This window comes from Antechinus flavipes, chromosome 1 (assembly GCF_016432865.1).
Source record: "Antechinus flavipes isolate AdamAnt ecotype Samford, QLD, Australia chromosome 1, AdamAnt_v2, whole genome shotgun sequence".
Classification (NCBI taxonomy): Eukaryota; Metazoa; Chordata; class Mammalia; order Dasyuromorphia; family Dasyuridae; genus Antechinus; species Antechinus flavipes.
Window position 1 is genome coordinate 459345795 of NC_067398.1, and position 144179 is coordinate 459489973.

A 144179-nucleotide genomic window follows, 5' to 3' on the forward strand; every position below is an offset into this window, starting at 1 on the left:
TTTAAGGGAAGACAGTGATTTAAACTCACCACACCAGCTTACAAAAAAAGCTCAAGAGGCTTTGAATTGTTTTTTATCGAATGTAGTTGAGTCACTCAAAAACCTTTGGAAATATCAGTTTTTGCTACACAAAAGGCACCCTCAGCAGTCCTTCATCAAGGAGACAATGTGATAGAGTGAATGAACCTCCTAGCACAACCAGAACAGAGCCTTACTCCTTACCCAGTACTTGTGGTTAGAATTTTATTAAAGGCCATTAAGTGAGCAGTACAATTATGTGGGATAAGATATGATAAGATATACACTGTTTATACTAAGGCACAAATTAATGTATGCTGTGAAACCATCCCAGAGTGGTAAATTTTATTGGCCACGGATCCAAATTTTACACATGGGTCTCCATTAAAGATAACCACACTATTACATAATTGGTGATGGATTCTTAAAGAAAAGGTTTCTAAAGTTCCTCTTAAAGGACCAATTATATTTACAGATGCATCCAGACACTTTTTCAGGATTTACTTTTGCAACACTATCAGCAAAAGAGACAGCCCAAGAAGTCACTGAATTCCTTATACAAGCATTTGCAATTATGGATGTGCCACAAGCAATAAAAATAGATAATTGACCTGCATATACTTCTAAACATTTTGCATACTTTTGTGCACAGTATAAGATTTTTACACACCTAGGTCCTGGGTAATTCTGATTATGGCTTCATGGTATTTGAATTGTTCCTTTCTGGCTGCAATATTTCTTTCTTGATTTGATAATTCTGAAATTTAGTCACTATATGCTTTGGAGTTTTTATTTTGTGATCTCTTTCAGGAGGAGATTGGTGAATTCTTTCAATGGCTAATTTACCTTTTAGTTCTAGGACATCAGGGCAGTTTTCTTTGATGATTTCTTGAAAGGTGATGTCTAGGCCCATTTCATCATGGCATTCAGAAAGTCCAATAATCCTTAGATTTTCTCTCCTAGATCAATTTTCTAGGTCAGTTGTTTTTCCTAGGAGGTATTTCATATTTACTTCTATTTTTTTCATTTTTTTTGTTTTATTTGACTGATGCTTAAAGTCTAATTAAATCATTCACCTCCATTTGTCCAATTCTAATTTTTAGTGTATTATTTTCTTTAGTTATTGTTTAGCTCTTTTTGCATTTGGCCAATTGAATTCTTTTGTTCATTGCATTATTTTTTCCATTTCACAAATTATATTTTTCACCAAATTAGTATCTTTTCCTTATCTATTTTTAAGGATTTATATACTTTTTCATTTCATCAAATCTATTTTGCAGGGTATTATATGCTTTTGTAATTTCATCAAATCTATTTTAAGGACTTTTCTTAACATAATTTCTGTTTTTTTTTTCTTTTTCATATATTCTAACAATGATCTCATTGCCTTTTCCCATTTTTCTTCTAACTCTCTTTTATTCTTTATGCAATCTTCCAAGAAAACCTTGTGAAATGTCTCCCTTTGGGGCTTCATCAGGAATTGATTTGTCTTTAGGAACCTCAGGATTTGACGTCTGTTCTTCTCTCTCTCCATAAAAGCTGTGTATAATGAGAGTTCTTTTTGGGTTTTTGTTCATTTATTAATGCTTGAGGTCTGCTCTTAATGTAAAGGAGTGACAGCTACTTTCATTTGCCTGGGGCCAGTTCTCCTGATTGACTTCAGGTGCTAGGTAATAGCAGCTAGAGCCTGTGTTCTTCTAGAGATCAGTGGTTTACAATTTGCCTTTTGTAGCAAATATGCCAAACCACTTACTTGCAAGCAAGACAGAATAGCCTAGGAGGATCACAGAAGATTTCCAGGTGTGTGGAAGCTGAAATACTCTGACTCCTAGCCTAGCTCCTTTACCAGGTTTCCCTGTGCTGCAGTCTGGGCTCAGCAGCCTGTCCCTCTGCCCATTTGAAACAGACCTGTTCTTAAGTTCTTCCAAGGTATCTTCTTCTGGGAATGTGTTGTACTCCAAAAATGTGTGGGTTCTTTAACTCCAAAACCAGTTTAGAGGCTTAATCTGTTGTTGGTTTGAGAAAAGATCAGAGAAGGTCACATAAAGTTGTGTCTGCTCTCCACCTCTTGGCTCAGCCCTTTAAAACAGTTCTTTCCAGGAAAACTTTCTCTTTTAAAAAAATATTTATTTTTAATACACATTGGAAGAGAAAAATTAGAACAAAAAAGGAAAAAAAAACATGGGAGAGGGGGAAAAAAGGAAAAAAAGTAGGGGACATAGCAAGTGTTGATTTACATATAGTCTCCATAATTCTTATTCTGGTTGCAGATGACATTTTCTGTCCAGTCTATTGTGATTCCTTTGAATCACTAAACCTCTGAGAAGAACCAAGTTCTTTATAGTTGATCATCACTCATTCTTGCTGTTATTGTGTACAATTTATTCCTAGTTTTGCTTGTTTTGCTCAGCATCAATTCATGTAAATCTTTCCAGGCCTTTCAAAATCAGCTTGTTCACTATTTTATAGAATAATAATATTCCATTATCTTTATATACGACCACTTATTCAGCCATTCCTCAAATGATGGGCATCTACTCATTTTCCAATTCTTTGCTACTACAAAAAGATCTGCTACAAATGTTTTTTGCAAATGTGGGTCATTTTCCCTCCTTTTTGATTTCCGTGAGACACAGCCCCAGCAGTGGCACTGCTGGATTAAATAATATATTCAGTTTGATAAACCTAATTTCATATTACTCTCCAGAATGGTTGGATCATTGCACAACTCCACAAACATTGCTGTCTCAATTTTGCCATATCCCCTCCAACATGTATTGTTATCTTTTCTGAGACATGTGAAATGGGACCTCAGTTTTTTATTTTATTTGCATTGTTCAATCAATAATTATTTAGAGCATTTTTTTCATATTACTATAGATGACTTTAATTTTGTCATCTGGAAAACATAAATATTCATATTCTATAATGTTAAATATATTCAAAATAAAATGGAATTTTGAACATTATAGAGATATATCTAAAATCTTAGAGGAAATTTTTTAATGGAGGGAGGAATGAATATAAAGCATTTTGTATGAAAAAATATTTTTGTTTAGTTTAGTAGAATATTAATTTGATTGTTTGATACGAGATTGCAAATGATTAATGCAATATTTTGCTTTCTGAAAGCCATAGTTTCCAGGAATAAAGTTATACCCCAATTCTACCAGGTTGTTCTGGTCACATCATGTATAATATTCTATGTACAGTTCTGGACAACAAACTGTGGAAATAGTATTATTAAGACAAAGAATGTGCACAGGTGGGATACCACAATGATGAAGGGGTCTTGGGGTAATTCACCATGAAAAGCTATTAAAATGGTTATGAATTTGTAACCAGAAGAGAAGACTCAGGAGAATATTATAGCTCTCTTCAAACATTTGAAAAATTATCATATAGAAGAGGGACTGAGTTTATTTCTATTTGGTACCTGAGGAAAAAAATTAGCAAGAGTATGCACAAATTGCAAAGGGAGCAGATTTAGATTCATTGGAGTGAGGTGTGTATGTGGGGGGGGGAGGGAGAGCGGGAATGGCTTTTAATAATTAGAAGTGGACTTTCAGTCAAGATGGCGGAGAGGAGGCACACAGCTGTGTAAGCTCCATGTTTTCTCTCAGAATCCATTTCATTACAAGTCTGAATTAATGCTTGACTGGAAAAAATCCCTACAAATAGTTACCAAGAGAAGACATCCTTGAAATTCCCCAGAAAAGGTTTGTTTTTGCTCGAGGGCGGGGAAGGTTTTAGATCAGGCGCAGGCTGAGGGCAGGTGGTAGCAGTGAGAGCCCGGCAGGCAGCTCACAACCAAGCAGACAGGAGCGGGGTGGGGTGGGATCTCAGCCGTCTCTGTGGGGAGAGCTTTGCTACAGGATTGGATACTTTGCCCTGGCAGCAAGTCAGTAGCCCAGCAGAGAACCTAAAAACACCAGGGTTGGGGGGGGGAGGTGAAGAATACAACCGCAAATAGCTAAAGTTTCTCTCGGGACTTGGCCACCTCTCCCCTACAGTGAAAATAGATCCAGGAGAGACAATCTGAGTATTGGACTCCCAGAAAAGTATGATGAAAAAATGAGCCTAGACACTATTTTCCAGGAAATTATCAAAGAGAACTGCCCAGAAGTCATAGAAACAGAGGGTAAAATAGACATTGAAAGAATGCATCGATCACCTACTGAAAGGGATCCTAAAATCCTAACACCAAGAAATATAGTGGCCAAATGCCAGAACCCTCAGATGAAGGAAAAAATACTGCAAGCAGCTAGAAAAACCCAATTCAAATATAGAGGAGTCACAATAAAGATCACCCAGGATCTAGCAGCATTCATATTAAAAGATCGAAGGGCCTGGAATATGGGATTTGGAAAGGCAAAGGAACTTGGTATGCAACCAAAATAACTTACCCAATCAAAATGAGCACCTTTTTCCAGGGAAGAAGATGGGCATTCAACAAAATAAGTGAATTTCACCTATTTTTGATGCAAAAAACAGAACTTAAAAAAGTTTGATCTACAAATATAGAACTCAAGAGAAATCTAAAAATGTAAAAATAAGTTTTGGGAACTATATTTCTGCTATAAAGATGTATAAAGAATACATGTATACCTTGTTCTAGAAACTACATGTGGAAAGGACATTGTACCAGAAAAGGGATAAAGTGGGGGTACAACATGTCATGAAGAGGCAAAGGAAACTTATTATATCTGAGAGAAAGAATGGAGGGGGATGAATATAGTGGATATCTTACTGCCTTCAGAATTGGCTTTAAGAGAAAAATTAGACATATTCAATTTATGGTGAAACTTCTCCCACCTCATTGAAAAGTGAGAAGGGAAAAGTGAAAAGGGAAGGAATAAGCTAAGCAGAAGGGAACATGGAAACTGTGAGGGAAAGGGGTAAAATAGGGGGAGGAACTTTAAGATAGGGGGAGGGATATTAAAAAGGGAGGGCTGTGAGAAGCAAGTGGTGTTCATAAGCTTAATACTGGGAAGGGGGGGAAGGGGAAAAGAAGGGAGAAAAGCATCAACAGGGGTTAACAAGATGGCAAGTAATATAGAATTGGTAATTTTAACCATAAATGTGAATGGGGTAAACTCCCCCATAAACAGGAAGCAGTTAGCATAATGGAATAAAAGCCAGAATCCTACAATATGTTGTTTACAGGAAACACACCTGAAGCAGGGAGATACATGCAGGTTAAAGGTAAAAGGTTGGAGCAAAATCTACTATGCTTCAGGTGAAGTAAAAAAAGCAGGGGTAGCCATGCTGATCTCAGATCAAACTAAAGCAAGAATTGATCTAATTAAAAGAGATAAGGAAGGCTATTATTTCTTGCCAAAGGGTAGCACAGATAATGAAGCAATATCAATATTAAACATATATGCACCAAACAGTATAGCATCTAAATTCTTAAAAGAGAAATTAAGAGAGCTGCAAGAAGAAATAGACAGCAAAACTATAATAATGGGAGATCTCAACCTTGCGCTCTCAGAATTAGATAAATCAAACCACAAAATAAATAAGAAATAAGTCAAAGAGGTAAATAGAATACTAGAAAAGTTAGATATGATAGATCTCTGGAGAAAACAAAATGGAGACAGAAAAGAGTACACTTTCTTTTCAGCAGTCCATGGAACCTATACAAAAACTGACCATATATTAGGACATAAAAACCTCAAACTCAAATTCAGTAAGGCAGAAATAGTAAATGCATCCTTTTCAGACCACGATGCAATGAAAATTATATTCAACAAAAAGTCAGGGAAAAGTAGACCAAAAAATAATTGGAAACTAAATAATCTCATACTAAAGAATGATTGCGTGAAACAGCAAATCAAAGACATAATTAATAACTTCACCCAAGAAAACAATGATAATGAGACATCATACCAAAATGTATGGGATGCAGCCAAAGCGGCAATAAGGGGAAATTTCATAACTCTAGAGACTTATTTGCATAAAATAGAGAAAGAGAAGGTCTGTGAATTGGGCTTGCAACTAAAAATGCTAGAAAAGAAACAAATTAAAAGCCCTCAGTCAAACACTAACCTTGAAATTCTAAAAATAAAAGGAGAGATCAATAAAATTGAAAGTTAAAAAAAAACCTGTTGAATTAATTAATAAAACTAAGGGTTGGTTCTATGAAAAAAAACAACAAAATAGAAAAACCCTTAGTAAATCTGATTTAAAAAAGGAAAGAGGAAAATCAAATTATTAGTCTTAAAAATGAAAATGGAGAACTGGCCACTAACGAAGAGGAAATTAAAGCAATAATCAGGAGTTACTTTGACCAACTTTATGTCAATAAGTTCCACAATTTAAATGAAATAGAAGAATACCTCCAAAAATATAGCTTGCCCAAACTAAGAGAGGAAGAAGTAAATATCCTAAACAGTCCCATTTCATAAAAAAGAAATAGAACAAACTATTAACCAACTCCCTAAGAAAAAATTCCAAGGACCAGATGGATTTACATGTGAATTCTACCAAACATTTAAAGAACAATTAACTCCAATGCCATAAAAACTATTTGAAAAAATAGGGATTGAAGGAGTCCTACCAAACTCCTTTTACAACACAGACATGGTACTGAAACCTAAACCAGGTAGGTTGAAAACAGAGAAAGAAAATTACAGACCAATCTCCCTAATGAATATTGATGCTAAAATCTTAAATAAAATATTAGCAAAAAGATTACAGAAAATCATCCCCAGGAAAATACACTATGACCAAGTAGAATTTATACCAGGAATGTAGGGCTGGTTCAATATTAGGAAAACTATTAGTATAGTTGACTATATCAATAACCAAACAAACAAAAACCATATGATCATCTCAATAGATGCAGATAACAATTTTAATAATAGCATTTGGTAAAATCCAATATCCATTCCTAACACTTGACAGCATAGGAATAAATGGACTTTTCCTTAAAATAGTCAGGAGCATATATTTGAAACCATCAGTAAGCATCACATTCAATGGGGAAAAACTGGAACCTTTCCAGCAAGATCTGGAGTGAAGCAAGGTTTCCCACTATCACCATTATTATTCAATATTATATTAGAAATACTAGCCTCTGCAATAAGAGTTGAGAAAGAGATTAAAGGAATTAGAGTAGACAACGAGGAAACCAAACTATCACTCTTTGCATATGATATGATGGTATACCTAGAGAACCCCAGAGATTCTACTAAAAAGCTATTAGAAATAATTCATAACTTTAGCAAAGTAGCAGGATACAAAATAAATCCCCATAAATCCTCAACATTTTTATACATAACCACAAAATCCAACAGCAAGAGATACAAAGAGAAATCCCATTCAAAATAACTGTTGACAGCATAAAATATTTGGGAATCTATCTACCAAAGGAAAGTCAGGAATTATATGAGCAAAATTACAAAAAAACTTTCCACACAAATAAAGTCAGACTTAAATAATTGGAAAAATATTAAGTGCTCTTGGATAGGACAAGTGAATATAATAAAGATGGCAATACTCCCTAATCTAATCTATTTATTTAGTGTTATACCAATCAGACTTTCAAGAAAATATTTTAATGATCTAGAAAAAATAACAACAAAATTCATATGGAACAATAAAAAGTTGAGAATCTCAAGGGAATTAATGAAAAAAAATCAAATGAAGGTGGCCTAGCTGTACCAGATCTAAAATTATATTATAAAGCAGCAGTCACCAAAACCATTTGGTATTGGCTAAGAAATAGACTAGTTGATCAATGGAATAGGTTAGGTTCAAAGGACAAAACACCCAATAACTTTAATAATAGAGTGTTTGACAAACCCAAAGACCCCAGTTTCTGGGATAAGAATGCACTATTTGACAAAAATTGCTGGGAAAATTGGAAATTAGTATGGAAGAAACTAGGCATTGATCCACACTTAACACCGTACACCAAGATAAGGTCAAAATGGGTTCATGACCTATGCATAAAGAATGAGATTATAAATAAATTGGAAGAGCATAGGATAGTTTACCTCTCAGACCTGTGGAAGAGGGAGGAATTTATGACCAAAGAAGAACTAGAGATCACTATTGACCACAAAATGGAAAATTTTGATTATATCAAATTGAAAAGGTTTTGTACAAACAAAACAAATGCAGACAAGATTAGAAGGGAAACAATAAACTGGGAAAACATTTTTACAGTCAAAGGTTCTGATAAAGGCCTCATTTCCAAAATATATAGAGAATTGACTCAAATTTATAAGAAATCAAACCATTCTCCAATTGATAAATGGTCAAAGGATATGAACAGACAATTCTCAGATGAAGAAATTGAAACTATTTATAGACATATGAAAATATGCTCCAAATCATTATTACTCAGAGAAATGCAAAATAAGACAACTCTGAGATACCACTACACATCTGTCAGATTGGCTAGAGTGACAGGGAAAGATAATGTGGAATGTTGGAGGGGATGTGGGAAAACAGGGACACTGATACTTTGTTGGTGGAATTGTGAACATATCCAGCCATTCTGGAGAGCAGATTGGAACTAAGCTCAAAAAGTTATCAAACTGTGCATACCCTTTGATCCAGCAATGTGTTTCTACTGGGCTTATACCCCAAAGAGATACTAAAGAAGGGAAAGGGACCTGTATGTGCCAAAATGTTTGTGGCAGCCCTGTTTGTAGTGGCTAGAAGCTGGAAAATGAATGGATACCCATCAATTGGAGAATGGTTGAGTAAATTGTGGTATATGAACGTTATGGAATATTATTGTTGTATAAGGAATGATCAGCAGGAAGAATAGAGTGAGGACTGGCGAGACTTACATGAACTGATGCTGAGTGAAATGAGCAGAATCAGGAGATCATTATATACCTCAACAATGATACTGTTTGAGGATATATTCTGATGGAAGTGGATCTCTTCAATAAAGAGAGTTAATTCAGTTTCAATTGATCAAAGATGGACAGAAGCAGCTACACCCAAAGAAAGAACACTGGGAGATGAATACAAACTGCTTGCATTTTTGTTTTTCTTCCCTGATTATTTATACCTTCTGAATTCAATTCTCTCTGTGCAACAAGAAAACTGTTCAGTTCTACACATGTATATTGTATCCAGGATATACTGTAACCTATTCAACATGTAAAGGATTGCTTGCCATCTGGGGGAGGGGATGGAGAGAGGGTGGGGAAAAATCGGAACAGAAGTGAATGCAAGGGATAATGTTGTAAAAAAAATTACCCTGGCATGAGTTCTATCAATAAAAAGTTATTAAATAAATAAATAAATAATAAATCAATAAAAAGGGGAACCAGAAAGAAAAAAATAAACTAATCTATTTATTTAGTGCTATACCAATCAGACTTCCAAGAAAATATTTTAATGATCTAGAAAAATAACAACAAAATTCCTACGGAACAATAAAAAGTCGAGAATCTCAAGGGAACAAATGAAAAAAAAAAATCAAATGAAGGTGGCCTGGCTGTACCTGATCTAAAATTATATTATAAAGCAGCAGTCACCAAAATCATTTGGTATTGGCTAAGAAATAGATTAGTTGATCAGTGAAATAGGTTGGGTTCACAAGACAGAATAGTCAACTGTAGCAATCTAGTGTTTGACAAAACCAAAGATCCTATCTTTTGGGATAAGAATTCATTATTTGATAAAAACTGCTGGGATAACTAGAAATTAGTATGGCATAAATTAGGCATGGACCCATACTTAACACTGTATACCAAGATAAAATCAAAATGTGTCCATGACCTAGGCATAAAGAACGAGATTATAAATAAATTAGAAGAACATAGGATAGTTTATCTCTCAGACTTGTTGAGGAGAAAGAAATTTGTGACCAAAGATGAACTAGAGACCATTACTGATCACAAAATAAAAAAATTGTGATATCAAATTAAACAGCCTTTGTACGAACAAAACTATTGCAAACAAGATTAGAAGGGAAGCAATAAACTGGGAAAACATCTTCACAGTTAAAGGTTCTGATAAAAGCCTCATTTCCAAAATATATAGAGAATTGACTCTAATTTATAAGAAATCAAGCCATTCTCCAATTGATAAATGGTCAAATGATATGAACAGACAATTTTCAGATGAGGAAATTGAAACTATTACCACTCATATGAAAGAGTGTTCCAAATCACTATTGATCAGAGAAATGCAAATTAAGACAACTCTGAGATACCACTATACACCTGTCAGATTGGCTAAGATGACAGGAAAAAAAATAATGCTGAATGTTGGAGGGGATGCGGGAAAACTGGAACACTGATACTTTGTTGGTGGAGTTGTGAACGAATCCAACCATTCTGGAGAGCAATTTGGAATTATGCCCAAAAAGTTATCAAACTGTGCATATCCTTTGATCCAGCAGTGTATAAGTATAGTATACTTATAAGTATACTTATAAGTACTTATAAGTATAAGTGGGCTTATATCCCAAAGACATATTAAAGAAGGGTATGGGACCTGTATGTTCCAAAATGTTTGTGGCAGCCCCGTTTGTAGTGGCTAGAAACTGGAAATTGAATGGATGCCCATCAATTGGAGAATGGCTGTGTAAATTGTGGTGAATATTATGGAATATTATTGTTCTGTAAGAAATGACCAGCAGGATGAATACAGAAAGGACTGGTGAGACTTACATGAACTGATGCTAAGTGAAATGAGCAGAACCAGGAGATCATTATACACTTCAACAATGATACTGTATGAGGATGTATTCTGATGGAAGTGGATTTCTTTGACAAAGAGACCTAACTCCGTTTCAATTGATAAATGATGGACAGAAGCAGCTACACCCAAAGAAAGAACACTGGGAAATGAATATAAACTATTTGCATTTTTGTTTTTCTTCCCAGGTTATTTTTACCTTCTGAATCCAATTCTCCCTGTTCAACAAGAAAACTGTTCTGTTCTGCAAACATATATTGTATCTAGGATATACTGCAACATATTTAACATATATAGGACTGCTTGACATCTAGGATAGGGAGTGGAGGGAGGGAGGGGAAAAATCAGAACAGAAGTGAGTGCAAGGGATAATGTTGTAAAAAAAATTACCCTGGCATGGGTTCTGTCAAAAAAAATTTATTATATAAAAAATTAATAATTAGAGGTATTCCAAAGCTACATAAGCTGTCCCAAAAATTGACTGATTACCTCCTCACTGGATATTTATAAGCAAAAATTGGATCAATAATTTTCAGGTAATTATAGGGAGGATTTGTTGTTTAATGTGGTTGGCATTTGATGATCTTTTAGGTCTCTTTGAACTTTGCAATCCTGTGTTTTTTGATTACATCTCAAGTACCCTGTCCATTTTGATGTTCCTATATCTTGAAAGAATTATTGACATGCTAAAGAATGTATTCAGGAGTATAATACAAATACTGAGGTCTCAAAGTCAAATCATTAAAAAAAATAGTTGAACCATTATGGATATTTAGCTTCAAAAAAACTTAGGGAATACATATTTTAATATATGAAAGAGTAAAAGACAATGATTATATTTTAAGTTCTGAATGAAAATTTTCTACTCCCCTCTTATATCCAAAGAATTTATATCCAGAATTTAGAGTCACTGGTGCAAAGTGTTTAATAAAAGTTAATTGACTCAAGTTGTCCACTTGCATCTAGGTCCTAGATCACATTTTTACTACATCTTAGCTCCAGCAGTCATTCTCCCCCTTTCTAATGTATTCTTTCTCTTACTTGCTTCTCTCCCTTCTACTATCTTTTTATAGTTATAGTGCCATCTGTCTCATTCCTTTCACTAAGAAGTTTATTGAAAAAGTTGTAAGATCACACTACTTTTACATTTCTTACTATCCCTCTTTTTCTTATTTGTTTGCAAGGGCAATGAACATGGGCTTCTTAATCCTATGAGTTTTACCCCCAATCCCACTTTTCCATTAAAAATTTATTCTAAAAGGGAAATCAATAGTCTCTTAATCACCATTAGGGAACTATTTTTTTTTCATTTTTTTCTTCTTTGATTTTTTTTTCTGCCACTTTTGGAAGTGTTTATTGCTATACTTTCCTATCTCAGCTTCAGGACATGTACAACCTCATGACCCTATTCCTACAATGTTCAGTGCTTCTTCTCTTTCTCACTGTCTATTCATCTTCCCTATGAATGTTCCTCAGGGCTCTTTCTGTTTCTGTCTCTCCCTTTTTTTCCTCTCTCCTCTCTTCCCTTTTCCCTCCCCATTCTCTTACTGTATGTGTGTATGTTTCACTGTCTCTCTCTTTTTCAGTATCTATCTCTTTGTCTCTGTCTCTGATTTTCTGTTTGTCTATCTTTCTCTTTCTGCCTGTTTGTCTACAGATAGATAAATGATAGATAGATAGATGATAGATAGATGATAGAGACATTTGAAACTATATTCATTCCCACTTTTTCAAATACATTTATATTCAAATGATTTCCAAAACTTGAAATCCAGTTTGCTTTTCTTATCTCAATCATACATTTTTTTCTCCAATTACTTATTTGACATCTCTAATTACTTACAGAATATTTGCACCTTAATTCCCTTTGGGCTGCTTCAAATTCAACATATCCAAAACTTATCTGCCTTATCTCTCTCTCTGAGCCTCTGTCTATAGTACCACCCTGACTCTATTATTCATATTCTTAAAGCATTCCTAATTCCTCCCCTTCCCTAACTTCTCATATTCAATTATATATGAAATTCTGTCTATCCTATTTCTATGCCTCTCACATTATTTCCTTCTCTCTGTCCTTACCTATGCTACCCTATTAAAGTCTCACTTTCTGTGATCTATTCTTCTTCTTGAAAACAATCAGTGTACAATTCATGGCATAGTTCATTGAAATTGACTTTGGATTCAGTAAAGCTTGCTTCAAATACTTTCTATGTATGTGACACTGGAGAATCATATAAATTCTTTAAGTCTCCATTTCTTAGCTGTAAACATACCTCCCTTACACAATTGTTGAAATACTCCAATGAGAAAACACATATCAATTTCTTTTCAAAAGTTAAAATAATTACTTGAATTTAAAATATTATAATTTTTACTTCAAATAAATCAAGCAATAAACATTATCAAGTACCTACTATGTTCTCTGTCCTCACCCTCACTATGGAATAGTTTATGTTAAGTTCTAAGTTCTCTTCTTTAATGTTTGTGTACATTTTTGTTCATTAATATTGAAAACTACAATAAGATAATGATGTTATTGACTATATCAGTTTGATTGCTATGTGTCTCTGTTTGGAATAACATGCATATGATATTATAGATTATTTTTATCTCTGTGTATTCTTTTATACATATGCTAAGCCATAAGCACAATTGGATCAGGAACTAAATATAGCTATAGTCATGAATATATAGGATGTTTTCTATTGTGTACTGCATATTTACATATTTGTACTTAATATGTGTTTGATAAACTAAATAATGGGTAGATAAATGAATGAGTGAAATAATAAGTGAAAAAGAAAGAAAGAGAGAAAGAAAGAAAGAAAGAAAGAAAGAAAGAAAGAAAGAAAGAAAGAAAGAAAGAAAGAAAGAAAGAAAGAAAGAAAAAGAATCAAAGATCTAGTACCAATATGAGTTAAAGAAATAAGGTGAAGTACAAAGAATTAGGGAATTACAGAGAGACAGATATTTACTTCATATAAAAACAAATCTCAAAATTGGAAATGCCAAGAATTCAAACAGGCTACATTGTGATGTTGTAAATTATTTTCACTACATAATTTTAAGACTAAGCTAGATGACCACATGCTGGGAATGTTGTAGCTAATATAAAAAAGAAATCACATATTTTCTGGAGTAATAACTTCTCAAATTTTATGATTCTTTGTCACCTCAAGAATAATTACTTTACATGGAAGTTCAACTCTCTAAACCATATCTGTTTGGCTAGCTTTTTCACTTCAAAAAATATTGTTTCCTTTAAAGAAGCAAGCAATAAAATTCTGTTAAAGGAATAGGAAATAATGCATTTTTAATTGTTTTCCTTTTCCAAGATGAATGTATGCTTCTTATTCCTTGCCCAAATGCATCCAAACCTACTTTTAGTATTTCTCACATATGTCGTATCTGGTCTGAAGCTTCTCTGGCTGTATCACATAAACATGTCATTGATTATAAACCAATTTTTCTAACACTTTTGCTAAAAACTGTAAAATTATAAACTTGAGTATTGCTTAGGGAGACATCTGTTAGTGTCAATGGTTTCTTCAATAATGTTACTTGTCTAAAACTTTCTGAACCATCTATGACTCCTGAAACAAATTCATAAATGTTCAGCTAATAGAACCAAAGACAAATTAAGCATTCTTTGTTCAACAGTGTAGAAATTAGGCCAAAGAAACATATTTGAAGTTTGAACTTTGACTTTTCTTCATGATTAGCCCATCAATAAAAAATATTTATGAAGTGCCTACTATGCACCAAGACATTATACTAAATACTGGGAATAAAGAAAGAGGCACAAGGTGGTCCCTCCTTTCAAGCAACTTACAATCTAATGGGGTAGAAAACATGCAAACAGATATTTACAAAGCAACCTTTATATAGGATAAAGAGGAAGTGATTAGCAGAAAAAAGGCACTAGAGGAAGTGGGAAAGCTTTCCTTCGAGAAATGAGACTTAACACCAGCCTTGAAGTCAGGAGGACTTGAGTTCAAATCTGGTCTCAGACATTTAACACTTCCTAGCTGTGTGACCCTGGGCAAGTCACTTAACACCAATTACCTAGAAAGAAAGAAAGAAAGAAAGAAAGAAAGAAAGAAAGAAAGAAAGAAAGAAAGAAAGAAAGAAAGAAAGAAAAACGGAAAGAAAAAGAAAAAGAAAAAAAGAAAAGAAAACAAATGGGACTTAAAGGAAGACATGGTAGTACAAAAACAAGGTTGAGGAAGAAGAGAATTCCAGGCATGGAGAACAATAACAAACCATACCTGGAGCCTCAAGCTATGCTATCTTGAGTGTCTTATTGATGGAAGAGCCAAAGAGCCAGTATTATTGAATCAAAAAGTACTGTTGTGGAGGCATTTTATTCCATGGAATTGAAATTAGTTGGCACAGCAGATGCAAGATAGATACAATGAGTTCAGTATTGGCCATGTTTAGTTTAATATGTCTAGTGAAGATCTAGTTCTACATATCTGAGTGTAATTGGATGTAAGATTGGGGATAAACAGAGAGGTGAGTGTTAAGGACCATGCCTAAGTAAAGAGTCAAGTCAATTCTCTGAGAACCACCAGAGATGTGAATCATAACACTGCAAAGCAGACTTTACTAATGCAAATGTTCTTTGTGAATTGGAACTGAAATAAATTAGAGGCAGAGGAAAAAGAAGAGAGGTCAGAGAACAGCAACTGCCTCTAAATCTCCTTATAGCATTACCATCCTCTCACATGAAGAGATCCATTCTGCAGGTCTGGGTTGGATCTCCAGCAGCCACTGGCAGGTGGCTCTCTATCACAACAGGTAAAGACAGAAGAGATAAATTTAAGAGTCATCAGCATTTAGACAAAAAGATCAAGAATATCAAGGAAATTAATGGGGGGGGGAGGAATGCAAAAGAAGATGGCCTGTTATACCAGAACTCAGCAGCAATCCAAACCATTTGGTATTGGCTAAGAAATAGAGTGGTGGATCAGTGGAATAGGGTATATACAAAATCCACAAAAATTAACTATTATAGTAATCTACTACAGTATAGTAAACTGATGGACTCTAGCTTCTAGGATAGAAATTACTATTTGATAAAAATTTCTGGGGAAACTGGAAAATAGTATGGCAGAAATTAAGCAGAGAGCAATATCTCATACCCTGTACCAAGATAAGGTTGAAATGATCTAGACATAAAGAGTGATACTATGAGCAAATTAGTAGAGCAAGGGATAGTTTACCTGTCAGATTTTTGGAGAAAGGAAGAATTTATGATAAAACAAGAAATAGAGAGCATTGTGAAATGCAAAAAGGATAATTTTGATTACATTAAATTAAAAACATTTTACACAAATAAAACCAATACATTAGTCAAAATTAAAAAGTGTAATGGGCTGAGGCTTGAGTTGATGCACTGAGGTCCCAAGCACATGAAGCTAAATAGTAATTGGACCATACTCTATTAATATATAAGCTTGGAGAAAGAATGGCCCCCGCCCACTCTTTGTGCAAGTTCTGATGTGTTGTATAGGAAATGACGATTTTGGTGGGTGGAGGCAGGGGAGTGGAAAAGGAAGGGGAAGGAGAGACTGGGAGCATTTTTGCGATGGCGATTGCAACGGCTTTTCAGCTCAGGTCTCTCTCTGCTAGCTGGCTTCCTGTCACAGCTGCCCATATTGCTATTGCAATCTTTTTTCACCTCTTCACTTCAATAAAGATTGAAGATTTTCCCCTTAACCTGAATTCCTGACTCCAGCTGATTTTAAATATGCAGTCATTACAAAAAAGGAAGAAGAAAGTTGGAAAAAAAAATTATAGCCAGTGTTTCTGAGAAAGGCCCCATATCTCAAACAGAATTTAGTCAAATTTATGAGAACACTAGTCTAAAAGTCAGCTAAAACTCAACTAAATGTTAGAGGGGATGTGATCCAAGACAATTCCAAAAGATTTGGGATGGAAAATGTTATTCTCATACAGAAGAACTATGGAGACTGAATACAGATTGAAAATACTTTTTTTCACTTTTGTGCATGTGTATTTTTTTTCTTATGATTTTTTGGTAAACAATCACAATATTTCACAATATAACTAATATGGAAACATGTTTAAAATAATGGCTGTATTTATGTGATCTACATCAGATTTCTTGCTCTCTTTTGGAGGGAGCAGGAAAGAAAGGGAGGGAAGAAAAAACTTTGGAGCTCAAAATCTTACAAATGTTTATATTGAATACTACCTTTACATGTAATTGAAAAAAAAAATACTGTTAGGTGAGAAAAAAAAAAAAAAGAATGATCAGAATAGAGATAGTAATTGAATCTATGGGAGCTAAGCTGATGAAAACACCAAGTGAAATAGCATAGACGCACAAATCAACTTTAAGAGATCTCAGTGTCAGTGAATGTCATGAGAGGCAAGGAGTAAAACATAAAAAAGAAGAAAGCTCTCAGGAGAAAAGGAGTAAATGAGAAGAGGCAGAGTAGATAGCTATCTCAAAGAATGGATGAGATTCTAGAATTTGGAAACTTTTCTAATTTTGTTAATCTTTAAAATTGTCTATACCATTATTATTTTTGCAAGAATTTCATGTTAAGAAAAAGTAATACAGGAGAATTCTGGGAAGATGGCAGAGTAGGTTGGTGAATTTCAAGCTCTTCTGATTTCCCCCGCAAATACAATAAATTTGTGCCTCAGGGCAAACATAGACTTGTGAAAAATCAAGAAGACTTGAGGCAGAACTGGAGTTTTCCAGATACAACCTGAGAAAATCTGAAGGACCTGGCCTAGGGATTAACCTGTCTGAAGGGCAAATACCTTCAGAATAGCTCAATAGAAACACCAATTGGGGAACTTTTGGGTTAGCTGGTTATGGTTGGAACTTCAGCAGAACCACAGAGATTTTTACTTTCCACACCATTTGTGAAATGGAGTTTGAGTGAAGGTAGACAAGGGGAACCTTGGGGCTGATTGGGAATGCCTGGACAAGCTGTGCTGCAGAAATTCAGCCCTGGGGGAGAAGAAACCAGCACCTGGTTGTTACAGGGACATCTGCTAGTGGCTACTGGGGATTTAATTCTGACCAGCAGAATAGATTCCTTCATGAGAGAGGCTGATAATGATACAAGGAGACTGGGAGGCAGTTGCATTCTCAGACCTCTCTCCTTTTCCATCTTGCCTCTGAGTTATTTCATTCTCAATTCACAAGCAACATCTGTGTCAGTAAAGACTGATTTGCAATTCCTTCAAGTGTGTTATGATTCACAGCTGTGGGGGCTTTTGCAGAACCGACCCACCCTTTAATGGTACAAAAGAAACCTTTTACAGGTTTTCTGGATTTTGAACTTAGGTGTGGTCCTTAACACCTGGTGACTGCAGAAGCAGTGGAGCAGGGATACTTCTGGCTGCTGACATTTGCAGGAGGGTGGAACTCTTAGTTTGGAGTTCCTGGTTACAGTAGAGAGCTAAAGGGAAGTTTGGGACACCATACCCCACTCAACAATTAGAAGTGCTTACACTAATACCTCATTTAAAAAAATGAATCTAATGTCTCATTTTAAAAAATGAATCTGCAAAGATAAAAGAACCCCACCTTGGAACATATTATAGGAACATGGAAGACCAGGGTTCATCTTTAGAGGAGGACATTTTAGTAAAAAAAAGCTTTTACCTCAAAGAGTAACTTGAAATGACTCCCTGCCCAGAGAGAATTTATAGAAGAACTTAAGAATTCAAAAATCAAATGAAAGACATTGAGGAAAAACTAAAAAAAAAAAAAGAAAAGGAAAGAAAGAAAGAAAAAGAAAAACAATAAGCTTATGAAAAAAAGTTAACCAATTAGAAAAAGAGGTACAGAGTCTCAAAGATGAAAATAATACTTTTAAGATTAGAATTGGGCAAAGGGAAGTCAAAAAGTTAGTGAAGCTATGAGAGACCAAAAAATAACAAAATAGATTATAAAGAACAAACAAATAGAATAGAAACATCTTATAAGAAAAATGGCAGATCTAAAGAACTGATCAAGAAAGAGAAAATATAAGAAAAATTGGACTGCCTGAAAGTTGTGATCAAAAAGAGGACGTTGACACAAAAATTCAATTCAAATATCCTAGAGCTACAATTAGAATTGTATAGGACTTATCAGAAGCTATTATAAAAGACTGCAGGTACTGGATTCATATCTACCAAAAATCAAAAGAATTATGTGGCCAAAAATATTATATCCAACAAAATCATCTATAATTCTGAATGAGAAAAAAAAGGATATTCAATGAACATGCAGATTTTTCAAAACCGTCTGTCAACTAAACCCAAACTTAACAGAAATTTAATCTATAAAAGAAAGAGTGGCAGAGTTAAGGGGAAAATAGCAACCATGTTATACAAATGAGATGCAGAGGAAGAATAGACACAGAGGTGTTAGAGGGAGGATGAAAGCACATAGTTCTGAAAACCTACTTACATCAGGAATGGGTAAAATAGACAACACTGCATATATACCATAAAGGGTATATAGTACCCTTTCCATAAAGAAATTTCTATAAAAAATATTTCTATAAAGAAATAAATGGGGAGGGATAGGCAGAAGGGGAAACAAAGACAAGAGAAGAAAACAAGAGAGGGATCTTTGGGTGGGTAGGGATTAAGTAATAGCAAACCAAGTTATGGAGTAGAATTTAATTAAAGAGACAGCAAGGATAGAAAAGACATATGTGTGTATGGGGGGTAGGTGTGGGTGTGAGTGTGTGTATACATCTACATATCTAATATATGTATACATAAATATATTTTTTCTTAAATGTAGCTTGCGTGGGAGTGGGAAGGATGAAAGGAGGAAAAAAAGTAACCAAGTAAATAAGGTGTGCAACAGAAAATCAAAGAACAATGTATATGGAGGTAAAGAAAAAAAATGGTCATTCATAAATATAATTTCTTCTACTATATGTATATACTTTCTTGATTTGGTAATTTGTTGTTATATATTTTGAATCCTCCCCAATGTCCTTCTAGCCACATGATGTTCTTTTGTTTTGCTTTATTTTGTTTTGTTTGTTTTTCTTACTTTTTTTTTCAAATTAAAAAAAAATTAGTAATCCAGATGACATTGATATTCAGAGACTTAAAATGCACAAAAAAGGATTTGGAGTTATCCAGGCCATAACAATGCCAATTTGAGGTCTTCTCTTAGCATGATTATGGCAAAAGAAGTAAAAACTGGGAAATTTTGTCAACAAAACAAAGGGATTTGTTCCTCAAAATGTGAAATAGGCAAATTCAGGATTTTCTCATTACATTATAATAAGAGGAACCCCAACAGATGAGGAACATCTTGGGCCCTTTTGAAGTGGTATTTAGGGAAAGGTGAGGAAGGAATAGTGCCTATATCAGATATCATTATGGGAAAAGAGACACAGTTGCCTCAATGAATATGAAATCTTTTTTAAGGAGAATTTGTATTTTTATCTAAGCAATGTACTATGACATTGGTCAAAATAATTGTTCACTGAAGCTATCAAAACCAGTAAAGAATTTAGATGCATTCTAGTTTCTTCTAATCATAATGAAGTGTACGCCAGAAGCAACACATGAAATAAAATTGTGGATAATATTACAAAATTCAAGAAGCATTTTCCTACCCTTTGTCACTAAATATAATCCAACTAAATCATTGACCCCCAAGTCCTCACCCACAATCTCTATTCTTGTGTCTCTCCATTCTATTTTGTCATTTTTTCAATTATGCTGTGAGCCAGAAGTAAACTGAAGAAAACACATGGCTCATTTTATCCTAAATAGTACTCACATTTCTACTTAAAATAATGACCTCCTTCATTAGTTGACTGCGAAGCAGTAATCTGACTCACAGAATCACTGCTATTAACAAAAGGAATTCAATTTAATTCCTTCTAGTAAGTGCCCCAGGCTCTAACTAATGACGAGAGACCAGAAAGCATATACCAAAGGGGGAAAAAAAAGAAAATGATACAAATAGGTAACTTTCATTGTCAAAGTTGGGGAAAAAAAACAGATAATGCACTAGAAACAAGTTTTTGTTATTCAGTCATTTCAGTCCTGTTTGATTCTGCATGATTTAATGGGGAATTTTCTTGGCAAAAATATTGGAGTGTTTTGCCATTTCCTTCTCCAGCTCCTTATACAGATGAGGAAATTGAGGCAAACAGAGTTAAGGTACTTTTCTATAGTTACCCAGCTAGTGAGTATCTGAGATCAAATTTGAACTCAAGAAATTGTCTTCCTCACTCCTCACCCAGTAATCTAGGCACTGTGCAACCCAAATGCTCTGACACAAGTTTACCTTGAATTAAACACAATCAATGTACAACAATCCAAATATATCCCCCCAAACATAAGATCTCACCAATGTGGTCCCTTTTCCAGTGGTGCTACCCCTCCATGAGTGTTTAGTCTGTCTAACACTTTTCCAAGTGCTTCTACTCATTTGTTCTGTGTTATTAGAACTTTCTCTTTCTCTCTCTCTCTCTCTCTCTCTCTCTCTCTCTCTCTCTCTCTCTCTCTCTCTCTCTCTCTCAGCATTATGCTTATACCAATGGAGCAATTGCATCAATAGCACAATCTAGATTGGTACCTTGTATGGAGTCAGTGCTTAATAATGCTTGTTGATTAATTGATCACTCTAATTACATGAGAGGTCTATCTATATATTGCAGTGGTAAATTTTGCTAATGAAATCTTATATACCTTATGTCATCTAATTCCTCATTTCAAATATGCTGTAGTATCTTCATAACTACCATGCACTTTTCTTTGAGACCCCCCCTAATGCAACTCATTAAATGCTGTTACACAAAAAATAAGAATTGTACCATTTAAAAGATGAATCTTTTTAAGGGAAAATCTTGGGTGTGGCAACAATAGTTGGTATCATGAAAGAAACTTGCTTAACTGCAGGAATCACCTGAGAACTTTTTGAAGAGTGAATTCCTCTACCTGGATTTTAATTACATACTATTAACTTATCATCTAGAGGTTTGGGTAACAAAGAAAATAAATTCGAATATGAGTAGTTAATAGTCATAGTCAGTTGAAGAATGGTGACAAATAGAGGTGAATATAGTAAAGGTGAAGAAAGGATGTTACTACTAGTTTTAGTTATAACCATTCTTCTATCTGTTATAATCCATACTAGTATCCTTCTACTCAAGTAATAAATTGTAATGGTTAGGAAATAATATATTGTCAATAGTTTCTGTTCATTATGTTACCTAACAGAACTATGGGTTATTATAATATTAACTACATCCAAGTTATTAAAAACTGAAACTGTGTCAAAGCATGATTTCCAAATGGTTGTCCTGGAGAATACTCACAGTTAAAATTTCTTTAGGCTGGCATTAGTTTATTAACTAGTGGGTGGAGTTAGAATTCATTTTATAGGGATAAGTTCCATTGTGGTAGTTCTTATTTCTGAAATCTTTGTCTAGAGATAACACCCATTTTAAAAAGTTGTGCTGTTTCAGCAATTTTTTGCTCAACATTGACAGTTGCCATTTCACAAATATTAGAGAGGTTGATAAGGCCTCTAAGATCATTAAATCCATCCCCCTGGCAATTTAGGTGAAGCAACTGAAGCAAAACTGTTATTCTTGTAGGTTATATTTGGTTCCATAGTTACTAGCAAAAATAATATTAATAGAAACTTAAGGAATGGTAGTCTAAACTTAGGAAAAAAATTCTGATAAAATAATAGTTATTGCTTACTCCTCTCATATTTTACAAGGCTAATAACTATTTTGAACTAATAATTTCCTTTTTAATTATTGTAAGTTACCCTTTTTCATTTTCAATAGTATTAAACTTATTTGAAAACATGCATTATCACCCCACATTAAATCATACATTTTCTCAAAGTGTTACTTCTAGGCTTAATTTTCCCAACTCTTAATGTCACTAGATGGTTGTAGCCTCATTATGGAGATGATATTCCTAATAGGTACTAGGGGTAACCCTAAAGGACTATGGCACAGCACTACCACTGTTATCAGTAAGTTAATTAGTACTTAGTAAGGTATGTTTCCTAAAAGGTAAGAGCATTGTCCAGGGTTACAAACACACTACCATGTAGTAAGAGTAATTGCTATAACAATTACGCCTCCTTCCAGAAATCTAGAGCATCATTTCTCAAACACACAGAAATCCTCAGGAACACTGGGCTCAAACTTAGAGCAAAACCATGTAAATGTTAGAGCAAAACCATGTAAATGACATATGTATTATATATATGTGTGTGTGTGTGTGTGTGTGTGTGGCAAAGAGGTAATTCATCTCTCTAGATTATTGAAACTCATCCTGTCTTTTTATGGAGACCTTACTTAAATAAAGTTCTCTTTCAGCTGTTGGTTTCTGAGGAGTAATGCCCATGACTCTTGAAGCTGCCCCTACTGTCATGTTTAGCTTTTCCTCAGTTTTTCTATTCTCAATTTGATACACTGGTGCAGTCTATCTGATATCACTATCAGTGGGAGAGGGAATGTAACTCTCACTAGCTTCATTCATTCCTATCCCCCTGCACTGCCTTTTGGTACAGATGCAAGGGTAAATCTCTTAATGTTTCTGAACCTTAAAGTTTCTAAAGTCTTATCACTTCAGTGCTGAACTATAAACTTCAAAGGTGGCTTGTTGAATTATAAATAGACCCAGAAACATCTGATTCATTAAGCCAATCACAAAGTATGCCCTCTATGCTTTTATTTGTTTTCATCTAAATATTTCATTCTTCCCTTACTGATTAAGGAATTTTTCTCAAGGAATTTATATCTTTGATTGGACTTTTGATGTTTACATTAATGTGGTAAAGAAATAAACCTCTCATCTTTAGACTTGCATTCAATATATGTCCACTGAATTTAATTGGGGGAAAATTGAATTTTCATGCAAGTTAAAGATTCGTCATATGAGTACCTAAGATGGAATCCTAGTTAATTTATTTGTTAACTACATTGCCTTGAGTGACTCTATGTCACTTATTTATAAAAGGGGGAGGGAATTATGCAGGATAGTAGAAAGTGTATTGTTTTTTGAAGTAAAAAGGATTAGTTCAAATTTCTGATTCTCCACATGTTATGTAGGAACTTTTCAGAAGTCATTTAATGACTTTGATTTGTAAAATGAGTGGTTTTCCTTAAACAGGAACTTGGTGACTTCTACCTCTTAATCCATGATCCCATGAACTATTAACAATATAGGTGAATTGAACTAAATTTAATTGACTTGATCCTTGGACAATTTTCTTCATGTAGGTATGGGAAATACAAGCCCATCCACACATAAAATATATAATAAAGTCCCTTAGGCAATGTCTAAAGCATCTTCTCTAATAGCATAATTTAAAGAGGGAAAATGTAGTAAGAAAATGAAGGAAAATATCCAACAACTATTATGTTGTCATTAGGAACAGCTGCTACTAAAATGTTTGACTCTTAAACTCCTAAAATCAGAGGAAAAGAGATTACAGTGGTTGCTGTGAGACCTTATAAGAGTCCCTATTTAATTTCAGATCACATTGTCCAAAGGCAAAAATCCCCAAATATTTTGTGAAGTCTTTTAGCAGCCTTCAAAAATGTTACAGGATGAATTGTGCCATTCATTCTAATGTACCCAATCATAGACATAGTCCCAAATGCAGACAGCTTGTTAGCACAAGATTATTCAACATTATTTTGTTGCTCCTCTTATCTTAATCACTGATGGCAGGAATTTCAAACTGCCCCAGATGTAAAAGAGGACAAGTCATAATGGGGTAAAGTTCAAAGTCATGCATACATTGTAGTTGCACACATTCCATTAACAAATAATGAGATTTCATTTGTAAGCTTCTACTACTTCATTTTTGCTTCAAAAATTTATCCAAATCTGTTATTTGAATAATTGAATAGATCTTCATTAGCAAAAGTAAAGTCCTACTGGCAGAACATTTAAAGAATCTGTAAGAGAAAAATAAATGATGGCTATAGTACTATGCTAGAAATAATATTAGTTGTTCTATCTCCTTTTTATATTTGTATTAACATTGATGTTTTTCTTTCCTAGAGACCCAGTTGGAATTCCAAATCTAAAAGTTGACATCAATGTCGTCTAGGCATCTCTCAGTAACGTACTATCCCTACTTATAACAATATGAGTTATTATTATAAAGAAAAATAATTTACATAATACTATTTACTTTACAATTTTAAAAGCTCTTTTTTATGTCCAGCATATTGCCTTGCATACAGTAGTTAATAAATGTGTCTGTTGAAATGAATTTTACATATGTGTATACATACATAAATATGTATATATACACACACAAACACACACATATACATACTTATGTACATTCTCCTTAGACTTTTACAATAACCTTATGAAGTGAAGATCACAAATATAACTATCTTCATTTTAAAGTTAGAAAAGTTGAATTTCAGAGAGTTTGTAGTAATTTATCAGGGTGCCTATTCAGCAAACATAGGGTACTCCACAAGTCTTATGTGTTGATAGTTTAAAACTGTAATAAGATTTTGGAGATAATCTGTATAAGAATTATAATGGAAGCTAGGACTCCTAGCAATTGTTCTTTCTACCACATTTCTAGTCCCAATTAGTCTAAATAACAAATCCCCTCAAGTGGTTGCATGGATTAGAATTTTCACTATTTGATGTTATACAAAATATGAAAATTAATTCCAGTATAATGAAAATATGAAATATTTAATCAAATAAAGTAACCACTCAAGAGAGTGATTTTTACCATTGGAGATCTAGTTGTACAAGGCTTCATGTCAAAATTTCAGCCACTCATTTTATAGAGGAGGAAATGGAGACAAACCTATAATCATGGAGTTAGAAAATTTCAAAGCGGGATTTGAATCCTAGTATTGTTATGCCACAGTTCTCTTTAACTGTCCTGACTCAGTTTCCCTGCACTAGTTTCCCTTGTCTCAGTTTCCTTAACTGTTTTGTCTCAATCCCCTAAGCTGTAAAACTCCCCCTCTGGACAATTAAGACTGAGGACTATTTGTTCTAAGGTTATAAATTGTTAATGCAAGCAAGATAAACAAGAGAGTAGACCTCCTGACTCTTTTCTGTCCTCAAGAATTTACAATATCATAAGAAATCAAGCCATTCTCCAATTGATAAATGGTCAAAGGATATGAACAGACAATTTTCAGAGGATGAAATTGAAACTATTACCACTCATATGAAAGAGTGTTCCAAATCATTATTGATCAGAGAAATGCAAATTAAGACAACTCTGAGATACCACTATACACCTGTCAGATTGGCTAAGATGACAGGAAAAAATAATGATGAATGTTGGAGGGGATGCGGGAAAACTGGGACACTTAACGCATTGTTGGTGGAGTTGTGAACGAATCCAACCATTCTGGAGAGCAATCTGAAATTATGCCCAAAAAATTATCAAATTGTGCATACCCTTTGATCCAGCAGTGTTTCTATTGGGCTTATATCCCAAAGAAATACTAAAGAAGGGAAAGGGACCTGTATGTGCCAAAATGTTTGTAGCAGCCCTATTTGTAGTGGCTAGAAACTGGAAAATGAATGGATGCCCATCAATTGGAGAATGGCTGGGTAAATTGTGGTATATGAATGTTATGGAATATTATTGTTCTGTAAGAAATGACCAGCAGGATGAATACAGAGAGGACTGGCGAGACTTACATGAACTGATGCTAAGTGAAATGAGCAGAACCAGGAGATCATTATACACTTCAACAATGATACTGTATGAGGACGTATTCTGATGGAAGTGGATTTCTTTGACAAAGAGACCTAACTCAGTTTCAATTGATAAATGATGGACAAAAGCAGCTACACCCAAAGAAAGAACACTGGGAAACGAATGTGAACTATCTGCATTTTAGTTTTTCTTCCCGGGTTATTTATACCTTCTGAATCCAATTCTCCCTATGCAACAAGAGAACTGTTTGGTTCTGCAAACATATATTGTATCTAGGATATACTGCAACATATCCAACATATAAAGGACTGCTTGCCATCTAGGGGAGGGGGTGGAGGGAGGGAGGGGAAAAAAATCGGAAAAGAAACGAGTGCAAGGGATAATGTTGTCAATATAAAGTAATCATTAAATAAAAAAGAAAGAAAGAAAGAAAGAAAGAAAAAATAAGAATTTACAATATCCCTCTAAAATATTCCAAGATACCTCACTGACATCTTTATTTCTGTGTATTTAGACATCCTGTCTCTGGTTTTTGGGATTTATGGCCTCCCCCATCCTGACAGAAGTTTTCCCGCACTTCTTACCCCTTCCTTTGTTTAGAGAAAAGGTATTTAAGAAGTTGGGGTTCCCCCATTCATTGCTGGAGGCTGGAGGCTGGAGGCTGGATTCTGGATGCTAGACACTGGATTCTTTGAGATGACAGTCTCCTCCAGCCCTGGGACCAACATGGATCCCTTGGTCCCAGTATATCTTTATCTCTGTCTGACTGGATAATTTGAGATGAAAGTCCTGTCCAGTCAATTATGTTCTCCAATTAATAAAATATAAAAAAAACCTCTCTCATCTCTCTCCTGCCTCAGTTTCTCCAGCATTACAGTCTTCACTATTGTAAATTTGCCTTTCTATTTGTTATGCCATATGTTCTCAAGGAAATACACCTTGAAGGATGGCAACAGCAAAATTATATGATGATCAATTTTGATGGACATGATTCTTTCCAATAATGAGATGATTGTGACCAGTCCCAATGATCTTGGGATGAAGAAAGCCATCTACACCCAGAGAGAGGATTGTGGGAACTGAGTGCAGATCACAACATAACATTCCTACTCTTTTTGTTATTGTTCACTTGTAGTTTTTCTTACTCATTTTCTTTCCTTTTTGAGCTGATTTTTCTTATGCAGCAAGATAATTGTATAAATATGTATACATATATTGGATTTAACATACATTTTAAGATGTATAACATATGCTGGATTGCTTGCTATCTGGGGGAGGAGGTAGAGGGAAGGAGGGAAAAATTTGAAACACACTATACGAGTCAATGTTAAAAAATATTATCTGTCCATTTGTTTTGAAAATAAAAATATTTAATTAAAAAAAAGAAATTCACTTTTAAATTTGTTCTTTTTCTAGCTTTTTTAGTTGCATGCCTAATTCATTGATTTCCTCTTTCTCCATTTTATTCATGTAGTTATTTAGACATATAAAAATTTCCCTAAGAACTGCTTTGGCTGCATCCCATAGATTTTGGTATATTGTCTCATTATTGTCATTTTGTTGAATGAAATTATGGATTGTTTCTGTGATTAGCTGTTTGACCCACTCATTCTTTAGAAGTAGATTATTTTAATTTTCAGTGGGTTTTTAGTCTATCTTTTCCTGGCCATTTATTGAATATAATTGTTACTGCAATATGCTCTGAAAAGGAAATATTTACTATTTCTGTCTTTCTGCATTTGATTGTAAGGTTTTTATGCCCTAATAAATGGTCAACTTTTATGTAGGTACTATATATCACCAAGAAAAAAGGTGTATTCCTTTCTGTCCTTATTCAAGGGACTATCTAGAGTTCTATCATATCTAGGTTTTCTAGGATCCTATTAACCTTTCCTTCTTGTGGTTACACTTGTATGATTCTTGGAGGGGAAGTTTGAGGTCCCCCACTATAATAGTATTGCTCTGTGTTTCTTTCTCTAACTGACTTAAAATCTTCTCTAGGAATTTCCCTGCTCTACCACTTGGTGCATAAACATTTAGTAACATTACTACCTTATTATTTATGGTACCCTTTATCAAGATGTACTTTCCTTCCTTATCTCTTTTAATAAGATCTATTTTTACTTTTGCTTAATCTGAGATGAGAATTGCTACCCCTGCTTTTTTTTTTTCAGCTGAAGCATAATACACTCAGTTACACCCTTTTACCTTTATGTAATACCTGTATGTATTTCTTTGTGTCAAATGTGTTTCTTGTAAACAACATATTGTAGGATTCTGTTTTTTGATCCACTCTGCTAGTCACATCAGTTTTAATGGGAGAGTTCATCATATTCACATTCATAGTTATTATTACCAGCTCTGTATTTCCCTCCATCCTATTTTCTCCCTTTTACATACTTTTATTCTCTTTCTACCTGTCCTTATTCCTGTTTTTTTTTTTTTTTTTAATCCAGCCCACCCACTACCTTATCTTCTTCTAGGAATTTCCCTGCTCTACCACTTGGTGCATAAACATTTAGTAACATTACTACCTTATTATTTATGGTACCCTTTATCAAGATGTACTTTTCTTCCTTATCTCTTTTAATAAGATCTATTTTTACTTTTGCTTAATCTGAGATCAGAATTGCTACCCCTGCTTTTTTTTTTTCAGCTGAAGCATAATACACTCGGTTACACCCTTTTACCTTTATGTAATACCTGTATGTATTCTTTGTGTCAAATGTGTTTCTTGTAAACAACATATTGTAGGATTCTGTTTTAACTCTCACTCTTCTCTTACTAGTATTTTTTAATCCACCCCATCCACTATCTTAACTACTATCATCCCTCCCCCCCTTCTCTTAGTTTTTTTAACCCACTCCACCCACTACCTTATCTTCTACCAACTCTTCCCTCCTTCTCTTACCTTTTCCTCTAATGTCTCTCCCTTCCCTTCTATCCTGCCCCATCCTTTACATTTTCCTCGTTCTCCTCCTATTTCTTTGTAGAGCTAGATATTGGATTATATATAGGCTTAAATATTTCTCTACAGGGTTAGAATTGAAAGATTAAATTATTCCCTCTTAGAGCCAAAACTAATGTAATCAAGCTTCAAACAATGCTCATCCCTCTCCCTGTTTTTCACTCAATTGAAATGGGTTTGCCTCTTGCACCTCTTTGTGTTAACTAATTGTCCCATTACACTTCCCCTTTCCTCTTTTTCCAGTACAGACCTTTGTCACACCTTAATCTCTTTTTCTTTGATGTCATCACATCAGAATCCATTCACAATCACACCCTGAGTCCTTGACAGATACAGTTCTCAAGAGTTATATATCATTTTCAATTTTAAATAATATATATTTGTCTTCTGCTTACCTTTCTATGTTTCTTAAGTCCTGTGTTTGTAGATTAAATTTTCTGCTTAGTTTTTTTTTTTTTTCAAAAAAATGATTGAAAGTCTCTTACTTCATTGAAGCTCTATCACTCCCCTAAAAAGTGTTGCTGAATCTGGCTAGGTAGTTAATTCTTGATTGTAATCCTAGGTCATTTGCCTTCCAGAATATGGTATTTCAGGCCCTCTGATACTTTATTAGAGAAGGTTCCAGATCCTAAGTAATCCTGACTGTTGCTCCTTGATATTTGAATTGATTTTGTCTGTAGGTTGCAGTGTTTTTTCCTTGAGATTGTAGTATTGAAGTTTCACAATAATGCTCTGTCGCCTTTTTCTTGTGGCATCTCTTTCCAAAGGCGATGGATGGATTCCTTCAATCAATATTTCCCACCTTGTTTCTAAAAAGTTGGGGTAATTTTCCTTAAAGATTCTTATAGAATGATATCTAGGTTCTTTTTTTGATCATGGCCTTCAAGTAGGCCAATAATTTTTTAAATAGTCTCTTCAGATTGGCTATTTTTCCAATGAGGTATTTCACATATTCTTCTATTTTTTCATTCTTTTTAGGTTTTTTTTTTTTTTTGGTTTTGGTTTTGGTTTTGGTTTTAGTTTTGGTTTGTTTTTTTGTTTGTTTGTTTGTTTTTTTTTTTTACTGATTCTTGATGTCTCACAAAGTCCTTAGCTTTCATTTGCCCTGTTCTGCTTTTTAATGTATGATTTTTTTTAGTTAGCTTTTGTATATATATTTTTTCTATTTGGTTAATTCTGTTTAAAGAGTTGTTTTGTTTATTTTTTTTTCCTTCCTTTTCCAAACTGTTGACTCTCTCATACATAACTCTCTTTTCCTTTCTCATTTTTTCTTCTACCGCTTTTATTTGCTCTTTAAAATATTTGATGACCAGTTCCAAGAAGTCTCTGGGTTTGTGACCAATTCATATCACTCTTTGACATTTTCTCTGTGGACATTCTGTCCCCTTCTGAGATGGTGTTTTGGTCTGTCCTGTCACCATAATAGCTTTCTTTGATTAAAGTTCTTCCATCTTTGTTTCTTGCTCATTTTTCCCTTTTTTTTTTTTTTGATATTTCCTCTTTTTTTTTTTTAATCCAGCCCACCCACTACCTTATCTTCTTCTAGGAATTTCCCTGCTCTACCACTTGGTGCATAAACATTTAGTAACATTACTACCTTATTATTTATGGTACCCTTTATCAAGATGTACTTTTCTTCCTTATCTCTTTTAATAAGATCTATTTTTACTTTTGCTTAATCTGAGATCAGAATTGCTACCCCTGCTTTTTTTTTTTCAGCTGAAGCATAATACACTCGGTTACACCCTTTTACCTTTATGTAATACCTGTATGTATTCTTTGTGTCAAATGTGTTTCTTGTAAACAACATATTGTAGGATTCTGTTTTAACTCTCACTCTTCTCTTACTAGTATTTTTTAATCCACCCCATCCACTATCTTAACTACTATCATCCCTCCCCCCCTTCTCTTAGTTTTTTTAACCCACTCCACCCACTACCTTATCTTCTACCAACTCTTCCCTCCTTCTCTTACCTTTTCCTCTAATGTCTCTCCCTTCCCTTCTATCCTGCCCCATCCTTTACATTTTCCTCGTTCTCCTCCTATTTCTTTGTAGAGCTAGATATTGGATTATATATAGGCTTAAATATTTCTCTACAGGGTTAGAATTGAAAGATTAAATTATTCCCTCTTAGAGCCAAAACTAATGTAATCAAGCTTCAAACAATGCTCATCCCTCTCCCTGTTTTTCACTCAATTGAAATGGGTTTGCCTCTTGCACCTCTTTGTGTTAACTAATTGTCCCATTACACTTCCCCTTTCCTCTTTTTCCAGTACAGACCTTTGTCACACCTTAATCTCTTTTTCTTTGATGTCATCACATCAGAATCCATTCACAATCACACCCTGAGTCCTTGACAGATACAGTTCTCAAGAGTTATATATCATTTTCAATTTTAAATAATATATATTTGTCTTCTGCTTACCTTTCTATGTTTCTTAAGTCCTGTGTTTGTAGATTAAATTTTCTGCTTAGTTTTTTTTTTTTTTCAAAAAAATGATTGAAAGTCTCTTACTTCATTGAAGCTCTATCACTCCCCTAAAAAGTGTTGCTGAATCTGGCTAGGTAGTTAATTCTTGATTGTAATCCTAGGTCATTTGCCTTCCAGAATATGGTATTTCAGGCCCTCTGATACTTTATTAGAGAAGGTTCCAGATCCTAAGTAATCCTGACTGTTGCTCCTTGATATTTGAATTGATTTTGTCTGTAGGTTGCAGTGTTTTTTCCTTGAGATTGTAGTATTGAAGTTTCACAATAATGCTCTGTCGCCTTTTTCTTGTGGCATCTCTTTCCAAAGGCGATGGATGGATTCCTTCAATCAATATTTCCCACCTTGTTTCTAAAAAGTTGGGGTAATTTTCCTTAAAGATTCTTATAGAATGATATCTAGGTTCTTTTTTTGATCATGGCCTTCAAGTAGGCCAATAATTTTTTAAATAGTCTCTTCAGATTGGCTATTTTTCCAATGAGGTATTTCACATATTCTTCTATTTTTTCATTCTTTTTAGGTTTTTTTTTTTTTTTTTTTTTTTTTTTTTTTTGGTTTTGGTTTTGGTTTTGGTTTTAGTTTTGGTTTGTTTTTTTGTTTGTTTGTTTGTTTTTTTTTTTTACTGATTCTTGATGTCTCACAAAGTCCTTAGCTTTCATTTGCCCTATTCTGCTTTTTAATGTATGATTTTTTTTAGTTAGCTTTTGTATATATATTTTTTCTATTTGGTTAATTCTGTTTAAAGAGTTGTTTTGTTTATTTTTTTTCCTTCCTTTTCCAAACTGTTGACTCTCTCATACATAACTCTCTTTTCCTTTCTCATTTTTTCTTCTACCGCTTTTATTTGCTCTTTAAAATATTTGATGACCAGTTCCAAGAAGTCTCTGGGTTTGTGACCAATTCATATCACTCTTTGACATTTTCTCTGTGGACATTCTGTCCCCTTCTGAGATGGTGTTTTGGTCTGTCCTGTCACCATAATAGCTTTCTTTGATTAAAGTTCTTCCATCTTTGTTTCTTGCTCATTTTTCCCTTTTTTTTTTTTTTTTTTTGATATTTCCTCTTTTTTTTTTTTAACAGGCAAGCTCTGCTCTTGGGATAATGGTGGTGCTGCGCCAACTTTCCTACATAGCTGAGCCTTTGTTCTGAGCACAAGCGCCCCTTGTATTTGCAGGAGGTAGCTTTGCCTGCTCTTTTCAGGAAACTGCTTGGTTTCCCAAAGTTTGCCTTTAGAGTTGGGACTGGAAACTGCTCCATTGATTTGCTCTTCTACTGAGTCAGGGCTGAGGTTCTTATTTGCTGATTCATTGTGATTAAGACCTTTCACTGGTTTTCCCAGAGTCTGTCTGAGCGGGGCTGGATACTCTTTTCACCCCAATGAGGCTGACTTTTCTTGAAGTTTTTTCAGTCTATTTTGATTTGGAGAAAGATTTCATTCAATCAGACTCTGTTGAGAGACTTGGTTTCATATGGTTTTTGAGGGAAATTGGGAGAGCTTGAGTACCTTTCCCCTGCCATCTTGGCTCCACCCATGGAAGTCAATACTTACTAGTTGTTAGACCCTGAGTAAGTCATTTAACCCAGTTTGCTTCAGTTTCCTCATCTGCAAAATGAAATGGAGAAGGAAATGACAAAGCATTTTATTATCTTTGCCAAGAAAAAGAAATCATGAATAATGTGAAACAACTGAACACAGCTCAGAATGAGTTACAACCATCTTTTCTCTACCTAGAATCACCAGTGAATCCCTTTCTATGTTTTTTTTTTTTGTTTGTTTGTTTGTTTTGCTTTGTTTTGTTTTGTTTTGTTTTTGCTACTGTTGGAGTGGTGTGAATTGAGATCTGAAGAATATGGTTATTGTATAGATACATTTAAAATTAAATGTGTGATCTTGATTTTTGTGCTAGACAAAATGTAGTTGATGGGTAGTATGAATTGATTTAAAATATACTGGATTAAATGGGGGGAAATAAATTCAGATTCTAATCCTGGCTCGTCAATAGCCCATTATCTGGTGTTGGAGAACCCAGTAAACATCCTTGGATCTTCTCTTCCTCATCAGTAGCATTAAGGGGATGAACTAGATAATCTTTAAAATAAAAGAAAAGATTTAGGAGGAAGGAAGATCAGATGCTATCTAATACAACCCCTCATTTTATGATTAAAGGAACTGAAGTACCATGGAAGTTCAAATTTATCTTGGCCAAGTTCACCCCAAAGATATGTAACAAACCCAGCATTTTATTCTTCAGACCTTGTGATTCCAAGTTCAGAGCTCTACCCCCCTCCCCTAATTTGTAGTATTTCTGACTTACATTGTATTAGTATGTAAAATGAAGTGGACTATTGAAAAATTTTAGCCATTTCAAAGGGGAAAAATAAATGCTACATTTTGTCTCAATTCTGTGGATATTTCAGGCAAATTGGCCAGAGGTAATTTGGCCCAAGTCACCTAGAAAAGTCCCTGAATCCTCCTCTTTATCAGGTATAAACATAACTAGAACTGTCCATCTATGCTTATCTAGTCAGCAGAGTCAATCTGTTAAAAAAGATTATAAATTCACCTAGATGAATTTGGACTGTTTTTATTAACATATATCTGTATTTCCTTAAACAAAATCCCAGAGTCATCACACACACACACACACACACACACACACACACACACACACATCAATAAACAAACACACAAAAAAGCCAAATCACTTAAAGGTATATTTCCACAAACTTCTTGTTGACTTTCCAAATTAGAATGCTATATAATCAGAAAAGCTAGCATGGACCATTGTCCTGTTACATCTGATCATTTGAAAATTATCTTTCTTTTTTCTTTCCTGAATGTCTGTGCTTTTTCATTAGTTTTCAGGTTTTGTTTGTTTGTTTGTTTGTTTACAATAGTTTCAGTTTAGTCCTTCTCCCAAAATATGTCTTAGTATTTCTTTGATCCATTTGCACACTTTGCTTCTGATTGCTTTTCCTGGAAGATCTTGTCCTCATTTCCACTTTCTATGTATGTAACAGTAAATTATTCCACTATTGTTGTTCTGCTGTTTCAGTCTAGACTTTATATATTCATTTGCAAGCACTAAGTTGCTAATAGGTAGCTGAATATGAAATACAGTCCTTTAAGGGAGACTTAAGTTGAGGAAAGTTATAGCTGTCAATTGTTCAACTTTTTAATTTCAAAATGTTTTATTGAGAACTGTCCATGACTAAATACCTTCAATTCCAGCTTTACAAATCCTTTTTGGAGTTGAAAACTCTACTGTAAAGCCTCCTAGTCCCCAGTGAGGCTAAAACCCTGTATATTCCCAATTACAGTATTTCCCTTTTGCTGCATCCTTTCCAAAGCCTATTATCTTTCCTTCTGCCTATAGCCCAATAGTGGATAGTATATCCAAGATGGAATCAAATAAATACCTTTAAAATCTATAGTATCAGTCACTTTCTTCATATTTGTCCCCTTTGAAGATAATCTCCTAAATCTAGGTTGCTCCCTCTAATGCAGCTGTGCTCTGTGCTGATGGTTTTGCAGATTTGTCCACAACATCCTCCAAATCCTTTCCTGGGTATATGTTCTGCATAATTGCCTCCTTGAGCCTATACTGATTGTTTTGTATCTTTGCACCTGAACTGCATTTGGCATCTTCTTCCTTAATCACCCAACAATTCAAATCCTTTTCAATCTGATAATATTGTGCCATATTATTTGCTAAGACTTCAATTTTAGCATCACCAACAAACTCAATGATCTGCTCTCTTCTCTGTGTCCCCAAATGTGTTAGCATTATGCTCAGCGCTACTGAAAGTACTCTATTTCTAACCTCTTCGAACCTAGAAGCTTTCCTTCTGTGACTGCCTTTTGTCTACAGCTCTTAAATTAGTTTTTTCTGCCTAACCTGTTATTTTGCCTCTTATTCCATGGGCCTGCTTTAGATATTAATCTCCAATGTGAAACCTTGTCAAATGCTTTTTGAAAATCTAAGTATAGCACATCCACTGCATTTCTCTTATCTATCATGGCAATAATATTGGCAAAGAGCTCGAACAGATTAGTGAAGCGTGACCTCCTATGTGTCGTTCTAGTCTGGCTATCTTTAAGCAATACATTTCTAAGAATTCTCACTCTTCCTCTTTTGACAGATACCAGGAATTCCTCAACACAGATATAAGTCATGGAAAACAAAAAAAAAATCATTTCTTAGATTTTTATTTGTTTTCTTTTGCTTTTACTTCTTAACAAGAAAAATAAAACTCAAGTCCTAAGAGATCTTTAGGACTAAAAGCAATATATAATATGTGTGGAATAGTGTCAAAAAGCAAAACACTAGCCCTGTTCTTAGAAGACACCAGTTTAGGTCTAGTTTCACCATGTACTGGCCATTTGATCATAAGTATATCACAATTCCTTTGAGTTTTTCTTTCATTTATTAAATGATAATAAACATGTTTACAGTACTTAATTTTCAACAAATGCTTCTCATGACAATTCTGTGAATTATTTAGTATAATTATATCATACATTCACCATTCACAGAGAAGGAATTTAAGACTCAGAGAATTTCCAAATCTTTTCACAGTCAAAAAGTTAGTAAGCATCAAAGCTGAGATTTTAATATGGCTCTTTGGACTCTAAATATGCTTGTTCTATTTCCTTGCAATGTTATGTATAGTAACATCTGAGTAGCTAGAAGATTCAGTTATCCCTTGGTTTGCTTAAGAGAAGTGCAGAATTAAATGTAATATGGGTGTGGGAAGGTTATGGGAAAGTTATTGGCATTAGCACATAGATGAAGGGGCAAACTTTTATGATGATAGTATCAATAGCTTCTCTTATTCCCAATCCCAATCTTCCCCATGATAGTAGCCATTAGTATTTTTCCTGAAATATAAAAATTATTTTTGCATTTGCTTGGAATTTATTTCATTCTTATGTATGTGTGTGCCTTTCATTAGATTATAAGCTCCTTGAAGGTGAGAACTATTTCATTTTGTTAATTGATTTCATCAGTACCTAGCAGAGTAACTGGCATATAGTAGGAGCTTAATAAATCGCTGTCAAATTAATGAATGAATGAATTAAAGTAAATGTAATTACTAATTACCAAGCAGTTGGGAGCATGGCTACAAGTGGTTACCAGATGGATATATTTGAGGCTCCATACCACTAGGGGATAGGGACAGGTTGTGGATAGAAATAGGGATAGGGATAGTGAAAGCCTTAGAGCATTTACTCAGCTGCTGCTGAATCTAAATTTCAGACTTACCATGGTCTTATACAATGAGAATAACACTGATTTAAGTATGATATACAAAAGTGAACCAAGTTGAGCTACACAATGGAAAGACAAAAATAAACATATTAAAAATCATTTCTCTGTTTGTCTTCCCCATGGTTCGTGTTAACCATAGAATAAACTCAACAGAAATAGAGAAAAAATTCAAGTTTTCTCAGAAAACATCTATACATCACCACATATTAAAATCTAGCCTGCAGTTTCCTATGTCACTTCTAAAAGAGAGACAATAATCACAAGAGTTGTGGCCAACCCACATACATAGGAATAGGTAAACACCTTTTTTCCTTTTCTCAATTTTTCTAAATGAATGTTGAATTTTTAAATTGGAAATGGCAGTAGCAAAACTTAGAGTGATCAAACTTGTTTATTTCCATTCATCTACTAAGCTGTCTGGATAACCATGCTAATACAAATGAATAAATATGCCAAGCTCACTTTCTTCAGTTAAGGTATGAAAACTTGATTCTTTATGTAAGAGCAAAGAAGACCCTAACTACTGCCTCTTTCTTTGACATCATTATATTCTATCCTATAACTAGTGGAAACATGTCATATGACTTACCCTAAACACCACTGAAATGTATGTAAGCTTCATGAAGATAGCAACTGTTATTTTTAATCTTGTACCCTATGTCTTATGTCCTCAGAATCTAGACAATACCATAAAAAGGGAGCTTGACAAATACTTATTAGATTAAATTGAATTTATTTGTTAGTTAAAGGGCACATTCTTCTTGACTACAAAACCACAGCACTATCCACTGTGCCATATTGATTCCATTAACAAAGATGAACAAATATCTATAAAAGTATTGTTTTAAAAATTCAATAAAACTATTGAACTGTATCTCAAACTCTAGCCAATATTCCACATTCATCATCCACTTACAGTGTGGAGAGGTGCATTTTCTCATCTATTCTTTTGGATCAAGCTTAATCATTGTAATTACATAGTATTCAATTTTATTACTCATTTGTTCCTTAGATCTACATTGTAGTCATTTTTGTACATTGTTGTCCTGCTTATTTCATTTTATGTCAGTTGATATACATCTTGCCATCAATTTCTTAATTTTTTAATCTACATTGTCCCTTACAGTATAAGAATATTATATTTTATTCATGAATTTAATGAACAATACAGTTGTTCCCTTGTCAGGTTAAGAAATAGTAAGCACAGAGGAAATTGACACTCCTATATTAAACAGAAAAATACTAACTTTGCCATTTCAAGAGGACCTTCCACTCATGTTCTGGCTTACTCATAAGAGGCTTGGGTTTGAGCTAGCAAACCCAATGATGATGAGTACATCATCAGGTACTACTAGCAGCAGCAGCCCAGCTCTAAGGAATCACCAACATTTCCAAAACATAAATAAAGAAAATGTCTCTCCAAAATTTTGAACATCATGATTGAATTCCTCTTTTTTGGTGCTTACAAAGAACTCCCTGCCAATATCATCATCCACAATTTAGATTCTGCTGAATCTTTCTTCTTCTTAAAAGTGTTTCCTATTATCTTCAGTGAAGTAGGTTAGATTTTATTTGGTGGACTACATGAAGTAATTATTTTAAGAAGAAACTATATATTTCCTCAGCTGTTTTTGTGTACACATATACACACACACACACACACACACACACACATTTTAGTTCTACTGGTCTTTCTGCATAGCATGTCATTGCTTTTCACTGCACAATTAAAATATGACTACCAAAAGAACAACTATCTACATGTGTTTGTTCACCAAACACTAACAACCAGTATAGTTCAGGCAGTGTACTATAAACACAAGGACAAAAGAGATATCCAGTATTCTATGGTGAGACATATTAGAATAATTACATAGATATTATTTAAGATAATTGGTTGCTTTCTTTAAAAAAAAAAAGACTTTTCTACTATACTGGAGTAACTAATTCATAAATATGTTAGTGCTGCTTTTAACCCCCAAAGATTTTCATGCATAAAAATGTACGTTTTCTCCATTTGAAAAGGTGGAGAATTCAGTTGATATTCATTGAAGAGCCAATTTTAAGAATCATGTAGTAGTTTAGAACAATAGTCACATTTAATCAAACCAGAGTCAAATTTACATTTAAAAAAAAATTAAAGAAATAAATTTAAATTAAAAAAAATAAAAGGTAATGTTTTTCATGCCCAACTTACTTAATGCCAACTACTTCTATCAAGAAGTAGGAAGAGGTCTGACAGCTTCCAATGGTATCAGTGAAAGAACTGTAGGATTTTAGGCAAGTGAAGAGTTGCTAACTTTCAGGAGGAATGGTAAGCTAATAAGTACATCCTTTTTAATCTTCTACAAGATGACCTTGTTTAATTTGTTTAGTTAGAAGAAAAAAGATATAGACATGAAAGTCAGAGAGGATAGGGGTGACACCCACAAGATGCTTACTTTCTTTAGGAAAGATTATGCACAGTATATATAATAATAATAAATGCATAAAATGTTCCAAAGTCTGAGTTCAATATTAACTTTTGAAGTTTAGAACTGCGTTGACTTTTAAGTATATGTAGCTTAGCCAGCACCAAGACTTGAAACAGCACGTGCATAAATGTGCATTTTATATAGATAGCTAGATATTGATTCATGCATATATTCATATATGTATGTATATACAATTATATATATACATACACAAGACCTATTATTTTATCAGGACAGGAAGCACCTACTATTTCAAGTTGGCATCATCTTTGTAACAATGTTTCTGAGAGTTCCACAACTCACTGTAAAATTAAGTGATTTGTTCATGTCACACAGACAATATGTGTCAAAGATGGGATTTGAATCCACATATTCCTTCCCATCATAACTCCGTGACAAGATTTCTATCTTATATCCAACTTTAACATTTAGAAAAAAGTGTAAATTACCATCTTTAACATGAGCAATAGCTATTAGATCACAATATGTTAGAGCTAAAAGAAACCTTAATATTCATCTAGTATATTATCCTCATTTAGCAGAAAAAGGAAATTGAGGCAGATATTAATGAGTGTCAGAGCTGGATTAGAGAGTCCAAGTCTCCTGACATTCAACTTCAATAATATTGCCAAAAAAAATAAATTTCAGGAATAAGTAGATCTATTTACCATATTTAGAAAACTTCACATTGGCCAGAATCTCACTGGGTATAAATTAGTCTCTGGTTATGCATTAGAGAGATTGAGAAATGCCTTACTACTAGCAGGCCAGAAACAGCCTGTTTAATGTATTGCATGGGTAATTGATTAAATGGCACCCCAGTGGTGTGAAAGAGTGGAGGAAATGAAAAGAATGGGGAGGGGGAGAATAATAGTACATTACAATGGAAATTCTGGCTCGGTACAAATATTTAAACTCAATGATAATTCTGAAGGCAATTAATTACTAGGGTCATCTATATGAAATAATAAATGCAATGTAAGATATAGGTATTTCTCAAGTAACCTGAATGCTACATTAACAGGGATCTTTTTTTTCTTTGTTAATTTTCAGCTTTTGGAAGCAGTTGCTATCAGTGCTTCCAGAACCATTAAAGGACATTTCTTATGTTTTTTACATCATAGATGAAATTAACCCAATGTACTCATATTAATATAATAAAATATTTCTCAATTAGAGGGATAAAAAGAAGCTAATGGAGATAGTGAATGCATACTTTAAATGTCAGAGTTTCTCATTTACTTTCAAATATATATTACAGTACCCTACTATTTATACTATTAAAATTAAAGTTATAAAGCCATCAAACAAAAATAATATGCTTAGTATGGCATTCTTCCATACACAGTGCTTTCTGGTTGCTCTTTTTAAGGGTTAATTACAGCTGCTGCAGTTAATTTAATTTAATTGTAAAATTTGTATTTCATACACATCATCGGAGGCCCTAAAGCAATGGTATTTTTTAAATAAATTTAATAAATAAACACATACCCATGATAATTCAGATATAAGACTGTAATAGAATACAGAGTAAATACAGAAACAAAAGGTCCCATGAAGAAAGACCTTCCTGACACCAATCAACCAATCAAAGGACTGAAAACATTAAGCAATTTTTCTTCATTTTGCAGGAAATTAATTTAGTATCACAAGTAATATGAAGTATTTAAATGGGATGGTCATGGGTACTAAAAGAATAGACAGGTGATGACATCCCTTGCCTTAGGCTACCACTCTGACCTTTTCACAATATGCATGTCTCATGATTCATTATTCTCTTCCAAGAATGGCAATATATGGCATATCAGACATGACTGAAAAATAAATAAACAACAAAACCAATAGGGTGATATCTGTTCAGGAGCATAGTGGAAGAATCCAAACATAGTGAAGGAGTCCAAAGAATGAATTTTGGCTGTTCTTGGTCATTCCTCAAAATGGAGGTATTGGGAGAAAATGATTTTTGAGAGGAGGATGTGGGGATGAAATGGAAAGGCATCTCAAACATAGAAGCATTTTTTCTACTATTTTTATCACAACCATTGCTATGAACATATTTTTGTGCATATAGATCTCTCTTTTTTTATCTCTCAATAACTTCCTCAGAATAATGCACTAATAGTGAGAATTAGAGGACAGAGGGTAAGGAAAATTCAGTTTCAGGAAAACAAATTGATTTGCAGAATGATTGAACCAATTCACAACTCTAGCAGTAATGAATATGTTCTAATCTTCCCATGGACATTTCAAAACTGAGTTTATCCATACTTCAGCATCATTACTGGTTTTGTCAGCATGTAGTGTTACATTAGGTGTGTTTTTATTTGCATTTTTCTGATTACTAATGAATCTAGACTTTTTGTCAGGTGGTTTTTCGTAATTTGAGTCCGAGAATGACTCCATCTTATTTGTCAATTGTATTTTGGTTATCATTTTTTATCAGATATAATGCATGCTTTCTCTCATTCATATATTTTTCTTATAATTATGTTTGATTTATTCATTAAAAAGCATTTTAAATTATGTATACATAGATATGCAATAAAACTTTTAATTATTTTTTATAAACTTCTATTATTCATTTTTCCAATCCATATTTTTGATCCTTGGATCATGAATTTGAGTAGTCCCCAAAATTATCTAATCAAATTTTACAACTGTAGAAACTGAGGGAAACTAAGTGACTTTCCCAAGATGCAACATATAGCATCAGGTGTGGAATTTGAATTTAATTTGTCTAGTAGCAGAGGCCAATAATCTTTCTATGATACAACCAGCTTCTTTTTATTGTTTGTGTCTGTCTGTGTTTGTGTGCATAGATGGATGTACTATCTTTGTAAAAATAGAGAGTTGTCTTATCTGATTTGTTTTCATGTTACTAAAAAGAGTTGGATATAGAGAAAATATTTTTGGATTTAGAATAGAAAACAACTTAATTCAAATCTCTGATAATTTTACTAATAAGGTAGGCAAGTCACTTAATTTCTTTGAATCTTAGTTGTTTTTATTTTTTTAACAGAAAAATGTCCATCTTACTAATAACAGAGGAATACTATGAATGTAATATGAGAAAATCATATAAAGCACATTTCAATTTTAAATTTTAGTCGTATGATTAGAGCTAGTCTCTCTTCGTGTGTGAATGTGTGTGTGTGTGTGTGTGTGTGTGTAAGAGAAGGTGACCCATGCTTTCCCAGATCACCTACCACTGAAAGAAGCCCAGCGCTTCCTTGACTCCCTTAACATGTGGTTGTGAGTGACCTCCTTTGATTTGGTTACATAGCCAGACTAGGATGAATCTTTATTTCTGACCAGAGTGGGACAATCTCTCTCTTTCTTCTGGCTTCAGAGTATACAGATTATATATAGTTCAACCTCAGCATGGACACCACTAACTGAGTCTGGATAGGTGCTCCTTTTCTCTGACTCCAAAAAATGGACAATTGTTTCTATATTGCTTCAACAATTGTCCTCAATCTAAGGTGCCTATGATGATTCCAGTCCATAATGATTTTGGAGCAAGGATTTCAGGCAGAATGTTGTAGCCAGTCATAAAAGCAGAGATCCCAGAAAAACCAGGGCACCTGGGACTCAAGTCCAGGATGAGTTTTGATCATGGACTTAGCACTGTGCTCTTTAGGGACTAAGGTAAATTGTTTGCATGTTTGTATTATATTTTTTGATATAAATATTTCTCTGTTAAAACTAATTCTACCATAAATGGTTAAGTGTAACAAGAAAACAGGAGGCTCATTCTCCTAAAATTGGGAGAATGTCAGCAGTGGGGGATGGAGTCATTTGCAAAGAGCCTAGATAGACTCCCATTTTCTTAAAAGGGATTGACTAATGAAACCTAATATAGGGGTGAAATGTAATATATTTGTCTTTCAGGCAGTGGGAGTCAATATAATCAGTGTTAAATATACATACTTATGTTGCATGTTAATATTTTAACATAATTTATTAATATATGTTACATAAAAATAGCTAATTATATTAATATTGAATATAATATTGTATACAATGCATTGGAATGTATTGTGATAGATGTAAGATACTGCATTAAAATAATATTATATTAACATTATATTATATTTTCACCAAAATGCTTTTTGGCTTTTCTCATCGTTCAGGTCAAATGAGAAATTTTTTCTCTAGCATTTCATGTTGCAAGGTTTCTTAAATATTAGATTTCTGTGAGCATTACTAGGTCATCTTAATCTAGTCTGCAAAATTGATGTATTTTTTGTTTCTTTTCTCCATTTCTACATGGCTTTGATAATTAGTGCTTTATAGCAGGGCTTTTTAAACTTTTTTTCCACTTGTGACCCCCTTTACCTAAGAAATTTTTTTATGACCCAGGTATATAAGTGTTTAAAATAAATATACAAATTAAACATTTAGTGATAATATATTATAAAGAAATTATGTATATATATGTATATATATATATACATATATATATAACTATTCATTAAATCTAAGAGCAAATTTACATATGAATAAGATGAATGAACTTCTTTATTTTTACATAAAGAATTAAATTTTGGTGGAATATTTGATACAGCAAGATGTAGAGCTATTTCAGTGTTTTCCATGGTTGATCAAGAATTTGATATTTCCTGATCCCCATATTCACATAAAGTTTTGACTCATAGTTTAAGAAGCTTTACTTTGTAATATAGATGGATCTCTGATATTCACAAACCCTGTTCCTGTGTACTTTGATTTTCATTCTATCCCCTAATGTTTCCATTGTGTTTTTGTACTCTCATTGAATTTTATTTATTTAATTAAAATATTCCATAGTTATCTGATTGTAATTGCAAGGAATGTATTAAGTAATTTAGACTGTATATTCATATTTAATATCTTCATATGATCTAGAAACAAAGAATTTGTATATCTTTCCAGCATGTTAGGTCTTCCTCTATTTCTATTTAAAAAAAAAAAAAAGTTGTATTTGTCTAAGATATGTGTGTGTTGACAGGAGAAATGGAGCACTGCTTTGAGTATGATAATCCACAAAAATGTAATGTATTTAAAATGGAATTGCTGATTTTTTGAAGTTTTATTTTTCTATTCCTCCACTATATTAAAGCTATTTTTTTCATTTTTCCTTTGGCATTCACCATCAAATCTTCAAATAGTGATAATTTCTTACTTCTTGTTTATCTTTATTTCTTCTTTCTCTATTTGCTTCAACTTTTTTTTTACTTGTCAAAATTTTATGGCCAGCTCTTCTGGCACTGTAATAAATAAGAATGGATAACATAGGAATTCTTGCTTCACTGATAGTACTGGGAATGCTTCTAGTGTTTCTCTACTTTAGCAAATAATACTAGCTTTTGTTTTTAAATAGATCGACTTGATCAAAATAAGGCAAAATCTTCTGTTTTTGGACTTCAGTATTCTTGGTGTAAAGGAGATATATATTGCCAAAAGCTTTTACTACAGATGAGACAGAGACAGAGAGAGAGAGAGACAAAGACAGAGAGCTAGAGATCATGAGGTATTTTGCCTGTCTTTTAAATTTTTGGTTATTAATAACTAATGATTATTAATTTGTGTTTTTTTTATTTTTACACTACTAACATAAATCCAACAGGAGCTTATAGAGTAATTTTTAATATGTTTCTGTGATATTGCTAACATGTCATTGAGTACTTTTGTATTAACATCAATTTGCAATATTAGTCCATAGTTTTCCATTTCTTCTTTCTTTAACCCAGTTTGGATGCCAGACCCATATTTACCTTACTGGATAAATTTGATATTTTTTTCCTCTTTCTGTCAGGAATTTTTGTAGCTTAATGTTTTACAGAATTCATTTTTAAATCTATCTAGACCATTTGGGTCTTCTCATTCTTTATAAGTTTATTATGGCCTAACTTCCTTTTCTTTGATTGGCTTGTTTAGGATCTCTACTTCTCATTTTGTTAAAATTTCATCTTATTGTAATTATGCTATCTACTTCATCTGGGGGGGATGCACTTTGTTAGCATATAATCAGAAATAGAATTTATAATTTTATTTATATCATCTCCATCTTTTTTGAATATTCCCTTTTTATTTTTAATTTTAGTAATTTTTATTGTTTATCATCTTAAATCCAATTAGTTAATACTGTAGATAGTTTATTGAACTTTAAAAATTAGGTTTTTATCATCCCAATAATTTTTATTTTAATTTTTATATTTTCTTTGGTTTTTAGGACTTTAATTTTCCTACTTATTCGAATGATTTTCTAGTTTTTTGGGGGGTTGACTTTCCTAGTACTATATTTAATTCAGTGTTGTCTTTCTCTCTTATTTGAATTCAGACATTGAAAAAAATCCCTTAAGAAAATTTTAGAGGTATCCTACACATTTTTGGACTACTTTATGGTAATTATTTTATTATTATATTTAATATAATTTTATGATTTATTCTTTAATTAACTAATTCTTGAGAATATCTGTTACTGTTTTTGAGTCATTTTCACTTGTCTCTGACTATTCATGAACTAATTTGGGATTTTCTTGGAAAAGATACTGGAATAGTTTGTAATTTCCATCTCTTGCTCATTTTGCAAATGAGGAAACTCAAGAAAGAAAGTTTATATGACTTGCCCAGGGTCAGTGAGATCTAAAATGTCTAAGACATTTTAATTCTGGCAAAGGAGTCTTCCTAACTTTAGACCTGGCAACCTATTCCTTTTATCTGCCCTCTTTAGAATGACATTATGTGCATTTTGTTAATTATGAGTTTTTTGTTCATATTTTCCTTATTGATTACAAGTTCTATTGTGTTATTAGTACTTGATTATACATTTTCATATTATAGGATCTCATATTTAAAGCACAAAGGAACATTAGAACCTGCCCAGTTCAACTACTTCACTTTATAGATAAGGAATCTGAGGCTCACATAGGCTGTTCAAGGTAATAAGCTTCATGGGTAGAATTTGAATTCAGATCCTCTGTATTAAGAATCAGTGCTTATTTTCTACTGAACTATACTGCTTCAGTTAACCAATGAATACTTTTAAAACACTTAATATATGCCCCAATTATGCTAGGCACAGAAGATAGAAAAATGATAATGAACCATATTTTATCCCGTGGGAGTTCTTATTCCATAAGGATAAGCAACATGTACGCATGATTACATTCTCTATGTGTATGTCTCTCTGTCTGTCTCTACTCTATCTCTTTCTGTCTCTCTCTTTTTCTTATAGTATATAGGTAGATAAATAGATAGATGTGTATACACACACACACACTACATAGATATATATTATATATTTTGTAACATATATTTTTGTCAAGTTACTTTTCCACCCATCTGACTTCTCATGAATGCATTTGAGGTTTTCTTGGTTAAGATACTAGCATGGCTAGTCATTTCCTTCTCTATCTTATTTAACAATTTTGGAAACTGAGGCAAACATTATTAGTGACTTGTGTAGGATCAAACAGGTAGCTGTCTGATGTTGGATTTGAATTAATAAAGATGAATCTTCCTAACTCCAGGCTCAGAACTCTATCTACTGAGCCATACAGCGGACCCAACACATATAGATGCCAATATATAATATATTGTGCTTTGGGATATAAGCTCAGTAGAAACACTGCTGGATCAAAGGGTATGCACAGTTTGATAACTTTTTGAGCATAGTTCCAAATTGCTCTCCTGAATGGCTGGATGTATTCACAATTCCACCAACAATGTATTAGTATCCCTGTTTCCCCACTTCCCTTCCAACATTCCACATTATCTTTCTCTATCATTCTAGCCAATCTGACAGGTGTGTAGTGATATCTCAGAGTTGTCTTAATTTGCATGTCGCTGATTAATAATGACTTGGAACACCTTTTCATATGGCTAGAAATAGTTTCAATTTCTTCGTCTGAGAATTGTCTGTTCACAAGCAAAATATGTATTCTTATGTTTGAATGCTTTCTCTGTGTATGTAGTTAGGATAAGGTGTATCCCATTTTGATGAATTAAGAAAAAACTTATGGGTCAAAATGTATTCATGACCTAGGCATAAAGAATGAGATTATAAATAAATTAGAAGAGAATAGGATAGTTTACCTCTCAGACCTGTGGAAGAGGAAGGAATTTATGACCAAAGAAGAACTAGAGATCATTATTGATTTGTGAATTTTTTGTGAAATTTGTGAAAAGTTTGATTATATCAAATTGAAAAGGTTTTGCATCTTTTCAATGCAAAACTAATGCAGACAAGATTAGAAGGGAAGCAATAAACTCGGAAAACATTTTTTACAGTCAAAGGTTCTGATAAAGGCCTCATTTTCAAAATACATAGAAAATTGTCTCTAATTTATAAGAAATCAAGCCATTCTCCAATTGATAAATGGTCAAAGGATATGAACAGACAATTCTCAGATAAAGAAATTGAAACTATTTCTAGCCATATGAAAAGATGCACCGACTCATTATTAATCAGAGACATGCAAATTAAGACAACTCTAGATACCACTACACACCTGTCAGATTGCTAGAATGACAGGGAAAGATAATGTGGAATGCTGGAGGGGAAGTGGGAAAACAGGGACACTAATACATTGTTGGTGGAATTGTGAATACATCCAGCCATTCAGGAGAGCAATTTGGAACTATGCTCAAAAAGTTATCAACCTGTGCATACCCTTTGATCCAGCAATGTTTCTACTGGGCTTATACCCCAAAGAGATACTAAAGAAGGGAAAAGGTTTTATATTTGCAAGAATGTTTGTGGTAGCCCTCTTTGTAGTGGCCAGAAACTGGAAACTGAGTGGATGCTCATCAATTGCAGAATGGCTGAATAAATTGTGGTATATGAATATTATGGAATATTATTGTTCAGTAGAAATGACCACAGGATGATTTTAGAAAGGCCTGGAGAGACTTACATGAACTCATGCTGAGTGAAATGAGCAGGATCAGGAGATCATTATATACTTCAATAACAATGCTATATGATGATTGATTCTGATGGAAGTGGCCATATCCAGCAATGAGATGAACCAAATCAGTCTCAATAGAGCAGTAATGAATTGAACCAGCTACGCCCAGTGAAAGAACTCTGGGAGATGACTATGAACCATTACATAGAATTCCCAATCCCTCTATTTTTGTTTGCCTGCATTTTTTATTTCCTTCACAGGCTAATAGTACACTATTTCAAAGTCTGATTCTTTTTGTACAGCAAAATAACTGTTTGGACATGTAAACTTATATTGTATTTAATTTAAGCTTTAACATATTTAACATGTATTGGTCAACCTGCCATCTTGGGGAGAGGATGGGGGGAAGGAGTGGAAAAATTGGAACAAAAGTTTTGGCAATTTTCAATGCTGTAAAATTACCCATGCACATAACTTGTAAATAAAAAGCTATTAAAAAAAAAAAAACTTATGAAAGGTGCCATATGAGCTGGGTTTTGCAGGAAGTTAGAGATTAAAAGGGGAGGAGTTAAAAAAAAGAATGAATTGCAAACAGTGGCATTGATTTGAACAAAGACACGGAGATGTGAATTAATCATAAGTATCACTGCAACTAATACTGTTTATCTGGAACATAGAATTCATGAAAAATTTAGGGTATAAAAATCAGAAATATAGTCTAGATCCAGAAAATATTGAAAAACTTTAAATTTTGACAGATAATTTTTGATTTTCTGCTATGTGTCATAACACTTGGTACTGTGTTTTTCTTTTTTGTTTTTCTCTTTGACCTAAGAGCTTTGGAACTTGTAAAACCTATTTCTGAATGTACTATATTTGAACTTTTTCACTGGTAATGTCTAACAAATTCTCTGTAACTGTTTTTTCTCTCTTTGATTTCCAATCAATATTTCTCACTATTTATATGAATGATTTATTGAAAGATACTATTTGGGTTTTTTGTTTTATTTCTGCAGTTGATGATTTTTAGGTTATATTCTTATATTCCTTTTATATGAAATTTGTTTATGACCTCCTACTTATGGAAAAGTGGAAATATCTCTTTGAATTACTTCCAAGGAGAAATGCCAAGGCTACATTATATACCAGTGTAAAGGCCTTTTGTTTTTGAATTCTTCTAACTTAATTTAGTCACACAGATCTTCTATGAAAGTTATTATTATAGTCGCTACCATATTGAGTCTATAATATGGTGCTCAGAATAGGGGAAGGGAGACATGTTGACATTTGAGCTGATAGCATGGTCCTAGACTCTTTTTGTTTTTCTCCAATGCAGATTACTTTAAAGGACTTTATTGTATTTTTCCTTTTTTGTTGTTCTGTTTCATTTGTCCCATTTCTTGCTATTTTGAGTCATCTATAGAAAACTGGACTATCTCATTTCACAATATTTCCAGATTTCCTCATAATTACCATCATAGCAAAAATGGCTCTAATTCCCAGACTTAAGTGGCTTATCTAGGCACAAAGAAAGTTGTTGAAAGAAAGATACATTTTTGCCATATAACTGAAAATTCAAACTTAGCTCAGAACTTGACATTTAGAGGATCATTTTCTTTTTTATCAAATCTCATCCCTTTCTTCCCTTTATCCTTCTCTCTTATTTTATAACACTGATTCTTTCAGTACTTGTGATAAAAAAAAATGAAACCATGATACATTGACTCTGGAGTCAAGAAACTGGAGTTAAATCTAATCAGATACTTGCTAGCTATATGACATTAGACAAGGAATTTAATCTCTAGCAGGCTCAGTTTCTTCAACAATAAAATGGGAAGGTTTTACAGAATTCCAGCCTATATGTGTGTGTGTGTGTGTGTGTGTGTGTGTGTGTATGTATGTATGTATATATGTATATATATGAAAAAATAAAATGAAATTAGATGATCTCTGAAATTCATTCCAACTCTAGAACTATGATCTGATGATTCTTTTCTATGTAGTGGGAGCAAATATATGCTTGTAAAACTAGAGGATGTACATATTTATTTCCTCCCTTTCACTTCTTTCTACTTTATACTAAGAAAATTCTGATTCTATGAACAATTGAGCATACTTAGAAATTTAGTATGGCACTTCATCCAACTTGTCAATTAGGCTCTGGGAATAGAATGAGTGGTACCTAAAATACAGGCATTTTAAAGATTGAATTTCTCCATGTACCTTAGGTTATAACATGAGCATTTTTACTGTCTTTGTTCTTGACTTCTTAGAATCTAGCCAAACCCATTGTCCCCCCAAACAACTTTATAATGTATAAATTTACTAACTCAATCACAGAACCATTTCCATTTTGGCAGCAGTTAGGATTCCTACAAATGCTCATAAGGATTAGGAGCTACTAATTAAAGGTCAGAAAATATGGAAACAGATTGAAGAAACCCTTTACCTATCAATAAAGGAAATCTGTCATAATCTAATACATAAATATTATAGTTTGTTTTGCTTTCAGGAGTATTTTTCCAGAAGTCTTTCTGGAGGCATAGGTTTTCTTTAGAATTCTGCATATAGAAGTTTTGATTTGAGGGTATGATTAGGCTTTTGATTTAACATTGTCTAATTTTTGAGGTGTTATTTCTCTGGTCAGTGATTTATTCTATAACATGAAAATATTGCTGTTAGGGATGTTTTGGATATTACATTCAGAAATAAACATTTCAAGATACAATAATAAGAAAAGTTAAGCAGCTAAGAACAATGTACATTTTAACCTCTAATAGGTAAGTTTTGTCAATAGTACCACTCCTTGAAATACCTATTACATGGAATTGTAACTATTTATAAATAAATACTCATCTCATAGACTCTTAGAATTGAAAGAAACTTCCTAAGTTCTCTACTCAAATTCATCCCTGAACAGCAATATCTTCTGCAATATATTCAATAAATGATTATCTAGGTTTTGCTTAAAAATTTGTTATCAAATAAAATTCTTTGTTCCTATCTTCCACCTATTCCCTTTTGACTCTCCACACTTTTCCTATTCTGTCTCCCCATCCCCTGCCCCCTTACCAAACTGTGCCACCGTGTCTTCTCATTTTGGAAAACCGCTTCTCCCCTAATACTCTCTCTTTCTATTTATTGAAGTCCTCCTGGAGACTCCACTTTGAGAAAATGTTCAGACCAGCCAACATTCCTACCTTTATTAGCCCTTCTTTCTAAGTTTCAAAATTTCCCCCATTAAAATATACATTTCTAGAGCAAATGGATTATTTCTCCCCTTTTCCACCTTGTTTTTATATCTCTGATATACAGCAGAGTGCTGACATAGTGTAAGTACTTAATAAATGCTTGTTGACTTTATTTGAATTTGATGTTTCATAGAATTCCAGAAAGGAATAGTTCTGTAAGCCAACATACACACACACACACACACACACACACACACACACACACACACACACAGAGAGAGAGAGATATGAAAAATAATTTATTCCTCAATTCTATTTGAAAAAACATCATATTCAATATTATTTGTTTTCTCTTCTGAATCATGGGTGAGTTAAATGTTTCATAGTTCTATCTGATTAAAAAATGCTTTTTAATAAGGTCAATTTTTTCTTGAGTTAATGATGTGATGAGAAGTCTCCCTTTCCTTTCATACTACTCAAAAAACGGGGAAGACATGGATATTCTAGGAGAAATGACATTAGTTCAATATACGGAAAAGGGAAGTAAATGTTATACCAAACACAAAGCACAAGTAAAAATTTATTCCCTGAAAAGACATGGAAATCTCTTGTGAAGAATTTTCTACACATTTTTGTATATACTTATGTATGCTTATCTTGTCTCTAGTAGAATATAAGTTTCTTAAAGATAGAGACTTTAATTTTTATCTTTTTATTCAAGAATATCTAGTATAATGACTAGCACATAATAATAAAAAATCTAATAGTTGGTAAAATTTATCCAGTGCTTTAAATGTTTGAAAAATTCTTCATAAATATCATGTCCTTTTATACGCACAATTGTTAGAGGAAGTGCTATCATTGTCTCCATTTTACAGTTAAAGAAACTAAAGCAGGCAGAAATTGAGTTTCTTGTTTCACAGCTAGTAAGTATTTGAGGATTGATGTGAATTCAAATCTGCTTGGTTCCACATTCAGCATTATATCAATTGAGACACTCAGTTGCAGACATAGCTTAGTGTATTTTTAGTATTTGGTCGGTTGATAGATTGATTGAAATAGTGTGTTTCCCATCATTATACATGTTTACAGGACCTAAATGACTATATCGTGGGATGTTATATAACATGTTATGCAAGTAATCATGAAGCTATGGACTTCTGTGGCTTATTTCATGTCTGGGATACTATGATTCTATAACTTGAATGACTACAAAATTTATTTAAAAGGAAAGTATAACCTTTTTCCTGCCTGATGAGGGCACTTCCCTATACTATTATTGGAGGCATGGGATTGGGAATAAGATGATGAAATGTTGCTTGACTCTACTCAGAGTTGTGCTCTTCCTTTCCCCAAATCAGCTCAGACCCCTCATAATCACATTGCTTTGTTTCCATCTGAAATAATGCACTGAATCTATTGGAAGGTTTTATTTACTTTACATTCTCCTTCTTAGTAGTCTGATTTGTTAGGTCTTACCTATTAGAAGATTGTTCACATTTTCACTACATAGAAGCCCATATCTTCTCCATGATTCAGATAATATCAACCATTTGTCCTAACTTAATATTGCATTATTGTCATTCACAGTAATTATCATATGTGGAGTAGTAGTAACTCTGCTTTGGAATCACTCCAGACCAATAGGGCTTTTATCACTATAAAGACCAAACTAGTTTTATTAATTTTAAGATACTACCAAAAGATAACAGTTATATTATGAAATAGAGAAGAGAAACTTAGGCAACTACAATTGGCACATATCTATGGCAGAAATGAAAAAGCTATTCAGTCTTTGGAAGAGTCATCATATTATCCCTCCTATCACACACCTCCTCCTAACCAGAGGCACAAATTCATGTTTAAGAGTAATATGAAATAAAAATGGACAAAGAGAGGATGAGAAAGAACAATACAAATAAATTTCTTCTAAAATGGACCAATTGAGGGGTCAAAAAAGAAAATAGACACAAAGCATCTTTCTTATTTCAAAATATATATGTGAAATCAATGAAGAAAAGGATTCTGTTATCTCTGTGCTATAAGTTATCATGCTGAGAAAAGGCTCATTTTTTTGGCAATAGAGATGCTGGGCAGCCAAGCACATATATTACTATTTTCCAGCTTCACTGGAACAAGCATCTGTACAAGGTGAATTGGATAACAAAGCACTCAAATTATATAATAACTGACTGCAGTGGCACAGATTGTTTCCTATGCATTGGGCAGGGCAATGCATCTCCTGCTTCATGCAAAGCCTCAGGACTTCCTCTGTATGAGAATTTGCTATTTCAGGCTGCTCAGGATGCAGACCTTGTTCTGAACTTGCTCTCTGGGCATGTTATATTTCTTAACATTACACAAATCCATCACTTGATTTACTCTTTGGGAAGGAGCACTTGTAAAACCCACTCACGATTTTCAAATTAAGTAATGGAAGAAAGATTGTGCTAGAGTTTATTGGGAAAATGGGTAGTTGAGAAAGAAACCTTAGGGGTCAAAAAAAGAAAAGACAGGAGAAAAAATCCCAAAGTCTTTTTTTTTCAATATTTCTTCCTTATTTTACTCCTTTATGATTCACTTCTTCAATATAAAAAACATAAACATTGGACTTCTACTTCTGTTATTTTCATCAGGAAGAGCACTGTTTTCAAAATTTATTTTAAAAAAATCAAGAACAAAGTTTAAGATAGGTCCTTTAAATTCTTTGCTCCCCTTGCCCTTCTAAAGGTTTGCCTCTTATTTTTAAAAGATGGCAAAAAAGACCTCTTTGATCAAAACAAAAACACCATGATATTCCAAGTTCCCTTAATGCTCTTTCAATAGCTGCCTAGTTTTTGAGATGGTGAGATGTTTGTTAGGGAGCCACATTGGAAATGTCCATAAGATACTATTATTACAAAATGTTAGTTATTCTAAACCTTCTCCCTTTATTCAAAATAGTATAACATATAGTTTAAAGTCACATATTCAACTTTACACTAATTTCTCCCATTCTTCTTTCCATCCTTCATCATTTAGAAATAAACATACACATAAGCAGGCATATATAATCACACATACATTTACATACATTAGTTAATGGCTAAACCCTTAGTTTCCATTCTACCTCCTCTTTGCCAATATTCTCTGTTTCATGAGCATAGTACATTCTATTTTTATTCCTGGCTACTCTTTAGACCCCAGAAATGACTCATTTCAGTGGTAAATTCACAAATATATGCCCAGGATTTGGAATCATTTAAACAAGAGCATTGAGTGAATGCAGAATATTATACTCAAAATACCTGTCACAACTTAGATAGCAGCTGTTCCAAGCGTACAAATAATCCAATATTTTGTTGTCTCATCATTCACAGCTCTTTCAAGGAAAAGAGTAAGCAAAATAAACACATGGAAGCAAACCAATGAATTTAGTAAAAGAGAGGGGGTCAAACTGGGCTATTTAAAAATCTAAAAATGCAATCACCATATTTGCTGCTGTGAAGCACACATATTTTGACACACTTTTAAAGCCTATATTCTTTGAATTAGCATGGTTGTCCAAATACCTCCAGACTCATAGTGCAAATGACAGAAGTGACAGTGAAGAGAGCCCTAATTGTTATGCTATATTAGATGCATACAGCATAGATAAAAATGTTGTGTTTGGTATAGAATATATTCAATATACATGCAAGGTATACAGACACACACACACACACACACACATGTAAAACTGTAAATGTATATTATAGCTGCATGAATATGTTTACATGGATGCATAACATATGTATATTAATATTCACATATATACATATGCAGGCAAATATGAACACATAATATTGGTTCTTTGTAGTATAAATGGTTTAATTTGATACTTTCTAATCATAAAATTAAAATAAAATTATACTTTATGAGTCATAATCTCTTCCAGAATTTAAATTGAAATGAAAATTCCCCAAATAACAAAATGTGGCCCTTACATAACTTTTTAATTTAATAGAATGAAAAATGTATTGTAAGAGCTTTTTGAGATTATCACCCTAGTTGTTGTAATATTTAGTCCTATGAAATTCTACTTTTCATAAATAGCTATCAATATTTATACATATACTATAGTAAGAGATTGATTTACATTACATGGGGATAATCATCATTACAAATCCCCAATATTCTACAAGTCATGGATATAAATTGAGTTTACTTTACATTCATGGTTGCCATTAGGCTCCTCCCCTATCAGGAAAATTGTTTCCATGGCAACAAAAGAGGGAAAAGCATAGAGAGTCTAAAAAAAGCACAAAAAGCTAAAAAAATGAGATCTGGAATAAACAAATATGGGGAACTGTGGGATGTCATAGTATTTTTATTGCCTTCAGACCTGTATACTCCTGAAAACTCTAAGGCCAAGAAGGATCTGACATACCAGAAAGACTCACAGTAGCATACACTATAGGTATCTGCAAAATTGCCTAGCATAGAGAGGCAGTCCTTTACAAATCAAAATGGCCGAATCTTTCCATTGCATACTACTCTGCTGTAGTTTCAGGGGCATGATGAGAGCAACTCAGCATATAGTATGCACTTTAAGTCTGAGTAGGAACCAGTCTGTCCTGTTTATAACTGGATTAAATTATATTTGATAGAGCAGCCAAGAGAATATTTCCATTGCAGCAACACAAATGCACCTAACTCATATATTAAAATCGATCTGGTCGGTCAGGACAGAATTTCAGAGGGAAGCTTAGGTAACACCTGGTTTTATTTTTCCTCCTTGATATTGAGGTAAAATGCATAGTAATTATGGTTTTTTACAAATATAATTCTGTATAGATATATTTACCTGTAATGTACACACCCACACACACATTCATACACATAGATATACATATTTGTGTGTATACACACACACACACACACACACACACATACACACACACACATATATATACATATGTATATAAATTTAAAGGGACACACATGCTAGTTACAGTGTACAATTTTTATAAACATATATTTTAATTAATTTCTTTGTAATTCAAAATAGATGTTTAATGCATTCATAGAACGATATGGGCTCCCTCTGGGGGGCAATTTTAATACCTGCAATTCCCTTAGTTGTTAGTCAAAGACTTTTTTTTTTATTTTAGCTCTGTAGATGATTTATATCGGCCGAATGTTCAGAAGGTTGAAACTATGACAATATGAAAGTGGGGGTGGGGAAATCAATCCATTGTCACAATTAGATAAGAAAAAAATCTTATGGAAAATTCATGAAATTCCAGAATGTCAACCATATACTTGTTTTTCTTATTCTTTTATACAAATATTTCATATATTTCTATGGGGGAAAGGATAAAGCTTCAAAGCCAAAACTAAAAAAAATCAGACCTTCCAAAAAACCCTGTTTTTGCAAGAGACATATTGAAATTATATCACTTAAAATCTCAGTAATGGTCACCATTCTCTGTCATGTAATTGTCTCATTGCATTGTAGTCTTGCATTTTGGAAGAAAATATTTTAACCTTGCTTGAAAATATTATAGGCTTGAATTTATATATGAGGAAATGATCTTTTTAGGGATTATATTTTTGTTGTTTGTTCTTAAATTCATATTTAATAAGTATTGTTTTATTTGTATATTAGGCATAATTATTTTTACAATTTATATATCTATGTTATTAAAATATAAATCCAGTTTTTTCCCTACATGAAGAGGAAGGGAAAGGACAAAGAAAAGTAGGGGGGAAGACTTTAAGCTTTTAAGAGGACTGTGCCTTTTGGTATAGCCTAAGAATTATTTGTTAACTCAAACTTGCTTATATGTAAATTAAGTATCCTAGGTCAAACAGAAAAGGAGGAAGGCAAAATCAGTATAACCTATACTTGGATTACTTTTCTGTAGCATTTTCTGTTAGACTACATGGGAATGATTAGTTACTCATACTTGTACTTATATGTGAATACACATAGAGATTTATAAAACTGTGAACTGGCCTTTTAGATGAGACAAAGCTAGAGCTTGTGAACAGATACAATGCAGTAGTGGTATAAAAAAAGAAAGATTGGATATTATGTCAGAGGGTCTGGGTTCAAAGTCCAACTTCTTATTCATGTTGACTCTGATTATCATTTCATATATCTGAGCTCCATGTCCATATAATTAAAGCGAAAGTCATATTAGATGATCTCTATCATCCTTTCTAATGCTACCATTTCTGTATTCAAATGGTAGCTGATATAATTACAGAATTTAGAGTTGGGATAGACCTTCAATAATAAATGATTCAACTGTCAAACACATCACTGACAATATAAAAAGCTGGCCTCAGCATTCCTCACTCTCAGTTTGGTGAGGAATCTACTCTATTTTGGGGAAGTTATAATAAGTAGAAAGACCATCATTGTCAGATTTAATTCAGTATCTCCACTAGTTCTAGCCAATGGTCTGAATTTTAGTTTTTCTCTGAGGAAAAAGGTGAAATATACCTATTACCTCCACCAAAAGGTCATCCTTCAAACATCTAAAGAAAGTCATTGTGTTCTTTTCTAAGATAAATAATATATCTGCTTATGCATTTGCTGGGAACTAGGTTACATTAACCTTGCATATTTGTGTGCTTCGTCTTTAATTCTGATGATTTCTTGTCATCAGAAAACAAAACAAAACAACAACAATAAGAATCTCAAAACCAGGCTTTCTCCTGCACAGGCTAAATGTTTAATTAGTTCTCCATGTCTAGCAAATAGATTCCAACAAAGCTGAACACATAAAACCAACTATTCTACAATCCATTCCCTAAATTTTACTTTTTCTTTCTCCTCCCAAATAATCAAAGAAATATGTGTCATTACCTGAATAGTATTATTCTCTTATCCCTATCTCATATATATTTGTTTTGAATAAAATATACCCATTCATTTTTATATTTTCATTTATGAATCTCATCTCATGCCCATGAAATTGTATTTGTCTTCTTTTGTTATGATTTTATGTGTACTTTTTTCAATGATTCAGCGTTTATTTGGGATACTAGACGTGTTAAAATAGTAATATATGCAAATTGTCTAGGAAGACATTTAGATTTGATTATAATTATTTATCATTTTTAGCCAATAATTGTGGAATCCTATAGAATGTGGTCACAGCCAGCCCTAAGGGTTGATAACTTTCCTGGGAAACTCCATCATTCAATGCCCTAGGGTAAAGATTTATCATTCTAACCAAAATTGCATGCTTTATTACATTTATTCTAGATCAATTTTATCTCTTTATCAACTCCAGAACTCCCTAAATCATTTCATGGCCAAAGATTTCATGGCCATCAAGGAGAAGTTGAGCATAAAAAGAGAAATAGTGGAGACAGCTAGGTGTTGCAGTGGATAGAGTACCAACCCTGAATTCAGAAGGACCTAAGTTCAAATCTGGTCTCAAATCACACACTTCCTAGCTGTGTGACCCTGGGCAAGTCACTTAATCTCAGTTACTTCAGCAAAAGAGAGAGAGAGAGAGAGAGAGAGAGAGAGAGAGAGAGAGAGAGAGAGAGAGAATTCTTTATTCTGTATTTAGACTCAATCAATTCCTTCTATGAGTATGGATAGGATTTTTCATCATAAGTCCTTCAGAGTAGTGGTGGCTAATTGTACTACTGAGAATAACAAAGTCATTTTGAGCTAGTCATCTTACTTTTATTTTGTATAAAGTAATTTTGTCATGAAGGATTTTTCAGCTATTGTTGTTGTTGTTGTTTTCCTGAGAGCATCCTGCTCATCATTTCCCAGAGAACAATAATATTCCATCAGAGAAATTTCCTTCCAATTTTTTTTACAAATACTATTTCTTATTGTGTTTTCCATGTTTATTCTTTCTCCTTTCACACTATTCCTCCTCAAAGGTTTTTTTTTAATTAAAGCCTTTTATTTTCAAAACATGCATGAATAACTTTTCAACATTTAATCTTGGAAATCCTTATTACAAATTTTCCACACCTTCCCCCCATTCCCTCCCCTAGATGGCAAGTAATTCACTGTATATTAATTAAACATGTTAAAAATAAATGTTAAATCTAATATATGCACACATATTTATACAATTATCTTGCTGCACAAAAAAAAAAATAAGATCAAAAAGGAAAAAATGAAGAAAAAAAACAAAATGCAAGCAAATAACAATGCTATGTTGTGATCCATGATCAGTTGCCACAGTCCTTTCTCAATGTAGATGCCTCTCTTTATCACAAGATCATTGGAACTGGACTCAATCATCATATTGTTGAACAGAGAAACATCCATCAGAATTGATCATCACATAATCTTGTTATTATCATGTACAATGATCTCCTGATCATTGAGAACCTCCTGGTTCTGCTCATTTCAGTTAGCATCAGTTCATATAAGTCTCTCCAGGTCTCTTTGAAATCATCCTGCTGATCATTTCTTATACAACAATAATATTTCATAATACTCATATACCATAACATATTCAGCCATCCTCCAATGATGGGCATCCACTCAGTTTCCAGTTTCTTGTCATTTCAAAAGGGATGTCACAAACATTTTTGCACATATTGGTCACTTTCCCTCTTTTAAGAACTCTTTGGGATACAAGTCCAATCGAAACACTGCTGGATCAAAGAGTATGCATATTTTGTTAGCCCTTTGAGCATAGTTCCAAATTGCTTTTCAGAATGGTTAGATCACTTCACAAATCCATCAATAATGTGTTGTTGTTCCAGTTTTCCCACATCCCTTCCAACATTCATCATTATCTTTTCCTGTCTTTTCACACAATCTGAGAGATGTGTAGTGGTACCTCAGAGTTGTCTTAATTTGCATTTCTCCCATCTATAGGGATTTGGAGCACCTTTTCATATGAATAGAAATGGTTTCAATTTCTCCATCTGAAAATTGTCTGTTCATATCCCTTGACCATTTATTGATTGGAGAGTGGACTTGAATTCTTAAAAATTTGAGTCAAGTCTATATATATTTTAGAAATATATATAGAAAGTATATATATATATATATACTTTCCAGTTCTCCTTTGCCCACAAATTCCTGCCTTCTTCATAGATCTGAGAGATAAACTATCCTTTTGTTTTTTAATTTACTTACAATATCACTCTTTATTTCTAAATGATGAACCCATTTCGATTCTATTTTGATATATAGTGTTAGATGTGTGTCAATGCCTACTTTTTGCCACACTAATTTCCAATTTTCCCAGCAGTTGTTTTTTGTTTGTTTGTTTGTTTCCAAATAGTACATTCTTAACCCAAAAGCTAGGGTCTTTGTGTTTGTCAAGCAATAGATTACTATAGTTATTGACTCTTTTGTCCTGTGAACCTAACCTATTCCATTGATTGACTCCTCTATTCCTAGCCATTACCAAATGGTTTTGATGACCTCTACTTTATAATACAGATTTAGATCTGGCACAGCTAGGCCATCTTCAATGGCATTTTTTTCATTAATTCCATTGAAATTCTAGACCTTTTGTTCTTCCAGATAAACTTTATTATTATTTTATCTAGCCCCGTAAAATAATTTCTTGGGAGTTTGATTGGTATGGCACTGAAGAGATAGATAAATTTAGGTAGTATTGTCATTTTTATTATATTCACTGTTTACCCATAAACATTTGATACTTTTCCAATTCATTGAATGTGACTTTTTTATGTGGAAAGTGCTTTGTAGTTGTATTTCTGACTGTGCCTTAAAATACAGACTCCAAATGTTTTATATTATCAACAGTTATTTTGAATGGAATTTCTCTTTGTATCTCTTACTGCTGGACTTTGTTGGTAATATATAAAAAATGTTGATAATTTCTGCGAATGTATTTTGTATCTTGCAACTTTTCTAAAGTCATGAATTATTTCTACTAGTTTTTTTAGTTGATTTTCTAGAGTTCTCTAAGTATACCATCATATCATCTGCAAAGAGTGATAATTTGATTTTCTCATTACCTACTTTTAATTCCTTTAATCTTTTTTTCTTCTCTTATCATCAAAGCTACCATTTCTAACACAATAGTGAATAATAATGGTGACAGTGGGCAATCTTGTTTCACCCCTGATCTTATTGGAAATGGTTTGAATTTATTGCTATATGATGCTTTTTTTTTGTCTCATTATTGTCATTCTCTTGGATGAAAATACTGATTGTGTTTATGATTTGATGTTTCACCTATTCATTCTTTAGGATGAGATTCCCCTGGCCCTTTATTGAATGTAATTATTATTGCATAGTGATCTGAAAAAATGCATTTACTATTTCTACCTTTCTGCATTTGATTTTGACATCTTCATTTCCTTATATATGCTCAATTTTTTGTATAGGTTCCATGTACTATCGAGAAGAAAGTGCACTTCTTCCTGTCTACATTCAATTTTGTCCAAAGATCTATCATATCTAGTTTTTTTTTTTTATTCTATTTACCTCTTTAATATTTTTTAAATTTATTTTGTGGTTTGATTTATCTAGTTCTGAGAGAGAAAGGTTGAGATCTCCACTATTATATTTTTGCTGTCTCTTTCTTTTTGCAACTCTCTTAACTTATTCTTTAGAAATTTAGATTCCATACCAATATATGTTTAATATTGATATTGCTTCATTTTCTATGGTACTCTTTAGCAAGATGTAGTTTCCTTCCTTATCTCTTTTAATCAGATCAATTTTTGCTTTTGCTTTATCTGAAACAGGATGGCTAAACCTGATTTTTTTTTTTACTTCATCTGAAGCATAGATTCTGCTGCAGCCTTTTACCTTTACTCTGTATGTATCATTCCACTTTAAATGTGTTTCTTGTAAATACAATATTCTAGGATTCTGGCTTTTAATCTAGTCTGTTATCTGTTTACCTTTTATGGGAGAGTTCACCCCATCGACATTTATAGTTAAAACTACTAATTCTGTATTTCCTGCCATCTTATTAACCCAAAATTATACTTTTCTCTCTCCTTTTCCTCTCTCCTTCCTCCCCAGTATTTTACTTATGAGCACTACTTGCCTCAAGCAGTCCTTTAGAGACACCCCTTTCTTATACCTTTCCCCTACTATTTCTATTTTCCCTTCTATTTAGCCTACCCCTTCCCTTTTCCACTCTCCCCTTCCAATTTTCTATAAGACGAGAGGTGTTTCTTGGTGAAATCAAATATATCTAATATTCTTTCTTTGAACAAATCTTATGAGATTAAAATCCACACAATATCCATCACCCTCCCTTTATTCCCTCAATTATAATGTTTTATTTCCCTTTTCTTGAGATGTAATTTCCCTCATTTTACCTCCACTTTCCTCTTTTTTTCCCTGTTACAATTCCCTTTCCATCTCTAGGTTCTTTTTTATATTATAACTGTAAATTCAAATTGTACATGTATTCTCAGTGTATAAATATAATAGAAATACAGTTCTCAAGAGTTTTTTATCTTTTTTATGCTTCTGTTGATTTCTATATTTGATGGTCAAATTTTTGTTTAGCTCTGGTCTCTTCATGAAAAATAGAGGGAATTCACCAGTTTCATTGAATGTCCATTTTCTTCCCTGAAAGAAAATCCTCAGTTTTAGCAGGGTAATTTATTCTTAACTGCATTCCAAGATCCTTTGCCTTTTGGAATATCAGATTCCAGACTCTTCCATCCTTTAAAGTGGAAGTTCTAGGACTTGAGTAATCTATATTGTGGCTCCTTAGTATTTGAATTGTTTCTTTCTGGCTGTTTCTGATATTTTTTTCCTTGGTCTGATAGTTCTCAAATTTAGCCACAGTATTCTTTGGGGTTTTAGTTTTGGGGTCTCTTTCAGGGTGCATTCGGTGAATCCTTTCAATGGTCATTTTGCATTCTGTTTCTATGATATCCAGGCAGTTCTCTTTGATGATTTCCGGAAAGAAAGTGTCTTGGCTCTTTTTTTCATCATGTAGTTCAGAGAGTCCAATAACCCTTACATTGTCTCACATGATATATTTTCCAGGTTGGTTGTTTTCCCAAATATGTATTTTCCTTTTGTTTTGGGTTTGTTTTTGTTTGTTTGTTTGTTTGTTTTATTTTGTTTTGCTTGACTGATTCTTGTTGTCTTATTGAGTCATTCATTTCCATTTGTTCAATTCTGAATTTTAGTGTATTATTTTCTTCATTTACTTTTTTTACTTCTTTTTGTATTTTTCCAATTGAATTTTTAAGTGAGTTGTTTTGTCCTATGGAACTTTTTCCATTTTACAAATTCTGAATTTCTGGAAGTGCTTTTTTCCATTTTATCAGAAATATCTTTTAATAAGTTATATGCTTTTTCCATGTCACTAAGTTTATTTTGTGTTGCCTTTTCCAAACCCTTTTGCAAAGCTTTTATTTCCTTTCCCCATTTTTCTTCTAGTTCTTTTAAGATCCTTTTTAATTTCTTCTAAGAGAGTCTTATGAGATGGGGACAAGGTTATATCAGCTTTTGGGGCTCCATCTGGAGACAATCTGCCTTTAGTCTCCTCAAGGTTTGAAATCTGATCTTCCTGTTTGCCATAAAATCTATCAATTTTTAGATTTCTCTTTACTTGTTTTACTAATTTTTTTAAGTTAAATTAAGGTTTGCCTTCAGAACAGGAGAAGTTTTCTAAGATACCTGCAAGCAGCTGATTTACTCCTGGCGCTGAGTGAGTGTGGGCAGGTCATCAGAGATTCTGGTGTTTTGGGGTTTGCTATTGATCTTTTGTGTTTGTGTTGGATGTTTCATAACTACTCAGCTGATCTACTGGCTTGTAACCAGGGAAGAGTGGCCAATATTTCTGTACATTCCTGTAGATTCCACCACGTGGAGATTCTTGGCCAAGTGGTGTCTGCAATGATGGGGGAGTCAGCAATGTGGCGGGGGGGGGGGGGTAGGAGTCAGGGGAGTCAGCAATGCCCCAGGGCTCTGCACTGTATTCCTGGCATTTGTGGTCAGCTATTTGTGTTAGGCTGCCTCCCTCCCATTTCAGATTGAAATAGAGCTTTTCTGGTCTGTTTCCTCCAATAAATTCTTTGCCCAGTGGAGTTTTCACCACCACACTGAGAGTACTCTGCCCTGGGACTCTGAGTTGTCTGCTGGAATTTGTACTCAGCTGATTGTGCTAGCTACCTCCCTCCCATTTCCAATTGAAACAGACCTTTTCTGGTGATCTTATCTTCAGCTGATAATTTGTTGCACTCCCAATATTTGTGGGTTCTGCCAGTGCAGAGCTAATTCAGAGGCTGGATTTTGTAATTGTTGTGAGAATTGTAAAGAAAGTCAGTGAGAAGCATGTGTCATCTCTGCGATCTTGGATCCACCGCTGGAAGTCAAAATGAAAAAACAGGAAAAAATGCAAAATACCTAATTGGGAAAACAACTGATCTGGAAAATAGATCTAGGAGAGACAATCTTAAGATTATTGTACTCCCAGAAAACCACAACGAAAAAAGGAGCCTACACACTATTTTTCAGGAAATCATCAAAGAGAATGTGCAGATGTCATAGAATCAGAAGGTAAAATAAACATTGAAAGAATTCACTGACCACCTCCTGAAAGAGACCCAAAATTAAAACTCCAAGGAATATTGTGGGTAAAATGTGGCTAAATTTCAGAACTATTTGACAAAAACAAATTATATATATGTGTGTGAATATATATATATATATATATATATATATATATATATATATATATATATATATATATTATAATATAAATCATAAGCAACCAGAAAGAAACAATTCAAATACCAAGGAGCCACAATAAGGATTACTTAGGACCTAGCAATTTCCACTTTAAAGGGTCAAAGGGCCTGGAATATGATATTCTGAAAGACAAAGAAACTTGGAATGCAGACAAGAATAAATTACCCTGCTAACGTGAGCATTTTCATTCAGGGAAAAGATGGACATTCAGTGAAACTGGTGAATTCCATTTATTTTTGATAAAAGGACCAGAGCTAAAGAAAAATTTGACCTCCAAATATAAAACTCAAGAGAAGCATCAAAAGGGGAAAAGAAAAGAACTCTTGACAACTGTATCTCTATTATGAGTATACATAGAAAGTACATGTACAGTCTGATTTTACTCTTATAATATAAAAAGAAAGTACAGGTGGAAAGAGATTTACCAGAAAAAAAAGGGGGAAAATTGGAAATAAAATGAGGGAAATTATATCTCAGGAAGATGCAAAGAGGGAAAGAAGGGAGGGTCATGAATATTGTGTGAATGTTAGCTACATTCCAAGATCCTTTGCTTTTTGGAATATCAGATTCCAGTTGCAGGATACAAAATAAGCCCACATAAGTCATCAGCATTCTTATATATCACTAACAAAACCCAACAGTTAGAATTACAAAGAGAAATTCCATTTAAAGTAACTACTGATTATATAAAATATTTAAGAATCTATCTGTCAAAGGAAAATAAGAAACTTTATGAGCAAAACTATAAAACACTTTCCACACAAATTAAGTCTGTTTTAACCAACTGGAAAAATATTAAATGTTCTTGGATTGGGCAAGCAAATATAATAAAGATGACAATACTACCTAAACTAATCAATTTATTTAGCACTATACCAATCAGACTCCCCCCAAAAAAACCCATTTTGATGATCTAGAAAAAATAACAACAAAGTTCATATGGAAAAACAAAAGGTCAAGAATTTCAAGGGAACTAATGGAAAAAAAAATCAAATGAAGGTGGCCTAGCTGTACAAGATCTAAAATTATATTATAAAGCAGGAGTTACTAAAACCATCTGGTATTGGCTAAGAAATGGACTAGTTGATCAATGGAACAGGTTAGGTTCAAAGGATAAAACAGCCAATAACTTTAATAATACAGTACTTGACAAACCCAAAGACCCCAGTTTTGGGGATAATAATGCATTATTTGACAAAAATTTCTAGGAAAGTTGGAAATTAGTATGGCAGAAACTAGGCATTGACCCACACTTAACACCATATACCAAGATAAGGTGAAAATGGGTTCATGACCTGGGCATAAAGAATGGGAATATAAATAAATTGGAAGAGCATAGGATAGTTTACCTCGCAGACCTGTGGAAGGGGAAGGAATTTATGACCAAAGAAGAACTAGAGATCACTGACTACAAAATAGAAAAATTTCATTATATAAAATTAAAAAAGTTTTGTACAAACAAAACTCATGCAAACAAGATTAGAAAGGAAACAATAAACTGGGACAACAATTTTACAGTCAAAGGTTCTGATAAAGGCCTCATTTCCAAAATCTATAGAGAGTTGACTCTAATTTATAAGAAATCAAGCCATTCTCTAATTGATAAATGGTCAAAGGATATGAACAGACAATTCTCAAATTGAAACTATTTCTAACCATACAAAAATATGCTCCAACTCATTATTAATCAGAGAAATGCAAATTAAGACAGCTCTGAGATACCACTACACACCTGTCAGATTGGCTAGAGTGACAGGGAAAGGTAATGTGGAATGTTGGAGGGGATGTGGGAAAACAGGGACACTGATACATTGTTGGTGGAATGGTGAATACATCCCTTCATTCTGGAGAGCAACTTGGAACTATGCTCAAAAAGTTATCAAACTGTGAATACCCTTTGAGTCAGCAGTTTTTCTACTGGGCTTGTACCCCAAAGAGATACTAAAGAAGGGAAAGGGACCTGTATGGCCAAAATGTTGTGGCAGTTCTGTTTGTAGTGGCTAGAAGCTGGAAAATGAATGGATACCCATCAATTGGCAAATGGTTGAGTAAACTGTGGTATATGACTATTCTGGAATATTATTGTTCTGTAAGAAATGACCAGCAGGATGAATACAAGAGAGGATTGGTGAGACTTACATGAACTGATCAATTTATTTAGCACTATACCAATCAGACTCCCCCCAAAAAAACCCATTTTGATGATCTAGAAAAAATAACAACAAAGTTCATATGGAAAAACAAAAGGTCAAGAATTTCAAGGGAACTAATGGAAAAAAAAAATCAAATGAAGGTGGCCTAGCTGTACCAGATCTAAAATTATATTATAAAGCAGGAGTTACTAAAACCATCTGGTATTGGCTAAGAAATGGACTAGTTGATCAATGGAACAGGTTACGTTCAAAGGATAAAACAGCCAATAACTTTAATAATATAGTGCTTGACAAACACAAAGACCCCAGTTTTGGGGATAAGAATGCATTATTTGACAAAAATTTCTAGGAAAGTTGGAAATTAGTATGGCAGAAACTAGGCATTGCCCCACACTTAACACCATATACCAAGATAAGGTGAAAATGGGTTCATGACCTAGGCATAAAGAATGGGAATATAAATAAATTGGAAGAGCATAGGATAGTTTATCTCGCAGACCTGTGGAAGGGGAAGGAATTTATGACCAAAGAAGAACTAGAGATCACTGATACAAAATAGAAAAATTTCATTATATAAAATTAAAAAAGTTTTGTACAAACAAAACTCATGCAAACAAGATTAGAAAGGAAACAATAAACTGGGACAACAATTTTACAGTCAAAGGTTCTGATAAAGGCCTCATTTCCAAAATCTATAGAGTTGACTCTAATTTATAAGAAATCAAGCCATTCTCTAATTGATAAATGGTCAAAGGATATGAACAGACAATTCTCAAATTGAAACTATTTCTAACCATACAAAAATATGCTCCAACTCATTATTAATCAGAGAAATGCAAATTAAGACAGCTCTGAGATACCACTACACACCTGTCAGATTGGCTAGAGTGACAGGGAAAGGTAATGTGGAGTGTTGGAGGGGATGTGGGAAAACAGGGACACTGATACATTGTTGGTGGAATGGTGAATACATCCAGCCATTCTGGAGAGCAATTTTGAACTATGCTCAAAAAGTTATCAAACTGTGAATACCCTTTGAGTCAGCAGTTTTTCTACTGGGCTTGTACCCCAAAGAGATACTAAAGAAGGGAAAGGGACCTGTATGGCCAAAATGTTGTGGCAGTTCTGTTTGTAGTGGCTAGAAGCTGGAAAATGAATGGATACCCATCAATTGGCAAATGGTTGAGTAAACTGTGGTATATGACTATTCTGGAATATTATTGTTCTGTAAGAAATGACCAGCAGGATGAATACAAGAGAGGATTGGTGAGACTTACATGAACTGATGCTAAGTGAAATGAGCAGAACCAGGAGATCATTATATATCTGAATAATGATACTATATGAGAATGTATTCTGATGGAAGTGGATTTCTTTGACAAATAGAAGATCTAACCCAGTTTCAATTGATCAAGGATGGACAGAAGCAGCTACACCCAAAGAAAGAACACTGGGAAATGAATGTAAACTGCTTGCATTTTTGTCTTTCTTCCCAGGTTATTTTTACCTTCTTAATCCAATTCTTCCTATGCAACAAGAGAACTGTTTGGTTCTGGACACATATATTGTATCTAGGATAAACTGCAACATATTTAACTTGTATAATACTGCTTGCCATCTGGGGGAGGGGGTGCAGAGAGGGAGGGGAAAAATCGGGACAGAAATGAGTGCAAGGGATAATGTTGTAAAAAAAATTACCTAGTCATGGGCTCTGTCAATAAAAAGTTATTTAAAAAAAAAGAAAGAAAAAGAAAAACCCAGCTTAAAAATAATTCACTTTTATCATGTGCTTTACAAGACATATTCTTCACAACAACCCCATGAAGGTCTTACCATCTCCATCTGAGGATTCTATTGCTTAAGGAGGTCATAACTCCCAAAGCCACTGAATTCATACATGTTAGAAGAAAGCAATCTCCTGATTGTTCCATGCTGACTCCATGTTAGCAATTTCACATCATAAATTAAAATAAAAGTCCAGAAATATTAGCTGACAACCCAGCTAGTCATTTACTTTAATTGTTAATTCAATATAATCTTCTACAGAGGCAGTCTTAGAGCTGGGCAAGATCCTAGTTCAGATTCTGCCTCTCACATTTATTAGTTAGATGATTCTAAGTCCCTGAACCTGTCTGAGCCTCCATTACTTACCTATGAAATGGGACTAATAATGCTTGTCTGAACAACCAGGCAGGGATGTTGCAAAGAAGAATGAGATGATACAGATAAAATGCTTTGTAAATTCAAAAGTTATTACCTTCAACAGACTCAGTTTCAGGACCTCCACCTTCCCTTATTTTATGCATGTTATTTGCGTACATATTTCTGTGCACATAGGTAGGTAAGATATGCTTTTGTTCATGCATGGGGTCAATTCTATAGGAGTCACTTTAATTTTCTTATGTTTTCAGTATATACAATACACTAAATAGCAAAATATATTTTAAAGTGGCCAAAGTTTTATTGTTAGAGTAAAAGAATGCTGTCTGTGTAAAAAAGAAAGAAAGAAAGAAAGAAAGAAAGAAAGAAAGAAAGAAAGAAAGAAAGAAAGAAAGAAAGAAAGAAAGAAACACATTTAAAGCTGAATAATACATATAGAATAAAAGTAAAAGGCTTCAGCAGAATCTATGCTTCAGATGAAATTTAAAAAAGCAGGTTTAGCCATCCTGTCTCAGATGAAGCAAAGGCAAAAATTGATCAAATTAAAAGAGATAAGGAAGGAAACTATATCTTGCTAAAGAGTACCATAGATAATTAAGCAATGTTAATATTATATATATATACACCAAGTTGTATAGAATCTAAATTCCTAAAGGAGAAGTTAAGAGAGTTGCAAGAAGAAATGGATAGCAAAACTATAATAGTGGGAGATCTCAATCTTGCTCTTTCAGAACTAGAGAAATCAAGCCACAAAATAAATAAGAAAGAAGTTAAAGAGGTAAATAGAACAATAGAAAAACTAGATATGACAGATTTTAGAAAAAATGTTTTTTTAATTTTTATTTAATAATTACTTTATATTGACAGAATCCATGCCAGGGTAAATTTTTTTTTTTTACAACATTATCCCTTGCACTCGTTTCTGTTCCGATTTTTCCCCTCCCTCCCTCCACCCCCTCTTGTAGATGGCAAGCAGTCCTATATATGTTAGATATGTTGCAGTATATCCTAGATACAATATATGTTTACAGAACCGAACAGTTCTCTTGTTGCACAGGGAGAATTGGATTCAGAAGGTATAAATAACCCGGGAAGAAAAACAAAAATGCAGATAGTTCACATTCGTTTCCCAGTGTTCTTTCTTTGGGTGTAGCTGCTTCTGTCCGTCATTTATCAATTGAAACTCAGTTAGGTCTCTTTGTCAAAGAAATCCACTTCCATCAAAATATGTCCTCATACAATATCGTTGTCGAACTGTATAATGATCTCCTGGTTCTGCTCATTTCACTTAGCATCAGTTCATGTAAATCTCGCCAATCCTCTCTGTATTCATCCTGCTGGTCATTTCTTACAGAACAATAATATTCCATAACATTCATATACCACAATTTACCCAGCCATTCTTCAATTGATGGGCATCCCTTCATTTTCCAGTTTCTAGCCACTACAAACAGGGCTGCTACAAACATTTTGGCACATACAGGTCCCTTTCCCTTCTTTAGTATTTCTATGGGATATAAGCCCAATAGAAACACTGCTGGATCAAAGGGTGTGCACAATTTGATAACTTTTTGGGCATAATTCCAGATTGTTCTCCAGAATGGTTGGATTCGTTCACAACTCCATCAACAATGCATCAGTGTCCCAGTTTTCCCACATCCCCTCCAACATTCATCATTATTTTTTCCTGTCATCTTAGCCAATCTGACAGGTGTGTAGTGGTATCTCAGAGTTGTCTTAATTTGCATTTCTCTGATCAATAATGATTTGGAACACTCTTTCATCTGAGTGGTAATAGTTTCAATTTCATCCTCTGAAAATCGTCTGTTCATATCCTTTGACCATTTATCAATTGGAGAATGGCTTGATTTCTTATAAATTTGAGTCAGTTCTCTATATGTTTTGGAAATAAGTCCTTTATCAGAACCTTAACTGTGAAGATGTTTTCCCAGTTTGTTGCTTCCCTTCTAATCTTGTTTGCATTAGTTTTGTTTGTACAAAGGCTTTTTAATTTGATGTAATCAAAATTTTCTATTTTGTGATCAGTAATGGTCTCTAGTTCATCTTTGGTCACAAATTTCTTTCTCCTCCACAAGTCTGAGAGATAAACTATCCTATGTTCCTCTAATTTATTTATAATCTCATTCTTTATGCCTAGGTCATGGACCCATTTTGATCTTATCTTGGTATATGGTGTTAAGTGTGGATCCATGCCTAATTTCTGCCATACTAATTTCCAATTATCCCAGCAGTTTTTATCAAATAATGAATTCTTATCCCAAAAGTTAGGATCTTTGGGTTTGTCAAACACTAGATTGCTATAGTTGACTATTTTGTCTTGTGAACCTAACATTTTCCACTGATCCACTAATCTATTTCTTAGCCAATACCAAATGGTTTTGGTGACTGCTGCTTTATAATATAATTTTAGATTAGGTACAGCTAGGCCACCTTCATTTGATTTTTTTTTCATTAATTCCCTTGAGATTCTCGACTTTTTATTGTTCCATATGAATTTTGTTGTTATTTTTTCTAGATCATTAAAATATTTTCTTGGAAGTCTGATTGGTATAGCACTAAATAAATAGATTAGTTTAGGGAGTATTGTCATCTTTATTATATTTGCTTGGCCGATCCAAGAGCACTTAATATTTTTCCAATTATTTAAGTCTGACTTTATTTGTGTGGAGACTTTTTTATAATTTTGCTCATATAATTCCTTACTTTCCTTTGGTAGATAGATTCCCAAATATTTTATGGTATCAACAGTTATTCTGAATGGAATTTCTCTTTGTATCTCTTGCTGTTGGGTTTTGTTGGTGATGTATAAAAATGCTGAGGATTTATGGGGATTTATTTTGTAGCCAGTTACTTTGCTAAAATTATGAATTATTTCCAATAGCTTTTTAGTAGAATCTCTAGGGTTCTCTAGGTATACCATCATATCATCTGCAAAGAGTGATAGTTTGGTTTCTTCATTGCCTACTCTAATTACTTTAATATCTTTCTCGACTCTTATTGCCGAGGCTAGTGTTTCTAATACGATATTAAATAATAATGGTGATAGTGGGCAACCTTGCTTCACTCCAGATCTTACTGGGAAAGGTTCCAGTTTTTCCCCATTGCATATGATGCTTACTGATGGTTTTAAATATATGCTCCTGACTATTTTAAGGAAAAGTCCATTTATTCCTATGCTCTCAAGTGTTTTTATTAGGAATGGATGTTGGATTTTATCAAATGCTTTTTCTGCATCTATTGAGATGATCATATGGTTTTTGTTTGTTTGGTTATTGATATAGTCAATTATGCTAATAGTTTTCCTAATATTGAACCAGCCCTGCATTCCTGGTATAAATCCTACTTGGTCATAGTGTATTTTCCTGGGGATGATTTTCTGTAATCTTTTTGCTAATATTTTATTTAAGATTTAAGCATCAATATTCATTAGGGAGATTGGTCTGTAATTTTCTTTCTCTGTTTTCAACCTACCTGGTTTAGGTTTCAGTACCATGTCTGTGTTGTAAAAGAAGTTTGGTAGGACTCCTTCAATCCCTATTTTTTCAAATAGTTTATATGGCATTGGAGTTAATTGTTCTTTAAATGTTTGGTAGAATTCACATATAAATCCATCTGGTTCTTGGAATTTTTTCTTAGGGAGTTGGTTAATAGTTTGTTCTATTTCTTTTTCTGAGATGTGACTGTTTAGGATATTTACTTCTTCCTCTGTTAGTTTGGGCAAGCTATATTTTTGAAGGTATTCTTCTATTTCATTTAAATTGTGGAACTTATTGACATAAAGTTGGGCAAAGTAACTCCTGATTATTGCTTTAATTTTCTCTTCATTAGTGGCGAGTTCTCCCTTTTCATTTTTAAGACTAACAATTTGATTTTCCTCTTTCCTTTTTTTAATCAGATTTACTAAGGGTTTTTCTATTTTGTTGTTTTTTTCATAGAACCAACCCTTAGTTTTATTAATTAATTCAACAGTTTTTTTTTCTTAACTTTCAATTTTATTGATCTCTCTTTTTATTTTTAGAATTTCAAGGTTAGTGTTTGACTGGGGGTTTTTAATTTGTTCCTTTTCTAGCATTTTTAGTTGCAAGCCCAATTCATAGACCTTCTCTTTCTCTATTTTATGCAAATAGGTCTCTAGAGTTATGAAATTTCCCCTTATTACATCTTTGGCTGCATCCCATACATTTTGGTATGATGTCTCATTATTATCGTTTTCTTGGGTGAATTATTAATTATATCTATGATTTGCTGTTTCACCCAATCATTCTTTAATATGAGATTATTTAGTTTCCAATTATTTTTTGGTCTACTTTTCCCTGACTTTTTGTTGAATGTAATTTTCATTGCATTGTGGTCTGAAAAGGATGCATTTCCTATTTCTGCCTTACTGCATTTGAGTTTGAGGTTTTTATGTCGTAATATATGGTCAATTTTTGTATAGGTTCCATGAACTGCTGAAAAGAAAGTGTATTCCTTTCTTTCTCCATTACATTTTCCCATAGATCTATCATATCTAACTTTTCTAGTATTCTATTTACCTCTTTGACTTCTTTCTTATTTATTTTGTGGTTTGATTTATCTAATTCTGAGAGTGCAAGGTTAAGATCTCCCACTATTATAGTTTACTAATAAACTATTATAATAGTTTATAATACTATTTATAGTATTATAGTATTTCTTCTTGCAGCTCTCTTAATTTCTCTTTTAAGAATTTAGATGCTACACCACTTGGTGCTTATGTGTTTAATATACATAGTGCTTCATTATCCATGCTACTCTTTAGCAAGATATAGTGTCCTTCCTTATCTCTTTTAATTAGATCAATTTTTGCTTTAGCTTGATCTGAGATCAGGATGGCTACCCCTGCTTTTTTGACTTCACCTGAAGCATAGTAGATTTTGCTCCAACCTTTTACCTTTAATCTGCATATATCTCCCCACTTCAGGTGTGTTTGCTGTAAACAACATATTGTAGGATTCTGGCTTTTAATCCATTCTGCTAACTGCTTCCTCTTTATGGGGGAGTTTACCCCATTCACATTTATGGTTAGAATGACCAATTCTGTATTACTTGCCATCTTGTTAACCCTGGTTTATGCTTTTCTCCCTTCTTTCCTCTTTACCCCCTCTCCCTCTCCTTTTCCCATTTTTCTTCTAGCTCCCTTGTGAGAGCCTTTTTAATTTCCTCTATGAGATTCATCTGTGCTGAGGAACAGATGTTCTCCTCCTTTGGGGATTCACCTGGGGACTGTCTGTTTTTAGTCTCCTCAGGATTTAGAGTCTGCTCTCTATCTGTATAGAAGCTGTCAAGGGTTAAAGACCTCTTCAGTTTCTTGCTCATTCTGTCTAATAATCAAAAACAAACTAGCAAAGAAAAAAAGAAAAAAACTGGAGTCTTTCTTTGGGGGAGGGTTGGGTGGTGTTACCGAGCTTCCTCTACAGACTGCGGGGGGCAGCAGTGAGGCACTAGCCCTACTGTGCTGCACCTGCGCTCTGAGATCCCAGAGCATGCTGAGTCACTGTGTGTGTGGGGGGGGGGGGGGGAAAGGGGGGGGAGAGGTGTGGCCAGGTCCCGAGAGACTCCAGCTGTTTGAGGTTGTATTCTTCACCCCCGGTGTTTTTAGCTTCTCTGCTGGGCTGCTGACTTGCTGCCAGGGCAGAGTATCCAGTCCTGTAGCAAAGCTCTCCCCACAGAGATGGCTGCGATCACTCCCCACCCCCTCTCCAGTCTGCTCCAGTGCTCTCATTGCCGCTGCCCGCCACCTGCGCCCGATGTAAAACCGTCCCAGCCCTCCAGTAAAAACAGACCTGTCCTGGAAAATCTCAAGGATGGCTTCTCTTGGTAACTATTTGTGGGTTTTTTTTCAGTCAAGCATTAATTCAGAGGCTTGTAATGAAATGGATAGTGAGAGAAAACACGGAGCTACACAGCTATGTGCCTCCTCTCCACCATCTTAATTGGAAGTCCAGATTTTAGAAAAAATTGAATGGACACAGAAAGAAGCACACTTTCTTCTTGGCAGTTCATGGAACCTATGAAAAATTGAGCATATATTAGGACATCAAAATCTCAAAATTAAATGCAGGAAGGCAAAAATAGTAAATGCATTTTTTTCCGAATGCAATGCAATAAAAATTATATTTAATAAAAGGCCAGGGTAAAATAGAACCAAAAGATATTGGAAACTAAATATTCTCATCCTAAACAATTAATGGATGAAATAACAAATCATAGACAAAATCATTAATTTCATCCAAAAGAATGACAATAATGAACCAACATACCAAAATTGATGGGATTCAGCCAAAGTGACAATAAGGGAAAATTTTATATCTCTAGATGGTTGCTTGTATAAAATAGAGAAAGAGAAGATCAACAAATTGGGCTTGCAACAACAACAACAAAACAAATAAACAAAAAACCTAGAAAAATAACAAATTAAAAACCCTCAAATACTAAATTTGAAATTCTAAAAATAAAAGTAGAGATCAATAAAATTAAAACTAAAAAAAAACTTTAATCAATAAATAAAACTGAGTTGGTTTTATGAAAAAACAACAAAATAGATAAACCCTCAGTAAATCTGATTTTAAAAAAGGAAAGTGGAAAATCAAATTGTTATTCTCAAAAATGAAAAGGGAGAACTATCCACCAATGAAGAGGAAACTAGAGCAATTATCAGGAGTGTCTTTGCCCAACTTTATGCCAATAAATTTGATATCCTAAGTGAAATGGAGGAATACTTACATAAATATAGATTTCCCAGATTAACAGAAAAGGAAATAAATCATTTAAATAGTCCCATTTTAGAAAATGAAATAGAAGAAGCTATTAGTCAACTCCCTAAGAAAAAAATCTCCAAGACAAGATGGATTTACATGTGAATTCTATCAAACATTTAAAGAGTGATTAACTACAGTACTATATAAACCATTTGAAAAAATAGGGAAGGAAGGACTCCTACTAAATCCCTTTTATGACACAGACATGGTACTAATATGTAAACCAGATAGGACAAAAACAGAGAAAGAAAATTATAGACCAATCTCCCTAATGAATATTGATGTCAAAATCTTAAATAAAATATTAGCAAAGAGATTACAGAAAACCATCCCCAGTATAATATACCATGACCAAGTAGGATTTATACCAGAAATGCAGGGCTGGTTCAATATTAGGAAAACTATGAGCATAATTGACTATATCAATAACTAAATTAACAAAAAAACATGTGATTATTTCTTCAGTACATGAAGAAAAAGCATTTGATAAAATCCACACCCATTCCTATTAAAAACACTAGAGGTTATAGGAATAAATGGACTTTTCCTTAAAATAGTCAGTAGCATCCATTTAAAACCATTAACAAGCATTATATGTATTGGGAATAAACTGGAACTATCCCAATAAGATCTGGGGTGAAACAAGGTTGCCCACCATCACCATTACTATTCAATATTGTATTAGAAATGCTAGCTTTGGCAATAAGAGAACAAAAAGAGATTAAAGGAATTAGAATAGCTAATGAGGAATCCAAATTTTCACTTTTTGCAGATGATATGATGGTTTACTTAGAAATCCCCAGATAAACAACTAAAAAGCTGTTAGAAACAATCCACAACTTTAGCAAAGTTGCAGAATAAGAAATAAGTCCACATAAATCATCAGTAATCTTATACATCACTAACAAAATCCAACAGCAAAAGATACAAAGAGAAATTCCATTTAAAATAACTCTTGATAATATAAAATATTTGGGAATTTATTTGCCAAGGGAAAGTCACTAACTATATAAGCAAAAATACAAAACACATTCAACACAAAAAAGTCAGATCTAAGCAACTGGAAAAATATCAAGGGTTCATGGATAGATTGAGCAAATATAATAAAGATGACAGTACTCCTTAAACTAATCTATTTAGTGCTATATCAATCAAACTCCCAAGAAACCATTTTATGGAACTTGGAAAAAATAACAACAAAATTTATCTGGAAGAACAAAAGGTCAAGGATTTCTAAGGAATTAATGAAGAGAAAATCAAATGAAGGTGGCCTAGCTGTACCAGATCTAAAACTATATTATAAAGCAGCAGTCATCAAAACCATTTGGTACTGGCTAAGAAATTGACCAGTTGATCAGTGGAATAGGTTAGGCTCACAGAACAAAATAGCCAATGACTACAACAATCTAGTATTTGACAAACCAAAAAGCCCTCCCTTTTGGAATAAGAATTCAGTATTTGACAAAAACTGTTGGGAAAATTGGAAACTGGTACAGCAGAAAGTAGGCATAGACCCACCCCTAACACCATATACCAAAATAAAGTCAAAATGGGTTTATGATCTAGATATAAAGAATGATATTATAAATAAATTAGAAGAGCATTTGGGATCAAAGAAGAAGTAGAGATCATTATTTATCATAAGATAGATAATTTTGAATATATTAAGTTAAAAAATTTTGTACAAACAAAACAAATGCAGATAAGATTAGAAGGGAAGCAATAAACTAGGAAAACATTTTTACATCCAAAGTATTTGATAAAGGCCTCATTTACAAAATTTATAGAGAATTGACTCAACTTTATAATAGTTCAAGTCATTCTCCAATTGATAAATGATCAAAGATTATGAACAGACAAGTTTCAGATGAAATTGAAAATATTTGTAGTCAAATAAAAATATGCTCCAAATCATTGTTGATCAGAGAAATGCAAATTAAGACAATTCTGATATACCATTAGACACCTGTCAGATTGGATAAGATGACAGGAAAAGATAATGACGAATATTTCAGGGGATGTGGGAATACCAGAACACTGATACATTGTTGGTAGAACTGTGAATGGATCCAGACATTCTTGAGAATAATTTGAAACTATGCTCAAAAAGCTATCAAACTAATCCATCTGTGTCTCTACTGGGCTTATATCCCAAAGAGATCTTAAAGGAGGGAAAGTGACCCAAATGTGCAAAAATGTTTGTGGCAACCCTCTTTGTAGTGGCAAGAAACTAGAAACTGAGTGGATGCCCATCTGTTGGAGAATAGCTGAGTAAATTATGGTATATGAATATTTTGGAATAGAAACAACCAGCAAGATGATTTCAGAGAGGCTTAGGGAGAATCAAAGCTAAGTGAAATGAGCAGAACCAAGAGATCATTATACATAGCAACAACAAGATTATATGACAATCAATTCTGATGAATGTGGCTCTCTTCAACAATGAGATGTTTCAAACCATTTCCACTTATTCAATGATGAAGAGAGCCATCTACATCCAGAGAGAGGACTGTGGGAACTGAGTGTGGAATATAACACAGCATTCTCACTCTTTCTGTTATTATTTGCTTGCATTTTTTTTTAGTTTTTCTTTTTCTTCCTTCTTGATCTGTTTTTTCTTGTGCAACAAGATAACTGTATACATATGTATGTGTGCATATATGTGTGTGTGTGTGTGTTTAACATGTTTTGAACTACCTTCCAGATAGAAGAGGGGGTGGGGGAAGGAAGCGGAAATTTGGAACAAAAGGTTTTGCAAGGGTCGATGTTGGGAAAATTGTCCATGCATATGCTTTGTAAATAAAAAGCTTTATTAAAACAAATAAACAAATGAATAAATGAACAAACAAATAAACAAATAAATAAAAGAGAGATTGTCCATTGTGTCTATAATTTACTGTTTCACCCACTCATTTTTTAGGATCAGATTATTGGGGTTTCAATTAATTTTGGTCTATTTTTGCCTGGCATGTAATTTTTATTGCTTCATGATCTCAAAAAATGCATTTACTATTTCTGCCTTTCTGAATTTGATTTTGAGGGTTTTATGCCCTAATGTATTTGGAGTCAATTTTTAAAAAGGTTCCATGTACTGCCAAGAAAAAAGTATATTCCTTTCTATATTCATTCAATTTTCTCCAAAGGCCTATCATCCCTAACTTTTCAAGGATTATATTTATCTCTTTAACTTCTTTCTTATTTATTTTGTGATTCAATTTGTCTAGTTTGGATAAGAAGGTTGAAATCCCCTATTGGTATAGTTTTGTTGTCTAATTCTTCTTGTAGCTATCTTAACTTCTCCTCTAGAAATTTGGATGCTATATCATTTTGTGCATATGTGTTTAGTATTGATATTACTTTATTATCCATGATACCTTTAAGTGAGATGTAATTTTCTTGCTCATATCTTTTAATTACATCTATTTTTGCTTTGGCTTGATCTGAGATTAGGATGGATACCCATTTTTTTTAACTTCAGCTGAAATATAATAAATTCTGATCCAGCCTTTTACTTTTACTCTGAATGTATAACTCTGCTTTAAATGTGTCTCTAGTAAACAACAAATTATAGAATTCTGGCTTTTAATCCAATCTGCTATGCACTTCCGTTTTTTTTTTTGGGAGAATTCATCCCATTCACATTCACAGATAAAATTACTAACTCTATTTCCTGCCCTTATTTTCCCCCAGTTATACTTTTTTCTTCCCTTTTCCCCTTGTCCTCCTCCTGAATATTTTGTTACTGATCACCTCCTGCCTCAAACAGTCCTCCTCTTTTACAACCCTTCCCCTCCTACTTCTATTCTCCCTTGAATTAGCCTTTCCCTTTTCCCCTCCTACTTCCCTAAAGGGTGAGAATAGCCTCTGTGTGAAGCTAAATGTTTCTGAATTTCTCTCTTTGAGGCAAATTTGATGAAAGTAATATTCACACAATGCTCACCTGTCCCCTTGCTTTTTCCCTTACGTGTAATAGGTCTTTTTGCTTCTTCATGAGATGTAATTTACCCCATTTTAGCTCCATTTTCCTCTTGTTCCATCATTCCTCCTACCTTTTTCTGGGGTTTAGAGATTCACTATTTGCCTCCTTAAAGAAAGGTGATCAGTGAATTATTTCAATAGCTATTTTGCCCTTTGATTTTAGGATATCAGACAGTTTTCCTTGATGATTTCCTGAAATATGATGTCTAGGCTCTGTTTTTCATCATGGTTTTCAGGAATTCCAATAATTCTTAGATTGTCTCTTCTAGATCTATTTTCCAGGACAGCTGTTTTTTTCAATGAGTTATTTTACATTGTCTTCTATTTTTATTAGGTTTTGTTTAACTGAATCTTGAACTCTCATTGAGTCATGCACTTCCATTTATTCAACTCTAATTTTAGTGAGTTATTTTCTTCAGTTAGCTTTTTTATCTCCTTTTTATATTTGGCTAATTGAACTTTTAAATGAGGTGTTTAGTTCACTGCATTTTTTTTCCCATTTCACAGACTATCTTTTTCAGTGAATTTGTTTCTTTTTCATATCTATTTTGAAAGGAGTTATATGCTTTTTCTATTTCATCAAATCTATTTATAAAGGCATTTTCTTCAGATCATTTTTGTTTTTCCTTTTTCAAAACCTCTTCCAAAGATCCCATTTCCTTCCTCCATTTTTCTTCTCTCTGTTCAGATCCTTTTTGAATTCTTCCAAGAGAGCCTTGTGAAATTGGGATCAACTCAAATCATCCTTTGGGGCTTCATCGGGAGATAGTTTGCTTTTAGGATCCTCAGGATTTGAGGTCTGATCTTCTCTTTCTCCATGAAAGTTCTCTATGGTCTGAGTTCTTTTGCTTCTTTGCTCATCTTTTTAAAGGTTGAGGTCTGAGGTTAAGACAAAAGGGTGACTACTGCTTTATTTTGCCCTGGGGCCAGTGCTGCTAACTAACTTCTGGTGCTAGGTAAGCAGGGCCAGGTTCTATGTTTTTTCTGGGTTTCAAATGAACACTATTTGCCTTTTGTATTTGCTCTGGGTGTTTCATAGCAAATCTGCTGAATTTTTCCTCTATCTCTCTTATTTCATTTTCAAAGTGCTGCTTGAGTTCAATTCTTATTTTTCTTGGAGGCTTTAAACTTTGTAATCATCTTTTGAATGTGTGTTTTGATCCTCCTTGTCACCATAATAATTTTGAATGGTCAGATACTTTTTTTGTTTGTTTGTTTTCTGCTCATTTTCCTTGTCCGCTACTTTTTGTTAAAGTGGGGCTTTCTTTACAGAGTAGAGTGTATACTGTCCCAGGCTTCAGGGATTTGGTGCAGCTATTTTCAGAAATCCTTCTAGGAATCTGTTTTCACGGACCTTTTCTGCTGACCTTTTTGATGTTTCTGGGATGAGAGGTCTCGAAGCCACCAGTACTGCCACTGATTCAGAGGTTGAATCCTGGCCAGTTCTGGACTCCCAACCTCATATTGCAGAGTTTTTCCTACTGAGCTTGTAAGTTGCCTTGGTTTGTAAAATGTTCTACTCCTTTTTTGGGTGCTCTGTTGCTGTAAAATTTCTTTAGAGTCATTTAAAGGAATTTTGAGCAGTTTGGGGGTAAAGTTGAGTAAATTCCTGCCTTTACTGTGCCATCTTGGCTCTGCTTTCAAGTGTATTTTTTTTGTTCTATATTTTGTTCATCATTGTATCTTAAGTCATAAAACTTCCCAACTCCCTTATTCAAACCTAAGAATTACTTGGCATCTCCTATAATATTCAAGAACTGCTATTTCTAAGATTATGTCATTTTACCATTAAATCTAAGAATTTTTGTTCATTAGAAATTTTTCATAGTGGGATTTCAATTACTTTTACGATAGTAAAGGATATATATTTTTGAGGAAAAACATCTGAAGTTCTTCAACATTCTTCTGATGATCACAATATTTTAACAGTTTATCTACTTCCTAATTAATACAAATAATAAATTTCCTGAAATGTTTACGTATATTTAAATTTGCATGTATTTTGAAGGTATGTGTTATAATATTGTCATTGGTTCCAACTTGAAAGAAATAATAAATGTTCGCATAATGTCTTGATTTGAGAGGATTCAGGTTTGCATTAATTAAGGCTTTACCACTTCATCAGGATATTATATCATCTGTTTTTATCCTGTATATAGTAATATGTTTTCTTTTCCATTATAATGCAAGATTCTTGAAGTCAGAAATCATTTCTTCTTATACATTGTATCTCAAATACTTATAGCACATAGAAAATATTTGATAAAGATTTTATGATTCATTCATTAATTGGTCAGGTGAAGGATGAATGGATTGATTGGTATGGGTCATAACCCATTCTTTCCTTCTCACAGTATTTGACTCTTATCTGTATTATGTTATAAACTTCCATGATGAATTTACTCAAACAAGCTAAAATCTTTCTTTAATCTTTTTATATGCATTCCAGGAAAATTCTTTTTAACCAATCCATTCTACCCAATCATATCTTTTCATTTGACCCATCTAACTCTGTTTCAAGTAGATTTTCCCTTATGTTGTTGGAACCACTTGATTGTCATTGCCTTTGGGGCCACTCGCAAATATTATTCTTTGAAGATCATGGTGTTCTAAGACTTCAACCATATACAATTTCTGAGAAAATATCAATGTTAAAAACATAAACCTTTGTCCCAGGAAACTGGTTCAGAATGTTGAAAGGAGCCATTTTACTAAATATTTCACTTGATTTTGTATCACACATACATGGCTAATGTGTGTCCATGAATTAATTTCTTTAGAAAATAAAACATTGAACTTGAATATCAAAGTTTTTTTTTTTAATGTGTTTTTTTTTAATATTTGAATGTGTAATATCTTTTTCTGGTAGTTTTTTTCTACATTTTCATTTATGGTCATCAAAAAAGATTTTTCTAGGTAGTTCTTTGATGCAAAAATTTTCCCCAAGAAAATCATTCTGAAAAGCTATATCTTTTCCCAATCATTATCAAAGACATATAGCTCTTTCTGGATGTGGCATTGTGTCCTCTGTATTAGTATTTCAGTTCCCAAAATGGTTTTTCCAAGAATAATATAAAGCATTAGGACCCAATTTCCAAAAATATGTTTTTAGAATATCAATAATCAGAATTCAAGCTCGCGTCTTCTTGGGGCGGAGCCAAGATGACAGAGAAGGCATACACGACTCTCTTAGCTCCTCTCATTCCCCTCATAACCAACTATTTAATTCAGCCTCAAAAATAGCTCTTCACTGCTTAAATTCATGAAGATTAGAAGCACTACAATTTACCAGCCGAGGTCAATCTGGAATATCACCAGGAAAGGTTTGTCCTGAGGGGCCAGGAACAGACTAGCACAGGCAGCGAGAGAGCAGACCAGGGGCTGGGGTGACCTCTGTGGCTAGGAGTTATAGAGACGGCTCTGCTATAGGCTAACTGTTCTGCCTTAACTACAAAGCAGTAAACTGGCAGAGAAAGTAAAGCCTAAAACAGAGGGTACTCTAAAAAACGCCAGAACCTAAGGAGATCTGGCTGTAACCATTCAAATGAGTAAGTGACTCAGGCAGACTGTAATGCAGCCCTGCAGTCACATCCTGCAGTTCTGGGCTTTTGCGGGGCAGTTACTAATCTGCAAGGCAGGGGGGCACAGCCTGGGTAGTCTCTAATCAGCAGAGTGGGGGTCTCAGCCTGGGGCAATAGAATTTCCCCAGGACACTGTGCTTCCCAGGGAAACACTTCCAGTCCCTGCAAATCCACTCACTGCTCAACTGCTAATATCCACAGCCCCTGGGCAGGCTTTGGCTTGAGGTAGTGAAACTCTCACTGCTGCTCAGCATCTAGCCCCAGGGCAGTCATTATCTCACACAGCAGGGGTTCTTTGCAGGGCACTTTCCCAGCTCCACCCTGCAGGCTTGAGTTACTCCTGGGTGGGGAACTGTTTCCCAGAGCACTCCAGTACCTCACTCCTTTTTGTAGCTGGCTGGCAGGACAGCTACCCATCTATACACCTCTCACTGCTCTGCAGAGGACGCTGGTCACCTCCTGGCTCTGAAGGCAGACCCTACAGGCTTTAACAAAATGAATAAAAAGAACAAAAGAACGATTGATAGTTTCTATACAGAAAAAGAACAGCTTTTCAACCCTGAAGAGACTAATAACAGACAGTCTCCAGACAATCAATTGTTGGCCCCCAATACAAAAGGCTCTCCTAGAAGATACTATTAAAAACCTTAAAAGAGAACTAGAAGAAAAATGGGGAATGGAAAGAAAAGCTATGCAAGAGAGCAAGAACTTCTTAAAATGTGAATTAGAAAAGGTAAAAAAATTCCCTAGAAGTGCAGGGAAACTGAATTTGTGAATTGGAGAAAGAAAATAACTCAGTAAAAAAAAAAAAAATAGTGAAATGGAAAAAAATTCCATAGAGCAAAACAACTCAAATGGACATATACAAAAAGAAGTAAAAAAAGCTAATGAAGAAAACAACTCACTAAAAATCAGAACTGAACAAATAGAAATGACTGATTCATTGAGACATCAAGAATCAGTCAAACAAAACCAAAAAAATGAAAGATTGGGAAAAAATGTCAAATATTTACTTGGAAAAACAACAGACCTGGAAAATAGATCTAGGAGAGATAACCTGAGGATCATTGGACTACCCTAAAATTATGATGAAAAAAAGAGCCTAGATACTATTTTACAGTAAATCATCAAAGAGAACTACCCAGAAGTAATAGAATTGGAAAATAAAATAGGCATTGAAAGAATTCATCGAACACTTTCTGAAAAAGACCCTAAAATAAAGACTCCGAGGAACATTGTGGCCAAACTTCAGAATTTTCACACTAAAGAAAATATTTACAAGTAGCCAGGAAAAAACAGTTCAAATACTGAGATGCCACAATAAGGGTCCTGCAAAATCTGGCTGCCTCAACATTAAAGGATTGAAGGGCCTGGAATGAGATATTCCAAAAGACAAAAGAGCTTGGAATGCAGCCAAAAATAACTTACCCAGTTAAGCTGAGCATTTTCTTCCAGAGAAGAAGATGAACATTTAATAAAATAGAGAAATTCCATTTGTTTCTAAGGAAAAAACCAGACTTAAACAAAAAATTTGATCTCCAACAAGAGGATTCAAGAGAAGTAGAAAAAGGAAAAAGGAACTCTTGAGAACTGTATTTCTGTTGTGGATATACATAAAAACCATATGTATAATTTGATTTTACCGATATAATATAAAAAAGGGAAGTAGAAATGAAAGGGGATAGTGTCAGAAAAAGGGAAAAGGGGAGATAAAAAGAGGGAAACTACATGCCACGATGAGGCAAAGGAAACCTATCATATCTGAGGGAACTTAGAGAGGGGGAGGAACATTGTGTGAATCCTACTCTCATCAGAGTTGTCTCAAAGAAGAAATAATTGATATATTTGTTTTAAACAGATTCTTCTCTCATTCCATTAAAAAGTGGGAGAGGAAGAGGGAAAAGGAAAAAAGAGTAATAAGGGAAGGGTACAAGAAAGGGGAAGGGATTCAAAGGGAGGAGGCAGGGATACAAGAGGGAGAGCTGTGTGACACAAATAGGACCAATGAGTTTAATACTATGGAAGAAGGGAAGGAGGGCAGGAAAAAGAAAAGTATAATCTGGGGATATTAGGATGGCAGGAAATACAGAATTACTAATTTTAACCATAAATGTGAATGGGATGCGCTCTCCCATAAAGAGGAGACGGATAGCAGACTGGATCAAAAGTCAGAACCCCGATTTTTGTTGTTTATGGGAAACACATTTAAAACAGGGAGATACATTCAGAGTAAAGGTAAAATGCTGGAGCAGAATCTATTATGCTTCAGGTGAAATCAAAAAAGCAGGGGTAGCCATCCTTATCTCAGATCAAGCAAAAGCAAAGATTGATCTGATTAAAAGAGATAAGGAAAAAAACTATATCTTGCTAAAGGGTACTATAGACAATGAAGCAATATCAGTATTAAACATATATGCCAAGTGGTATAGCATCTAACTTCCTAAAGGAGAAGTTAAGAGAGTTGCGAGAAGAAATAGACAGCGAAACTATAATAGTAGGAGATCTCAGTCTTGCACTCTCAGATTTAGATGAATCAAATCACAAAACAAATAAGAAAGAAAATAAAGAGGCAAATAGAATATTAGAAAAATTAAGTATGATAGATTTCTGGAGAAAATTGAATGGTGACACAAAGGAGTATACTTTCTTCTCAGCAGTTCATGGAACCCACACAAAAATTGACCATATATTAGGACATAAAGACCTCAAAATTAAATGCAGGAAGGCAGAAATAGTAAATGCTTTCTTTTCAGATCACAATGCAATAAAAACTACATTCAACAAAAAGTTAGGTGTAAATAGACCATTTATACCAGGAATGCAGGGCTGGTTCAATATTAGGAAAACTATCAGTATAATTGGCCATATTAATAATCAAATTAACAAAAACCATATGATCATCTCAATAGATGCAGAAAAAGCATTTGATAAAATCCAACATCCATTCCTATTAAAAACTCTTGAGAGTATAGGAATAAATGGACTTTTCCTTAAAATACTCAGCAGCATCTATTTAAAACCAGCAGTAAGCATCATATGTAACGGGGACCAACTGCAACCATTCTTAATAAAATCAGGAGTGAAACAAGGTTGCCCATTATCACCATTACTATTTAATATTGTATTAGAAATGCTAGCTTTGGCAATAAGAGTTGAGAAAGAGATTAAAGGAATAAGAATAGACAATGAGGAAACCAAATTATCACTCTTTGCATGATGATATCATGGTATACATAGAGAACCCCAGAGATTCTACCAAAAAGTTATTAGAAATTATCCACATCTTTAGCAAAGTTGCAGGATACAAAATAAACCCAAATAAGTCATCAGCATTCTTACATATCACTAACAAAACCCAACAGTTAGAGTTACAAAGAGAAATTCCATTTAAAGTAACTACTGATTGTATAAAATATTTAGGAATCTATCTGCCAAGGAAAAGCAGAAACTTTATGAGCAAAATTACAAAACACTTTCCACACAAATTAAGTCTGATCTAACCAACTGGAAAATATTTAATGCTCTTGAATTGGGTGAGCAAATATAATAAAGATGACAATACTACCTAAACTAATCTATTTATTTAGCGCTATGCCAATCAGACTCCCAAAAAAAACTATTTTGGTGACTTAGAAAAAATAACAACAAAGTTCATATGGAAAAACAAAAGGTCAAGAATTTCAAGGGAATTAATGAAAAAAAAATCAAATAAAGCTGGCTTAGCTGTACCAGATCTAAAATTATATTATAAAGCAGCAGTTACTAAAACCATCTGGTATTGGCTAAGAAATAGATTAGTTGATCAATGGAACAGGTTAGGTTCAAAGGGCAAAACAGCCAATAACTTTAATAATTTAGTATTTGACAAACCCAAAGACCCCAGTTTTTGAGATAAGAATGCATTATTTGACAAAAGTTGCTGGGAAAATTGGAAATTAGTATGGCAGAACCTAGGCATTGACCCACACCTAACACCGTACACCAAGATAAGGTCAAAATGGGTTCATGACCTAGGCATAAAGCATGAGATTATAAATAAATTGGAAGAACATAGGATAGTTTACCTCTCAGACCTGTGGAAGAGGGAGGAATTTATGACCAAAGAAGAACTAGAGATCACTATTGACCACAAAATAGAAAATTTTGATTATATCAAATTGAAAAGCTTTTGTACAAACAAAACAAATGCAGACAAGATTAGAAGGGAAACAATAAACTGGGACAACATTTTTACAGTCAAAGGTTCTGATAAAGGCCTCATTTCCAAAATATATAGAGAATTGACTCTAATTTATAAGAAATCAAACCATTCTCCAATTGATAAATGGTCAAGGGATATGAACAGACAATTCTCAGATGAAGAAATTAAAACTATTTATAGATATTATGAAAATATGCTCCAAATCATTATTAATCAGAGAAATGCAAATTAAGACAACTCTTAGATACCACTCCATACCTGTCAGATTGGCTAGAATGACAGGAAAAGATAATGCGGAATGTTGGAGAGGATGTGGGAAAACAGGGACACTGATACATTGTTGGTGGAATTGTGAACACATCCAGCCATTCTGGAGAGCAATTTGGAACTATGCTCAAAAAGTTATCAAACTGTGCATACCCTTTGATCCAGCAGTGTTTCTACTGTGCTTATACCCCAATGAGATACTAAAGAAAGGAAAGAGACCTGTATGTGACAAAATGTTTGTGGCAGCCCTGTTTGTAGTGGCTAGAAGCTGGAAAATGAATAGATGCCCATCAATTGGAGAATGATTGAGTAAATTGTGGTATATGAACATTATGGAATATTGTTCATTCCATAATGAGAGGACTGGCGAGACTTACATGAACTGATGCTAAGTGAAATGGGCAGAACCAGGAGATCATTATATACCTCAACAACGATACTGTTTGAGGATATATTCTGAGGGTAGTGGATCTCTTCGATAAAGAGAGCTAATTCAGTTTCAATTATCAAGGATGGACAGAAGCAACTACACCCAACAAAAGAACACTGGGAAATGAATATAAACTGCTTGCATTTTTGTTTTTTTTCCCAACAATGGAGTTACCTCATTATTATTTGCTTTTATACCTTCTAAATCCAATTCTCCCCGTGCAACAAGAGAACTGTTTGGTTCTGCACAGATATATTGTATCTAGTATATACTGTATCCTATTTAACATGTAAAGGACTGCTTTCCATCTGAGGGAGGGGGTGGAGGGAGGGAGAGGAAAAATCGGAACAGAAGTGAGTGCAAGGGATAATGCTGTAAAAAATTACCCTGGCATGGGTTCTGTAAATAAAAAGTTAGTTTAAAAAATAGCATATCAATAATCTATAGTTGTTGAAATTATACTCTAATTTGAAAGAGAAGTGACCCAAAAATAATAAGTAATATCAAGGGATTCAAGCTATTACCATAAAGAGCATTCTAAGAAATTGTTTACACTTAACGTTCACAGAAGTGTTTTATATTCCCTTCATATTTATTGTTTGTATGTATATTTACATATGTATATATGTGTGTATTTATATACAAATATTTACATATGTATGTATTTGCTTTATCCTTTATTAGAATGTAAGCAATGGTGCAAGAAGGTATTGTTTCATTAATTGTTTTTGTAGCCTCAGTACCTGGCATATTGTACATTGCCTGGAAATAGTAGGTATAGTATCAATTGTTTATTGATTGATCTGATAAAGAAACCATTATATGCTTATAGTTACAAGAATTGAGAACAAGAATAGGTGCAGTACTTTAAGTAGAATTCACAAATCTACATACGAGCTCAATTGGGCTCAATTGGCTCATGAAGGAATTTTGGGAGAAAGTTACCAAATATTCCCAAGGATCTATAGAATGTAGTTTTACCTGCCCTACTCACTAGTAAAATTTTTTATCTGCAGTAGTAATTCAATAAAAAAATGTTAAATGAATCAATAAACATGGAGGCATTATCTCACCTCTCTGATGTTGAAAGGGAGTAACTAAATACTTATGAACTGTTTGTCCACATGGGAAAAATAGAAAAGACAACAGAGAGCAAAAAAGTCAGAGAAAGGGGTCAGAGAAAGGGAGACAGCCCTTGCCAGCTGCTATTTTAGATTTCTTTCTCTATGGATATAGCTGTTCCCAGGTAATCTTTGCACTACAGTGGAAAGAGAAGGGAACATGAGCAAAGTTTTATTTGTTTTGACATTAACAAAGGGTGAGGATGTCCTTTGAGAGAATTTGGCTTGGAGGCCTCAAATTTCCAGCCAGGCCATTTGGTTGTTTTGATGAACTGCAATCAATAAAGGAATTGGTTATTAATCTGAATCAAACTGTAGTGACTTTAAAATTATAATAATAATAATTATAAACAATGACAAACCCTATAAGACACATGTACATTACAAACAAAGTCATTTTCTCTTCATAGATGTTCACTTCCACTCCTTGAAGACACAACCCAATTTGATTAACTGCTCAAGCATGACAGGTACTTAATCTGTAAGGTTATCAATTAAGCTAAGTGCTGCAAAATGCCTTATCTACATAGCATGAACATAGCATAGAATTCCATAAGAGGATAAAGATGGGGAATTGGCCTGTGGTTTAATTAATACAGGGAATTATCAGGTGAGGACTCTACCAGTGATAGTTAGCTTTTCTTATGCAATTCATAGTCTTCAAGAGTTCATTAGGACACTGAGAAGTTAAATGACTTTCTCAAAAGATGACTTGAACCCTGGTCTTCCTGACTTCAAGGTCAAGTTATTTTTCCACTATGACAATCTAATTAGAAGCAAAAACCAACAATTACCTTAGGCATATCATTCTGGGGCTATTGATTTGCTTCTTCTTAATACCAAGACAAATATTTTTTGAGATACTGGAATAAAATAAGTTTTAAAATAGTAGGTATTCTCTTAGTGTATTACAAACTTCTTCCATTTAATCTTTTTCTTTAGCAAACATCAACCATTTGTGAAAAGAATGCTTTCTTAGCATCTGAAATACTGTTGTTGAAAAGCAAAGATCAAAGAGGGTATATTTTCTAATCTTTTGCCATTAACAAGGTCCCTTTTATTGACAAAATGGAATTACTTAGTGCTGTTAAGGAGACCCCTGTAGTTTTGAACATATAAATGGGATGTCTTAATACAACACATGAAATTAATTATAACATGTTTAATATCTTTCATATGAATTGAAATGAACAAGCTATCTGGCATTTGACTATTTATTTTAAACATTTTTCAAACTGCAGAAAGGTATGTAATATATCTAGAATATTTAACATAACTAAGATAACTTATACAGGCTCAGCATTTTTAATATTCATAATTTTTATACTAAGAAAATTGGACAGTTTTATCACCAGGTAATATTTGTTAGACAGTGTCTGGGAAAGGGAAAAAGATAGAATGCTGGTGCATCAGCATATGGCCTGCAAGGAATATAAAAGGACACATAGTATGTATTTTTGATCTGTTGGTCAGCATATGGCTTAGTATGTCAAGCTGCCTTTATGAAAATGCAGGGAGAAAACGTTCACAGAACACAGTTGTGAAGTGTGCAATTCATTTTTTTTAATTTTTTCTAGGATTTGCAAAGAAAGAAAAAGCAGCTCATTGACTAGAGAGCTTGGTGAGAATTTATTCTCTGTCTTTGAAAGCTTATCTTTTGGATTCATTATCCAAATGAAACCTTCTCAGGATCGTAATTACCTAAACACTCTAGAGAGAAACTAGTATACCATGCATTTTCCCCCTCTTTTCTCTTCCCCCTCCTTTCCTGCCTCTTGACCACAGGGGTCAGTAATAAGAATGTATTTGCAGAAAATTGAGATTGAGTCTCCTTGGATGAAGGCAGCAGGATCATCTACATTTTCGAAGATTCAGCCATGGCCTTTGTTCTTGGACATGATAGAAAAGCTGCTCTCCCTCTCTCAATTGAAGAGCCAGCATGAGTCAGACCAGATGGCTGTTGACCTTCAGGCAAGAGAGAATGGGAGAGATTCCCAGCTGTGATGCTCATTACTCTAGGCAATGACCACCACTGCAGTGCAAGGCCCCCCAAGATGTGTACCTGTAAAACTTGCACTTCCTCTTTAAATGTTTTACCCTTTCTCTTTTTTTGTAGTTTATGGAGTTGTTCTGGATATTCAACATATCATGGGGGTTCTTTGTTGTTTCAATATCTATAAATCACTTTACAATGAAAACAATAACTGGCTTTTAACTAGTACTTTATATACATTATTTCATCTGAACCTCAAAATAACGAAGGCAATACTCCATATTTATTTCCTCCCATTTTACAAATGAAGAAAGTGAGGCTTATAGATCCTAAACGATTTATATAAGGTCTCACAGCTACTGTCTGAGAGTCCAATTAAAGACTATTTCATTTATTATTGTCATTTATTTATCTCTATCACCTCTTGCAACAATGGCTGATTTTTAATAGACAATTAATAAATATTTGTTAACCAATTCATTTGAACATGGGTTTCCTTATTCTATGTCCAGTTTCTAGGTACTATTTAATGATTTCTCTTATGATGTTATTTGCCACATGTTTGGGGATGACTAGATGAAGTGATGTAATTTTTTCACATTTCCTCCCTGTATATAAGTGAAGATTTCTAGATTTTTGGACATGTTAAATATGAGTAGAATATTCACATAGTCTTCTACCATTGGAGTGATTAGATATGCCTCAAAGTAATTTCTTTCTCTTGCCCAATACCTTAGAAATAATAATAAAAATCGCTGAAAAGGATAAGGGAGACAACCTATGACCATAGAATAGCCCTTGGGCTTTCTTCCCATACATGGTCAATGCCTCCTCCCTTACCAAAGGCATTGGATTTGGATAAACTAGTTAGGTGCTTAATCATTGTACTAATCCCTACTATAGTGACACTGATTACTCTGAGGGCAGAGTGAACTTATTTTTCTATTTCCATCAACCTGTCTTTTCCTATTCTCTTATCTCTATCTCCTTCTTATTTTCTCTTCCCTGAAAGTTGAATGACCAGGGACTGTTACTTACTCCATGGACCCTCAATGTTCTGATGAAATGCAGTTAGTTCTTCAATTGTTGCCTAGTTCTCTCTATATTTAGGACCTATTTCATCCATTAGTAATAAGAGCAATGAAGAATTAATATCTATTTCTTGAACCATAAGTTATAGAATTATTGGAAAGCAAATCTCCAATGGAATGCAACTTAATCCATAGTGCCATGCAACATATAAATTCTTATCTGAAGGAATAGCCTCTTCCATACAAACATAAATCTAGTTCCAGGAAGAATGTATCTTCTTAGACAATATAGCAAGGGAAAATAAGGAATTATTATATGCAAAATTATATTATAAAGATGATTATTTGTAATCTAAGTTTGTAAAAGACTTAAATAAAATTTGTCTTTTTTAAAGAGCCAAGCCAGAGATGGGTGACAGTACACAACTGACTAGATAAATCCATCATGCTCAAATCTAAGGACACTCCTAGAATATGTCAGTTATTGAATCTTACCATTTCATTAAAAAATGAAAATAATACAGTCACATAAAATGTGGAAAATATTTCTTAATAATAATAATCCCATTGTTATGTAAAAGGATAATAAAATGATAATGATGTTCCAAGAAGCTCTCTACATTAAAAGTTGAGAAAAATGAAATAAATAATAATGATAAAAATACTGACAAGACCTTTTTATAGTATTTTGGGATTTGAAAAGGAATTTATATTACCTTTCTTATGAATAGCCTTTATCCACACTGACTAAACTTAGTTTTCTTTTCCTACAAGATGTTTTGTCAAGAAAGGAGATTGAACTGAAAGACCCAGACATGGCTTCAAATCCTCATATTATTTGGGGATATCTTAATTAATCACAATCTGTACAGTTCTCAGTTCTAATATGATATGGAAGAACTTCATGATTTATAAGGTCCTTTCCAGCTCTAGATATGTGATTTCTTTAATAGTCTTTAGTCTTTTTAAGAAAGAACAATTAGAGAAAGCCAATAAATTCTTTGAAATAGCCTTATGAGCTTTCTACTGACCTGTTCTAAATCCAGAGGTTATTAAATGTCATCAAATTGGGAATTTTGTATTTGTTCTTTTAACATTTAGGATTTGCAAAGAAATTGTGCTACATACTCAAAGTAGTATACGGTGGTTCTTAGGAAAGATGTAGCAATAACCCTAAGGCCATCTGGAATTGGGAGTTATATAATTAGAAATGATATATTACTTCTCTTAACCTACTCTGCCCCAGTATAATCTGTACGACCATGATAGTCACCTATCAGATAACAGACTGTTGTTCTATGAAAAGAGTTTCTGTGACTAACGAGTAATAATAATGAAGTTATTAAAGTTAACACAGGCAGAGAAGAAAATTTTGGGTGATCTTCACATAACCTAATGATGTTTCAGACCTAAAAACACAAGTCTGGAAGATTTCCCATGAACTTTCCCCAGATAACTATGGGTACTGTTCCTGTGCAGAAAATCAGAACCAGACCACTTCTCAACTTTACCTTAAGACATAAAATTAGCATATCAGTGACACAAAGTACCTGGTCCTTCTTGCTTTTCCCTATAAATTTACATTCTTGCTCCTGATTCTTTGCTAACTTCTTTTAGAATTTAGCCCATTGTTAGTAACCCAAATAAATCTTTGTCCTTAACCTTATAGATAAATCAAGCTTGAGAATTCTTTCACCCTGCCTGTGACACTGACCCTAACATTGTTGGGATGTCTTAGACATCAACAAGGGGGAGAGTTCCTAAGTTCTTAGTTTATTATTTTGAGGAAAATTGTAATTGGGGAGAACAATATATACTGAATGCTTTTGAAAAATTGTAAAGATATATTTTCAATGTATTCTACATCAGTAATTCTCATAATGTGGTCCAAGGAACTGTGGAGATTTACTGAACTTTTTAGTAACATCTAGGAGATTAAAACTACTTTGGTAGTTTTGTCTGCCTATTAAAATAGTCCTCTTTCTAACTAAATATATGTGTGAGATCAAAATTTCTTCTTATACCTCAACCAAAACAATAAATCATAACAGAATGATTATAAAAGAAGATATGAGAATTCAGCAGTTTTCTATTAAGCAGAACATTTAAATGACCTATAAAATACAAAATAATTTTATGATCTCTTCAGTTTGTTTTTGTTTTGAAAAATACATTTTTTTCTTAAATATATCTTTTTTGTTAATGTATAATGATTTAGTGTTATTATTTTAATTGATTAAAGATATTTTAAATTGGTAGTTCTATTTTTTTTTGGTTGTTGTTACTAAGACAATTGGGATTAAATGACTTTCCCAGGATCACACAGGTAGGGAGTGTTAAGTATCTGAGGTCAAATTTGAACTCAGGTTCTCCAGACTTCAGAGCTGGTCCTCTATCTATTGCTTCACCTAGCTGCTCCTTCTATTTTCTAATATAATTAATAGCAATAGATATAATCCACAAAATCAGAGTCTCTGCTATTATCAATAACTTTTAAATGTTTAAATGGGTCTGAAAACCAAAAAGTATTAGAACCACTGTCCTACACTAAAAAGGGTAAAAATGATTCCAGAAAAGAATATTAAGCAATGTGCAAAATTTGCCTCTTTATCATTCCTCAAACTTTGTACCCTTCTATTTTCCCAAAAAACATCAGTAGTCAAAGAACAGGAGGGAAAGAATTCCAGGCATAAGGGATAAAAAATGTCTGGAGTCAAGAGATGATGTTTCTTGTTCCTGGTGTAATTAGGAGGCCAGTTTCACTGACTTAAGGAGTATTGGGGGGGTTAAGGTGTTAGAAAAATGGAAAAGATTAGACGGGTTCTATGCTATGAAAAGCTTTGAATGCCCAACAGAGCATTTTGTATATGCTTCTATTGGTAATAGGAAACCACTATGGTTGATTGAGTTGAAGTGGGAAACTGTGACATAATACAAACTTGTTTTAGGAAAATCAGTTTAGTGGCTGAATGGAGAATGATTTAAAATTGGGAGAGACTTGAATCAAGCAGAATCATTAGCATGCTATTGCAATAACTAAAGTGTAAGGAAGATGGTGGTCAGAAAACTTTCAGCTCTTCAAAGTTCCCATACAGTAAAACTAACAATCATTGCCTCAAAAGGAATATAGAGCAACAGAAAAATGAGACAAAAGTAGATGTTATTTCAAACCGGACAACTTAAGAAGACCCACATGAAGACTTGAACTCTAGGGACAGATCTTGGGTCATAGTAAATCTCCGGGTCAACTCCTCAGAATCAATAAATAAGCTCTGGAATCAGCTGTGGTTGAGTGGCAGCTTGAGTCTCAGAAGCTTTCATTTCTTTGGTAGTGTGAAGGTCTGGTGGCAAAGGAGAAGATTTAAAGAACTTCCACTATAGAGGGACTGGACAGAACATCAAGCACAGCTGTCTTGTGCTGCCTATTGCTGTAGGGGAGAAAGAGCTAATACATACTTGGAGAGTGCAGAAGATATGAGCAGAGATCCTGTTGGCTGTGGGCACTTTGCAGGAGAGCAGAGTCCTTGGTTTCAATTCTAGGGAAGAAAGGACAGCTGTAGTGAAGCGATTGGAGGGACTGCAGGGAGCAAGATCATTTGTGGGACAGCCTGAAAAGGGATTCTAATCCTGGTTTGGGAGTGGAGAGGAAAGCTTAGGTTTGAACTTTGAAATAGACCTCAGAAAATAACAGTAAGAAGGACCTGATGCTTCAGGCATTATTCCTTATTCTTCAGGAGTAAATTAATCCTATTAGTAGCTGCAAAAATAAATAAATAAACAAAAAAATAAAATAAGTAAAAATGAGTAAGCAAAGGGGAAGGAATACAATCATTATTGTGATGACAGGGAAGCTCCTAGTTCCTATCAAAAGAAGATAAGGGAACTAAAATGGCTACTCCTTTTTCAAAGAGAAATATCAAATTGTCCCAAGCACAAACTGATTTTTTTCTTTAAATTTATTTATTTTAATACACACTGCTTTATGAGTCATGTTAGGAGAATAAAATAAGAGCAAAAAAGGAAAAACCATGGGAGAGAAAAAAAACACAGAAAAACAAGAAGTAAACATATGATATTTTTTTTATTTAATCACCATAGTTCTTTTTCAGGATGTTTATGGCATTTTCTGTCTAAAATTATTGGAATTGCTTTGGATCACTGAACCACTGAAAAGAACCAAGTCTTTCATAATTGAACATCACATATTTTTTTTTATCAAAGGTTTTTGTTTTTAAAACATATTTTAAATTTTTCTACACTGATCTTTACAAAGCATTGTGTTTCAAATTTCCCCTTACTTTTCCACACTCCTTCCCTAGAGGGAGTAATCCAATTATACATTAAACGTGTTAAAAATAAATGTAAAATCCAATATGTTATACATATTTATTAAATTATCTTGCTGCACAAGAAAATTTAGATCAAAAAGAAAAAAAAATGAGAAAGAAAGCAAAATATAAGCAAACAACAACAACAACAAAAAATGTGAAAATGCTACACATTCAGTTCCCACAGTTTTCTCTCTGGGAGTAGATGATACTTTTCATCACAAGATCATTGGAACTGGCCTCGATCATCTCATTGTAGGAAAGAGTCATGTCCATCAGAATTGATCATGTATATAATCTTGTTGCTGTGTATAATGATCTCCTGGTTCTACTCATTTCACTTAGCATCAGTACATATAAGTCTCTCCAGGCCTCTCTAAAATCATCCTTCTGGTCATTTCTTATAAAACGATAATATTCCACAACATTCATATACCATAACTTATTAAGTCATTCTCCATCTGATGAGCATCCACTCAGTTTCCAGTTTCTTGTCATTGGCTGCCACAAACATTTTTGTACATGTGGGTCCTTTTCCCTCCTTTAAGATCTCTTTGGGATATAAGCCTAGTAGAAACACTGCTGAATCGAAGGGTATACACAGTTTGGCAACTTTTGGGACATAATTCCAATTTGCTCTCCAGAATCCATTCACAATCCACCAACAATGTATTAGTGTCCCAATTTTCCCACATTCCCTCCAACATTTGTCATTATCTTTTCCTGTAATTTTAGCCATTCTGAAAAACATGTAGTGGTATCTCCAAGTTGTCTTAATTTCCATTTCTCTGATCAATAGTGATTTATAGCACCTTTTCATATGACTAGAAATGATTTCAATTTCTTCATCTGAAAAGTGTTCATATGCTTTGACCATTTATCAATTAAAAAATGGCTTGAATTCTTATAAATTTGAATCAATTCTCTATATATTTTAGAAATAAGGCTTTTATCAGAACCCTAAAATGCAAAAATGTTTACCCAATATTGCTTCCCTTCTAATCTTGTCTGCATTAATTTTGTTTGTACAAAATGTTTTTAATTTAATATAATCAAAATTACTTATTTTGTGATTAATAATGATCTCTAGTTCTTCTTTGGTCTCAAATTCCTTCATCTTCCACAAATCTGAGAAGTAAACTATCCTATATTCTTTTAATATGCTTATAATATCACTCCTCATTTCTAAACCATGAACCCATTTCCACGTTATGTTGGTATATGATATTAGATGTGGATCAATGCCTAGTTTATGTCCTAGTAGTTTCCAATTTTCTCAGCAGAATTTTTTGTCAAAAAGTGAGTTCTTATCCCCAAAGCTGTGGTCTTTGGGTTTGTCAAACACTAGATTGCTATAGTTATTGACTATTTTGTCATGTGAACCTAACCTATTCCACTGATCAACTAGTCTGTTTCCTAGTCAGTACCAAGTGGTTTTGATGACCACTGCTTTATAATATAATTTTAGATCTGATACAGCTAAGCTACCTTCAATGATACTTTTTTCATTAATTACCTTGAAATTCTTGACTTTTTTTCAGATGAACTTGAACTGTGTTATTATTTTTCTATATCTGTAAAATAATTTCTTGGGAGTTTGGTATGGCACTAAATAAGTAGACTTATTTAGGTAGTATTCTCATTTTTATTACATTCACTCATTCTGCTTATGAGCACTTGATATTTTTCCAACTGATTAGATCTAAATTTATTTATTTGGAAAGTATTTTGAGTTGTATTCACATAGTTCCTGTGTTTCCCTTGGCAGATAGATTCCCAAATATCTTATACTATCAATAGTTATTTTAAATGGATTTTCTCTTCATCTCTTGCTGTTGGATTTTGTTAGTGATGTATAAAAATGCAGCCTGCATTTGTATCCTGCAACTTTGCTAAAGTTGTGAATTATTTCTAATAGTTTTTTAGTTAATTCTCTAGGGTTCTCAAAGTATACCATCATATTATCTGCAAAAAGTGATAACTTTGTTTCCTCATGACCTACTCTAATTAATCTCTTTTTCTTCTCTTATTGCTAAAGTTATATTTCTAATACAATATTGAATAGTAATGGTGATAGTGGACAACCTTATTTCACTCCTGATATTGTTAGGAATGGTTCTAGTTTATCTATATCACAAATGATGTTTGCTGAACATCACACATTCTTGCTGTTATTGTGTACAATGTATTCTTGGTTATGCTTGTTTTGCTAAGCATCAGTTCATGTAAATCTTTCCTTGTGTTTCTATAATCAGCTTATTCAATATTTTTATAGAGAAACAATATTTCATTAACTTCATGTACCACAACTTGTTTAGTCATTCCCCAATTGATGAGCATCCACTCCTTTTCCAGTTTTTTGCTACCACAAAAAGAGCTACTACAGACATTTCAGCACATGTGGGTCCTTTTCCCTTCTTTATGATTTCCTTGGCATGCAGACTCAGAAATAACACTGCTGGGCCAAAGGGTACACACAATTTGACAGCCCTTTAAGGATAGTTCCAGACTGTTCTTCAGAATGGTTGGATAGTTTCATTACTCCACCAATAATGTATTACTGACCCAGTCTTGCCACATCCCCTCTAACCTTTATCATAATCTTTTGCTGTCAATTTAGCTAGTCTGAGATGTGTGAGGTGATAACCTCAGAGTTGTTTTCATTTGTATTTCTCTAATTAATAGTGATTTAGAACATTTTATATGATTATAGATGTCTTTAATTTAGTCATCTGAAAATTGTCTGTACATATCCTTTGACCATTTGTCAATTGGGAAATTACTTTTATTGTTATAAATTTGACACAATTCTTTATATATTTCAGAAATAAGACCTTTAGCAGAAAAACTGGCTGTAAAGATTTTTTCCAGCTTTCTATTTTTCTTTAAATTTTGTTTCTTTTGGCTTTGTTTGTGCAAACACATTTTAATTTAATGTAGTCAACAAAATGATTTCTTAGAAAAATAATCAAAATTTAAGGCAATGAGGGTCTGCAGTAGAGTGATGGCAGTGTCAGGAGAGGAAATGAGAGCATTCCAGAGATATTACAAAAGTGAATTTATCTGGTCTTGACAACCTCTTGGGGAGAAAAGGGTGAAAGATAAAGAGGAATCTAGGATAACTACTAGGTTCAAGCCTAAGAGAATTTTGTTATATTTTATAAAATGGACAAAATAGAATATCAATTTCAAAAGCTGCTAAATACAATACATATTAATGATATTAAATAAAAAAATATGTGCCCTAAATGGTATTTAATCCATCTGGATCAGATACAATACATACATACAAAAATTGCTTTAAATCTATGTTTGTTCTCAATAAAAAGACATGACAGCCAGTATAGCTCAGTGGAAAGGGTTTCAGTTCTTACACATTAATTAGAAGACAATGCAGATTCACTATTTTCATAGAGACTCTTCTTTAAAATGGAGATAATTTTACTTATATTACTTGACTACTGGAATAACATAAAAGTCTCCTCGATCTAAATCATACCATAATATTTTATATCACTTAGCTGCTAAATACACAACTTGAAGAATGAAAATCTTTTAGATAATTGTCTGGAATGTGGATTCATGTTTTGCTGCAGCAATCAGGAAATGGAAATCAATGTTTATTAAGTGGAGCTAATTTATGTCTTATTACATGGATAATTACTACTCACACCTTCACATTTTATTACTATTCTACAACTAGGATATAGAGCTTTAAAAAAAAATAATGCATGAAATCCAAAGATGGGAAATCTATATCCATCATTATTTCTTTTCTTTCTGCTAAATGAATGTCCTAAGACTTCGCTTTCTGCCTATACAAAAACACAAACAAGACTAGATAGCATTCCTCATACCTTCAACCCTTCTTGTTTGCAGATCATATTGAATTGAGTAGAAAAGTAAACAAGAGGAAGCACAAAAGTCTGATACATCAGGGCTAGGAACATTTAAGTGTCTGGGCTAATAGATGGCAAATATAGTTTACTGCAGATAAATGCAAAATAATGAGCTTTGGAGTAAAGAATAAAAAAGAGGAAATATCAGCTTAATGGAAAGGTGCTGCAGAATACTAATCAGAAGAGAGATTTTGGGAGTTAGTGCAAAATAGGATCCTTGCAGTCTTCTTCCTAACATAAAGCTATGGGGAGAAAAGCCAGACACAAAGCTAAGTTGTATAACTAGAGAACCATGTTGTAAATCAAAAGCAGAATTACAGTTATGAAAGAGGTATGGTTGCATTTGCTAATAAAAAGATACTTCTTAGGTCATTTTGGTTTTAAATAAAAAAAAAATCTGGGGAGATTGCATCCTACTGGGTGTAAAATGACTCTAAAGATCAAAATCAAGTCATATGAAACCAAAAGATAAAATGATCTAAGGGAGTAATAAACTATTTATGCTAAAAAAAAAAAAATACAGCAGAAATGAGAAGTCTCAAAGTTAAAAATTAAGATATTGGAAAGAGGAGAAATATGTTTAGGAAAATTAGTTCACAAATTTATTTATGTATATGGATATAAATAATATAAAATAAAGCTTGTGAAGAAACACAGTGAAATGAAGAAAAATTAAAAGGCTATCCAAACAAGGATTATAGAAATTAATAATAGTTGAGTCAAATACAAAGAGAAAAGAAAGGAAACAAAAAGAGATTTAGAAAAACATAACTAAATCATAGTTATTTTTAAAGCTTTTTAATTTTCAAAATATATGCATAGTTTTCAACATTAACCCTTGCAAAAACTTGTGTTCACATTTTTCTCCCTCCCTTTCCTCCATGTTCTCCCTCATTCAGCAAGTAATTCGATATATGTTAAATATATGCAATTCTATACATATTTCTACAATTATGTTACACAAGAAAAATCAGATCAAAAAGAAAAAAAAATTAGAAAGAAAACAAAGCAAGCAAACAACAACAAAAAAGTGAAAATACTATATTATAATCCATAATCAATCTCCACAGTCCTCTTTTTGGATGTAAATGGCTCTCTTCATCACAAGACCATTGGAACTGACCTGAATTATCTTGTTGTTGAAGAATCACAGCCTTCCAAACTGATTATGATATAATCTTACTGCTGCTGTGAACAATATTCTCCTGGTTCTACTCATTTTGTTTAGCATCAGTTGATGTAAGTCTCTCCAGGTTTTCTGAAATCATCCTGCTGATCGTTTCTTGTAAAACAATAATAATATTCCATAACATTCATATACCACATAACTCATTCAGCCATTCTCCAGAGGGTCATCCATTCAAGTTTCCAATTCTTTTGTCACTATGAAAAGGACTGCTACGAAATTAGGCATGGACCCACACTTAACTCCATATACCAAGATAAGATCAAAATGGGTCCATGACCTAGGCATAAAGAACGAGATTATAAATAAATTAGAGGAACATAGGATAGTTTATCTCTCAGACTTGTGGAGGAGAAAGAAATTTGTGACCAAAGATGAACTAGAGACCATTACTGATCACAAAATAGAAAATTTTGATTATATCAAATTAAAAAGCCTTTGTACAAACAAAACTAATGCAAACAAAATTAGAAGGGAAGCAACAAACTGGGAAAACATCTTCACAGTTAAAGGTTCTGATAAAGGCCTCATTTCCAAAGTATATAGAGAAATGACTCTAATTTATAAGAAATCAAGCCATTCTCCAATTGATAAATGGTCAAAGGATATGAACAGACAATTTTCAGATGATGAAATTGAAACTATTACCATTCATATGAAAGAGTGTTCTAAATCACTATTGATCAGAGAAATGCAAATTAAGACAACTCTGAGATACCACTACACATGTGCCAGATTGCCTAAGATGACAGGAAAAAATAATGATGAATGTTGGAGGGGATGCGGGAAAACTGGGACACTGATGCATTGTTGGTGGAGTTGTGAACGAATCCAACCATTCTGGAGAGCAATCTGGAATTATGCCCAAAAAGTTATCAAACTGTGCATACCCTTTGATCCAGCAGTGCTACTACTGGGTTTATACCCCAAAGAGATACTAAAGAAGGGAAAGGGACCTGTATGTGCCAAAGTGTTTGTGGCAGCCCTGTTTGTAGTGGCTAGAAGATGGAAATTGAATGGATGCCCATCAATTGGAGAATGGCTGGGTAAATTATGGTATATGAATGTTATGGAATATTATTGTTCTGTAAGAAATGACCAGCAGGATGAATGCAGAGAGGCTTGGCGAGACTTACATGAACTGATGCTAAGTGAAATGAGCAGAACCAGGAGATCATTATACACTTCGACAACGATATTGTATGAGGATGTATTCTGATGGAAGTGGATTTTTTTGACAAAGAGACCTAATTGAGTTTCAATTGATAAATGATGGACAGAAGCAGCTACACACAAAGAAAGAACACTGGGAAACGAATGTGAACTATTTGCATTTTTGTTTTTCTTTCCAGGTTATTTTTATGTTCTGAATCCAATTCTCCCTGTACAAGAAGAGAACTGTTCAGTTCTGCAAACATATATTGTATCTAGGATATACTGCAACATATCTAACATATATAGGACTGCTTGCTATCTAGGGGAGGGGATAAAAGGAAGGAGGGGAAAAATCGGAACAGAAGCAAGTGCAAGGGATAATGTTGTAAAAAAATTATCCTGGTGTGGATTCTGTCAATATAAAGTTATTATAAAATAAAAGAAAATATAAAAAGAAAAGAAAAGAAAAGAAAAGAAAAGGGCTGCTACAAACATTTTTGCACATGTGGGTTCCTTTTCCTTTTTATTTCTTGTGGATGCAGGCCCAGTAGAAACATTGCTGAATCAAAGAGTATTCTCCAAAATGGTTGGATCAGTTCACAACTCCACCAAAAATGTGTTATCATTTCAGTTTTCCCACATCCCCTCAAACATTCAAAATTATCTTTTCCTGACATCTTAGTCAATGTGAGAGGTGTGTAGTAGTACCTCAGAGTTGTATTAATTTGCTTTACTCTAATCAATAGTGTAAATTATAATTAATAACTTCTCATAATACCACTGTGATTTATGTTAAAGTAAAACCCAGAGGTACCATTAAATAAATCATTAGGTACCAAAAAAAAAAATGACTGTACAAGTTTGGTTATATGATTGTGATGAAATGCTATTGTTCATAAGAAATGATGACAAGACTGTTTCATGAAACAGTCATCCCTAATTGATGGGCATCCCCTTGATTTTTAATTGCTTATCTCCATAAAAAGAGTGGTTATGAAAATTTCTCATAAATAGATTCTTTCCCAATACTCTCATTTTCAAAAATTCCTTTGTGATACAGACTTAATAGTAATATTGCTGGATCAAAGCATATACATAGTTTCATAATCCTTTGGATATAGTTAGAATTATACTCTAGAATGTTTGGACAATTTAATTCAATGAACAGTGGATTAGTGTGTCATTATTTTCCCCCACATCCGTTCCAGTATTTATCATTTTCTTTTTCTGTCATAATAGCCAATCTGATGGGTATGAAATATTTTAATTGTTTTTAAACTTTTTTTCTAATCAGTAGCGATTAAAAATGTTTTATGTAACTATGGGTAGCTTTGATTGTTTCTTGTACATGCTATTTATATCTTTTGACCATTTATCAATGTTCATCTAGAATAGCCCTTTAAAAAAATAAATTTGGTTTAGTTCTCTATATATTTGTGAAATGAGATCTTTATCAGAGAAATGTTCTATATTTTCCCCCAGTTTCTTCTTTGTCTTTCTAATTTTGGCTGCATTGGTTTTGTTTGGACTAAAGCATTTAATTTCATGTAATCAAAATTATCTATTTTACTTGCCATTATTCTCTCTGTGTTTTTGTTTAATTAAAAATTCTTTCTACATCATAGCTCTGTCCAGTACAATTTCCATACTCCCTTTATTTACTTATAATATCACTTTATTTCTAAATAATTTGTCTAATGACCTTATTTTGCTAAATGTTATGACAGGGTATTCTACGCTTTATTTCTTCCAAAATATTTTTTCAGTTGTCTTAGCAATTCTCAAATATTGAGTTTTTGCCCTAAAAGCTTAGATCTTTGTGCTTATCAAACTCCAGAATATTATGGTCATCTACTCTAGTGTATTCAATATCTAATCTGTTCCTTTGATTTACCTCTCTATTTCATAGCTAACAAATTGTTTGATGATTGCTGATTTGTAATATAGTCTGAAATCTGAAACTTCTAGAATGCCTTTCTTCAGTATTTTTCTTCAATTCTCTCTTGAACTTTTATTATTCTAGATAAATTTATTTACTATTTTGTTACCATTTTTTTTACTATAGTTCTTTGGTAGTTTGATTGGTATGGCAGAGAATGAATAAATTCACTCATGTAGAAATGGTATTTTAATTGTTTTGGCTCTGCATCCCCATGAATTTATCCAATGGTTTACATCTTTCTTTGTCTGAAAAGAATTTTGTAACAGTGTTCGTATAATCATTGAGTTTATCTTGATAGGTAGATTCCAAAGTATTTTATATTATCTGCCATTATTTTAAATAGAATTACTTTTGCTAACTCTCCTTCTTAGGATTGGGTAGTATAGAAATGATGATGATTTATGTGAATCTATTTTATATTCTTCAACTTTGCTGAAATTTTTGATTGTTTCACTACTTTTTAGTTGATTCTCTAGGGTTCTCTAAGTATAATAACATATCATTTGCAAAAAGTGATACTTTTGCTTCCTTGTTGATTATTTGTATTCCTTCAAGTTCTTATTCTTATTTTACTGCTATAGCTAGAATTTCTAGTACAATATTGAATAAAATAGTGTTGATAATGGAAATGCTTATTTCCTTCTTGATTTTACTAAGAAGGCTTTAACTCTATTTCTGCTGCAGATAATGCTTGCTCTTAGGTTTTGATAGGTATTACTTATCATTTTAAGAAGAGTTCCATTCATTCCTATAATTTCTAGAATTTTTAGGATTGATCATTGTGTTTTGTCAGAGGCTTTTTATGTATCTACTAAGATAATCATATAGTTTTTTGTTATTGTTGTCATCAATTATGCTCATAGTTTATCTAAAATTGAGTTAGCTCTGCATTCCTGGTATAAATCCATCCTGGTTATAATATATGAAATTTGTGGGGTTTATTACATATTTGTCTGAAAAGAATGCCTTAAATATTTTTTCAAAAAATTATTTTACTTAAAATATTAAATTAGAAAAAAAAGAAAAATGGAAAAGGAAAACAAAACAGAATATTGTTGTGTCCAGCTAAATATTAGGGAAGATTCAAAATATATAACAATAAATTACCAGTTCAAGAAAGGTTATATAATAGCAAAAGAAATTCTATTCATGAATGTCCATCTTTCCTTTACTTCCTTGTAAGTTATTCTTTTATTTTTCTCTGTGTACTTTTTTTTTACTTTATTTTTCTCCTTTCCTCTCTCCTATCCCCCAAACAGATTATAATTAACTACAAATATATGTTTTATATATAATATATATACAGATATATATACATAAACACACATATATACCCCATCCCATCCCCACTCACATACATACATACATATTTGCACCTATCCATAGAACCACTCACCCATGCACAATCAATACATACACATATATAGAGCAACAAGCATACATATCTATACATACACACACACACACACACACATACACACACACATATATGTGTGTATATATATATATATATATATATATATATATATATATTATATATATATATATATATATATATATACACACACACACACTTCTATCCACATGCAAACATACATCTAAAACATCATCAGTATTGCAAACATATAATGTAGATTTCTCTCACTGAATCTTTAAATTTGACCTATCTCTTCTTTCCTATCCCTGCTAACTTTTCTGCTATAAATATGCTCCTTAACTTACCTTGTTAGTACTTAAGCTCCCCTTATCCATGGATTCTTTATCTTCTTTTCCCATGCTTTACTTCTCCTTCATTCCATCCATCCCTCCTTCTTATTCTTTATAGATTTTGGAGGGTGCTATATCCTTCATGGTATATATGCAGTGTTGTGTATTTGATCCAGAATTACAAATCTTCCTCTTCCCTCGAAAGCCTCTGTGTCTATTCTTTTACACCTTATTTGTACAATTACTATGCTTTTACCCTTTCTAGGAGATTTTGCTTTTTAAAGAATCTACTTAGTCCTCTCTCCTATCCCCCAAACAGATTATAATTAAGTACAAGCATAAACTGGTGAAAAATCGAGGACTTATGGCAGAATAGGGATCTTCCTGGTGCAAGCCCAGAAAATTCTAAAGACTCTAGGCCAGGAATAAACCTTCTTTGTCTTTCTAATTTTGGCTGCAATGGTGATTATTTCTTTGAGCTACCCAATTGCTGATGTCAATTTAAAACATATGGTATAAATTTCCATGTAAAAAACATAAACAATTTGTCCATGTTAAATTCCTTGAAATTCATCTTTGATATTGGCTTTTAGGTATTAAGTTCTCAATTGAGTTTGGGTTTGGTTGTAAAAAAAAAGTCCTGAAAATCTGCAAGTTCATTTAATGTCCATTTTTTTTTCATTAAATACCATCTATAATTTTAGATATTTTTAGCTGCAGGCCTCATTCTTTTAATTGTGGGTATATATAATTCCAGGACCTGTGATCTTTTATTGTGGCTGTGGATAAGTCCTGTACAATTCTAATTGTAGCTCCAATATAATTGATTTTTTATTGTTGCAGAATTTTCATTTTGACCTGAGGATTTTGAAATTTGTTAAAACTATCTCTATGTATTTTCCACAAAGGATTTATTTCAGGTTGTAGGCAATAGATTTTTTCCATTTCTACTTTCCCCTCATGTTCTATCACTCCAAGACAATTTTCTTGGATTATTTCTTGCATTATTGTGTCAAGGTTCTTTTTTTTTGGTTACAGCTTTAAGGTAGTCTAATTATGTTTATATTTTATTCTTCTTAGTCTGTTCTCCAGATATGTTGTTTTTCTTCTAAGATGTTTCACATGTTGTTCTATTTTTTTATTCTTTATATTCTAATTTGTTATTTCTTGTTCTCTTATTGCTTCACTGACTTTCCTTTACCCAATTCTAATTTTCAAAGAGTTATTTTCATCTTTAAGATTTTGTTTCTACTTCATTAACTTTTTTTTTCATAATCTTGTTTTTCTTGGATAGCTTTTAGTCATTTTATTTTTAAATTATTTTTTAAGTTCTTCTATAAATTTTCTCTAAGCAGGAAGCCATTTAATATCATGCTTTGGGATAGAAGAAGCTTTTTTTTTTAACTTCACTATCCTCCCCTAAAGATGAATCCCATTCTTCCTTATTTCCACAGTAGGTTCTTTCTTCTTTTGCCACTTCATTATTTTTTTTTTTGCTGAGGCAATTGGGGTTTAGTGACTTGCCCAGGGTCACACAGTCAGGAAGTATTAAGTGTCTGAGACCATATTTGAACTCAGGTCCTCCTGACTTCAGAGCTGGTACTCTATCTACTGTGTCACCTAGCTGCCCTGCCACTTCATTTTTTCTAACGAGAAGCATTTGTGTAAGTAATTGAAATGGAGAGAAAAGAGGAATGATACCTCTAGCTTCACTTCAGCTCTCCCCTCTGACCTGGAATCCCAAATTAAAAAAACTCAGCTCTCCTGCAAGTATAGAACCTAATGCTTTTACACTCAACCAGTGTGCTGTTTTTTTGTTTTTTTGTTTTTGTTTTTTTGTTTTCTTGACCATGATCACATAGCATAGCTGGGCCTGGTGTGCCTAATCAGCATAGCTTCTCTCCATATTCCTGCATTCAGACTCCCAACTCCTCAAACTTTCTGGGAGTTGAAAGTTTCTGTGATTTCTGCTGAAGGTCCAGCCTAACCCAGCTAGCCCTAGGGCTCCTCATTTGGTACTTCTGTGGAGATAGTTCATAAGGGTTTACACTTCACACTGGTTTATTTTGGCCTGGAGTCTTTAGAATTTTCTGGGCTTGCACCAGGAAGATCCCTATTCTGCCATAAGTCCTTGATTTTTCACCAGTTTATGTTTGCCCTGAGGTACAAATTTATTCTGTTTGTGGGGAAAATCTGCAGAGATTGAAATTTACTGACCTACCTTGCTATCTTCCCAGAATTCTTACATTTAATATTTATGCTTTCATGCATTTGGTTTTAAGTTTTTTATGCCCTGATACATGGTCACTTTTTGTGAAGTTACCATATACAACTATGAAAAAGATATTTATTTTTATTTCCATTCAATTTTCTATGCTAGTCTATGATATCTATTTTTTCTAAGATTTTATTTATCTCTTTGACTACTTTCTTATTTATTTTGGTGAAACTTTACCTAACTCTTAAAGAGGAAAGTTGAATTTCTCCACTTTTATGTCGGTTCTTTTGCTGTGTATTTTTACTGTGTATTTCCTCCTATAATGCATTTAACATTTTTTTTTTAAATTTGGATGCTGTAAGGATATTCAGATGGTGGGAAAATTGACTTACCTCTGCTCCTCTCAAAACTCTTCTAAACCACCTTAAATAATACCCCTAAACAAATTCTGGAGTGGCATAACCCACAAGGATTAGGTGAAAAATTTTCTAGCCTAAGACAACTTAAAATGTTTCAAGGAAAGTTCTATTGAACCAGGATGAGAGGGTAGCTCAGTACAGGACAGGTGACAACCTCAGCAAATCAGCAATGGACCTTGAGGGCCATTGAAACAGTGATGGTTTCCAAACCTCTAATTCCATTGATTTTAAGGGAATAGGACAACTGGTCAGAAAGATGTTATAGGAATCCCTTTGGTGGCATTAGGGACAGAATTCTATTATATTGCCCATCCTTGGATTTAGGTCACAGGCTGGGTCTCACTCTTTGAATGAGAATGATGTCTTCGGGGATCTGGAATATAAATTAATTTCAGGACACAAAAAAGAGCTTGTGGTTGTTCATAGATCATAAAATAAGCCAGAAGAAAAGTAAATACATCTCTCCCTAAATCATACAACTTTGGAAAAGTCAAAAACTTAGATTTCCAAAATTATCTCTGAAAACAAAAGCACAAAAGTCCCTGAAGTTTGGGATAAAGCCCTCTCTACTCCAGAAGCAGAGGCCCACTTTAGCAAAAAGTTAAAGTTTAAGAAACAAATCAAGAAAAATGAGCAAACATTGGGACCAGAAAATAACCCTAACTATTCAAAGTTACTATGGTGATAGGGAAAATCAAAATAGAAACTCAGAAGGTAATAAAGTCAAAGCTACTACATCCAAAGCCTCCAAGAAAAACATAAATTGTTCTCAGTCCATGGAAGAGCTCAAAAAGGATTTTAAAAATCAATCAAGAGATATAGAGGGGAAAAATGGGAAGAAAATGTGGCTAATAAAACAAGAAAATCATGAAAAAAGAATCAATATATTGGTAAAGGAAACACAAAAGATATTTAATAAAATAACGCACAAAAACTAGAATAAATCAAATGATAAAAGGGGAATAAAAATGCACTGAAGGCAAGAATGGCTTTAAAAGCAGAATTGGGAAAATGGAAAAAGATTTTTTTTCCACAAAAAAATATTTTAAGAGAAGAACTCCTTAAAAAGTAGAACTGGCCAAATAGAAAAGAAGTCATAAAATCTCATTGAAAAGAATACTTATAAATTAGAATTGACAAGTGGATATTAATGACTTGATGAGACAACAATAACCAATAAAACAAAATAAAAAGAATGAAAATAATTTAAACTATCTCACTGGGAAAACAACTGACCTGGAAAATAGACCAAAGAAATAATACAAGAATTATTGGAATACTTGAAAAAAAAGAGCCTGGATACCATCTTTCAAGAAATTTTCAAAAAAATTGCCATAATATTCTATAACTAGAAGGTAAAATAAAAATTAAAAGAATACACCAATCACCTCTTGAAAGAGATCTCAAAATGAAAGCTTCCTAGAATACTATGAAAAAATTCAAGAGCTCTTGGGCTTAGGAGAAAATATTTCAAGTACCCAAACAGAAACAATTCAAATATCATGCAGCCACAGGCAGGAACACAAGATTTAGTTGATACTTTGTTAAAGGATCAGGAGTATTTTAATACAATACTCTGAAGGGCAGAAGAGCTAAAATTAGAGCCAAGAATCACCTACTCAGAGAAATTAAGTATATTTATCAGGAAAAAATGGATATTCAATAAAAAGAGGACTTTCAAGCATTCCTGATGAAAAGACCAGAGCAGAATAGAAAATATGACTGTCAAATAAAAGACTGAAGAGAAGCAAAAAAAAAAATAAATAGGAAAGAGAAACTATAAAGGATTCAATAATGTTAAACTGTTTACATTCCTACATGGGAAAATATTTGTAACTCTCAAAAACTCTCATTATTAGGATAGTAAGAAAGAGATATATAGATAGAGGGCATGGGTGGGAATTAAATATGATTGGATGATTATCTTAAAAATTAAGTTAAATTAAGTGGTGAGAAAGAGAAATGCAGTTGGAGAAGGAGAAAGAGAGAGGTACATTGTGGTAAATTATCTGACATAAAAGAGAAGCAAACGAACTCTCATAGTGGAGGAAAACATGGAGGAGGTGAGCATAATAAATCTAAAACCCTTATCTTCATTGGAATTTATTAAAAGAGAGAATAACATAACCATTCATTTGGGTATTGAAATCCATCTTACCCTACAGAAAAGAAGGAGGGAAAGGGCATAAGAGAAGGGGGCAGGACTGAAAAAAGTCAGAAATAAAACACTTTTGAGAAATGACAGAATGAAAGGAGAAAGCATGATAAACAGGGGTAAATAGGATGAAGGGAAATATACAGTTGGTAATCATAACTATAAAAATATTTATAACAAGTTCCTCTGATAAAGGTCTCATTTTTCAAATAGAGAGAGAATGCACATATATATGTATGTATATATATATATTCAAATATATAGAGAACTGAGTCATTCATGGTAATAAGAAACACTCTTGAATTGATAAATAGCGAAAAGATATGAATAGGCAATTATCAAATGAAGTAATCAAACCCATCTATAGTCATATGAACAAGTACTCTAAATCATTATTGATTAAAGATATGCCCATTAAAACAACTTTGATCTACTACATAATACCTATCAGATTGGTTAATGTGACAGAAAAGGAAAGTGTCAAGTGTAGGAGGAGATGTGGTAAAATTGAGACACTAATGCACTGTAAGTGAAATTGTACAGTGACTCAACCATTCTGAAGGGTAACATGGAATTGTGCCCTAAGGGATATAAAATCTTGTACACTTTTGACTAACCAATACTTCCATTAGTTCTATATCCCAAAGAGATAATAATGGAAAAAAATCTGTATGTATTCAAATATTTATAATAGTAAAAAAATTGAAATTGAAGGAATATCCATCAATGGGAGAATGTTTAAATTAGTTGGAATTTATTAAAAGAGAGAATAACATAGACTTTTATTGAGGTAATGGGTGTGTTCAGGGGAGACTAGTATCTTTCATGTGAAAGCTGCTAAGCCCTTTTCAGGGCTACTTTTGGTACCTATTTGATCCACCTAACTCTCAGTTATGGGTCCAAGAAGCTGTAACATGTATATCAGCCACCACTCTGCTAAACTGTTTCAACAGATTGGCTAAATCAGCTTGAGAGAGACTGAGGGTTCTTAAACCCTTAGCTGAATTATGGGTGGTGTCTACCCTAAACATGTGAATACTTCCTCTAGTAGAATAGAGAGATGAGAACAGTTTGTACCAATGGCCATGAAGGAAGCTGAAACACATTCTGGAACTTTTAAATGTTGGTTCAAAGACAGCAAGGTTACTCACTGCATTTCAAGCCATCACCAGTCATCTCGACTCCATCCTGCCTGGACTATTACAACTCCAGAAAAGAGCGAGACTGATGATTCATGCAACTCTGCCTCACTTAAATCTATTTTAGCATGAATAAAAATATATCACCCATATCATTTTACCTGTTTTACCCCTCTCAAAGTCCTGTGACAAAAGACAAATGATAAAACTGAAGATGCAAATACACTAGGAGCTGTAACAACAACCTTGTACATAGGCAGCTGATGCTATATGTCTTCTCAGAAATAAATCAGCAGTTACTTGGATAGTTGAGGAGCCTTTTAAAGACTTCACTGCCCACCTCTTGGTGTGAGGAAAGGATGAGAAAAGGAGCCCTTCAAATTTTCTGCTTATGTAAGTATATTTAATATGGCACATAAAGAACCCCATACTGTGATCAAACACACATCACACATGCACAAATAGACAAAAAATTCTGCAGAGATGATTCCAATAACTTTTGGTACATGGAATATGTGCATACTTATGAAAACACAAAATCCAGTAGACTTGAAAGAAACAGTTCTTGTTATGAGAGAACCCAACAAGTATCATATCCAAATAGCAGACTTGAGTGAAACAAGCCAGAAATGGTCACTTATTACTGAAGACTTGTGCAAGTCATGACATTTTTTTATGACCATCATTGTCTTCCATTCACCTAAATGCAATAAAATTCCATGAATGAATGCATCCTTACAGCAAACATTTGTATATAATAGACTATGTCATCATAAGAAGAAGAAATAGATAGGATGTGAGATGAAGGCAAAATATATTCACATTCAACAAAAGTAATAGAATATATAATAAAAGTAGAAGAAATATAATTACCGAAAGACTCAACATCAACAATTTAAAGTGCTTCTCTGAGAGGGAAAACTTTGCAGTTAACTTGGAGGGAAAGTTCAATCAATATAATTGATTGGCACAGTGGAGCAGAAATGAGTCAGCAGCTTTAAGTGATATGATTTAGTCCACTGAACGTATTTATCTGGATCAGAACACTCACAAACCCTCTAGACTGGTTTCATGAAAATGATGTGGAAATACAAATGAAAAACTAGAACTCCACAAAGTGTGTCAGCAGGATGGTTCATTCATCTCTAAGAAGGCAGTATTTAACTTCATTTAAAAAATACAATTTAAGCTTAGAGAGATGTGGGATTCTTAGCTTAGTAAAAAGCCAGATGAAATTCAGTTTTACTCAGAGAGTATTAAATAAAAGCTGCTTTTATGATGCTCTCAAGACTAATTTTTAAAATTTATTTATTTTAATACACATTGTTTTATGAATCAGGAAAAACCATGGGAGAGGGGAAAAAACATAAAAAAAGAATTGAACATAGCATGTATCGATATACATTCAATCTCCATAGTTCTTTTTCTGGATGCAGATGGCATGTTCTGTCCAAAGTCTATTGGGATTGATTTGGATTATTGAACTACTGAAAAAAACAAATTCTTTTATAACTGGTCATCACATATTCTTGATGTTATTGTATACAGTGTATTCCTGGTTCTGCTTATTTTATTCAGCATCAGTTGGTGTAAATGTTTCCAGGCTTTTCGAAAATCTGCTTGTTCATTATTTTTATACAACAATAATATTCCATTATCTTTATGCCCTCAAGACTATTTATGGACCAAAGACTTATGCTGCAGCTCAACTAATCAGTGCTGATAGTGCCACATTGATTAGTAATAAGAATATGGTCCTGGAGAGATGGGCTAAACATTTCCATAGTGTTCTCAATGGACTATCATCATTCAATGCTGAAGCCACTAACCCGTTTACCTCAGATTAAAGTTAATCCTACTTTAGACAAATTTCCAACTGAATAAGATTGGAGAAACTAGTCATTTCCTTTTCCAGCTACTTTTACAGACATGAAACTGAGTCAAACAGGATTAACTGACTTGTCCAGGATCACATAGGCCACATTTGATCTCAAGGTCTGACTGATTCCAAATCAGGTACTCTATCCCTTGTGCCACCTAACTGCCACATGGTTTCTTTTAGCAAGATGTAGTTTTCTTGTTTCTTTCAATTAGGTCTTTCTTTATTGTTTCTTTGTCTGAGATTATGATTTCTATCCCGACCTTTTTTTTTTTTTAAGTTCAGCTAAATCAAATACTCTACTCTACCTCCTCTTTTAATTCTGTGTCTTTCTGTTTCAAGAATGCTTTTTATAAACAAAGACCATAATAAAAGTGAGTTCATCCTCTTCACATTCATAATTATAATTACTAACTATGCATTTCCCTCTATCTCATTTTCTTCTATTTATCCTTCTTTCTCTTTTCCAACCATCCCTTCTCTAAAAATCTATTTTGCTTCCATTTACTGCTTTCTTTTATCTGCCTTGCCTTTCATCACTCTCTCTTTTGCTTTCTCCCTTTTCTCTCCTACTTCCCTTTTAGTTAAGGGAGATTTCTCTTGTCAACCATCACTCAAGGCACATAAAATTCTGATTATCTCCTTTCGTTAATATAGACACATTAATTTAGGATCATGTCATTTAAAGATAGAAAATAATTTTGATATAATACTATTGTAAATAGAGAATCAAAAAGAATATTAATTTTCACTTTATATTTTAAAAAATGGAATCTCATATAGACAGTAGTAAACAAAGGCAGCACTACCCCTCATCAGAAAACTGAGGCCATTTTATTCTTTCCTCTACATTACTTGCTTCAGCATGGAATTCTAGCTCATACTCCATGATTACTTCTAACAAATGACCTTCTGGTACCCTTCACTGAAATTTCCTTAGTTTTTACTTCTTCAGAAAGATCATCAGTCTACTCACTCACCCTTTCTATCACCAGTTCACCCTATACCCCCACCTTTACTGCTTCATTATACCTTTATTAATCCTTGTTCTCAGGGAGGTCTCAGAGTATTCCTATTCCATCCTGTCTTAGATATGACATGAGTATTAATGTGATAAGTGTATTCTAGGTCAGAATACTAAATATGTCCAGAATTACAGTATCTAACAAGTTGATGGGTTTATTTTTAGCCAAGTGAATAAAATTTTTAGATTTCAGTGAGAATGAATGGATTAAAGGGAAAGTCAATCATGAATATGTGAAAGTTGCAAATCTTAGTATGATTTGTACTCAATTATCAGAAGAAAGTGGTGTTTTGGTCACAATCCACTGAAAACTCTAGGGAATCCAGAAGAAAAACAAATGTTCAATACAGTATAAAAATGCTGATCATGGATAAAAAAAAAATTTACTTCAATATTCCACCTACCATTGGTTGATCTGTAGGTTTGGCTATCCCCACCAACACCCCATAATGTAACCCCTCTATGGTTTTGTCATTGACTTTCAAGAGTTGCCATAACATTAAAATTGCCACCTTTTTGGAACAACTTGAAAATTTTCTTATGGAATTTGCAATTTAGGTTAATCTTCAGACAACATAACTTCTGTTCTATCATGGGTTTCTACTTGGAACTTTTCACCTTTGAAGACCCTGACAGAGCTTATATTCAGTCAGTTCAGCAACCTCATCTTCCAGAACTCAGGCTTTCAATTACAACAAAGATAGCCATTTTAATGGAACCCTTCCAGTAAAGAATAAGTTCCTGTGTTTCAGGAGAAAAATATGAACCAGGATGTATCATGATTTTAAAGATAAAAATCCTATTGATCAAGAGAATAGGAAGGATCTTTTTAGATGTCATATTTTTTGGTCGATTTATATGTATGATAATGGAAAAGATGAATTAGTCACTTAACAAGAGTAAAGAACAACTTGTATGTAGCATTAAAATTTCACTGATATTCCACACAGTGGGAAGATATTTAGAGGGAGACATTAGTATTATCTACTATGGAGGTTTTATGGAAGAATATAGGCAATCATAAAATAAGGTGAGAAAAAAAGGTATATAAGTTATTAACTGCATGATCTCATCAATGGAATAATAATGTCAATGGAAACAGGGAATAATTTTATTACTTCTATGCTTTTAAGATTTGCAAAGCAATTTTGCAAAGGGTTCATTTTACCCTTTAACAATGCTGTGGGGTAGATATTATTATTATTCCCATTACATAGATTAAGAAATTAAGGCAGATATTCTAGAGTTACACATAGAGAGTAAGAGCCTGAGGCAGAAGTTGAACTCAGATCTTCCTCATTTCAGGTCCAGAACTCCACTGACTACATTCAACTGCCTGTTGAATTATTCTAAGAATAGGATCTCAAGTCAGGATGCTTAAACTATTAGTAATAAATAAATAATACCTTCTCATTAGTATCGATAACATTTTCTCAAACTAACATATAATTCAGTACATTATTTTGCATTACAAAGTTTTACATATAAATCAAGCTTGACTATTTATATTTATAAAGAGTGCCATAATATAATAATTATTAAATTAATCATGCACACACAAAGCAGATACCAACAGATAATTTGAGAAGTTAACAACAAAGTCAACTGAATATGAGAATAAAAATTAATTGGATCATAAATTTTAAAATAACAGGAATGTTAGAGGTCATCAAATATCAATGCATCATTTTACAAGTAAAGAAATGGAGGTCCAAGTTGGTTAAATAATTTGCCAAAGGTCATAAAATATAGATGGTAATTATCATAGATAGGATTTGAACCTATGATTCCAGATTCATCATTTTGTGATAATATATTCTTTCATTTTATTTCAGTGTAGCACACATCTATAAATTGATTATAATGTGAAAAAACATTATTCTAGATGTTAGGGAAGATAAAGATATGTATGAGATAATATTTGTTCACATGAAACTCATAATATAGCAAAAAAGACATAAAACTCTCACAAATAATTATGCTACAAATTAATATGCTATGCACAGTGCTCAAGAGAATTCACAATTCTATTAGAATATATTTTGCCCTTTTGTATCCTCAGTATTTAGGTTAGTAGTATGAGACTTGGTTAAAAACCTAGGCAATATAACACTATAGGAGGTTTTGAGTGCCAAACAAAGGAATTGGGTTCATAAGGTTTTTTTTTAGCATAAAAGTGATATAATTAAATCAATACATGTTGAAAATTAATCCATTTTCAGTATAAGATATAGAATGAAGAAAGAAGAACCTAGATGTGAAAACACTAGCTAGTAGACTAATGAAATGAATCAGATGGGAGAAAATGAGTGAATGCTAGTAATCGTGAAAAGAAATAATAGTAGACAAATGTGCAGGAAATTCTGAAAGCTGAATGGATAACATTTGACAGCTGGTTTAATTGGGAAGTAAGGGACAAAGTAAAATCAAAGTTAATAGCAATGTTTTGAAATGGAGTGAAAGAATACAAGTCACCTAGGTTATCAAATTTGTCCAAGACATTCTCAAGGCTGATTATCTAAATACAGACACAAATACTGAATCTACTCATTCAGCCTTTACATAGGTATTCTTATATCTCTCTCATTCATTTAAACGTAGTATGAGAACAGAGGCTTAGTCTTTTATTTTTTACTTATTTATCTTTGTTGTTCATATAGTCAGTGTCACAAAATATTGTTGACTGACTTCTTATAGCATAAATATATAACATTTCCTGGAATATCTAGTATCAGTGCCTTTTCTTGGTATATATCATTTGGATCAGATAAAGAATTTGAGCCCTAGCCTATCTTTTTGAGTTTCTCTCTAGGTGTGAGAGAGGGGGGAAAAAGAGAAAACTCTGACCAAGTACCCTCCAGAGCTTTGCAGGCTGCACCTAAAAACAGCTGCTCAGGCTTTTTTATATTTGTTATGTGTCAGCTAATTAATCTTCACAATATTTCAGTGGGATAAATAATATATTATTGTCACTATACAAATGAGGAGAGTTTAAGAAAAAAAAATTCATCAGTTGTCATGGAAAAAGCTGCACTTAACCTTATTAAAGGGCCACCTGGAAGCTAAAGAGGGAGACTGACCTGCCTTATGGGAAGGCACAGGGAAGGGAAGAAAGCAAAATCTTTTTGAGTTATGTGCTGAATTTCACATGAAATGCAACATCTTCCCAAAGTTGTGACCCAAAGTATTTATCTTAGAAAGGTAGCATGGTGTGATAGAATACATTCTTGAAAATAGAGAGTTATTTTCCTGCTCCATTGTTCACTAGTTGTGTGACTATAGTCACATTGCTTTAACCTCTCAGAGCTCCAGTTATTTAATCTGTAAATTGGAAATAATATTACATGTATTGCTTATCCCACAAGGTTGTTATGAAAAAAGAATTGTCTTAGGAGACTCATGAAATATGAACTGTTTTATTGCTGTGTCCTGCTTTTTAGAGTCCCCAAGTTGTGGTGACAAAACATACCATGCTTTCTAGAGCCCCAACACTGAGGTGATTAAAATATCCTCTTTTCTAGAGTCCCCAAGTTGGGGTGATAAAACATACTGAGCTTTCTAAAGCCCCCATGCCAGGGTGATTGGAGAAGTGATGAGATGATTCCCCTGAGGATGGTGGGAAAATGGAGTCTGTTTATTTCAAGGACTTTTCCCCTTTTATACCCTCATACCCTTATGTAACAAAAACAACACTGGGCATGTGTCAAGTATATACTGAACATGTGGGGCCACATAGACAACTTACTATTGTATGTAGTTCGCCACCTGGTATCACTCTGCTTCAATCACAACACAGGTTGTCACCCACCCCTCCATCTCAGGAATGCTAAGAACCCTTAGGGGAGATGGACAGCCAAATCAGTTATTGTTAGCAAGTTCCCTCTGGGCTGAAGGATCTTATATCTCACCCAGAATTTCCCCATAATCTGTGACTCTCTACAGTTATGATCACCTCTTTAAAAAAAAAAAAAAGGTTCCATATTCTGTTCTTTGAGAAAAGTATTTAGAATTTAAACTTTATTCAAGCTCTCCTCACCTTTGTGTAACTTCTATAAAGAAATTGATGTTTTTTCTCTCACTTTTGCCAAACAACTGACTAGACCTTTGACTATGTCCTTCTCATTAGTTCAGATACTAATAAGAATCTAAGGTGTCTTTTGATTAATTATTTCATGGAATTCTTTGAGGAAATCTAGATTTCCCTATACAACCAAAAAGAAATTCTCAAGTTTTTGCCTATTTTCAATTTTTACTGTTACTCAAAAGAACTGATGATCTTACTAGCTGTTAGAAATGTGTGTCATTTCAAGCACTAGGTTGATTAACCTTAAATATTTTCACTAACCTTTTTGTCTCTTCATCCAATTCAACAAATGTTCATTGAGGAAAGGACTATGCTAGATGCTGTGGAGGACATAAAGATAAATAAAAGCACCATATCTATACTCAAAACTTAAACTTCAGCAAGGAAAATAATACCTCAATTACCTTGAAGAAGTCCTGCTATTAAAAAATTAAGAAAAATGTGTATTATTGCTGAGAAACAGTCATTTCTTTAGAAGATAATATTGCCTGTGACTGTCTACTACTGCTAATTATACTATCTTAAGAGAACGTATAAAGTAGGAACAGACTTATAGAGGCAACATGATAGAATGGGAAGACCACTTGTTTGGAAACAAGATGTATTTTCAAAGCCTGCCTCTATTTCTCACACACACACTTGATAGTATTTTTCCCACTTACATGTAAAGATAGTTTTCAATATTCACTTTTATGAAATTTTAAGTTAAAAATTATTTTTTGCCTTCATCCCTCCCCTTTGCTCCCATGAAAAACAGCAAACATAGAGATTATACAGCTATCTAAAATATATTTACACATTAGTTATTTTGTAAAAGAAGAATCAGAACAAAAAGAGAGAACTGAAAATTGTATGTTTTGATTTGCAATAAGACTTTGTTTCTCTGGATATGGATAGCATTTTCTGTCAGGGATCTGTTGGAATTGTTTTAGATTATTGTATTGCTGAGAGGTTGTTACAGTATACAATATTCTATTTCTACTCACTTCAGTTCATTTAAGTCTTTCCAAGTTTCCCTGAAATCATCCTTTCTTATAGCACAAAAATGGCCCATTACATTCACATATCACAATTTGTTTAGCCATTCCCCAATTAATAAGCATTCCCTTAATTTCTGTTTTTTTGCCACCACATAAAGGGCTGCCACAAAAATTTTTGTGCATTTGGATTGATTTCCATTTTTGTGTAATCTCTACAAAATACAAACCTAGTAATAGTATTGCTGGATTAGAAGGTATGTAGAATTTTTTAAACTTTTGGAAATTATACCAAATTGTTCTTCAGAATGACTGGATTAATTCACAATTCCACCAACAATGCATTAGTATTCCAGTTTTCCCACATCCTCTCCAAAATTTATCAATTTCTTTTTCTGTATTACCTAATCTAAGAGGTGCGATGTGGGTCCACAGAGTTGTTTTAATTTGAATTTCTCTAATCAATAGTGATTTAAAGCATATTTTCATGTGATTATAGATACCTTTAATTTCTTCATCTGAAAATTGCCTGTTCATGTTCTTTAGTCATTTCTCAATTGAAGAATGACTTATATTCTTATAAATTTGACTCAGTTCTCTATAAATTTTAAGAACAAGTCTTTATCATAAACACTTGATTTATAAATCATTTCCCATATTTCTATTTTTCTTCTAATTTTGATTGCATTGAATTTTTTTCTGCAAAAATCTTTTTAATTTAATATAATCAAAATTATCCATTTTGTTTTTCATAATTCTTGTTTGGTCAAAACCTCTTCCCTTCTCCATAAATCTGACAGACAAACTATTCCTGGTTCTACTAACTTGCTTAGGGTATCATTCATTATGTTTAAATCATGTACCCATTTTTACCTTATCTTGGTATATGGTGTAAGATGTTAGTCAATGCCTAGTTTCTGCCATAATTTTTCTCCAATTCTTTCACTATTACTGCCTCTGTGATACTAGATTGCTTCTCCAAAGTCCCTCTTTGATCTAAATTTCTGTTTTCATACATTCAAGAATAAAAGCACATCTGCATTTATCCTTCTAATAGATACTTATTAGGTATCCTTCTAATAGATATCTTTCCTCATTCTTTTTTTTAATAATCTATAATCTGATTGCCCAAGAACATAATTTAATTGTTATTGCTTGCTCCAAATTTACCAGTTATCTGTTACTTGCCAAATTAATAGTCTTTCCCCCAGTCCACATCCTTCTGATGATAGCATTTGATTATTGATGGAAACAATAACTGAACTATAAGAAGATATACATAGTAACTTCAATATCCCTTTCTTGATTTTGGATGATTCTAATAAAAAAAAAGAACAAAAGAGAAAATATAGAACTGAGCATGGTTGGTGGAAAAATAATTTTAAAGAGTCACAGCATCTTCTAAATAGGATATCTTCATCAGTATCACCTAGATTTTTTTTTTACAAAAATGAGTTATAGAGATATTGCAAAAATGTAAATAAATGAAAATAGTAACTACATATTGTATAGAACATAACTCAATAAAAATGGTCTTTGGTTTAGGAACCACAAATAAAAAACACAAAATCAAATCGAGCCTTAACAAGGGAACCTTAAATGATGACTTAGTCAAAGAACACAATCACAGAAATAATTAATAATTTTGTGAAAGAAAAAAATAGTAAGGAAACAACATACCTTTCTGAGATGAAGTTAATGTGGGTCATAAGGGGAAAATCCCTATAAATATATATTAATAAAATAAAAAAAGAATTAATTAGCTGAATGTGCCAACAATAGACAGATCTAAAGAAGCCCAAAATTGGAAATTTTAAAAAGAGCAATAGATAATTTGGAAACAAAAACCCTATAAAAATAACTAAAAATATTTTTTCAAAAGACAAAAAAAAGTTGGTGAATATTAAATTAAAATGACTTTTAAAAGAATATATAAAATGAATTAGAAAAGGAGTAAAGTAAAATCACAACAAATCCAGAAAAATTAAAAATCAGTATATATCTGAACTGTAGCATGCTAACAAAACAGAATAAAAATAAAATAGAGAAATAACATCAAAAATATAAAATAACAAAGTTATCAGATAATGATTTCAAATAACCCAATTTCTGAAAAAGAAAAAAAATTTAGCTTTAAAGGAAGTATGAAAGGGAAAAATATGGTTTTGATGATTCACTAGCAAATTTTATCCATCTTTCAAAGAACAATTTGTACCCATACTTTATAAATTATTCTTTAAAAATTGAAAAAAAGCATCATACTAGAATCCTTTTAGAAGATAAATATAACCTTAATACTCAAACTAAGAAAAAGCAAGACATAGAAAGTAATTTATAAGACAATATTGTTAATGAATGATGACTCAAAAATTTTAAATAAAATTTCATCAGACTAAAATGATTCATCCAAGAAATAATTAATTTATGACCAAATGAGATTCATATCAAGAATGTAAGAATGACTTAACATTGAGAAAATAATCAACACAATCAATCATATTAAAGTCTAGAACACCCCAAACTATATGATTATCTCAATAAATGCAAAAAAACATTTTAAAGAAGTACAGCACTCAAGCAAATAAATAAAACATATAAATCATAGTCATAGAGAAATTATTTCCATTATCATAAAAACAATCTATTTAAAACTAAAAGCAAGTATCAAATGCAACATGTAGATAGACCAAAATATTTTTGATAAACAACAGAATGGAAAAAGAATATTCTCTCTTCCTGATACCATTTCACATAGCTTAGAAATGTTAACAACTGAAATATGGTAAGATTAAAAAAATTAAAAGCATAAAGATAAAGAGGAGATATACTATTCAAATTTGTTGATGGTGTACTATAATACTATAATACAAGAATTACTTGAGACAATCAATGGTTGTGGCAAATAAATCTCCAAAAATCAAGAATATTTATGTATATAAAAATAAAATTCAAGAAACAATAACGGAAATGGAAATATAATTGCAAATAACTAAAAATACATAAAATATCTCAGCATTAAACTGCTAACATATACCAAAAGACTTCAATATATTTATTCACAAAGTTCTCTTTAAAGAAAAAAAAATGAAATAGCTGAAAGAAAATGCAGTGATCATTACTGGGTCATGTCAATACAATAAAAATGATACTACTTGCAAAGCTAATTTATACTTTTAATGTTATACCAATCAAATGATTAAGAAAATACTTTACAATATATTAACATTATTAACAACATGTTGTATTACATATAAGGTAAAATATATGATATTTATATCATTACATTATAACATTAAAATATAACAAAATTATTTTGGAAAAAAGAATCCTATTATAAATTAATAAAAACAGGATATAAAATAAAATGGAAGGGAAATAGCATATTAAGAAATCAAACTATATTATAAAACAGCAAGCTTTTTCAATGTGTTGATAAGTTGTACTGAGTATTTTTCTTTGTTTTCTATTTTTGTTTGTTTTCTCTTTTTTGTTTGTTTTAAAATGTTATTTATTATATAGGATAGTCCACTCAGAGGGGAGGAGGAAGGATATTGGAGATAACTATACTGAAATAAGAACAGGAGACAAAAATAAAGCTTATGTTGAAAACAGAATTTTTTTTGTAATCTTATTCTGTTTCCCACCCCACCAAACCCCACTCCTTGGAAATGGTTTATGGATTGCTCAATTTTTTTTTCTGGGCTTGAAGTCCTCAATTTTCTGTTCTTTTAATGTAGACATTTTATGATTTTATAACACTCTATTTTATTTAGGTTATCAATTTTTAGTTTATAATTTGGGGAAAGTTTCTAAAAAGTTCCTTTATTTCTTCTTCATTAGTTGTGATTTTTTTCATCTTTGGTACTGATAACTTGGTTTTCCTCTTTTAAATAAAAATTACTACATTTTTCTTTTAAAAAAAAAAAACTATTAGTTTTATTTATTAATTTAATGAGTTTTGTGCCTCTTGCTTCAGAATGCTCTAGGGAAAATAGATGGCCTTTGCCTGATCTCAGTTTTAAAATTTTGAGAGACTCCCTGCTGCTTTCTCTGGATATTCAGTACTATCTTCTTCAAGAGTATGGGGAATCCATAGGTTAAACACTTGAAAGTTTTCAGTATACCTAAGGCTGGCTGATCCAGGGAAATATTTTATTCCTGTCCTTCTGGTCTGAGCTTTTGGGACTGGGTGTATAATGATGTACTGGCCTCTTATTAGAATTGCAGTAGATGAAAGAAGGGAAAGGGACCTGTATGTGCCAAAATGTTTGTGGCAGCCCTGTTTGTAGTGGCTAGAAGCTGGAAAATGAATGGATACCCATCAATTGGAGAATGGTTGAGTAAATTGTGGTATATGAACATTATGGAATATTACTCTTCTGTAAGAATGACCAGCAGGATGAATACAGAGAAGACTGGGGATACTTACATGAACTGATGCTAAGTGAAATGATCAGAACCAGGAGATCATTATATACCTCAACAACGATACTGTTTGAGGATGTATTCTGATGGAAGTGGTTCTCTTCGATAAAGAGAGCTAATTCAGTTTCAATTGATCAAAGATGGACAGAAGCAGCTACACCCAAAGAAAGAACACTGGGAAATGAATATAAATTGCTTGCATTTTTGTTTTTCTTCCCGGGTTATTTATACCTTCTGAATTCAATTCTCCCTGTTCAACAAGAAAACTGTTCGGTTCTGCACACGTATATTGTATCCAGGATATACTGTAACCTATTCAACATGTAAAGGATTGCTTGCCATGTGGGGGAGGTGGGTGGAGAGAGGGAGGGGAAAAATCGGAACAGAAGTGAATGCAAGAGATAATGCTGTAAAAAAAAATACCCTGGCATGGGTTCTATCAATAAAAAGTTATTAAAAAAAAGAATTGCAGCAGATGGCTGATTAATTAGTCAGAAATATCTGAAGTTTCAAAGTAGCACAACTGCAAACTTCTTCTTCATCTTAACTCTATACCTTCATACTGGCCAATGGCTGGATCTGGTCCAACCCACACAGTTTTTGACCACTTCTGTTTTTACTTCTTACTCTAGTATATACACCATATATAGGACAAGAAAATGTGAGTGTACCAATATGCTAAGGATCAAGGATTAGTCAAAAGAAGAGTCTCACACAAAAATTTTTTTCCTTGTCTTCCACTTCTCAAAACAAGTTTTTTTCTTAGTTCATACTACATCTGAAACTCATCCCTGGAATATAAGCAATAGTGCTAACAGTTGACACTTTTTTTCCCCCTGCAAAGAATCAGTCACGTTTGAGAAGATTCCCTTCTTTTTAATGTACACAGCTCCAGATCTCTATTCATTTTCTCAGTTATCTGGTTCTACACATCTTCCTTATGGCTAGATCCAGTTCCCAGGGTCTGAACATTTTACTATCTGTCTTTCTATTGCCACTCTTAACTGGAAAAATTACCTATTGTCAGTATCAGTGTAGTTTATTCATTTTCAACTGCATTGGTTTGAGTTCTAATCAAGGCATTTTTATGTATTTTTGAGGTATTCACAGCCTAAATTTTATCGCAGTCTGTTTTTGTCTTTTTTTTTTTTTCTAATTTGGGACTTATTGCTTTTGTTCTAGAAAATCATTGAGTTTTATAAAATCAATTTTATCAAGTTTGTTTCCAAGAATGTTATTTGTTTGACAAGAGCAAAAAGCTGTATCTTTCCCATAGTTTAAACAATCTCATTCTCTTTTCTAATAGTTTGTATATTCCTGTGGGAAAGAGAGACACAGAGGCAGAGATAGGAAAGAACCAGAGAGAGACAGACAAACAGAGAGAAAAAAACAGAAACAGAAAGAGATAAAGAATTTAGATTACTGGGCTTTTTAGACTTTATATTATAATTTTTTTCATACAACTATCAAGCTTTCCAAAGTTTTTTTTAATTGAATAGTGAAGTTATTCCCCAATATTTTATGGTTGTTTTATTGTTTGTTTGTTTTGTATTAATAAACAATAATCTTTCATCTACATTTGTTCTAATTCTGGATTCTTTTTTGTTTCATTGATCTAATTCTCTTTTTTTCTGGTACCTGATACTACTTGGCAATACATTTTAAAATCTGTTTTGGCTAGTTTCCCCTTTGGCCCTCTAAGAAACTGGGAATTTGCAGATGTTATACAAAAAAATAGAGTGAACAAAAGGAAATCTCTCCTGGTTTCCAACTATAATAATGACTATTGTTTGGCCAACCATCTCTCCCACATCATCCCTATAGGAATTATAAATAGTAGCTTTAGCTAGATAGTGATAACAATTTGAATGTGACTGGGTAAGTGAACTTCATGATCTGAAATTTCCCAGGAACCTGACTCTCTAAGTTAGGCATACCGAAGTCTCTATGTGATCCTACAGGTGATACTATATGATTTTAAAGATCTTGCTATTGGAAAAGAGAAAGTTTATACCCATTCAGTAAAAATCCATTTTATTCAACATTATAATCCTGACTGCTGCTTCAAAGTTTCCTTTGCTCATTCTTCATCCACATCATGCCTACTAATTATGAATGTCCCTCAAGACTGTGTCCAGGTCCTCTTCTCTTTTCTCTCTATAGTATCTCACTTGGTGATCTAATTAGCTCCCATAAGTTTAATTATCATGTCTATGTAAATGATTCCCAGTTTAATAAATTTAGTACCTAAATTCCCTTCTGAGCTACAAGTGCTATATTGCCAACTGCCATCTCCAACTGTACATCTTATAGATATCTCTAGTTCAACATGCACAAAATAGAACTCATTAGCTCTAACACCCCCCACCCTCAAGCGTTTTCCTATTCCAAACTCCATCATTATTAATCATAAAACCAACATCTTTCTATTCACTTAGGCTCACAACTTTGTTTTTATCTTTGGATGGTCATGTTGACCCACTACACATATTATATCCATTATCATATTTTATACTATATACATATATGTGCATGTATATCCACAAATACAAATGCATTTAATTTACAAAATATATTGTGTACATTCATTTATATATATATTATTCATATACATATATACACACATACACATATATACACAAATACATTCATCTTCTTTCTCTCACAGATATTGCTCTAATTTGAGCTTTCATTTCCTATCATCTGGTTATCTCCATTGCCTTCCAATTGGTCTTTCTTATTCAAGTCTCTCTGCAATCCTTCATTCAGTGGAGTCAAAAAAAATTTTGGAACACAAAGTTTTGCAGAGGTGAATGCTGAAAATTATATATGCATGTATTTTAAAAATAAATATCTTTAATAAAAATTGGTATAGTGTTTCTATCAAGGACAATTTACTACTCTAAACAAAATTTAGTAAACTACAGTTGGAGACCAGCAGAAATTATCAATAATGTTTGTAGTCAAAGTTCCCTGGTTAAATATGACTTTCAAATAGAAAGTGATTCTTAATGTCGTTAATTGTTTGGACAAATATCTTGGTGCAACCTTGTTGTTGGCTATTTCTCTAAATGATTTCTGCCAGTTGTCAGTCACAATGAAGAGCAATCAATTCAATCTATTATCACAGTAGCAGTATATGAGGTCATCCAGGTCTAAATAAAATGTGTACACTTTCCTCCATACAGATAATTACTGAATAGGTTGTAATATATTACAACCTCTAAAATATATTGTTCTCTGGGAGCAGGTTTTTTGGGGGGCTTCTGGGAGCAGCCTATTTTCAGTTCAGTGTAACCACCCTGAATGCAGCCAGGAGTTAAAGTCCAAATCCTTTATTTTTTCTTTCATTGTCTCCTTCCTTAGGCCCTGTTAGCTTTCTTAGAGGCCTGTCTCTCTCTCCTTGGTTCCAAGAGCTCTTGCTGCTAGTCCTTTACCTCTGCCAGCTTCAGCCTCTAGCTCCCTCCAAATGTCTCTGAATCCAAAGGTTTGTACTTCAGCCTCCAGGCAGCACAAAGGTGGAAAATGGAATGAATCTGTCTCGGCCTCCAAGAGTGGGCTTGTGTGTCTGGCCCTGAGAGCTTCTTGCTTATATGCTGTACACTGAGTATACACCAGTCATTATATCACTAGGAAACTCTTATTGGTTGTAGGATTAAATCATTGTCTCCTCTATTCCATATTACTTTGTTTCAAGTTCTGGCCCATAACATCTCCTTGTAGGATCAGATCAATCATACTGAACCATGCTAAATTAGATAATTATTGTCTCTATCAATTCTACTGTCTTAGTACCTTATAAGAATCCCAACAATAGGTAGTAAGAGAAACATTTAGTCAGAATTCTAGATCCTCAAAGTTGGGAAGCAACTAAGAGCAAATTCTGTACTAAACAAAAATTTTTTTCTGCTATATTATTGATGTTATTATCCAACTTCAATTTTAAGACTTCCAGAAATGGTTATGATTATTAAAAGGATTATTAATAAGTACAAAGAAAAAGGAAGTAATAGTCACCAACAACACAATCAAGAAAAGAGTATGCCAGGAAAAGCTAAGTGGCACAGTGGATAGAACTCCAGCCCTGAAGTCAGGAGGACCTGAGTTCAAATCTGGTCTCAGACACTTAACACTTACTACCTGTGTGACCTGGGCAAGTCACTTCTAGTCACGTATGCCAGAGAAGCTTCCTCTCTTATTTTTTGGACCTGTGGGATCTATGCTTAACCTTTTGGTGTTTAACCTTTTTAATCTGATGAAAGGCCCTAATTTATCCTAAGAAAACAAAGATCCTGGAAGGGGTCTGGCAGATGGAAGGGCCATTTTTTATCTCTCTACAATGTGAAGTAAGCTTCTTGGATTAAGATTTCTATTGAATTAGATTTCATAAACATTTATTGGGTGCCTACTATTGAGAAGTTTTTTTTTTTTTAAATCTATTGATACAAAGAAAAAAAATTGATTAGAGACAATATAAATATATGTAAAAAAATCAGGAAAAAGTAATCTTTACTAATAAAATATTGTTTCATTCAAGGCTATATCAAAATCGACAAAAGAAATCTAAGTGAGTTTATCAGATGTGTATATATTTATGAATCCATAAATAAAAACAAAATATCTTTTAAGGATTTTTATAGTTTACACTGTATCTGGATATATTGTTCCTTTTGAGAGAGAAAAAATAAACTCTGACATACATATCAATAGACTTAAGAAAAAGAATTGAGTAAGAATTATATGGATTAAATCAGTTCCAAATGATCTGTAATCAACAGAACCAACTACACCCAGAGAAAGAACACTGCGAAATGAGTATGAACCACAACATAGCATTTCCACTCTTTGTTATTGTTTGCTTGCATTTTTGTTTTTTCTTCTCAATTTATTTTTACCTTCTTTTTTAAATCTGATCTTTCTTGTACAGCAAATCAACTGTATAAATATGTATACATATATTTATTTATTATTTTAATTTATTTAATATTTGTACATTTTTATGTACATGTATTTAATATATAATTTAACATATTTAACATGTATGGAACTGCCTGCCATTTAGGGGTGGGGTGAAAGGAAGGAGGGGAAAAGTTGAAACAGAAATTTTTGCAAGGGTCAATATTGAAAAATTACCCATGCATATGTTTTGTATATAAAAAGGTATAATTTTAAAAATGAAAAAAAATTATATGATTACCAAATAGAGATGAGTATTCCAACATGGTGTTTGCATCATGTCATATGTCACAAAAGGTTAAAAGAATTTTCCAAAAAATGGAGATAAGTGTGTTTTAATACCTCAGAAATTCTCTGGATTTAAGTGTCAAGGAAATTTTGTGGACTATGAGTAAATCTAGACGTAGAAAAAATAAACTATTCTTCAAGGATATGATCAATATCTAATGCAATAAAACTGTAGATTCTTGATCAAAAAGAGATCAAAATCTTATAAACTTGATAAATCATATAAAATGAATGAATACAGCAAAAGAAAACATACTTCATATGCAAAGTGTTTTAATATGTAGAAAAGTTTTGATGTTTCTTGTATAAGTTAGTGTACTTAATTTTTTTTTTAATTTTGGTTCAGTAAATTTTGATATAACAATACATGAAAACTTTCCCCAATTCCTAATGACCTCACTCCCTAAATCATCTCCTCTTCATTTTGTTTTTACTCTATAAATAGTTAAGAATATGTTTGAGTAGAAAGACCACTGGGTCTGAAATTTCCTAGTTATATAAACTTAGATAGCTTAATTTCCATGAATTTCAGTTTCCTTATCAATAAAAAGAGGGCATTAGAATTGTTAGCTTCTGTGGCTTTTTCATTCTGTATTTATGATCTTATGTGACTTTCTCATTCGGTATTTATGATCTTATAATCCTTTGACAATGATGTCCCTCCTGATAGAATGTAAATACATTTAGTACAGGATTTATTTCATTTTGATTTTATATTCTCAATGCCTACCAGAGTGTCTGTCATACAGAAGGCACTTAATAAATGCTTATGTAGGTAAGCCACATTTAAACTGTCTCGACTAAAATTATAAAATTTCACCGAAAAACATTTCAATAATTTTTAATTTTATTGATTTTTTTATTTATTTAACAAATTGATTTATTAATCTGCATCCTTTTTTATTAACAATCACTAAAAGTACATTGTCAAGCTATTCCCACTCAATCTATTGATTTAATTTCTACCCTACCCATATCTTCATAATCTTCCTTTGCTCAAGAGCTGTATATAATAATCTCTTACATTTTGGAAGAAGAGAAGCCCTGAAGGAAGGTCAGGCAAAAAATAAAACAAACAAACAAACAAACAAACAAAGGAATGCTCTTTTTCTCCTTCTGCAAACTCATGTTGAGATTCTCTTTAGAAGTTGACAGCAGCCCACCCTCCAACTCATTAGGTTGTTTTTGTCAACAATAAATAATTCTGAATATATAAAACTAATGTATAGAACCACAAAAATTCAAATGATCACATTTGACTTTTTTTACTTTTTAATACCATCTTTCTTTCATGAAAACCATTATTTCAATTAGTTGTCAATTTTAGCCTTCCTAAAATGTTCTTTACATCTATTTCACTTCTCATTTGTGTGTATATTTTATAGAAGAAATGAATATCTTATATCTTAAACTTCCTGTAACATGATCATTTGACAAAGATGTTTCAAATTATTTGAAAAGTAGAGTATAAATTTTTGTGATATTGCTTCCCTTCCATTTTTCCTATTCAATGTATTAATTTTGGAGTATTATTGACAAGACAAAGGCAAAATTATAAAATATACAACCAGCAGGAAGTGTTCACCGTAGCTTAACATTTTCAATAATGGGCTTGGTTGTAATACATTTAAATAAGATGTAACCCAAACCAAATTCATTAAAATTCTCGACCTGAAGGGAGTTTGGATATTGAAATGGTAAGTCAAGTAGCTGCCCCCAAACTCAATCTCTAATGCAGACATCTTTCTTTAAATTTAGTTAGACAGATACAGCAGATTGTTTTAATTACAAATATGAATTTGTCCATTTTCTGCTCCAGTGCATTTCCTTGTCAGCAACCTTTCATTTCTCCTTTTAAAAAAAGTTGATGTTAATAAAGGTGTCAGACTGAGAATGCTAGAGGGGGAAGTTCTTTATTCCTTAATTTAAACAAATAAAAATACATGGGAATTTTTTAACCTTCAATGGGCTTCTTCCCTAAATGAGGGAAATCACTGAATTAAGTGCATGCTAGGCTTATTTTCCAAGTAGTAATCAAATACTTCTAATATAATAGGCAGTTGTTTTCTTGGATGAAAAAATTACTATAGATATTTGAGAAAGGGAAAGATGAGGACATGAACTTATTTCACTTATTGGTAATTAGATAACAATGATTTGGGGGCATTATAAGCATCTTTCAAATATGAACAATGACCTAGAATTTCCTTCTATTTTAAGTCTTCTGAGAAAACCATTTGTTCCAGGGACCCAACTTAGATGAATCTAAGTCACCCAAAATTAAATATGCCTTTGAAACTTTTGACATATATGCAGATATACACATACATACATGTGACAAAATACATTATCCTTGACTAGAAAATATCTCAACAATAATAATAAAGTCAGGTCCTTAGGATTGCATGGGACAAAGGAATAACAACTATATTGTATATTATAATGTTTGACTCTACTTAACTCCACACACCCATTTTTCCTTTCAAACAGATGACCCCAACTCAATTGTTAACAAAATATAATTTCCAAACATCCTGAAGATTGGCAGATAAAGTTATTTGAAAAATCCTCAAAAACTAAAATGATTCTGTACAGTTCCATTTGGATTTGCCATTTCTCTTAATACTCCTACGTGTACAAATCCCATTTTCTGCTTATAGAAATGTGGAATAAGATATTAAAATCAAGAGATATAATAATATCTAGCATTTATATAATTCTTTAAAGTTAAGCAAAGCAGTTTACAAATATTATTTTAGTTAATCTTCACAATAACCCTGGAAGTTAGATATAAGATGATATTATTTTCACTTTACAGATTAAGAAACTGAGACAAACAGGTTAAATGATTTACTCAGCTAATCAGTGTCTAAGCCAGATTTGAACTTAAATCATTTTTACTCTAAGTCCAGCACTCTATCGACAGTCTCAAGCAGCTGTCCTATCTAGCACTATTTGTCTGGTAGTGTTTTTTGGCCTTTTTTTCTTAAGAATAAATATGACCTAAAATGTTATACCTCTGAACCACTTTTTCAGATGATAAATGTAATTTCAGCTGTATTCCCTTGTCCTGATGTCACTGGAAATTGCACTTGTGTATTGGGGTTCCTTCTCTATTTTCTAATAGAACTAGCAGTTTGTAAACATCACAAACATATATATTACTGGTTAAATTTTGAGCAAGTATTTACTTGTGTCATTGAGAAGAAGCAAAGACTTTGACACATTTTAGTTCATAATGAGATATTACAAAATTCCTGTTTGGTGCTGACTACAACCAGAAGTCCTTTGCAAGGCAATGAGGAAAAAACATCAACAACATTTCTGCCAATTCAAATCTAAAAATTCATTATCTTTGTATGCTTCTTGAGGTATTGCCTCTTTTTATTATTTTATTTTATTTTATTTTTTTATTATAGCTTTTTATTTACAAGATATATGCATGGGTAATTTTTCAGCACTGATAATTGCAAAACCTTTTGTTCCATTTTTTCCCCTTCTTCCCCTCACCCCTTCCCTCCATATGGCAGGTTGACCAATACATGTAAAATATGTTAAAGCATAAGTTAAATACAATATATGTATACATTTCCATATACTTATTTTGCTGTGCAAAAAGAATTGGACTTTGAAGTAGTGTACAATTAACCTGTGAAAGAAATCAAAAATGCAAGTGAACAAAAATAGAGAGATTGGGAATTCTATATATTGGTTCATAATCATCTCCCGGAGTTCTTTGACTGGATGTAGCTGGTTCAATTCATTACTGCTTTATTGGAACTGATTTGGTTCATCACATTGTTGAAGAGGGCCATGTCCATCAGAATTGATCATCACATAGTATTGTTGTTGAAGTATATAATGATCTTTTGGTCCTGCTCATTTCACTCAGCATCAGTTCATTTAAGCCTCTCTAGGCCTTTCTGAAATCATCCTGCTAGTCATTTCTTATAGAACAATAATATTCCATAACATCCATATACCACAATTTATCTGTCATTCTCCAATTGATGGGCATCCACTCAGTTTCCAGTTTCTGGCCATTACAAAGAGGGCTTCCACAAACATTCTTGCACATACAGGACCTTTCCCTTCTTTTAAATCTCTTTGGGATATAAGCCCAGTAGCAACATTGCTCGATCAAAGGGTATATACACAGTTTGATAATTTTGAGCATAGTTCAAAATCGCTCTCCAGAATGGCTGGATGTATTCACAATTCCACTACCAATGTATCAGTGTCCCAGTTTTCCCACAGCCCCTTCAACATTCCACATTATCTTTCCCTTTCATTCTAGCCAATCTAAGAGGTGTGTAGTGGTATCTCAGAGTTGTCTTCATTTGCATTTCTCTGATTAATAATGACTCGGAACATCTTTTCATATGTCTAGAAATAGTTTCAATTTCTTTATCTGAGAATTATCTGTCCATGTCCTTTGACCATTTATAGATTGGAGAATGGCTTGATTTCTTATAAATTAGAGTCAATTCTCTATATATTTGGGAAATAAGGCCTTTATCAGAAATTTGACTGTAAAAATGTTTTCCCAGTTTATTTCTTCCCTTCTAATCTTGTCTGCATTGGTTTTGTTTGTACAAAAACTTTTCAATTTGATATACTCAAAATTTTCTATTTTGTGATCAATAATGATCTCTAGTTCTTTTTGTTCATAAATTCCACCCTCCTCCACAGATCTGAAAGGTAAACTATCCTATGTTCTTAAAATTTATTTAAAATCTCATTCTTTATGCCTAAATCATGAACTCGTTTTGACCTTATCTTGGTGTGCGGTGTTAAGTGTAGGTCAATGCCAACTTTCTGCCATACTAATTTCCAATTTTCCCAGTAGTTTTTGTCAAACAGTGAATTCTTATACCAAAAGCTGGGGGCTTTGGGTTTGTCAAACACTAAATTGTTAAATTTATTGACTGTTTTATCCTTTGAACCTAACCTATTCCATTGATCAACTAGTCTATTTCTTAGCCAATACCAGATGGTTTTAGTAACTGCTGCTTTATAATATAATTTTAGATCTGGTACAACTAGGCCACCTTCATTTGATTTTTTTTTCATTAATTCCCTTAAAATTTTTGACCTTTCGTTTTTCCATATGAACTTTGTTGTTATTTGTTCTAGGTCATCAAAGTAGTTTTTTGGAAGTCTGATTGGTATAACGCTAAATAAATAGATTAATTTAGGTAGTATTGTCATCTTTATTATATTTGCTCACCCAATCCAAGAGCATTTAATATTTTTCCAGTTGGTTAGGTCAGACTTAATTTGGGTGGAAATAGTTTTGCTCATATAATTCCTGATTTTCCCTTGGCAGATAGATTCCTAAATGTTTTATACTATTGGTAGTTACTTTAAATGGAATTTCTCTTTGTAACTCTAACTATTGGATTTTGTTAGTGATATATAAGAATGCTGATGACTTATTTGGGTTAATTTTGTATCCTGCAACTTTGCTAAAGGTGTGGATTATTTCTAATAACTTTTTGGAAGAATTTCTGGGGTTCTCTAAGTATACCATCACATCATCAGCAAAGAGTGATAATTTGGTTTCCTCATTACCTACTCTAATTCCTTTAATCTCTTTTTTGACTCATTGCCAAAGCTAGCATTTCTGATACAATATTGAATAGTAACAGTGATAGTGGGCAACCTTGTTTCACTCCTGATCTTATTGGGAATGGTTCCAGTTTATCCCAATTATATATGATGCTTACTGATGGTTTTAAATAGATGCTACTGATTATTTTAAGGAAAAGTTCATTTATTCCTATACTCTCAAGAATTTTTAATAGGAATGGATGTTGGATTTTATCAAATGCTTTTTCTGCATCTATTAAGATGATCATATGGTTTTTGTTAATTTGGTTATTGATATAGACAAATATCATAATAGTTTTCCTAATATTGAATCAGCCCTGCATTCCTAGTATAAATCCTACTTGATCATGGTGAATTATCCTGGGGATGATTTTCTGTAGCCTTTTTGCTAATTTTTTTTAAGATTTTAGTATCAATATTCGTTAAGGAGATTGGACTATAATTTTCTTTCTTTGTTTTCAACCTTCCTGGTTTAGATATCAGTACTACGTCCATGTCATAAAGAGAATTTGGTAGGACTCCTTCATTCCCTATTTTTTTTTTCAAATAGTTTATATAGCATTGGGGTTAATTTTTCTTTAAACTTTTGTAAAATTCACATGTGAATCCATTAGGTCCTGGGGATTTTTTTTCCTTAGGGAGTTGATTAATAGTTTGTTCTATTTCTTTTTCTGAAATGGAACTATTCAAGCAATTTACTTCCTCCTCTGTTAACCTGGGAATCCCATATTTTTGAAGATAGTCAACCATTTCCTTTATTGGCATAAAGTTTGGCAAAGTAACTCCTTATTATTGCTCTAATTTCCTCTTCAATGGTGGAACATTCTCCCTTTTTATTTTCAAGACTAACAGTTTGATTTTCCTCTTTTCTTTTTTCTAATCAGATTTACCAAAGGTTTATCCATTTTATTGTTTTTTTTTTCATAAAACCAATTCTTAACTTTATTTATTAATTCAATATTTTTTTTTACTTTTAATGTCATTAATTTCTCCTTTTAATTTTAGAATTTCAAGTTTAGCATTTGATTGGGGGTTTTTAATTTGGTCTTTTTATAGATTTTTAAGTTGCAAGCCCAATTTATTGAGTTTCTCTTTCTCTATTTTATTTAAGTAAGTCTCTAGGGATATAAAATTTCCCCTTCTTACCACTTTGGCTGCATCCCATAAATTTTGGTATGATGTCTAATCATTGTCATTTTCTTGGTTGACATAATTAATAATTTGTGTCTATAATTTGCTGTTCCACCCAATCATTCTGTAAAATGCGATTATTTCATTTCCAATTACTTTTTGGTCAATTTTCCCCTAGATTTTTTTGAATGCAGTTTTTATTACACCATGATCTGAAAAGAATACATTTACTATTTCTGCCTTTCTGCATTTAATTTTAAGGTCTTTATGTCCAAATATATGGTTGATTTTTGTATAGGTTCCATGAACTGCTGATAAGAAAGTATATTCCTTTTTGTCTCCCTTCAGTTTTCTCCAAAGATCTATCATACCTATTTTTTTCTAATATTCTATTTACCTCTTTAATTTCTTTATTTGTTTTGTGATTTGATTTATCTAAATCTGAGAGTGCAAGATTGAGATATCCCACTATTATAGTTTTGCTGTCTATTTCTTCTCGCAACTCTCTTAACTTCTCCTTTAGGAAGTTAGATGCTATACCACTTGGTGCATATATGTTTAATACTGATATTGCTTCATTGTCTATAGTATCCTTTAGCAAGATATAGTTTCCTTCCTTATCTCTTTTAATTAGATCAATTTTTGCTTTTGTTTGATCTGAGATAAGGATGGCTACCCCTGCTTTTTTGACTTCACCTGAAGCACAATAGATTCTGCTCCAGCCTTTTACCTTTACTCTGTATGTATCTCCCTGTTTTAAATGTGTTTCCTGTAAATAACATATTGCCGGGTTCTGACTTTTGATCCAGTCTGCTATCTGCTTCTGCTTTATGGGAGAGTTCATCCCATTCACATTTATGGTTAAAATTACTAATACTATATTTCTTGCCATCCTAACATCCCCAGATTATACTTTTCTTTTTCCTGCCCTCCGTCACTTCTTCCCTAGTATTAAACTTATTGGTCCAACTTGCATCACACAGCTCTCGCTCTTGTATCTCTCCCTCCTCCCTTTGAATCCCTTCCCCTTTCTTGTACATTTCCCTTATTACTCTGTTCCTTTTTCCCTTTTCCTTTCCCACTTTTAATGAGGTGAGGGAAGTTTCTCTATAAACCAAATATGTCAATTATTTTCTCTTTGAGCCAACTCTGATGAGAATAAAATTCATACAATGCTTCCCCCCCTCTAAATTCCTTCTAATATGATAGGTTTCTTTTGCCTCTTTGTGGGATATAGCTTTCCTCTTTTTATCTCCCCTTTTCCCTTTTTCTGATACTATCCCCTTTTCATTTCTACTTCCTTTTTTATGTTATATCAGTAAAATCAAATTATACCTGTATTCTTTATATATATATATATTCGAAAGAGAAATTCAGTTCCCAAGAGTTCTGCTTACCTTTTTTCTGCTTCTCTTCAGTGTTATAGTTGGAGGTTAAAATTTTTGTTTAGTTATGGTTTTTTCCTTAGAAACAAATGGAATTCATCTGTTTCTTTAAATGTCCATCTTCTTCCCTGGAAGAAAATGCTCAACATAGCTGGGTAGTTTATTCTTGGCTGCATTTCAGGTTCTTTTGCCTTTCAGAATATCAGATTCCAGGCCCTTTGATCTTTTGAGTTACAAGAGGCTAGATCTTGAGTGATCCTTATTGTGGCTCCTTCGTATTTGAATTGTTTTTTTTCTGGCTATTCCTTTAATATTTTTTCCTTAGTCTGATAGTTCTAAAATTTAGCCACAATATTCCTTGAAGGTTTTATTTTAAGGTCTTTTTCAGAAGGTGTTTGATGAATTATTTCAATGCCTATTTTATTCTATCATATCTGAGCAGTTCTTTTTTATGATTTCCTATAAAATAGTATCTAGGCTCTTTTTTTTATCATAATTTTAGGAAGTCCAATAATTCTCAGATTATCTCTCCTAGATCTATTTTCCAGGTCTCTTGTTTTTCCAAGCAGATATTTAACATTTTTTTTAATTTTTTAATTTTTTTTTTTTTGGTTTTGCTTGACTGATTCTTGATGTCTCAATGAATCATTCATTTCTAATTGTTCAGTTCTGATTTTTAATGAGTTATTTTCTTGAGGTATTACCTTTTACTAAGATCCATTTATACCTCTCTGAGTATTTACAGATAGATGGCTCCTAGATCTCCAACTTGGCATACTTCCACCTGTACTGCTTTTGGTGAGTTCCCTTAAGCTAAAACAGAGTCCAAAGCTGTCCTAATCCTTCTGACCCTTGCCTCTCTGAATGGCTCTGTTTGCATTTCTCTACAGAAATAACAGAGTAGTTAAGGAAACAGAACCAATTTGGAAAAGACATTGGGAATGACCTTTCCTGCTAGCAAGCAATATCTGCACCAGGAAGACACTATCAAGTTCTGAACAGCAACTTTCTTTCTTTATTTTGAACAAGAGTTAATGCAATTCTCAAGGATTAAGACATTCTCATGATTAGACTGAGAAGAACAATGCTGTATCATTTATAGGCAAAAACATAAATTTTATCTTGAGAATGTGCACAGTAAATTATTTGATTACAATATTTGTCTAACAAAGTTGATACTTCTTTAGTGAAGGGGAAAGGATCATAACAAAGGATCCAAAGCTGGGAGCAAGGGATGATAACAGAGTAGAAATAATCTAGGATTTCTATAAATGTGGAAACTGAAGCCACAAAGATTAAGTAACTTTTATAAGATCATACAGGTCACACTTACACCTATCGAAAATATTATTTTCAAAGCCAATACAAATTATTAAGGAAAATGTGGATTAAATACCTTAGTTCTTTATGTACATTTGACAATTCCACCTCATATTTGCTGGAGTTATAATATGCCTATGAATATGTATTTTAAAGTCTATATAATATGCATGTAAATGTATGTACATGTGTAAAATATATTTTAAAGGACATACTATGCATATATTCTATTCATTATACATATTTATAACTTCATGTATTTTACACACACACACACACACACACACCCATATATATATATATATATATATATATATATATATATATATGTCCTCTATCTGGACTATGTCTACTCAATCAAAATAATAATATATAAATAATATATATGTGAATACACACACACGCACACACACACACTATATATAGAATACCCAAATATATGTATATAAATATATAATGTTTATATTCTATCAAAATTTTATTTTGATACCTCTCCCTTGCATAGATTAGAGCCTATGTTTTTGAAGGTTTTCTAAATACTTCTGCATTTCCCTCACTTCCCCTTTGCCTTCTCCCTCATTCTACCCCTTCTTGACTCATTCCTTTCTTCCTCTTTCTCCCTTTTCTTTTTTGTTCTTCCCTTTCTCCATCTTCTCCTGCTTCTCAGTATTTCTACATTTCTATTATCTATTTCCCTCCCTCTCCTTCTCCCTTTTCCCATCTCCCTATATCTGCCTCTCTATCTGTCTCCCTCTCTCTATGTCTCTGTAAGGTCCAGATTGAGTGAGTCAGATTCCATTTAAATAAGAGATATCCAAAAAGCCTCATTTCTAAAATATGTAGAGAACTTACTCAAATTTGTAAGAATTCAAGCCATTATCTAATTGATAAATGGTCAAAGGATATGAACAAACAATTTTCAGATGAATAAATTGAAGCTATTTCTATATAAAAAGGTACTCCAAATCAGTATTGATCAGAAAAATCACAAACTAGGAACAACTCTGAGATACCATTACACACCTCTTTGATTGGCTAAGATAACAGGAAAAGATAATGGGATGAATGTTGGAGGGGAAATGGGAAAACTGGGATGCTAATACATTGTTGGTGAAATTCTGAATGGATCCAACCATTCTGGAGACCAATTTGGAACTATGTTCAAAAAGTTATCAAAATGTGCATTTGACCTAGCTGTGTTTATACTAGGCTTATATCCCAAAGAGATCTTAAAGAAAGGAAAGATACCTACATATGTGAAAATGTTTGTGGCAGCCCTTTTTGTAGTGACAAGAAACTGAAAACTGAATGGATGCCCATCAGTTGGAAAATGGCTGAAAAAAATTGTGATATATGAATGCTATGGAATATTATTGTTCTATAAAACAATCAGGATGTTTTCAGAGAGGCTTAGAGAGCCTCTTACATGAACTGATGCTAAGTGAAATGAGCAGAACCAATAGATCATTATACACAGCAACAGCTAGATTATACAATGATCAATTCTAGTGGACATGGCTCTCTTTAATAATGAGATGATTCAAACCAGTTCCACTTTCTCAGTGATGAAAAGAGCCATTTACATCCAGATTGAGGACTGTTGGAACTGAGTGTGGTTCACAACACAGCATTTTCTGTCTTTTTGCTGTTGTTTGCTTGCATTTTATTCTGCTGTTTCTTTTTTTGTTGTTGTTTTTTAAATATATATATATATATAATTGTATAAATATGTATGTGTATATTGGATTTAATATATATTTCTACCATGTTTAACATATATTGGACTACTTGTCATCTAGAAGAGGGCATTGAGGAAAGGAGGCAAAATTGGACCTGAAGGTTTTGTAAGGTCTAATGTAAAAGAATTGTCCATGCATATGTTTTGAAAAATAAAAACCTTTAATAAAAAAAATTAAATTTAAATTTAAATTAAATGAGAGGTATCTGAAAGAAGGAAGATACATGTAAGGTGTCAATTTAACATCTTTCTCTGATAGAAAAAAAAATTTAAACATGTTTCAGAAGTTAAAATTATTCATGTTACTTATTGGTTATTTGAACTGACAAACCAGTTAATTTCTTGGAGTCTTAGTTTCCTTTTTTATAATGGTAAGATTGAGAATTTTGTAGTCTATAGGTTATTATACTAAATCCCTCTCATAAGAAAATTTATGGATGATCCTTCCAAATTGCCTCAGTTTATCTAAAGAGGATTGTTTCTTGTACAATTTTATTCTAGTTCAAAAACCTTTTAACCCTGAGTCTAAATCCTTTATGTGATTTATTGAGACATGTTCTCATCTAGTTAGAGTATCAAGGCTAAAAGGTACTTTAAAATCTACCTTTACACTTCCATAACAATGTAATAACATAAATATTTTCTGTGTGTCTCTTAGTCTATTTTGTGCCAAGCACTGTGTGAGCACCAGGATACAAATAATAAAAAAGATGTTCTTTGCCTTCACCATTTAATAGATGAAGAAAAACAAAAGAAGCTCAAAAGAAGTTAGAATTGTACTAGGCACTTGGACATAACAGTGAAATGGAATCCGGAGGATATAGCTGATGGAAAATGGAAAGTTCATTAGGCTTTTGCGTCTACTTCACAGACAAGCTATAAACTTTGATAAAATAACATAAAGTGCTTTGTAAACATCACTGTGATTCTTCAGATACATGTAAACTATTGATTTTATTATATTATTAAATTTCCTACCACATTTATTTTTATTAAATGTCATTAAATATTTTAACAAGAACCCTGAAAAAACACATAAGGGGCAAACAACTTATCATTTGTCATTTAATAACTTTAATGTTTTAGATAAGCCAGTGAATAGATTTTTGTAACCCAGCCCATCCATGCCTCCATGCAAAAATTCACTTTCCTGAAGAATTTTGGTTGCTACTTAACTCTGTACAATCTTGTCTCTGAATAGTTTACTTCCTGGTAATTTGACTTCACCTGAAGCATAGTAGATTTTGCTCCAACCTTTTACCTTTAACCTGCATGTATCTCCCCGCTTCAGGTGTGTTTCCTGTAAACAACATATTGTAGGATTCTGGCTTTTAATCCATTCTGCTAACCGCTTCCTCTTTATGGGGGAGTTTACCCCGTTCACGTTTATGGTTAGAATGACCAATTCTGTATTACTTGCCATCTTGTTAACCCCGGTTTATGCTTTCCTCCCTTCTTTCCCCTTTCCCCCCCTTCCAAGTATTAAGCTTGTGAGCACCCCTTGCTTCTCACAGCCCTCCCTTTTTAGTGTCCCTCCCCCCGCCTTAGAGTTTTCCCCCCTATCTTACCCCTTTCCCTCCCAGTTCCCGTATTCCCTTCCGCTTAGCTTATTCCTTCCCTTTCCACTTTTCCCTTCTCACTTTTCAATGAGATGGGAGAAGTTTCACCATAGATTGAATATGTCTTAAGATTTTTCACTTAAAGCCAATTCTGAAGGCAGTAAGATACCCACTATATTCATCCCCCTCCATTCTTTCTCTCAGATATAATAGGTTTCCTATGCCTCTTCATGAGATGTACTACCCCCACTTTACCCTTTTTCTGGTACAATGTCCTTTCCACATAAATTTCTAGAACAAGGTATACATGTATTCTTTATACATCTATATAGTCAAAATATAGTTCCCAAGATTAATCTTTACCTTTTTAGATTTCTCTTGAGTTCTATATTTGTAGATCAAACTTTTTGTTAAGTTCTGGTTTTTTCATCAGAAATAGATGAAATTCGCTTACTTCGTTGAATGTCCATCTTCTTCCCTGGAAAAAGATGCTCATTCTCGCTGGGTAAGTTATTTTTGGTTGCATACCAAGTTCCTTAGCCTTTCGGAATATCATATTCCAGGCCCTTCGATCTTTTAATGTGGATGCT